Raw genomic sequence first — 144,179 nt, forward strand, 5'->3', positions numbered from 1 at the left:
TTTTAAACACAGTCATGCAAAGTTACAGCAAACACAGTATGTAAAGCAGCAATGTTGTCTCTATGCTTCTATAAATGACTTTTGAAAGTGCCTCTCATCTACTGGCAACATCTAAGGAAGGATGTGGCACTCCATTTTTATCTGCGGTAACAGTCCTTGCAGAAAGTATAAGACACAAGGTGGGGTTGACACAATAGCTTGTAATTTCCATGACAGAATTCCTTCCACCACACTTCAGTCCTCCATTGTGAGGCATGCAGCTGACAAGCAGCAGGTGTGCGGTGCCGACAGCAGTTAAGTGGAGCAGTCATACATTATTGCTGAGCTCTCAGTATCCCCTCACCTGTCAGGTTACAGGTATCTCTTCATGAAACACGAGCTTGTAAACTTCCTTTGTTCCTGGTCTTGTGTTTCTGACCTGGATAGTCTTTGTAAGCTCTCACAAAGACGGCTCTAGTTACACCATTACACATTGCTTCTTTCAATTCTGAAAATACTTTCCTCTGAATATGCTACTCAAATGCTACCTTGTCAAAAAGGTAATCCACTTACATTATTATATTCTCTAACGTGTTCACATATACTTTTATTAAGACTTCCACTATATAAAATATGCACTAAGAGATCTGAGCTTTGCTGAATTTAACCCCTTAAAGGGGTATTCCAGGCAAAAACATCTTATCCCCTATCCAAAGGATAGGGGATAAGATGTCTGATCACAGGGGGGGGGGGGGGGGAATCGCTGGGATAGGGGATAAGATGTTTTTGCCCAGAATACCACTTTAATAATGCAGCCTATTTTGGCCTTAAAGGGGTATTCCAGGATTTTTTTTATTTGACTATGCTACAGGGGCTGTAAAGTTAGTGTAGTTCATAATATAGTGTCTGTACCTGTGTGTGACGGATTTCTCACAATTCTTCTGTGATTTTCACCCCACTGTTGTCTCAGATTTTTTCCAGCTTGCAATGCGGCCGAGACCTGACTCACTAGTCAGCTGATGACAGGGAGCCTGTCTGCTTCAATGGGTGGAACAATCGCTTGGTGGGAAAGAGATCAACTGCAACTAATGCAACAGCTGTAGGCACCCTGATTGAAAACCACAGGTCTTTGGATGCAGCTCATTTATGTTTCAATGGGTGGGGTGGCTAATGTGTGGGAGAGAGGGAAATGGATTGTGGGATTTGTGGTCAAAAATCGAAAAGTCAAACAGGAAATACAAGTTCACAAAAAGCTAGCCACAGTGTTATGGTAATCCCATGACATAGCCATTTAGCCCCAAGACAAGTGCAGATCCTTCCTAAGCATGTCCATTACTACCTGCCAGGTACATACTAAAATTACCTTATGGAGGATAACCCCTTTAAGGACCAAGGCCAATTTTTCAAACTCGACCTGTCTCAGTTTAAGTGCTGATAGCTTAAGGACACTTTAACTTATCCAAGATTATTTTTTGAGACACGTTGTCCTTTATGTAAGTGGTACATTTTGGTCAATACCTTCAGCTATCATTTGTGAAAAACTCAAATTTTTTTCAAAAATGCTGAAAAATTGGGGATTTTCCTAGTCTTGATGACGGAAAATTATAGATTTTATTAAAGACAGAAGACAAGCATTATTGCATGTTCCTTCTTTAATACTTCGCATAGCAGCAAGAGTTAATGAAACAGGTGTATAGAAAAAAACTTTGAATATGCAAATTCGATACATGAACTTAACCAATCAGTTTACAACATAGGTAATAAAGGTAAAGAACAGGTGAGTAAGGTCCTCTTTCTTTGATGACGAAGCTAAGAGAATTAACTAATAAATCGTCCTACAATGGTAATATGCAGAATAATTGGATAAGTCCCTTCTTTAAGAGTTGATTATGCAGTGAAGATTAGAAAAACTTCTGGAACAGCAACGTTGAACTGTCGATGAGAGAGGATGGAATGTCAAAGACGTACTTCCTTCTTAGAAAAATCCTTAGACTATAAGAAACGAAATAGGGTGGGATAATGTTTGTCTCCTGTCTTTAATAAAATCTATATTTTCTGTCATCAAGACTAGGAAAATACCCAATTTTATTACAAGACTGGAGACTTCTCATTATTGCATGTTCAAAGCTTAATAACGTAATAATTATTTAATATATGTGAAATTCAGTCATGGAAACATGAGAATCTGGACGAAGGTAGAAGGTCTTAAAAGTTTTTAAACAACGGACTACACATAAATTCTCTTGTTGGGAAAACGCTGGATAAAAGATTTGGTAAAGACTTGTTTTGGTTCGTCTATTAATATGAAAAATTACTTCTTGAGGTGAAAATTGTCTGAGAGATATCTAGAGCTTTTACATCGGAAACTCTTTTAAACAAGATTAAGCATAGTAAAACTGTGAGTTTTAAATTATAGTAATCGTAGAGTAAGAGATTCATGATCACCCCAAGAATTAATAAGATGTAATATGATATTAACATCCCAAGTAGATTGATATTTGGGTAAAGGAGGTCTTCTGAATTTTATACCTTTCATTAGTTTGCATACTAAAGGGTATCTACCTATAGGTATATTTTGAATTGGCGCATGGTTAAAAGATTTGGCTGATCTGTAAACGTTAATATTTCCATAAACTTTCCCTGAGTCAAAAGAAGCAGAGAGAAAATTAAAAATTTGGGTTAAAGGTGCATGAATGGGATCCAAATTCCATTGATTGCACCAATTACACCAAATTTTCCAGGCTGATCCTCAAGCAGTTTTGGTGCCTGGAGCCCATGCATCTGAGAATATTTACAAACAACAACAAAAAACGTGGTCTCAAATGGCTGGAGGTGCTCAACCCCAAATGCAGTTGTGCATATATACTGGGGGAGCAGATCCTGCCCTTGTAGGCCGTTGCTAGGGGCGATCCCCAGCATAAAAATGCATACAATGGAGGATGCCTGCAGCGGACTACAAGTGCCACAATAGAATCCTACACCAGATAAATGGTGTGGATGTGTAACAATTAGAATACAATACAGAAATGTAGGTGCACTACTGTGGTAGATGTATACAATGACATTGGCTAATCCCTCAACACTGAGTGTTGAGGGATTAGCCAATGTCATTGTATACATCTACCACAGTAGTGCACCTACATTTCTGTATTGTAATCTGAGAATATTTCTCTAGTTGACTGAGAAAACTAGTGGACGAGGATTGCTTGATGGATCGCTCAATATGGATTGAGACACTGTAATTATCCGTGGAAAATACACAGACATCTCCAGAATCTGGGGAAACCATGACTGAGTTGGCCACCAGGGAGTTATTGGTATGAAGGAGAACTCTCGGGATTAGGGCAAATGGAGGCAAGGCATAAAGCATTTCTGCAGGCCAAATTTGTAATAGAGCATCTGTCCCTAATGATTCTGGGTCTGGGTGCCAGCTGAAGAATTGATGGACTTGACGATTCAAACGGGAAGCAAACCGGTCTAAATGAACTGGACCCCAAAGATTGTTTATTTGTTGGAAAACAGATGGATTTAGTCTCCAATCGCTGAAGTCTATCAGGTATCTGGAATTCCAATCCACAATGGAGTTGGAGAGGCCCGGCATATATTCTGCTTTTAGTATAATTTGTCTATCTAGACAAAAATGCCAAAAGTCCTTTGCAATATTGGCAAGAATCTTCGATTTTGTGCCTCCCAAGTGACTGACATATTGCACTGCAGAAATATTGTCCATACGTAACAGGACACAGAAGTGCAATCGGTCTTTCGCAAAGCTCTTCAGTGCAAAGGAAACCGCTAACCACTCTAGACAATTGATGTGTAGGGAAGACTCTTTTGTGGACCATTTCCTGCCTGTTGAAAGCAAACCACACCGAGCTCCCCAACCCAGGCGACTGGCATCTGACTCTGTTAGGTCTGGCATGGGATTGAATATGGCTTTCCCATTCCAATCCTGAATGTGTTTTAACCACTATATTAGTTCTTCTTTGGTTTCTGGATTAAGAGATATTTTGTCTGAATAACCCAAGCCGTTTCTCAAATGTTGTGCTTTTAATCGTTGCAGAGCCCTGTAGTGTAGAGGAGCTGGTAAAACAGCTTGGATGGAGGCTGATAACAGACCTACTATGCAAGCTATTGTACGTGGAGATTTTAGTTGTTTGTTTAGGATTGATCTGATCTCTTTCCGAATGGTTTTTAGTTTCCTTGGAGGGAGACCTAAGAGAGTTTCTTGGGTATTGATCAGAATTCTAACTTTTTGGTAGGTATTAAAACTGACTTTTCTTGGTTGATAAAAAATCCTAGATTTGATAGAAGTGTTATGGTTCATTGAAGGTGTGTATGTATTAATGTCAGTGATTGTGCCTTTATTAGGATATCGTCTAGATAGATTATTAATTGAATGCCCCAAGATCTTAAGGCAGCAACTGCCAGTTTGAGTAGTTCCGTAAAACACCATGGGGCTGACGATAGATCGAAAAGTAACCTGGTGAACTGCCATTTCTGATCCTTCTAAATAAATTGGAGGTAAGGTTGAGATTGATGATGCATAGGCACCGTGAGGTAGGAGTCTTTTAGGTCGATTTTGGCTAACCAATCGTTCTGTATCAATAAGTCTCTTAGAAGGTGAATACCCTCCATCTTGAAATGTTGATACAGAACAAGATTGTTGCGTATCTTCAGGTTGATTACAGGTCTGAATTACTGGTCTCCACAATCTTCCTCTCGTTGGGAAGAAAGGTGTTGTTGAAGGATAAGAGGTTGATGGGAAGGTGGTTGTTGGGTAAGATGGTCTAACCTCATGTCTGGGGGGAGCCCTAGGGAGATTTCCTCTATAATATTGACGGCTGGGAAAACGCCCCCTTCTTTTCCCAGCCCTGTCAAACCTTCCCTTGAAAAACCTTTTTTAAATTGGATTGCGCTTTGTCAAGGGAAGAAAATAAAGCTACATATTTATTGATTTCCTTCACAAAAGAGTCCCCGAAAAGGAGACCTCCTGTGGGGTCTTAAGTTTCAGTGTTGGATAAATGGACCAATTGAGGGTCTACTTTCATCAGCACCGATCTTTTCCTTTCCGAGCAAAGTGCAGCGTTCGCACTGCCGAAAAAGCAAATAGTTTGTTGGGCCCAACCACGTAATACTGTAATGTCAATAGGTTTTTCAGAGGCTGCTGCCTCTTCTGACAGATCCAAGATTTTTGTTAATGGGCCTAACAAATCCATGAATCTGTCCTGTATGGTCCTGAAGGACCGGTCCACACCCTTTTTAGTGTTTTTGCCTGATTTATTCATTGACTAGAATTGGGTAAAATTCTGGGGTGATAGATAATTTATGCAGAAGTGTGGGTCTAGGGCATTCTGCATTAATCTTACTTCTAGTGGCACTATCAATAGGTTCCCTTATACAGGTACCTATATATTTTGAGACGTGCGGCTGAGGCACCCATTCCCCTGACCTCGGGTGTTTTATGAGGCTGGGGTCAAAGAGGGGGGCTTCAGAGGAGTCAAAAATAACATCTTGGGATTTTTCAGATGTCACTAAATCATTATCTCCTTCTTCTTGTATATCCTCATAATCATCATCAGGGTCAGAAAAATCATTATCCAGTGAGGACTGACTAGGGGAAGAATTGAAGGAGTTAGGCTTACTCTTATTGGAGGCCTTGATTGCCTGACTTTTATTTGTCTCCTCTCAGGCTGAGGGTCCGGGATGTTGCAATGAAACATCATTAAAATCGCTTTCAGGGAAAGCATGAGTAGTATCCTGGTCCATTTTTTATTATTTTGCAGGGATGGATATAGAAGGACCAGTAGATAAACATTGCTTCTTTTGTGAGGCCTTCCCTGATTTTTTAAGGCCAGCTGCCATTTTACTAGTAGAACCTTCAGGGGACCAAAATTAGTCTGAAGGGGTATGTGGAATAGTTTGTGGTAATGTTTTAGGCACTGACTGGGCTATTGCTTGAGATACAGATTCTGTTATTATGTCCTGCATTGAAGACATAGCCGACTGTACTGCCGTTTGGACAGAATTAGAGACTGACTGGTCCACCATGGACTGAATTACATTCATATCAGTGATATCATCATAATGGGATGGGTCTGAAACATCTGGGGGAAAAGGTTTCCTAGAATCTTCATTAGTCATAATAATTAGCTATGAATAAAATGAATAGTATAATTATTTTGAATAAGGGAAAAATGTATGTATGTGGAGATAGAAGAGTTTTAAATTATATATTACCTTAAGTGGCCAATGGATATTAATTATATGTATATATAAAGAAATGTATATCTTTATTTGCACATGGGTGGAAATCACCGTCCGGCATCTGACAGGAGCTGTGTCTCTGACAGAAATGAGACACGCTCCTGAGCTGTGAGGGGGAAAGCGTGCATCACCGCTGAGAACAAACGGGCGCCGCGATCTCACGAGACTCTGCAAAACTGAGTCTCGAGGGGAATAATGTCGCCGCTGGATAAGAGGGAATACCGGCACCGACAATAGCAGACAGAGGCGGAAGGTGAGGAGATACAGAGATTAATAATAATCTAACAAGAAAATAGTGAAAGAAAAAATAAATAAAAGGGGGAAACAAGATACAGTGGGGATCAAAAGTTTGGGCACCCCAGGTAAAAAATTGTATTAATGTGCATAAAGAAGCCAAGGAAAGATGGAAAAATCTCCAAAAGGCATCAAATTACAGATTAGACATTCTTATAATATGTCAACAAAAGTTAGATTTTATTTCCATCATTTACACTTTCAAAATAACAGAAAACAAAAAAATGGCGTCTGCCAAAGTTTGGGCACCCTGCAGAGTTAATATCTTGTACTGCCCCCTTTGGCAAGTATCACAGCTTGTAAACGCTTTTTGTAGCCAGCCAAGAATCTTTCAATTCTTGTTTGAGGTATCTTTGCCCATTCTTCCTTAAAAAAGTCTTCCAGTTCTTTGAGATTTCTGGGCTGTCTGTCACGCACTGCTCTTTTAAGGTCTATCCGTAGATTTTCAATTACCGTATATAATCAAGTATAAGCCGAGTTTTCCAGCACGATTTTTTGTGCTGAAAACACCCCCCTCGGCTTATACTCAAGTGAACTCTCCGCCCTCAGTGGTCTTCAACCTGCGGACCTCCAGATGTTTCAAAACTACAACTCCCAGCAAGCCCGGGCAGCCATTGGCTGTCCGGGCTTGCTGGGAGTTGTAGTTGTGAAAAATCTGGAGGTCTGCAGGTTGAAGACCCCTGCGGCCTTCGACATCATCCAGCCCCCCCCCTCACCCCCTTTAGTTCTGTACTCTCCTCCGCTCGGCGGGACGTTAGGGTGTGCTGGTCCGGGCCATCTGTGCTGCAGGGACCGTCCGGTGGGGAGGGGTAGTTGTTCCGAACAGTCCATCTTCACCGGGGGGGGGGCCTCTTCTCCGCGCTTCGGGCCCGGTCCTGGAATAGTCACGTTGCCTTGACGACGATGCACATGGACGTTCATGAGTAACGTCCCTGTGCGTCGTCGTCAAGGCAACGTCTCTTTTCCGGGCCCGAAGCTTGGAGAAGAGGCCCCCCCGGTGAAGATGGACAGCCCGGAATGACTATCCCTCCCCACCGGACGGTCCTGCAGCACAGATGGCCCGGACCAACGCACCCTAACGTCCCGCTGAGCGGAGGTGAGTACAAAACTAAAGGGGGTGAGGGGCTGGATGATGTCGAAGGCCGCAGTGGTCTTCAACCTGCGGACCTCCAAATGTTTCAAAACTACAACTCCCAGCAAGCCCGGACATCCGATGGCTGCCCAGGCTTGCTGGGAGTTGTAGTTTTGAAACATCTGGAGGTCCGCAGGTTGAAGACCACTGTATCAGACATTGACAAGCAGTAATGATGAAGGAGTGGGGGGTGGGGCTGATGACATGTGGTGATGATGAAGGGGGGGTGTGATGATGACAAGGGGATGATGAAGGGGGGTGTGGGATAATGACAAGGGGATGATGAAGGGGGGGTGTGGGATAATGACAAGGGGATGATGAAGGGGGGGGTGTGGGATAATGACAAGGGGATGATGAAGGGGGGGTGGGATAATGACAAGGGGATGATGAAGGGGGGGAGGGATGATAAGGGGATGATGAAGGGGGTTGGGATAATGACAAGGGGATGATGAAGGGGGGGGGGTGGGATGATAAGGGGATGATGGAGGGGGGTGTGGGATGATAAGGGGATGATGAATGGGGGTGTGGGATGATAAGGGGATGATTAAGGGGGGTGTGGGATGATAAGGGGATGATGACAGGCGGTGATGATGAAGGGGGGGTGGGACGATGACAGGCAGTGATGATGAAGGGGGGGTGGGATGATGACAGGGGGGATGATAACAGGCGGTGATGATGAAGGGGGGATGATGACAGGGTAATGATGAAGGGGGGGATGATGACGGGGGTCTGGATGATGACAGGGGGGATGACGTATTTCCCACCCTAGGCTTATAGTCGAGTCAACAACTTTTCCTGGGTTTTTGGGGTGAAATTAGGGGCCTCGGCTTATATTCGGGTAGGCTTATACTCGAGTATATACGGTAAGTTGAGGTCAGGAGATTGTGAAGGCCATGGCAAAACCTTCAGTTTACGCCTCTTGATGTATTTTGAGGTGTGTTAAGGATTATTATCCATTTGTAGAAGCCATCCTCTCTTTAACTTCAGCTTTTTCACAGATGGCATCAAGTTAGCATCCAACATTTGCTGAAATTTTATTGAATCCATTTTTCCTTCTACTTTCAAGATGTTCTCTGTGCCACTGGCTGCAATACAACCCCAAAGCATGATTGATCCACCCCCATGCTTAACAGTTGGACAGAGGTTCTTTTCATTAAATTCTGTTCCCCTTCTTTTCCAAACGTAGCTTTGCTCATTCCGGACAAAAAGTTCAATTTTAACCTCATCGGTCCAGAACTTGTTTCCAAAATGCATCAGGCTTGTCTATACGTTCATTTGCAAAGTTCAAACGCTGATTTTTGTGGTGAGGACATAGAAGAGGTTTTCTTCTGATGACTCTTCCATGAAGACTATATTTGTATAAGTATCTCTTTTTATAGTGGAATAGTGTACCACAACTCCAGTGTCTGCCAGATCTTTCTGGACAGATTGTGCAGTCAAACGTGTGTTTTGAATATTTTTTCTCACAATCCTTCAAGCTGTTTTGTCTGATATTTTTCTTGGTCTTCCAGATCTTGCTTTAACTTCCACTGTTCCTGATGACTGCCATTTCTTAATTACATTCCGAACAGAGGATATTGACATCTGAAAACGTTTTGCTATCTTCTTATAGCCTTTTCCAGCTTTGTGAGCGTCAACTATTTTCAGTTTCAGATTTCTAGAAAATTGCTTAGAAGAACCCATGGTGTTGATTGTTGGGGCAAGGTCAGATGAGTCTGGGCATTTAAAACCTTTGAGATTGACATCACCTGGTCTTCCCAGATGATGGAGAACAATCCATGACACTGGCAGGTCTCAGCTTTGCAAAGGGGGCAGTGCATGCTATCGATTCTGCAGGGTGCCCAAACTTTTGCAGATGCCATTTTTTTGTTTTCTGTTATTTTGTAAATGATGGAAATAAAATCTAACTTTTGTTGACATATTATAAGAATGTCTAATCTGTAATTTGATGCCTTTTGGAGATTTTTCCATCTTTCCTTGGCATCTTTATGCACATTAATACAAATTTTTACCTGGGGTGCCCAAACTTTTGATCCCCACTGTATATATAAAGGGAATGAAAGAAAAAAGGTAAATAAGGATTATATGTATAGTTATGATGCTATAAATATAGGTTAAAATAAATTAAACCCAGGTATACAGAACATAAATTATCAATATGAAATGCACAGGTCACTTATCTTTGGCGAAGCAGCAAAGAAAGAGGACCTTATTCACCTGTTCTTTACCTTTATTACCTATTTTGTAAGCTGATTTGTTAAGTTCATGTATTGAATTTGCATATTCCAATTTTTTTTTCTATACACCTGTTTCATTAACTCTTGCTGCTATGCGAAGTAGTAAAGAAGGAAAATGAAATAATGTGAAGTCTCCAGTCTTGTAATAAAATTAGCATTTTTCACAATGTAACATTTTCCGCTTTTAAGTTATAGAGTAATTCCACATAAATTAGTCAATAATTCACATTAACAATATGTATTCTTTATGTTGGCATCATTTGGTAAATGTCTGATCACAGGGGTCCTGCTGCTGGGGATCCCTCAGATCTCCGTGCGGCACCCTAGTCATCTGTGGATGGAGCAAACTGCCTGATGACTGACTATAGCCCCCATGCCTCCTCCATTCATGTCTATGAGACATGATAGCTACAAACTAGCCCCTACTCCCATAGACATGAATGAAGGGGGCGTGACGTGATGTCACAAACATGGAAGCTCCAAGCTTTCATGTTCCGGATGCCGCCACTGCTGACCCAGAGATCGCAGGGGTCCCCAGCTGCAGGACCCCAGCGATCAGACAATCCATATCCTTTGGATCGGGGATAAGATGTTTTTCGTTGGATTACCCCTTTAATATATTGTTCATTAGGAAATTATAAGACATTTTGTTATTTACTTGTTAAAATTCTCAACCTTTATATGTTTTTAATGTGATTGAAAAAACTGCCACTAGGTGGCTCTGTTCTGTTCCCTGCCGCATGTCAAACAGTTAGTTTGGTCTCCTTTTGACCTGGCAGAAGACCAAACTCAAGAAGTATGTGTGGGGCATGACGAGACACAGCTCTCGAAGGCTTCAGAGAAGCCGTGCCTGCTGGGGAACGCTCACTTTCTCCTGCTGGGAGATCACACAATGTGAGCAAGGGGAAAGGTATTATACAAAGATTTTTAAGGGCAGGAGGGGTGTTGGGAGTAATTAGGGAATAGAATCTGAGTTAGTTTAAAAAATATGGTTTGATGACAGGTACTTTTTAATAAATTCTCATGATTAGTTTGACTTACCTCACATTGGAAATTCTTGGTTCGTTTTGTGTGTGTTGAGGGGAACATACTTATGTGCTAAATGTACCTTAAAGGGACTGAATCTGAACGTTTTATCTTTTTATTCACTTGCATATCCTGTTGTCAGCCCACAAATGGTCTCTGAGCTTCATGCTGATGCATAGAGAAGATTATTATGACTCCTGCTGCCTGTATAGGAGAATGCTTATGTGACTTTTAGACTGCTAAGCTTTGAGTGTCTCTAAGAAGTAACGCAATGTCAAGTTTGAGTCGCCCTCAGTGTGTACAGTGTTGTCTGTGCCAAGCCAGGTGCTCATTACCTGCACCAGTTTAGTCACTTTACTTTGACACAGCCCTTCATCATTGGCTGTATTATGTATGTGTGCCCAGCTTAAAACATACCTCCCACCTAGAAAGCATAGAACACGACAGCTGCAAAGAATTCTTTGATCTCATAAGCAAATTATATATTAAGGTCTACAGCAACTTATAATTTGCCTAAGGGAAAGGGCACATGCAATATTCCTATCTCTTTCTGCATATTGTTTCAATGCAGTGTCTTGTATTTGTAGTAGTTTTTTGTGTGATATTTTTAGGGTTAACTATTCTCGGTAAACACTTGTTCTTACAGGAAGTGGTGAGAATGTACTGGCCTGTGAAAACATTAAGATCTGCAGCAAGAAAAGGCTGAGCTGAGACATTTTAGCAAATAGGTGAATATAACCTGAATTCAGAACTTGTTTAATCTTAAATATCCAGAAGACCTATGTAATTCATAAAGACTTCAAACTATTTCTGGGGGCTACAATATTACATCTTGGCATCCTATTAACCCCTTAAGGACTCAGCGTTTTTCCAATTTTGCATTTTCATTTTTTCCTCATCACCTTATAAAAATCATAACGCTTTAAATTTTGCACATAAAATTCCATATGATGGCTTATTTTTTGCGCCACCAATTCTACTTTGCAGTGACATTAGTCATTATACCAAAAAATCCACGGCGAAACAGAAAAAAAAATTCATTGTGCGACAAAATTGAAGAAAAAACGCCATTTTGTAATTTTGGGGGCATCCGTTTCTATGCAGTACATTTTTCAGTAAAAATGACACTTTATCTTTATTCTAAAGGTCCATACGGTTAAAATGATAGCCTACTTATATAGGTTTGATATTGTCGTACTTCTGAAAAGAATCATAACTACATGCAGGAAAATGTATACGTTTAAAATTGTCATCTTCTGACCCCTATAACCTTTTTATTTCTCAATGTACAGGGCGATATAATTTTTTGCGCCATGTTCTGAAGTTTTTATCGGTATCGTTTTTGCATTGATCTGACTTTTTGATCGCTTTTTATAATATAAAAAGTGACCAAAAATATTGCGCGTACGCCATTGACCGTGCGGTTTAGTTAACAATATATTTTTACAGTTCTGACATTTACGCATGCGGCGATACCACATATGTTTATTTTTATTTGCACAGTTTTTTTCTTTTATGGGAAAAGGGGGTGATTCAAACTTTTAATAGCCTTTTATTAACTTTATTTTTTCACTTTTTTTTTGCATTGTTATAGCTCCCATAGCTCAGGCTTGGAGCAATCAAACACCGATCGGATGTGATGGAGACAGGTGAGGGGACCTCCGCTCACGTCCTAGGTGATGGGGACATCGCGATTTTATCGCGATAGTCCCGATCAGCCCGACTGAGCTGCCGGGAGGCTTTTACTTTCGTTTTGGACGCGGTGATCAACTTTGATCGCGACGTCAGAAGGGTTATTCAGATCGTTGAAGGGTTATACAAATCGATGTGCCGCGCGCTATTAGCCCAGGGTCCTACCCGGTGTGATGCGGGGTCACGGCGCGAACCCATTTTAAACACCGGGACCGGGCGCAGGGGGTACAGTTACGCCCTGCGTCCTTAAGAGATTATATATAAGGGATATGTAGTAGGGGGAAGCTACAGTGACATCAGGGAGGAGGAACACAACCCTTCTCCACCCTTCTCCACCAAACAACTGTCCACACAAAAGCAGTGTAAAAACAAGGAGAAATCCTCCCTAATGACGACTAGCCCTACCTAGCCATGTGCTTATTTATGCACACATTTTTCTGCTGAGGGAGGTCCACTTTAAGGTAAGAAAAAATTTAATACAATTTTTCTTATATGAATATAGCCATACATGCATGTTTATTTTATAGAGACAGTCATTACTCTAACTGGGTCATGTGATGACCAGTCTGACTAATTTTCCATTTTACCTTGAAAATGTTAAAATAATCCTGAAATCTTGCAGTTTCCATTCTGGCGCTAGGTTTAAAAAAAAGTTGAGACTTCCGTTCCTGTGCAGATCACTTCCCAGCAGTGTCCTCCTTATAAAAAAAAGGATTACAGTGAAAGGTGATACCAGTATTTAGATAACAGAGGTACATACAATAGCCTCCTCTTCTTCTAAAATGCAGTCTGCAAAGGTCACCTACACGCCCAGACATTTTTCCATTTATATAACTCGGAACCAGAAAATAAGGGGGATCGGGGTTGTCCAAGACATCCACGTTCCCCCTGAAGGGATAGAAGTGAGGTGGCAGGGGTGCCACCCCTCCTATCCCTGCTATTGGTCGTTCACAAGTGACGACCAATAGCAGATTGGGGGCGGGGGAGGGGGGTTAACCTTCTGTTTCCCCGTTCTGCTTACCCACAGTAGGCCGGGCAGAACAGGGAAACTGAGGAAGACCAGTGCCGAAGTCCACCTACCCATCGGCGGTGGCAGCGGGCGGCTATCGGCGGCTCCCTGTATCCTACAGAAGCTGGTGAGATGCCTAGTAACATCTGGAGGGCTACAGTTTGAGACCACTATACAGCTGTCTCTTAACTCTGGCCTTCAACAAAACTACAACTTTAAGCATGCCTACACAGCAGTTTTCTGTCTGGGCATGCTGGGATTTGTAGTTTTGCAACATCTGGAGGGCCACAGTTTGGAGACCACTGTGCAGTGGTCTCTAAACTGTAGCCTTCCAGATGTTGAAAAACTGCAAATCCTAGAATGAGCAAACAGCTGTCTCTGCATGCTGGGAGTTGTAGTTGCGTACCTCCAGCTGTTGCATAACTACATCTCCTAGCATGCCCTTTGGCGATCAGTACATGCTGGGAGGTGTAGTTTTGCAACAGCTGGAGGCACACTGGTTGGAAAATACTGAGTTAGGTAACAGAACCTAACTGAAGGTTTTCGACCAGTGTGCCTCCAGCTCTTACAAAGTACAACTCCCAGCATACACGGTCTGTCAGTACATGCTGGGATTGTAGTTTTGAAACAGCTGGAGGTTTGTCCCCCCATGTGAATGTAGAGGGTACATTCACACTGGCAGGTTTACATTGTGTTTCCTGCTTCAAGTTTGAGCTGCGGCAAATTTTTCGCCACAGCGCAAACTCCTAATGGGAAACTCACCGTAAACCCGCCAGTGCGAATGTACCCTAAAAACACAACACTACACTACACATAATAAAGGGTAAAACATACATATACACCCCCTTACACTGTTTCCCCCCCCCCCCCAATAAAAATGAAAAACGTATCGTACGGCAGTGTGTCCAAAACGGAGCCTCCAGCTGTTGCAAGACATCAACTCTCAGCACTTCCGGACAGCCACTGACTGTCCAAGCATGCTGGGAGTTTAGCAACAGCTGGAGGCACCCTGTTTGGGAATCACTGGCATAGAAAACCCCTATGTCCACCCCTATGCAATCCCTAATTTAGTCCTCAAATGCACATGGCACTCTCTCACTTCGGAGCCCTGTCGTATTTCAAGGAAACAGTTTAGGGCCACATATGGGGTATTTCAGTACTCGAGAGAAATTGCACTACAAATTTTGGGGGGATTTTTCTCCTTTTACCCCTTATGAAAAGGAAAAATTGAGGGCTACACCAGCCCCCAATAAAATGTAATTTTTTTTTACACTAACATGCTGTGTTGCCCCATATGTTTTATTTTCACAAGTGGTAAAAGGGAAAAAGACCCCCAAAATTTGTAACGCAATTTCTCCTGAGTACGGAAATATCCCATATGTAGGCGTAAAATGCTCTGCGGGCACACAACAAGGCTCAGGAGTGAGAGTGCACTATGTACATTTGAGGCCTAAATTGGTCATTTGAACAGGGGTGGCTGATTTTACAGCGGTTCTGACATAAACGCAAAAAATAAATACCCACATGTGACCCCATTTTGGAAACTACACCCCTCATGGAATGTAACAAGGGGTATAGTAAGCCTTGAAACCACACAAGTGTTTGACAAATTTTCATTAAAGTTGGATGGGAAAATGAGAAAAAAAGAAATTCACTAAAATACTGGTGTTACCCTACATTTTTCATTTTCACAAGGGAGAATAGGAAAAAAAAGCCCCCCAAAACTTGTAACCCCATTTCTTCTGAGTACAAACATACCCCATATGTGGATGTAAAGTGCTCTGCTGGCGCACTACAATGCTCAGAAGAGAAGGAGCGCCATTGGGCTTTTGAAGAAAAAATGTGTCTGGAATTGAAGGCCACGTGTGTTTACAAAGCCCCAATAGTGCCAACACAATGGACCCCCCCATATGTGGCCCCATTTGGGAAACTACACCCCTCATGTAATGTAATAAGGGGTACAGTGAGCATTTACACTCCATAGGTGTCTGACAGATTTTTGGAACAGCGGTCCGTGAAAATTAAAAAAGTAATTTTTCATTTGCACAGCCCACTGTTCAAAAGATCTGTCAAACGCCAGTGGAGTGTAAATGCTCACTGCACCCCTTATTAAATTCTGTGAAGGGTGTAGTTTCCAAAATGGGGTCACATGTGGGGGGGGGGTCCACTGTTCTGGCACCATGGAGGCTATGTAAACGCACATGGCCCCTGACTTCCATTCCAAACTAATTCTCTCTCCAAAAGCTCAATGGCACTCCTCCTCTTCTGAGCATTGTAGTGCGCCAGCAGAGCACTTGACGTCCACACATGGGGTATTTCCATTCTCAGAAGAAATGGGGTTACAAATTTTGGGGGGTCATTTTCTCCTATTACCTAAAATTTAAAATTTGGGGAAAAACCAGCATTTTAGTGAACAAAACACATCCAACTTTAACAAAAAGTCATCAAACACCTGTGAGGTGTTAAGGTTCACTGTACCCCTTGTTACTTTCTTTGAGGGGTGTAGTTTCCAAAATAGTATGCCATGTCTTTTTTTTTTTTTTTTTTTTGGCTTTTCTGGAGCCATAGGGGCTTCCTAAAAGTGACATGCCCCCAAAAACCATTTCAGCAAAATTTGCTTTCCAAAAGCCAAATGTGACTCCTTCTCTTCTGAGCATTGTAGTGCGCCAGAAGAGCACTTGACATCCACACATGGGGTATTTCCATACTCAGAAGGGATGGGGTTAAAAATTTTGAGGGTCAATTTCTCCTATTACCCCTTGTAAAAATAAAAATTTTGGGGAAAACTAGCATTTTAGTGGGAAAAAAATCATTTACACATCCAACTTTAACAAAAAGTCGTCAAACACCTGTGGGGTGTTAAGGCTCACTGTACCCCTTGTTACATTCCTTGAGGGGTGTAGTTTCCAAAATAGTATGCCATGTTTTTTAAATTATTTTTTTTTGCTGTTCTGGCACCATAGGCATTTCTTCAATGTGACAAAAACCATTTCAGAAAAACTCACTCTCCAAAATCCCATTGTTGCTCCTTCCCTTCTGAGCCCTCTAGTGCATCCACAGAGCACTTGACATACACATATGAGGTATTTCCTTACTCGAGAGAAATTAGGTTACAAATTTTAGGAAGATTTCTTTCCTTTTACCTCTTGTAAAAATTCAAAAACTGGGTCTACAAGAACATGCCAGTGTAAAAAATGAAGATTTTGAATTTTCTCCTTTACGTTGCTGCTATTCCTGTGAAATACCAAAAGGGTAAACAAACTTTTTGAATGTCATTTTGAATACTTTGAGGGGTGCAGTTTTTATAATGGGGGTATTTTATGGGGTATTTTTAATAAGAAGGCCCTTCAAATCCACTTCAAGACTGAACTGGTCCCTGAAAAATTTCGATTTAGAAAATTTTGTGAAAAATTGAAAAATTGCTGCTGAACTTTGAAGCCCTCTGATGTCTTCCAAAAGTAAAAACATGTCAACTTTATGATGCAAACATAAAGTAGACATATTGTATATGTGAATCAATATATAATTTATATCCATTTTCCTTATAAGCAGAGAGCTTCAAAGTAAAAAAAAAAAAGCAACATTTTTAATTTTTTCATCAAATTTTGGCATTTTTCACCAAGAAATTATGCAAGTATTGACAAAATGTTACCACTAACACAAAGTAGAATATGTCACGAAAAAACATTCTTGGAATCAGAATTAAAAGTAAAAGCATCCCAGAGTTATTAATGCTTAAAGTGACAGTGGTCAGATGTGCAAAAAATGGCCTAAAAAAAAAGAGTCTATGAGGGACATTTATCAATGTTTGCTTATGTATTCTTTTTTTTAGTAATTTTTTCCTTACTTTTTTTTTTGCTTATGTGTGACTTATTTATCAACTGGTTTAAGCCTGTTGATAATTTTCTTTCACGTAAGCAATTTTTCCTTTTTTACTTTGGTAGTAGCTTTTTCTGCTCCATGTTTGAGTAAATTTAGTCAATTTTTAACCCTGTTGCGACTTTTTTTTGCGCAGTTGCGACTGTCGCAGTTAATAAATACCTGATTACCCGTAGTCCATTTTAAAATTATTACTATGTAGTAAATTTTTGGAAAACTTGCTTTTCTCGCTTTCCAGTGAAAATGTCGCACGAAAAATCGCGTAGTCGCAGTTGCGACAATTTTGCGACAATTATAGTAAAGAAGACCTGACTAAACCCATTGATAAATGTCCATATATATGTCTTACTGTACTTAGCATGGTTGTTTACTTTATATTATTCAAAACCTTTTCAGTAAGAATTATTGAACCAGAAAAAAGAATATTGATCTATTATATGAACACCATATGGTGCTATGTAAAACTGCCATTGATTTTAGAGATGTCTTAAACACATTGTACAAGAGGTTTACACTTTGGATTCATAATCTTTTTACCTTGAGAAATCCATAACAGACTATGCACTATTAGAGTATTAAAGATGTTAACAACACAAATCCATAATATACCAATTTGCACAAGTCCCTTACAAACTAAAGTTCTGTCAAAATGCATCTGTAACTATGTCTAGACAGTTAGATTTTTTTTTTTAAAGAAAGCCGAGGTACGTGCTCTCAAATCACCCAAGTGCAAGTAAAAAGTGCAAGTGTTCACACAAAAAAACGTGCACGAGGATGCAGTCTATCGCAAGCCCTTCTCCGAAAGGAGAGAGGCCCCCCAACAAACCAAACCCTTTGCCTCCGGGCCAATAGGCACCTGCAAGGTTTCAGGTACGATGTCCCCTTTCGCCGAAGCTACTCAGGGACCGAAAGTGTTCCCGGCAAACAACTAGGCGTTAACCAGGTTGTCACCAAGGAACCAGTAAAAACGGTTTGGCATCCTGCCGAAACAGGATGCCATGGGGTATAGCAGGGAGGTGAGGAACCTAATGGCCACACACACCTCCCCTAGACCGGCAGGAGGGACACCCAGAAGGGCTACCGCACCCTACCAAATCCTAGTGAACAAACGAACACAAAAAGTGGACACAGTGACAAAAAAATTAATAAATAAATAAGTGGATGTGCGCAGTGTGTAATACTGCCCGGACATCCGACCGGATCTATAAAAATTCCCCGATCCTAGCCGGAAGGCCGGGATACTAAGGGTGAGTGCCCAGAAGGGTGAGAGTAAAAGTGCGTGCTATGTGCTTTCATTCAAGTGGGGTTGCCAATCCCAAGTGAATTCCGGCACCCTGGGGTCACCACTCCCAGGGCCCTTGTGCACCTCGGCCTTCACTCTACCCGGACCTTAAGGCCAGATCCAGCAGGGAACAGGTCTCATCGGGGATGACTGCTGTGCTATACAGCCATCCCTGGTACACCCGTCCTACTGTGTGGTTCCCCATCCTGCCTTGGTGGTCTTCCACACCGCCAACTAACAGGAAAGGTACTACACTTGATCTTAGCCAAAAGGCCGAGAAGCGACAGTTAGATTGTTAGTATAATTGTCCATATGTCCATCAAGTTCAATAGAGAAACCAGTTTAACCAGTTATAAACTGGTTACTCCCCTGCACACTTGTGTTGTCAGAAAAAACATTTGATCCAAGTAAGTTTTATTTTAATAGATTTTAAGAATTTGTGACTTTTGTGGGTTATAATATTTCACTCTGTTGAAAACCAATAATAATAGACTGATGCTTTCTGTTCTGTAGATATCACATTTTAGCAGGTATTTCATCATCGCAGATGGGATCTTAAAAAGGTGAAAGGTGGGACCAATATATGCATAGTTATAGCTCACTCCCTCCACCTCCAGTGAGTTCTTGGCAGGTCACAGAGTATGCCTAGAAAACTCAACCATAGATGTCAGTGAACATCACATGTTCTCCGGTTCCTATAGTCTATGCAACTTCTGTAAAGCATCTGAAAAACAGCTCAGGCAGGATGGCTGCTCCCATAATCATGTGTGGAATATAGAATAAAAAATCTATAATCTGAAAATGAAACAGACAACAGGATAATATGTGTAGGTATTTGGTTTAAATTATAATATATATATACATACATTTCTATTAAGAATCTTGGGTAGTCATACACATTACAATATCATAAAAACCCATTAACTTAACAGTTCTCTAAGGGTCTATTCACAAGGCAGAATTTTCGCCATAGACTTCTATGGGATTCCGCACTCCCATTCACACTTCTGAATTTCCGCTGCCGTGTAAAGAGACCATTAAGGGTATGGTCTCCTCCAAACATAATACAGGTGCATGCTCCTGCCTGACCCTGGGTCTACTGAACAGAATGGACAGCATCACAGTTAGGCCGGGCCACACTCACACACACGAAAATGGCTTTATGGTATATTGTGGAGACCTGTTGTTGTTAAAACTTCTGTGAGCTCATGTTTTTGTACACAGTAAAAGATATAAAAAGGTATAAAAGTATAGAAATACCTGTCAGACACAGGCCTAAAGAAGAAAATTGTAACATTCATCCAGTCATAACAGTCTCTCGATCCTGTATAGTGCTTGTTTTAATACCCTTCTTATAGTTTCAGATGTATTCTGACCATTGTAGGAAAAGATTGTAGGTGAGATTGATCAAAACCTGTGCAAAGGTAGAGTTGACCAGTTGCCCATAGCAACCAATTAGATCGCTTCTTTTATTTTTCAGAGGCCTTGTTAAAAAGGAAAGAAGTGATCTGATACTATGGGCAACTGGTCAGTTTTTCCTCTGCACAGGTTTTGATAAACCTCGCTCAATATGAATAGAACCTTTGGTTCATAAATAAAAATGTCTCTGTTGTATGATTCCTTCTAAAAGGCAGCAATATTTCTATTTTGTATATAAAATTGTCAGCATAAATTGTTCTGATCACTGTGATGATATGTTATATGTTTGACTAATTTTAAATAATGACGTTTTTTTCTTCTTCTTAAAGTATTGATTTTAAGGTAATCATTTTTATATCTATGGACACAATAATATCGATAGATACATAGAAATAAACACTATCTACCCTCAGCACTCTACTATATCAATAGCAGATTAATATGGGTACATTTTTACAAGTCCGATATACTGAAGAAAAGTCCTGCAAATGGTCAACATCACTGGTCAATTTGTTAGCAAAAAGAATCCACATGTAAATTTGTAAAATTTCCTCCACATGCATGGTACTATGCCTTTCCCCTTACCAAATCCACATTTCCATGTAGTGTGAATTTACCCTAAGGTGATAGGCAGAATGAGGCTTCATTGAGAAAATAACTGTTAATATTGATAATAATTTGATATTGTTAGTAAAAAATCTTTGGGGAATTCCTTAACAGGCCATCATGTGTTCTTGGCATGGAGCTTGCTGGTGGAGAATGCATTAACCCTCAAGGTAATCTGAATGTCTAAGATTTTTCTGCTTCTTTTTACTTTATGAAGAGGTTAGCAAATACAAGTCAGGAATGTCTTTATTATGCTCAGACAGCAAAGTAAGACAAGCAAGAAACAACAACACAATTTAAAGGAAACGTCATCCGTTTTATGTTGCCCAACTGGGCAGCATAAACCTGGTTTATGCAGCAGGATGCAAGAACACTATGAATTTAGTGTTATACTCTTGGGTGTTTCATGCTAAGCATAGTTTCAAAGGGCCACCACGATCTGGGTAAATAGTCATTAAACTAAAATACTCGAGCATATCAAAGTAATTCATAGTGTCTTGGCATCTTGCTGCCTGAACCCGGTTGATGCTGTCAGTGGCATGGGCAGCATAAAACCCATGACAGGTTTATTTTAAACATTTATTTCCTGTTACTTACATAGCACCAAACTTTTCTACAGCATAAATCGGAGATTATCATCACTCATATCCATCCATTTCCCTAACAGGGCTCACTGGCTAATTTCTATAACACATGGTTATCCATGCCATGGTTTACCTTTTTATAAATGATATTTAGAATGCTGTTAAAAGGGTTATCCAACATAAGGTGATTTTAGTAATTAAGTGTCATACAGTAATAGACATGCTTACCAAGGATCTGTGCTTGTGTTCATGGTAAATGGCCACAGTGTCCTGTGTCCCCCATCACGCTGCAGGCTTGTTTTGGGGAATTGGCTATTTCTGGTTTCCGTGGCCTCCCTCAGACTACAATCCCCAGCATCCTTTATTTCAAGGTGGGTGGTGACTTTTTTCCCTCCCACACATCGGTCATCCTACCCATTGCAGCACAGCCACGCTCCCTTTGAGTACATGACTTGCCAGATATCGCCTGGCACACAAGCTGTGGATCTGCATGATGATGAATTCATACACATAACCGCCAGTAATGGCATCAGGGTCCTGGCTTCACACACAACAGACAAAGCAACCAAGCCCCCTTTCAGAACCTGACTAGCCTCTGGCCACACAGCAAGCTGGGAAAGGTTTGAGACAACACTAATTTTGTAGGCTGCAAAAAAAGGAACTTTTGGCGGGGGGGGGGGGCGGGGGGGGGGGGGGGAGACAAAGAAATGTTATACCAGCTTTCAAACACAGGTATGTGTAGTATATTAGTAACTAGACTAACTTTGCTGTCCTAATTTAAAGAACCAAAAATCTTGGGAGGTCACAGTCCCCACCTTGACACAAAACAGTGGCTTCTGTGCCAGTTACTGACTGCAGCATTTTCCCACCTCAGGGGCACATTCTTTGTGTCAAAACGGAGACCAGGAAGTGCTGAACAGCAAGGCAGATTACCATTGGAATGTCAGTTTTGGGGATTTGAGGCAATTAGTACATTTATTTTTATTTTATTTTTTATTTTTTTGCCAAGGCTGTACACATTCTCAGACAACACCTTTTTTATGATGGACTTTCTACAAAACAGCATATTCAAAGTTCATCCAAATGTCAGTCTAGTCATCACATTCTTTTCCCCTTAAAGGGGTACTCCACCCCTAGACATCTTATCCCCTATCCAAGGGATAGGGGATAAGATGTCTGATCACGGGGGTCCCACCAATGGGGACCCCCACAATATAGCACGCAGCACCCACCTGATACTGCTCCGGAAGCGCTGGAGGGTCTGGCTCCCGACCATGGAGACGGAATATCGTAACGTCACGACTCCGCAGCTGTGTGACGTCACACCCCACCCCGTGTGATGTCATGCCCCGCCTCCTCAATGCACATCACGCCCCCTCCGATAGACTTGCATTGAGGGGGCGAGGCGTCTCGATCTTCCGTCCCTGTGGTCGGGACCCAGACCCTCCAGCGCTTCCGGAGCAGTAACAGGTGGGTGCTGCGTGCTATATTGCAGGGGTCCCCAGCCTTGGACCCCCGCGATCAGACATCTTATCCCCTATCCTTTGGATAGGGGATAAGATGTCTAGGGGTGGGGAGTACCCCTTTAACTAGCAAAAAGAAGACATAGTGGAACAGTTTTGTGTCAGCTGGTATCAGTCTTATCACTTGGCTATTTAAGTAATAGTTCATCACGTCTCCCCCGAGAGTAATTTATGAACCTCGACCATGATGTAGGGGTGCAGAAAAACCATACTGCTCACAAAACTACATACAAGAAAAAAAAATCCTTTAATCCAGCAAATACTCTGATAACATAATTTCCTTGTTTGCAATCCATGAAAAGTTAATAAGGTTGTGGTCACTGGAAGTCTTACAAAACCATCATACCACAATTCTCTGTCTGGCTTGAATACTGGAAAGGTGCCCAAAGTTCATCACTTTTTCATTGGCTGCTCAGGCAAAAAAGAATTGGCTAAATTATTATTATTAATTATAATAATAATACATTTAAACTGGATACATTATTATTATTATTATTAATAATAATGAATAATAATGATGCAAAAAAAAAAAAACTACCTACATAGCAAGACATATTTAACAGTACTTCACAATTTGCTAGGTAGTGAGCGCCAGGAAATAGATCAGGTAAGACCTTCTCTGCATGGCGATAACTGGTGAGTGTGAATGTGTCTTTACTGGGGGTGTATTCAGACTTAGTGCCTAGTCCAGAGAGAGCTGTAAATACAGCCTTGGCACTATGGGGGAGAGGAAAAGATGTAAAGTTGTCAAGTGATATAATAAAGGAGCAATCAGAGAGGTAGAAAGAAACCAGTAGAGAGCAGAGTCCTTAAAGTGAATATGTCACCTATATTTTTTTATTGATTCATACTGTATAGTCATATACTGAAACATGTTCTTTTTTCTAATCTGTTTCTACTTTCTGATTATAGAGATATGCTTTACAACAAGCCCCCTAGACATATGCACAATGAACATCTCCAGACCCTATTCTTTGTGTTTTTAGGCATGCTGTGAAGAGGCCATTCTACAGGGAGGGGGATGGGTCAGTTGTTATTGTCTTCTAGATCTACTGGTGTCACCTTTTACTGTAATGTTGTACAGATCACTGTGCAGAAACCTGTGGTACATGTTGGATGAACAAAATGGATGGAGTGTGTGGCAATCTAACAGGCTATACATTTCTGATTAGGTGTATCAAGTTTGTGACGCCAGAAATAGGGTTGTGTATGTAGACTGAAGTGTATAATGAGGGTTGTAGTATTACATGGCTGGCATAGTGCAACCCTTTATGACGATGTAGGATCCCACAAACCACTTGTTTCAAATAAGCTGTAATCGGTATATAAGTCCTCGGGAAATAAAACATCTAAAGCCTCAAATTTACTTTTGCTCCATTTCCAACACAAAAAGTACACCTGTAAATACTTCAGACTTGTTAATAAATCAACTCATTTGAGTTGAGTTGAGTAACATGTCACAATCCAGAAGATATGTGCAGATTTATGCTTTGGTTGTGCTAAAACTTGTACAGTAGTTCTGCTGAAATAATAATAATAATTTTCTTTACGGTATATAGCTGTAACAGATTTTGCAGCACTTTTATAATTTTGACAAATGAAGACAAGAATCTTTCCAATAAAGACAAGAATCACACATTACAATGTAAATTGGTTTCTCCCTTGCTGTATGTGTTGGACTCAAAAGCTAGGTCTACCCTGGGGGTTATCTTTTCCCTCCTAATGTAGCCTGGCTTGTTCTTCTTTACATGTGTGATATGATTTAGTTGCAGGATTTTAACTTGACTTGTGGCTGAAACACTGCACTAGCTTTTCTGTCCAAACTATTATAGGTCTTATGCATAGTTTTAGCCAACCAAAGATATGCACATTTTCTTTGAGTCATCTACCCTCTATAGAGGACCACTTTTAAATGCAATTTTGGTGGTCTGTACTAAGGAAAATTTACTGTATAAGGCTGCATTCACACCATGTTTTTGCAATACAGTTCCCATATATGTTTTCAATGAGAAAGCCATACGGAAGCGTATTGAAAACTGAATGCATTGACTCTCCATTGAAAACCGTATGCCAAAGATGCATCTGGTTGTGTCTGTTTTGCATCCTGTACCATTTTGTCAGTTTTCTCCTGTACCCAAAACCATAGCCTACCATGGTTTTTGGTCCGGGTGAAAAATCGTATTAAACCGTATGTTTTTTTTAAACATTGGAGTCAATAGGAACTATACAGAACCGTATGTGCGTACGGTTCAATCCGGTTTTCACCATACGGTTTTTGACTTTGCACAGTTTTTTTCTTGGAATTTCAATTAAACAAGTGAAAATGTATTCAAAATGGAGTGAAAAGTTAAAAACGTATATGTTTTTTTCTAAAAAAAAAAAAAAGAATGGATGCAACCGGACAGTATTTTAGTATTATTTTAGGTTAAAATTTGTACACTCATTTTGATACAGTTTAGTCCGGTTTTGAGAAATCAGTTTTTCATCAAAAACCTGATATGGGAACTGTATTGCAAAAATGGGGTATGAATGCAGCTTAACAATGGAAAACTCTGCAACTTAATGGAGAAAGTGACAACATGGTGACAGTTATGGGTGTGGTGGCTTAGATGTGAGTTGATCTGACTAAAAACTACAGAGTTGTTTTAGTGGTGTCACATGTCTCATGTCATAGTACATGATTTTACTGGACAAATCTACATATGTACATATGCTTTCATTAGCATGGATAGGAAAGGTGGTAGATTTGTAAATCGTTTATAGCACAGTATTATTTCTTGAAGGCTATAACTTTGTGCAATAAGCTGGCAATACACATTAGTTTTGCTTTGGCCGGCCATCTAATTAATGTGTATGGGGGCCTCTTGACTCTCTACCCAAGGAAAAGCACCTGATCTGAGCATAAAACTTTAGATTGAGAGAGATGACTGTCAGTCGAACACACATTTGACTGAAAACATGTGTACGGTCACATTTAGTCAGCTGACCACTCACCTTAGCACTTTACCCATTTCCAAGAGATCTAAGGCCGAGGGCATATAGTAATGTCAATTTTTATATATCCACAAAACATAGGTTTACAAATTGACAATGTTTTAACCACACAGGACCTTTTCAAGTCAAAAAACTCACTTATAAGCAATATTCAGGTTTTGGCCTCATTGATGCATTTACTTCTTATAATCCTTGGTTTCCCTAAGGCTATGTTCACTCTAGTGTTGTGTTTTCTGTTAATAACCAATGCTCTTACTCTTTGATGTTCCCAACAGACACAACTTGTGCTGGACAGATCCCTTAGACTGATAAGGTGGTTGGTAAAGTTTTGGTGTGGTTCCATAGTGTTGGCTGTATGCAGATTTATTCTTTCTATTACATCTGTGAGACTGGAGGCTCTGGACATGAATAACTGTGGAGGAGACATAGATAAAAGAATAAGTTGGCTCCAGAAACTATAACAAGGGCAGTATTACTTGGACCAATGCACTGTGTAAGCGAGCGCTGATCGTGTAGATCGGTGCTTGTTTACTGAACCTGTTATTACAAGACCAGACTATAACTCGATCTCTGGATTGTTCTTGCCGTCCTTTGCTTTATTTGTTTGTCAGGCACACGTGCCGTATAACATGGAGAGATGGGTGGCTGATAACTGACCATATTTAAGCAGGTCAGGGCATTATGCAGGATGATATAAGCTTGTTCGTCCGATAATCGTCCCATGTAATAAAGCCCTAAGAGAGAAAAATGATAATTTTCCTATCCTAAGTATGGCCAAAGCCAGATCTAGTGACAACAATGACCTCCAAATTAACATGGCAAATTACTAAATGTGCATATAAATGCCTATTTAAGGAAAAAACACAAGACAGATAACAGACAGAATAGGGGTAGAAACAGTTCATAAGGATGTGCATATTTTTCCACTAAAGAAATCTGTGACTTTTTTTTGTTGTTAAATAAATAGTTAAAGGGTACCTCTCATCAAAAAAACTTTTGATATATTATAGATTAATGTATGCAGAATAACTTTACAATTGCATGTTATTAAAAAATATGCTTCTTTCTATTTAATTTTCCACTTTGAAGAAATGACCACTAGGGGTCTCCCTACCAGTCTTGGCAGCAAGCATTTCAGACTCATGCTGGAGTCCTAAACATTACGAGCTGCCAGTCTGCTTTGTTCACAAAGGAGAACACTCAGAGCTGCCAGCCTGCTTTGTTCACAGCCTGTTTGGCTGTGAACAAAGCAGGCTGGCAGCTCTGAGTGTTTAGGACTCCAGCATGATTCAGAAATGCTTGCTGACAGGACTGATCGGGAAAAATACAATAGAAAGAAGCATATTTTTCATTAACATGCTATTGGAAAGTTATTCAACATTCATTAATCTAAAATATATCAAAAGTTTATTTGATGAGAGGTACCCTTTAAAGGGGTATTCCAGGCAAAACCTTTATATATATATATATATATATATATATATAATCAACTGGCTCTGTAAAGTTAAACACATTTGTAAATTACTTCTATTAAAAAATCTTAATCCTTCCAATAGTTATTAGCCTCTGAAGTTTTCTGTCTAACTGCTCAATGATGATGTCATGACCTGGGAGCTGTGCATGATGGGAGAATATCCCCATAGGAACTGCACAGCTCCCTGGATGTGAGTCATCAGAGAGCAGTTAGACAGAAAACAACAACTCAACTTCAGAAGCTAATAACTATTGGAAGGATTAAGATTTTTTAATAGAAGTAATTTACAAATCTGTTTAACTTTCCGGAGCCAGTTGATATATAAAAAAAAGTTTTGGCCTGGAATAACCCTTTAAGTCAAAGTACCATGCTTTTTCTCATTCAGTCTTTAAAGTGTACCTGTCGTCAACAAAAACTATATATATAATGTAGATAATACCATTATATGTATATTTGTAATATGCATTGGTAAAAAAAATGTGTAGATTTTTGGGTGAAAAAATTCTGTCTCTGCAGCTATTGCCTGTGTGTCTCTGTGAGGAGTCCAAATACAGGAAGCGAGGGCAGGACAAGCAGGGCTCTGTGCAGGCTCCTGGCTTGTCAATCATCCTCCCTCATGTGTGAGCCGGGATCCTCAGTGTATAGAGCCCTGCTTGTCTTAAGTGTACAGAGCCCTACTTGTCCTCAGTGTACAGAGCCCTGCTGGTCCTCAGTGTACAGAGCCCTGCTGGTCCTCAGTGTACAGAGCCCTGCTGGTCCTCAGTGTACAGAGCCCTGCTTGTCCTCAGTGTACAGAGCCCTGCTTGTCCTCAGTGTACAGAGCCCTGCTTGTCCTCAGTGCACAAAGCCCTGCTTGTCCTCAGTGTACATGGCCCCGCTTGTCCTCAGTGTACAGAGCCCCGCTTGTCCTCAGTGTACAGGGCCCCGCTTGTCCTCAGTGTTCAGAGCCCTGCGAGTCCTCAGTGTACAGAGCCCTGCTTGTCCTCAGTGTACAGAGCCCTGCTTGTCCTCAGTGTACAGAGCCCTGCTTGTCCTCAGTGTACAGAGCCCTGCTTGTCCTCAGTGTACAGAGCCCTGCTTGTCCTCAGTGTACAGAGCCCTGCTTGTTCTCAGTGTACATGGCCCTGCTTGTCTTCAATGTACAGAGCCCTGCTTGTCCTCACTGTACAGAACCCTGCTTGTCCTTGGTGTACATGGCCCTGCTTGTCTTCAGTGTACAGAGCCCTGCTTGTCCTCAGTGTACAGAGCCCTGCTTGTCCTCAGTGTACAGAGCCCTGCTTACTCATCCTCATTTCCTGTATTTGTAGTCCTCATAGAGACACACAGGCAATAGCTGCAGGGATAAAAATATACATATTTTTAAAGGAGTACTCTGATTTTAAAATGTTTAACCCCCAAATGTTCCCCATGGCTGTACCTCTCTGCACATGTACTTATTTCTGAAATCGGTGCTGCCATTCTCCCGGTGCGGGGCCCCGTATTTTCTACCACTTCCTGGTCATGGTGGTGTGGAGGATGACGTAAAAATCGTCATCCCCCATGCTGCATTGCTACAATTTCTGGTCCCTCCGTGCCTCCTTCCTCCTCAACCACTCCCCTCCCTCCTGCTCTCCCCTCCCTATTAATTTTAATAAAAATGCCCCTCCCCGCTGCCGCCCATGCCCCTAAACACTCCCCTATTATCTTTGTCTCCCTCCCCCTCCATTCCCCCGCACCAATGAAAGGGAGCTCCGCGGCTGCACTCGGCTCCCGCTGGAGATATAGCTATGCGGGCACACGCTGCTCTCATAGCTACATCTCCCGTGGTGCCTGAGAAGTTTTTAATGGATTTCTTTTACTGTATTCAAGTAGCGCATGCGCTCTGAATTGAGGCTACGCTACAAAAGTTACTAAGTAGTTTGTAGAATATCCCTGATAGTTAAACCAGAGTAACTATCAGGGATATCATTGGCCTACAGTAATCACATGTCCGATTCCGGGGAGATGGTATGTGCACATGCGCGGCCCGATCGCGCTGATAGGTGCAGGGTATTCTGACGCGTTTGCATAGCCCAGCCAATGACGGCTGTGCAAACAAAGACCAGATGAATATGCAAAGGATGGGAGTGACCGGATCGTGGCGAGAGGGGCTGGCTGAGAGTGGGGAGGACTATGAGAGCGGTGACGTTTCGTTACAAGATGGCTGCTGTCGGCTGAACGAAATTCATAATTCTGCCAGACAGGCTGTACTTCCGGATATCAGAAAAGTCGGGGATGCGTGCAAGTGAGACTACAGAGGTAATTGACTTTCTTATATAAATTCTTGCAAGCTGTGCAATGCCCTAAAATAACTTTGCTCCAGAGTACTCCTTTAACCAATGTATATTACAAAAATACATATAATGGTATTTTCAACAGTTTTTGTTGACAACAGGTAAACTTTAAATACCTATTGAGTAACAATCTATTATATACAGTTTATACATTGGAAGTTCTGTGGTACATTGGAACTTCTGACAAGGATTTGGATTTCACTGGAAGACTGATGATGAAATTTCTTTTAAAATTTGTCTCTGTGAATTTTGAATTTATTGTGTGAACATACCCTTACATGCAGCTAACTAAATAATTAAAGGCTTGGCTTAAAAAAATCAGTGCATAGCAAATAGTATCCAGAGACCATGAATACCAGCTCACTCCTGTATGTGCCCGGACTGGATTTGGAGTGTATGACTAAGGACCTGCGGGCCGAAACGCGTCACGCTGCATGAATCTTTGTTGTATCCTATGGCAACCATGATTTTTAGTCAATAAAGAAGTTCCTTTGTTCAAGAGTCATCGCTGGACATCTTCTCTTTTGAATTCACAGCAAATGGTATGATAGCTTAATAGAGGTCATTAAAAAACGACATAGATCACATAAATGCAAATTCAGATGTTAACACTTCACTGAGGCAAGTCTGGCCTGTCAGACCTGTACTTCTCTAATCACTGCCTCTCAGGGAAGTGCTGATACAAAAGCTGTTTTTCTCGATCTTATCTTAGGTACTTGTACAGACATCACTACAAGATTAACAATCTTATGATTTACACTTTCAGAGTCCTATGTGATCACCAGTATAAATGTTAACACATTTACTCTACAAAGGGTCATCAATTTACCAAAATTGGTTTAAAGAGATTTGGAAGTGAACTCCAGCTCTGAGTATCCCCAGGATGTTATAAAATAGAAGTCATTGTAAGTATAGCTTGGACTACATGCTACCACTGTTATAGTAACTGCAATGAATCTGACATGTCAACTATTTGTGCTGTCAAACAGCCCCTATTGTGAGTGTCACATGTCAATAGGAGTCTTTTTCACAGTAATTAATGGCCTGTCAATGTCAATTATGTGAGTAAACAATAATATGCATATAGATACAGTATAAGCCCCACAAGTTTGATCTACAAAGAAGCCAAAGCTGTTAAGTAGTATTTGGAAAAGTTACTTTGGTATTATTAAAGCCACAAATGTTTTTTTTTTTTTTTTACAAAAATACTGGCCTGGATTTATCAATACTGCCTACTACTTAGACAGCATAAACTTGAATTAGTCAGAATATAGCCGTGCCAAATATATCACAGTGGCTTTGCATCTTTAAAACTTTTTATGCCAAAAAGTAAAAAAATGGCCTTTGGGAAACTGTATAATAAGCTTGCACAATAGCAGTATGAAAAGCAAAGTGGATCAAAACTAGTTTTTAATTCTTCTTTTGTCATCTTTAGCAATTTTTGTTCAAGCACACCAATGTGTATGAGGTCTTAGTTTTCTGTTAGCTTCATGGAGCTTTTTGATTGAATGTCTTACATTTACAAAAAAAAATAAAAAATGTGTGTTGTTATACTAATTGAGTAAAGTAATTTTTTTTTTCAAAAAAAAGTAATATTTATTGGAGTAATATTTTTATTTGTGTTTTATGTAGTTTTATTTGCAGTATCATGTCCATTAGGTTTTTAACTACAACAATCATTATTGCAGATCAACATTGTAGAGCTTTACTACCAGCCTTTTGCAAGGTCTTTCAATGAGTCCCATCCATATCCTCTTCTTGACTTGTTCTTTTCACTCAAGTGTCTGTAGAACAAGAGGAGCTTTTATGTAAACAACAAGCTTTTTGTGGGCCCAGCGTAAGGATGCTTTGGAGAATAAATGACATGCTAACCATTATGTATAGGAATAAAATGATCGGTCTATGGAATGCCCAGTGACCCCAGGCTTATATTAATTGTACAATTTCTACTTCTAAGTTTTTCAGAAAGAAGAATATAAATACATAATAACATGTTAACATGGTACCTCTGTAGGTATGTAAATATATGATATAAATGTATCTTTTTAAATCTAGTGTCTTGGATTACTATGATTTTGTTGTGATAAAAAAAAATTGTGAATTTAATATATTTTACTGGTGTGTTACTAAGTAGATTGTATAGGAGAAATGAATAAATGAAAAAGGTGTTCCTCTCAATGACGGCACTGGTCCAGGGATGAATGAAATTATTTTATTATATACAGTGCAACGCGTTTCGACCCCAAACAGGGATCTTCATCAGGCAGATGAAGGTAAGGACCCATCTTTCTTTTCACCCTGTTTTATCTCCTCAAACGGTCCTCACTAGGAGCGCACCTCTTGTGTTTTTTATTCCTCTGCATTAACTAAGTATATTGTGGATATATTAACCAAGCCTCAACAGTACAATAATATTACAGTATGTAAATCTGAACCTCAACTATATAAAATTTTGCAACTTTTATTAACCCCTTAAGGACCACAGGTTTTTCAGTTTTTGCACTTTCGTTTTTTCCTCCTCACCTTTTAAAAATCATAACCCGTTAAATTTTGCACCTAAAAATCCATATGATGGCTTATTGTTTGCACCACCAATTCTACTTTGCAGTGACATCAGTCATTTTACGCAAAAATCTACGGCGAAATGGGAAAAAAAATCATTGTGCGACAAAATTGAAGAAAAAACACCATTTTGTAACTTTTGGGGGCTTCTGTTTCTACGCAGTAAATTTTTCTTTAAAAATGACACCTTATCATTATTCTGTAGGTCCATACGGTTAAAATGATACCCTACTTATATAGGTTTGATTTTGTTGTACTTCAGTAAAAAATCATAACTACATGCAGAAAAATGTATACGTTGAAAATTGTCATATTCTGACCCCTATAACTTTTAAATTTTTCCGCATATGGGGCAGTATGAGGGCTCATTTTTTGTGCCATGATCTGTAGTTTTTTTGTATTGATAGGACTTTTTGATCGCTTTTTATTCATTTTTTCATGATATAAAAACCGACCAAAAATACGTTATTTTGGACTTTGGATTTTTTTTTGCGCGTACGATATTGATCGTGCGGTTTAGTTAATTATATATTTTTATAGTTCGGACATTTACGCACACGGTGATACCACATATGTTTATATTTATTTTTATTTACATGGTGTTTTTTTTTATGGGAAAAGGGGGGTGATTTGAACTTTGCTCAAACCTGCATCTCAGGCTTGGAGCAATCAATCACCGAGGGAACACGCCGAAGGCAGGTAAGAGGACCTCCGCTCGTGTCCCAGCTGATCGGGACACCGCATTTTCACTGCGGTGGTCCCGATCAGCCCCACTGAGCAGCCGGGCAGCTTTTACTTTCGGTTTTCCCATCCAACTTGAATGAAAATTCGTCAAACACCTGTAGGGTGTTAAGGCTCACTATACCCCTTGTTACGTTCTGTGAGGGGTGTAGTTTCCAAAATGGAGTCACATGTGGGTATTTATTTTTTTGCGTTTATGTCAGAACCGCTGTAAAATCAGCCACCCCTGTGCAAATCACCAATTTAGGCCTTAAATGTACATAGTGCACTCTCACTCCTGAGCCTTGTTGTGCGCCAGCAGAGCATTTTATGCCCACATATGGGGTATTTCTGTATTCAGGAGAAATTGTGTTACAATTTTTGGGGGTCTTTTTTTGCTTTTACTGGTTGTGAAAACAAAAAGTACGGGGCAACACCAGCATGTTAGTGTAAAAAATAAAAAACATTTTACACTAACAGGCTGGTGTAGCCCCAACTTTTCCTTTTCATAAGGGGTAAAAGGAGAAAAAGCCCCCCAAAATTTGTAGTGCAATTTCTCCCAAGTACGGAAATACCCCATATGTGACCCGAAACTGTTTCCTTGAAATACGACAGGGCTCTAAAGTGCGCATTTGAGGACTACATAGGTATTGCATAGGGGTGGACATAGGGGTATTCTATGCCAGTGATTCCCAAACAGGGTGCCTCCAGCTGTTGCTAAACTCCCAGCATGCCTGGACAGTCAGTGGCTGTACGGAAATGCTGGGAGTTGTTGTTTTGCAACAGCTGGAGGCTCCGTTTTGGAAAAACTGCCATACGTGTTATGTGTTAGTGAAGTGTTGTGTTTTTAGGGTACATTCGCACTGGCGGGTTACAATGAGTTTCCCGCTAGGAGTTTGCGCTGCGGCGAAAAATTTGCGTTGTACGTTCACATGGGGGGGGGGCTGACTGTGCATGCTGGGAGTTGTAGTTTTGCAACAGCTGGAGGCACACTGGTTTGAAAGCCTTCAGTTAGGTTCTGTTACCTAACTCAGTATTTTCCAACCAGTGTGTCTCCAGCTGTTGCAAAACTACAACTCCCAGCATGTACTGATCGCTGAAGGGCATGCTTTTATGGATGTTTTTTTTCTCATTATGTCTCTCATAATTGAGGTATACCTATGATGAAAATTACAGGCCTCTCTCATGTTTTTAAGTGGGAGAACTTGCACAATTGCTAAATACTTTTTTGCCCCACTGTATGTTGTATAAAAGTAACGCTAATTATACCGGAAGGTCAATGGCGTATACATAAAAAAATAAAGTCCAACATTGTGTATTTTGATCACTTTGTATACCATAAAAAATATAGAAAATGATCAAAAAGTCCTATCATAACAAAAATGGTACTGATAAAAATCACTGCGCAAAAAGTGAGCATTCACACATCCCCCTATATGAAAACTAAAAAAGTTATAGAGGTCAGAATAGGACAATTTTAAACAATTTTAAAAACTTTTTAAAGGAGTAAAACAAAAAATAAAACCTATATATAAATAATAAATATCCTTGTAACTGACAAAATAAGGAAAATGTGTCATTATTAGCGAAAAGTGCACTGCGTAGAAACAGAAGCCCCCATAAATTACCTAATTTTACATAATTTTTTTATTTCGCCCCACAAATATTTTTTTTTCCGTTTCCCTGTAGATTTTTTGCTAAAATGAGTGATATAATTGGAAAGTAAAACTGGTGGTGCAAAAAAAAAACAAGCCCTTATATTGGTCTGTAGGTGGAAAATGGAAAGCGTCATGATTATAAGAAGGCGAGGAGGAACAAACTAAAGTGCAAAAAGGGTTAATTTTTATAACAAGGGTCAGGTCCCCATTGTTTAGTCTACAGGACCATGTAGAAGAAACATGTTAAGCATGCATGTTTACTTTACTAGCATTAAAATGGTGGTAAGCAGTTGCACAATTCTTCTATTCAGTTTAGACATAAGCTCAAACATGTAAAAATCTGACATGTTCAACCTTGTTCCTCTGAACAGCAGAGACCAGGGTACCGTGGGAGTGTCCTCATAAACATTAGGCTTTGTTGGCAGTTACATTATTATTTTAGCTTTTAAGACAATGATGAGCAAAGAAAACTATTTATAAAGATATTCTTCATTTTATGTTGCAGAAGCATGTGGAATAGTGTGTGAACCTCAAGGTCCATTATAAAGGCTGTGTCAGTTCTTCATATGGTTTATATTCTTGTAATCTCTTTTCATCAGGACTTTATTAGTATGCAGGATCCTCAGTAACATGGTCGATTCACATGGCTCTGGTTAGAAACGCACACAAGCGGGGAGGTTAGTAAACTATGACAGACATCTGGCTTTCTATGTTCTGTATTTAGGAAAAAATGGCTTACAGATGTGGATTACATGTTGTTTACATATGTACAGTTGGTTAGACTTTGCATCCCTCTTGTGGTCATCCTGCACATTACACATTAGTATTGTACAAATTGTACAATTTAAGTCAATGATTGTTTAAAACACTTTGCCCTTTGCTGTTGATTTTCATTGTGCAAGTTGCCGCCCTGATCTTCCAGTTTAGTATATTGGTGGCCAGATCCTTCATAGGAGCGATCCAGCTTACAACCGATTGGTCACATTCTAGACAATACTAATGTGCTGTGAATGCCCAGCTTAACCCTTACTGGTGTAGATTGGTTAATTACTGATATTGTGACATCTTGCTCCATGTTGTCATCAGCATAGGAAAATGGTTGTTCAGGAACCCTCTACTAAGCACACAGGTAGCTGGCTAAAAGTAAAAGTTTTGTATATTTGGTTAGCTCCTTCAAGTCCTTTCCCCCCCCCCCCCCCCCCCCCCTTTTTTTTTCTTTTCTTATTTTCCTCTCTATTACAGTTATGGACAAACAGTTTCCATCTGCCAGGTGAGGTGAGGATTATATCTGCTTTGGAGGTGTCAGAGTATTTTTTAGTCCAGTTTTAATCCTGTCGGAAATCTGACTGGCCCCGTTAAAGGGGTACTCCCGTGGAAAACTTTTTTTTTTTTTTTATCAACTGGTGCCAGAAAATTAAGCAGATTTGTAAATTACTTCTATTAAAAAATCTTAATCCTTCCATTACTTTTTAGGGGCTGTATACAGAGGAATGCTTTTCTTTTTGGATTTCTATTCTGTCACGGCAGTGGCGTTGCGACCGGGGTGCGGGGGGTGCGGCCCGCACCGGGTGACATCATCCTGATGGGGTGACACCTCGTACGCCCCCGGTCCTTAGTTGCGCTGTCTCCATACTAGCAGCATCCCCCCCCCCCCTCCTCACTTGCGCTGTCTCTGTACTAGTAGGACCATCCCCCCGTCACCTGCACAATGAACCCACGTCTTCTGCTACGCCGATCCGACTTGCCTCCGCAAGGCCGCGCAGTAGGACGTGACGTCACTCGCAGAGCGCCGGAGAGAAGGAGCGCTGCGCTGGATGGATGGGTGAGTGAGTGTGTGTCTGTCTCACTCTATCTCTGTTTGTGTGTGTGTGACTCTGTGTGTGTGACTGTGTGTTACTCTCTGTGTGTGTGTGTGTGTGTGACTCTGTGTGTGTGTGACTGTGTGTGACTCTCTCTCTCTCTGTGTGTGACTGTGTGTGACTCTCTGTGTGTGTGTGACTGTGTGTGACTCTCCCTGTGTGTGTGTGACTGTGTGTGACTCTCTGTGTGTGTGTGTGTCTGTGTGTGACTCTGTGTGTGTGACTGTGTGTGACTCTGTGTGTGTGTGACTGTGTGTGTGACTTTCTTTCTGTGTGTGTGTCTCTGTGTGTGTGTGTGTGTGTTTGTGTGTGTGTCTGTCGCTATCTCTGTCTGTGTGTGGCTCTCTGTCTGTGTGTGGCTCTGTCTGTGTGTGACTCTGTGTGTGTGTGACTCTGTGTGTGTGTCTCTCTCTGTCTGTGAGTGTGTGTCTCTCTGACTGTGTGTGTGTCTCTCTCTATCTATCTATGTGTGTGTCTCTGTGTTGTGTGTATGTGTATTTTTTTTTGTGGGGGGGGGGGGGGGGGGGGGGGGAGGGGGGGGTTTGTTTGAACCAGCAATCTAATGTGGGAGACTTTGACCTATTGTGGGGAACATGTAAGGGAACTTGCGGCCTAATGGGGGAAACTACTACCAAATGTGGGGAGTCTATGCTACCTAATGTGGGGAAACTGCTACCTAATGTGGGGAAACTGCTACCTAATGTTGGAAAACTGCTACCTAATGTGCGAAAGCTGTTACATAATGTGGGAAAACTGCTACCTAATGTGGGGAATCTGTGCTACCTAATGTGGGGAATCTGTGCTACCTAATGTGGGGAAATTACTACCTAAAGTGGGGTAACTGGTACCAAATGTGGGGAAACTATGCTACCTAATGTGGGGAAACTGCACCCTCATCATCCACCAGCAAACCCCCCCTCCCAGCAGCAGCACCTCCATCAGCAGATCCTGATGGTGGATGATGGGGGTGCTCCTGCCAGGAGGATGATCCTGCCGATGGATGATGGTGGTTATACTGCCAGGGGGGATGGCCCGTAGCACCCTCATCATCCTCCAGCAACACCCCCCAGTACTAGCACCCCCATCATCCACTAGCAACACCACCAGATTTATATTCAGAGGGTACAGTATGTGGCAGATTTATATTCAGAGGGTACAGTATGTGGCAGATTTATATTCAGAGGTTACAGTATGTGGTAGTGTTATATTCAGAGGGTACAGTGTGTGGTAGTATTATATTCAGAGGGTACAGTGTGTGGCGGTGTTATATTCAGAGGGTACAGTGTGTGGCGGTATTATATTCAGAGGGTACAGTGTTGGGCGGTATTATATTCAGAGGGTATAGTGTGTGGTGTTATTATATTCAGAGGGTACAGTATGTGGTAGTATTATATTCAGAGGGTACAGTGTGTGGTAGTATTATATTCAGAGGGTACAGTGTGTGGCGGTATTATATTCAGAGGGTACAGTGTGTGGCTGTATTATATTCAGAGGGTATAGTGTGTGGCGGTATTATATTCAGAGGGTACAGTATGTGGCGGTATTATATTCAGAGGGTACAGTGTGTGGTAGTATTATATTCAGAGGGTACAGTGTGTGACGGTATAATATTTAGAGGGTACAGTGTGTGGCGGTATTATATTCAGAGGGTATAGTGTGTGGCGGTATTATATTCAGAGGGCACAGTATGTGGTAGTATTATATTCAGAGGGTACAGTGTGCGTAGTATTATATTCAGAATGTACAGTGTGTGGTAGTATTATATTCAGAGGGTACAGTGTGTGGCGGTATTATATTCAGAGGGTACAGTATGTGGCAGATATATATTCAGAGTGTACAGTATGTGTTGGTATTATATTCAGAATGTACAGATATGTGGTAGTATTATATTCAGTGGGTACGGTGTATGGAAGGTTTATAACCAAAGAGTATAGTGTATAGTAGTATTATATTTAGAGGATACAGTGTCTGGCAGGTTTATAATAATACTTGTTTTCATATAGAGGATGAGAATGTGCTGACCTAGTGAGGAGACGTCTGGGCGTCACATTCTGCAGAGAGAAGTTTTAGCTGGACCAGGCGGTATGTACCATCTGAATTAGATAAGGAAAGACTATAGAGAAGACGTCACCTGTAGTCACTGATATCATTGTGTATTCTCCTCACTATAGAGAAGACGTCACCTGTAGTCACTGATATCATTGTGTATTCTCCTCACTATAGAGAAGACGTCACCTGTAGTCACTGATATCATTGTGTATTCTCCTCACTATAGAGAAGACGTCACCTGTAGTCCCTGATATCATTGTGTATTCTCCTCACTATAGAGAAGACGTCGCCTGTAGTCACTGATATCATTGTGTATTCTCCTCACTATAGAGAAGACGTCACCTGTAGTCACTGATATCATTGTGTATTCTCCTCACTATAGAGAAGACGTCACCTGTAGTCACTGATATCATTGTACATTCTCACTATAGATAAGACGTCACCTGTAATCACTGATATCATTGTGTATTCTCCTCACTATAGAGAAGACGTCACCTGTAGTCACTGATATCATTGTGTATTCTCCTCACTATAGAGAAGACGTCACCTGTAGTCACTGATATCATTGTACATTCTCCTCTCTATGTCCTATCAGAGCTGAAGTCACTTGTCAGTTCTACAGTTATGATGAGTGAAACTACAACTCCCAGCATAACCTTATAAAGGGGTACTCTACTGGAAAACATTTTTTTTTTATCAACTGGTGCTACAAAGTTAAACAGATTTATAAATTACTTCTACTTAAAAATCTTAATCCTTCCAGTACTTATTAGCTGCTGTATAAGTGATTCACAGGAAGTTCTTTTCTTTTTTAATTTATTTTCTGTCTGACCACAGTGCTCTGTGCTGACACCTCTGTCCATGTCAAGAACTGTCCATAGTAGGAGCAAATCCCCATTGCAAACCTATCCTGCTCTGGACAGTTCCTAACATGGACAGACTGGAAAGAACTACACAACTTCCTGTGGAGAATACAACAGCTTATAAGTACTGTAAGGATTAAGATTTTAAATAGAAGTAATTTAAAAATCTGTTTAACTTTCTGGCACCAGTTGATATAAAAGTAAATGTTTTCCAGTGGAGTACCCCTTTAAGTAATTCTGGGAGCTGTATATTTAAATGGTGAAAACTTCTTTAACACTTTCCCATTCTGTGGCAACTGGTATATCTTATTATTATACTGGAATTTCTCACAATGCGCTACAACAGTGGTGTCTGTCACAACAGGCTAAAAACTTACTGGGGGGGGGGGAAGGTATGGGGTGACACCATTTTCTACCGCACCGGGTTACACCAACCCTAGCAACGCCACTGTGTCACGACCACAGTTCTCTCTGCTGACCTCTGCTGTCCATTTTAGGAACTCTCCAGAACAGGAGAAAATCCCCATAGCAAACATATGCTGCTCTTGACAGTTCCTAAAATGGACAGCAGAGGTCAGCAGAGAGCACTGCGGTCGTGACAGAAGAAAAATCCAAAAAGAAAAGCATTTCCTCTGTAGTATACAGCCCCTAAAAAGTACTTGAAGGATTAAGATTTTTTAATAGAAGTAATTTATAAATCTGCTTAACTTTCTGGCACCAGTTGATTTAAAAAAAAAAAAAAAAAAAAAAAACTTCCACGGGAGTTCCCCTTTAAAGTCCTTTGGGCTGGCTTTGTGTTGGTGTCCATTTGGCTATGTTTTGAACACATGAATGGAATCTGTCTAACTGACAGATGTTAAAGGGGTACTCCACCCCTAGACATCTTACCCCCTGTCCAAAGGATAGGGGATAAGATGTCTGAACGCGGGGGACCCGCGCAATATACCGTATTTATCGGGGTATACCACGCACCGGCCTATAACACGCACCCTCATTTTACCAAGGATATTTGGGTAAAAAAAGTTTTTTACCCAAATATCCATGATAAAATGAGGGTGCGTGTGTGCGCGTGTATACCCCGATATACCCCCAGGAAAGGCAGGGGGAGAGAGGCCGTAGCTGCCCGCTTCTCTCCCCCTGCCTTTCCTGGGGTCTAGAGCGCTGCTGTCGGCCCTTTTCACCCCCTGGTTATCGGCTCCGCTGCCCGTTCTGTCCCCCTGACTATCGGTGCCGGCGCCGATAGCCAGGGGGAGAGAAGCGGCGCCGACAGCCAGGGGGAGAGAAGGGGCAGCGGCACCCATTGCCGGCGCCGCAGCCCCGTTGCCTCCCCCCATCCCCGGTGGCATAATTACCTGAGTCGGGTCTGCGCTGCTCCAGGCCTCCGTCGTGCGTCCCCAGCGTCGTTGCTATGCACGGCGCGGCGCTCTGACGTCATGCGCCGCGCCGTTCAGCGCATAGCAAAGACGCCGGGGACGCACGACGGGCCTGGAGCAGTGCGGACCCGACTCAGGTAATTATGCCACCGGGGATGGGGGGAAGCAACGGGGCAGCGGCGCCGGCACCGATAGTCAGGGGGACAGAACGGGCAGCGGCGCCGATAACCAGGGGGTGAGAAGGGCCGACAGCAGCGCTCTAGACCCCAGGAAAGGCAGGGGGAGAGAAGCGGGCAGCGACGGCCTCTCTCCCCCTGCCTTTCCTGGGGGTGTATCGGCGTATAACACGCACACAGACTTTAGGCTAAAAATTTTAGCCTAAAAAAGTGTGTGTTATACGCCGATAAATACGGTAGATGTCCCGCCGCTGGGGACCCCCGCAACATAGCATGCAGCACCCACCTGTATCTGCTTCTGGCAATGCTGGAGGTTCTGGCTCCCGACCACGGGAGGGGGCGTAATGGCAGATACAGGTGGGTGCTGCATGCTATATTGCGGGGGTCCCCAGCGTTGGGACCCCCACGATCAGACATCTTAACCCCTATCCTTTGGATAGGGGATATGATGTCTAGGGGTGGAGTACCCCTTTAACTTAGAAAGAAACGGTCCAGCACCGGATTACCCCTTTAACTTAGCCCAACAAAGCTCCACTATTATGAATGGCACATGGTGTGGAACCTGTTGCAGATTTTGCATTGGTGCCCGGGAACTTCAAGTTGAGCTTCAGTTGAAAGAAATGACTAAACAATAACTTATACTATGATAAATATTTTTATGTAAAAAAAAAAAAAAGACCAAAGTATTTCTAAGAGCAGTTAATAACTTAATAAACTGATTTATAAGCTTTCAGAGCATGGAGGCTTCTTTATTATTTAGGCAATTTTACAAACAGCAACAACCAAATTACGGCTATTGTTTTTTTTTTATCGCACATTGGACTCCCTGAAAAAGCGCAACGGCGTAGGGGTTGGCACTCTGTCTGGGTAGGTGTTTATAGCAACATGTCCATTGTTCATTATGCAACAGTGATTTGTGTTCCTTTTTCTTGTGGGGCGGTTTGGAGGATTGATGGCCTGGTCCCTTATGGTAGCAGCTCCAATTTTTCTCCATGTTTGTCCCCTTTCTTTATTGTCCTGTTTCACAATCAGTTACGGATAGTGTTGAGCAGCATAGGCCATATTCGAATTCGCGAATATATGGACGAATATTCGTCATATTCGCGAATATTCGCATATTCGTAATATTCACGTTTTATTTTCGTATATGCGAATATTCGCATATGCGAAAATACGCGTATGCGAAAATTAACATATGCGAAAATTAACATATACAAAATTAGCATACGCGAATTTCCGCATATGCGAATTTCTGCACGCCAATCTCACACAGTAGTATTAGAGCCTTCTTTACATCACACAAGCTGGAAGCAGAGAGGGGTGATCACTGTGATGTGTACTGTGAAAAAAAAAAAAAAAAACAACGAATATTCGTAATTACGAATATATAGCGCTATATTCGCGAAATTCGCGAATTCGCGAATATGTGATATTCGCGAATAATATTCGAATTGCGAATATTCGCGAGCAACACTAGTTACGGACAGTACTTATTTTGTTGCTATACTCCTTTGCATGCTATCATGTCACATACTCCCATTTTTTTATTTTGTTGCATGGATTTTTGCACATCCATTTAATCTCTTATGGGACTGTTGTGATACCGTATTTATCGGGGTATACCACGCACCGGCCTATAACACGCACCCTCATTTTACCAAGAATATTTGGGTAAAAAAAAGTTTTTTACCCAAATATCCATGGTAAAATGAGGGTGCGTGTGTGCGCGTGTATACCCCGATATACCCCCAGGAAAGGCAGGGTGAGAGAGGCCGTCGCTGCTCGCTTCTCTCCCCCTGCCTTTCCTGGGGTCTAGAGCGCTGCTGTCGGCCCTTCTCACCCCCTGGCTATCGGCGTCGCTGCCCGTTCTGTCCCCCTGACTATCGGTGCCGGCGCCGATAGCCAGGGGGAGAGAAGCGGCGCCAACAGCCAGGGGGAGAGAAGGGGCAGCGGCACCCATTGCCGGCGCCGCAGCCCCGTTGCCTCCCCCCATCCCCGGTGGCATAATTACCTGAGTCGGGTCCGCGCTTCTGCAGGCCTCCGGCGTGCGTCCCCTGCGTCGTTGCTATGCACGGCGTGGCGCACTGACGTCATGCGCCGCGCCGTTCAGCGCATAGCAACGACGCCGGGGACGCACGCCGGAGGCCTGCAGCAGCGCGGACCCGACTCAGGTAATTATGCCACCGGGGATGGGGGGAGGCAACGGGGCAGCTGCGCCAGCAATGGGTGCCGCTGCCCCTTCTCTCCCCCTGGCTGTCGGCGCCGCTTCTCTCCCCCTGGCTATCGGCGCCGGCACCGATAGTCAGGGGGACAGAACGGGCAGCGGCGCCGATAGCCAGGGGGTGAGAAGGGCCGACAGCAGCGCTCTAGACCCCAGGAAAGGCAGGGGGAGAGAAGCAGGCAGCGACGGCCTCTCTCCCCCTGCCTTTCCTGGGGGTGTATCGGCGTATAACACGCACACAGACTTTAGGCTAAAAATTTATCCTAAAAAGTGCGTGTTATACGCCGATAAATACGGTATTCATATTATCCATTCTCTGTGTCATTTCTTCTGTGTGCTGCTGATTCATTTTATTGTTCTGTTTTTAAATGTGTACTCAATAAAGTTTATTTAATTTTGCATTCTTTTGGTTGTTGGGTAACTATTTATAGGTATTATTCATTACTTTTGGTGTCACTCACCCTTTCTTTCAGATAGTGGTGTAATTCCCATAGGCCCTTCTATCGGTTAATACCCTAAATAAATGTATAAAAAGCGATCAAAAAGTCCCTTCAAAACAAAAATGGTACCGATAAAAACTTCAGGTGAGGGTGCAAAAAATGAGCCCTCATATAGCCCTGTATACAGAAAAAAAAAAAGTTATAGGGGTCAGAAAATGTCAATTTTACACATCCTAATTTTGGTGCATGTAGTTATAATTTTTTTAAAGTAGTAAAATAAAATAAAACCTATATAAATTTGGTATCATTGTAACCGCATGGACTTACAAAATAAGGATATGGAATCGTTTTTACAAAAAAACATACTGCATAGAGTCAGAAGCCCCCAAAAGTTACAAAATTGTGTTTTTTATTTTTTTTTATTTTGCCCCCCAAATATTTTGTGGTGAAATGATTGATGCCATTATAAAGTACAATTGATGGCACAAAAAAATAGGCCCTCGTATGAGTCTGTAGGTGCAAAATGTAAAGCGTTATGATTTTTAGAAGGGGAGGAGGAAAAAACAAAAATACAAAATGAAAAAACCCTGCATCCTTAAAGGGGTACTCCGCCCTTAGACATCTTATCCCCTATCCAAAGGATAGGGGATAAGATGTCAGATCGACATGGGGCCGCTGCTGGGGACCCCCAGGATTGCCGCTGCAGCACCCCGCTGTCATTACTGCACATAGTGAGTTCGCTCTGCACGTAATGACGGGCAGTACAGGGGCCGGAGCATCGTTATGTCACGGCTCCGCCCCTCGTGACATCACGGCCCGCCCCTTCAATACGAATTTATGGGAGGGCCGGTCGTCACGCCCCTGCCATAGACTTGTATTAAGGGGGCGGGCCATGATGTCACAAGGGGCAGAGCCATGACGTCACGCTGCTCCGTCCCCTGTATTGCCCGTCATTACACACAGAGCGAACTCGCTGCTTTTTCACTGCACCTAAAACCGTGGTTGACCATAGGTGGTTGACCAAAAGCACATACAGGGCAAAAATGAGCCAACCGGACCGAACGTTTCACTGCGGTCGGCTCATTGAAATGAATTACACACAGGAGTGCATAGAAAGGCATACGGGAGCGCAAGTTTTTAGCTCTCCCCTGCCGTATGCGCTCCCGTATGGGGGAAAACGTAATGGGAACCCAGCCTTAAACAGATTTTTTAATTATTTCTATAAAAAAATCTTAATTCTTCCAATACTTATTAGGTGCTTATTAGAGGAAGGCTCACATGTGTGTTAAAGGCGCCTGCAGGCACCTTATTGAAACCTGAAAGACTCAATTGTAAGTCAATGGTGTCCATCACGTGCTGCTGGTGATTGAAATAGACAAACAGAGCCTGCCAGTTCCCAGAACCATAACTCCCCAATTGGCCTCTACAAAATATTGTGATCAGCTGTATGTTCATCCCAGAAAAAAAAGGGACGTACTCAACAGTTGGTGGAAAAAAGTTTAAATACAAGCTTTGTAAAGTCTACGTTAAAGTTTTCTTTAAGTAGTTTGTAAGCAGTTGCACTGAGTTATACCTTTTAGGGATGAGCGAATCGAATCTGATGAATCCCAATTCGTTATGAATTTTAGAAACAAATTCGATTTGCAATAAATGCGAATATTGCCGCGATTAGATCACGCGAATCGCTTCATTAACCCCTTAAAGGGGTAGTCCAGTGGTGAAAAACTTATCCCCTATCCTAAGGATAGGGGATAAGTTTGAGATCGCGGGGGGTCCGACCGCTGGGGCCCCCTGCGATCTCTCTGTAGGGGGCCCCGGCTCTCCGCCGAGATAGCGGGTGTCGACCCCCGCACGAGGCGGCGGCCGACACGCCCCCTCAATACATCTCTATGGCAGAGCCGGAGATTGCCGAAGGCAGCACTTCGGGTCTGCCATAGAGTTGTATTGAGGGGGCGTGTCGGCCGCCGCCTCGTGCGGAGGTCGACACGCCCCCTTCCCGCGGGCTGTCGGGGCTCCGTACAGGAGATCGCAGGGGGCCCCAGCGGTCGGACCCCCCGCGATCTGCAACTTATCCCCTATCCTTAGGATAGATGATAAGTTGCTCACCACTGAATCACCACTGGACTACTCCTTTAAGGATGCCGGGTTTTTTCATTTTTGCATTTTCATTTTTTCCTCATCACCTTCTAAAAATCATAACGCTTTCAATTTTGCACATAAAATTCCATTTGATGGCTTATTTTTTTTGCAGTGACATTAGTCATTTTACCAAAATATCCACGGCGAAGTGGAAAAAAAATTCATTGTGCAACACAATTGAAGAAAAAATGTCATGTTGTAACTTTTGGGGGCTTCCGTTTCTATGCAGTACATTTTTTGGTAAAAATGACACCTTCTCTTTATTCTGTAGGTCCATACAGTTAAAATCATACCCTACTTATATAGGTTGGATATTGTCGTACTTCGGAAAAAAATCATAACTACATGCAGGAAATTTTATACGTTAAAAATTCTCATCTTCTAACCCCTATAACTTTTTTATTTTTCCGCGTACGGGCCAGTATGAGGACTAATTTTTTGCGCCGTGTTCTGAAGTTTTTATTGGTACCATTTTTGTATTGACCTGTAGCTCAGGCTTGGAGCATTCAAAAGCTGATCGGACGCGACAGAGCAAGGTATGGGGGTCTCCGCTCGCGTCCTAGCTGATCGGGACATCGCGACTGAGCTGCCGGGAAGTGTTTACTTTCATTTTTAGACGCGGTGATCAACTTTAATCGCCATGTCTAAAGGGCTAATAGCACGTGGCACAACGATCGGTGCGGCACGCTATTAGCCCAAGGTCCCCGCTATCGTCAGCAGCCGGGAACGACCCAGTGTGATACGGGGTCATGGTGTGACCCCGTTTTTAACACCGGGACCAGGCGAGGGGTGTACAGGTACGCCCTCCGTCCTGAAGGAGTTAAAGACGTGCTGTAAATTTACGGCGCTGCATAGCACCTCTTAGCGCACAGTGCCGTACATTTACGGCGTGGCTGTGATACGAGCTCAGGAGCTGCGTCCGCTTCATTCCCGGCGGATCCCGGCGATCACGCTGATGTCTGCCATTAACCCCTCAGGTGCTGTGATTAATACAGATCACAGTATCTGCGGCAGTGCAGCACTTATAATGGCTGATCTGATCGGGGATCAGATCAGCCAAGATGGCGGACGGAGGTCCCCTCACCTGCCTCCGTCCATCTCCTGGGGTCTTCTGCACTGATCTGCCTTCCAGCAGACCCGAGCAGAAGATCACCGATAATACTGATCAGTGCTATGCATAGCACTAAACAGTTTTAGTAATCTAATGATTGCTATAAATAGTCCCCTATGGGGACTAAAAAAGTGTAAAAAAATGTGAAAAATCCCCTCCTCCAATAAAGTTTTAAATCACCCTTTTTACCCATATTAATACATAAAAGTGTAAAAAAGCGATAAATAATAAACATATTTGGTAGCGTTGCGTGCATAAATGTCTGTACTATAAAAATATAATGTTAATGATCCCCTGCGGAGACTGACATAAACGTAAAAAATCATGGCGCAAAAAATTAGCCCTCACACATCCCTGAATACGAAACCTCCCAAATTTGCTAAATTATGATTTTCGTTTAAAATTCCTTACACAAAAACATTTTTTGGGGGGTTACTATACATTTTAGGGTAAAATGAGTGATGTAATTACAAAGTACAGCTGGTCACGCAAAAAACAAGCCCTCACATGGGTCTGGTAATGGAAATATAAAAGACTTGAATGAATTTTAGAAGGCGAAGAGGAAAAAACAAAAATGCAAAAATAAAATTGACTGCGTCCTTAAAGGGGTACTCTGGTGGTCAACGTGTTTTTCGGTTTTTAATTTACCCTATTTGTTTTGTTTCATTTCTATTCTTGTTGTTTAGCCTACTCTATTTCCATTCTTTGTTGTCTTTTTATCTCCCACTTTGTTTTCCTATCTTTGCTTCTATTTCCTGTTTCTTGCTGTGCTGAAACTACAAATCCCAGCATGCCACATGCCTTGATGGTTTGGGGCGGCTCCTTTTTTTTGTTTGTTTGTTTGTTCTGCCCTTTACCCACCCTACTATTTTCCCGGGTCGGCCCCCTTATACACAGCACCAGGGCCGGACTGGGTGTGAAAACCAGCCCTGGAAAAAATTACATACCAGCCCCCATAGTGTTGCTTCATTATACCATCACGTCGTCATTCTCTTGTTCATAAAAAGTAAAATTATGCATTTTAAAGCATATTAGTTTCCCCCACATTAGGTGCAGTATAGTTCCCCCACATTAGGTGCAGTATAGTTCCCCCACATTAGGTACAGTATAGTTCACCCCACATTAGGTGCAGTATAGGTCCCCCACATTAGGTGCAGTATAGTTCCCCACATTAGGTGCAGTATAGTTCCCCCACATTAGGTGCAGTATAGTTCCCCCACATTAGGTGCAGTATAGTTCCCCCACATTAGGTACAGTATAGTTCACCCCACATTAGGTGCAGTATAGGTCCCCCACATTAGGTGCAGTATAGTTCCCCCACATTAGGTGCAGTATAGTTCCCCCACATTAAGTGCAGTATAGTTCCCCCACATTAGGTGCAGTATAGCTCCCCACATTAGGTGCAGTATAGTTCCCCCACATTAGGTGCAGTACAGTTCCCCCCACATTAGGTGCAGTACAGTTCCCCCCACATTAGGTGCAGTACAGTTCCCCACATTAGGTTCAGTACAGTCCCCATATTAGGTGCAGTATAGTTCCCCACATTAGGTGCAGTCACTGAGGACAAGCAGTGCTCTGTACACTGAGGACAAGCAGTGCTCTGTACACTGAGGACAAGCAGTGCTCTGTACACTGAGGACAAGCGGGCTTTGTACACTGAGGACAAGTGGGGTTCTGTACACTGAGGACAAGCGGGGCTCTGTACACTGAGGACAAGCGGGGCTCTGTACACTGAGGACAAGCGGGGCTCTGTACACTGAGGACAAGCGGGGCTCTGTACACTGAGGACAAGCAGGGCCCTGTACACTGAGGACAAGCAGGGCTCTGTACACTGAGGACAGCCCCCCCCCAATCCTCAAGTAGAAATGGGGGGGGGGGCTGAATGCTGGGATCTACACCAATCACCTCGCTTCAAGTTGCTCTCCAGCTTTTGCAAAGCTACAACTCCCATCATGTCTGGAGCCTCAGGCATTATGGTATGCAGTTTTGTAACAGCTGAAGGCCACAGATTGGAGTACAGTGTCCCCATCATCACTGCAGAACTTACATATTACAGCAGTGATGGGACAGTCAGGAGAATACACAATGATATCACTGACCTGAGTGATGTCTTCTCTGTTGCCGTTCCTTTTCCTCTGGTCCAGACGCCAGGTCTTCTTCCAGCTCCATCTTCTCTGCAGAGTCGGAGGTCCAAACTTCATTGTCTCCTCACTATGTCAGCAGATTCTGATCCTCTGTATGACGACAATAATCATTATAATACTGCCAGATACTGTGCCCTAAATAAAATACTGCCACACACTGCACCCACTGAATGTAATACTGCCACACACTGTACCCACTGAATATAATACAGCCATACACTGAGCCCTGAATATAATACTGCTATACCCTGAGCCCTGAATATAATACTGCCATACACTGAGCCCTGAATATAATACTGCCATACACTGAGCCCCAAATATAATACTGCCACACACTTTACCCTGAATATAATACTGCCATACACTGAGCCCTGAATATAATACTGCCATACACTGCGCCCTGAATATAATACTGCCATACACTACGCCCTGAATATAATACTGTCATACACTGCACCCTGAATATAATACTGCCATACATTGCGCCCAGAATAAAATACTGCCATGCACTGTGCCCTGAATATAATAATTCCATGCACTGTGCCCTGAATATAATACTGCCATACACTGCGCCCTGAATTACGTATTTTCTGATCAGCGGCGTCCTCTTTCCTTTTCTTCTCCGTCCGGATAAGACCACCATGTGGATCTCTTAACATCTGCAGGAAAAGCATGTCAGACTCTGCATATTTTAAGTGCCCTCCCCTCCTCTACACAATCTTTCCATCTATAGGCAGAACAGCGCTGGCGGGTCACATGATTTTGGGGGCAGGGGGGGGAATACCGTTATATACCGTGGAACCGCTGTAAGTTAAAAAAATACCGTAATACACATATTTGGTCATACCGCCCAGCCCTAGGTATATGCAGAGCACCCCCCCTCTCCCCCCTTCCCTATAGGTATATGCAGAGCACCCCCCCTCTCCCCCTTTCCTATAGGTATATGCAGAGCACCCCCCCCCTCTCCCCCCTTCCCTATAGGTATATGCAGAGCACCCCCCTCTCCCCCCTTCCCTATAGGTATATGCAGAGCACCCCTTCCCTATAGGTATATGCAGAGCATCTACCCCCCTTCCCTATAGGTAAATGCAGAGCACCCCCCCTCTCCCCCCTTCCCTATAGGTATATGCAGAGCACCCCCCCTCTCCCCCCCTTCCCTATAGGTAAATGCAGAGCACCCCCCCTTCCCTATAGGTATATGCAGAGCACCCCCCTCTCCCCTATAAGTATATGCCTAGCACCCCCCCCCCTTCCCCTTCCCTATAGGTACACAGGGACAAGGCAAGAGCAAGGTCGGACATAGCAGAAGGTCAGGGCAGGCAGCAAGAGTCGTAGTCAGGGGCAACAGCAGAAGGTCTGGGTACACAGGCTTTGGAACACACTAAAACGCTTTCTCAGGGCACTAAGGCAACAAGATCCGGCAGGGACAGGAAGGGGAAGTGGGTTTTTATAACAATGGAAGTGATTGACACTGATTGGGCCAGGCACCAATTAGTGGTGCACTGGCCCTTTAAATCTCAGAGAGCAGGCCCTAGAAAGCGGGGCCGCGCGCGCCGGGACGTGACAGCCGGGGAACGGGACAGGTGAGTGGATTGGGATGCGACCCGCGGGCGGGCGCGTCCTGCTACGCAGATCGCATCCCCGCCGGCAGAGACAGTGCAGCGCTCCCGGTCAGCGGGTCTGACCAGGGCGCTGCAGAGAGGAGAGCGCGTAACACACCCCTTTCTGCCTTTATTGATTGATGTACAGGGCTCGTCTTCCAGCACTGAACTGTGCACATCATTCAGTAAAGGCAGGGAGGGGTGGGGGAGGGAGCGGGTGTGCAACCAGCAGCTCACACAGATACTTTGAATACTGCTGTAGAGTGGGTAACAGGTTAAACAGTGGATGTGGCTTCACTAAATATCACACTGAGCTAAATAACCAAAGCACATATATTTCCAAAATAGTTTAATTAAATCTTTTAATTAAAATTGTCATCTACACAGTTGGAATTTTACAAGATTTTTTTTTTTTTTGTAAGGATCAGCTTTGTTTTAAATTTATGTCATTTATATTTCCAGACGCTGATTCTAAGTGCCTTAGAGTCATAACCACTCACTGTTTTTACACAGAGTATGACCATTAAACCTGTTAAAATACTCTCAAACCCACAAATATAAAATGCTAAGAACGAAAGACAAAACAGAGAATGCTAAGTGGTTATTATATTGTGATTCCCCAGTACAGGACATGGTCCTGCACTGCAGTTAGGCCCTGCCAGGTTGAGTCCCTCAGTGACCTGGGGGCTCCCCTGCAGGGTCTATAATGTTATTTATCCTACCTTATATGTAATCAGTGTCCTAGTATAGCTAATCTAAAGGACCTGTGAGTTGTCTAAAGGAAATGTCACATGTTATGTTGTCACATGATGTTACCCAGAGAGCACCAGCTTAACCTATGACAAGCAGCTTGACCAATGGGCCTTAGTCCAGCCCTCCACTATCAAAAGGGGCTGCCATTACAATTCTTTTTCTCTTGTACCATCACTTTACTGAGACCGGCAAACACCAGAGATCTCCGTGCTAGTGACCAACATCTGGAAGGCCGCAAAGCTACAGTCATTCCAGTAAGTAAAAAGTCTATGTCTGCTGTCACTACAAATAGTCAAGTCCTGCATATTGTCAAGCTTCAAGATAATTGTCTCAAGTCTATTACAAGTATATTTGGTCCCAGCAAGCTGCGAGGTCTTCTGGGTTCCTGGCCACTTCTCTGGGAATCTGGCCTAGCTGTGAAGATAATTCAATCTGTCTTAACTCAGTAAAGCCTCCGTTAAACCATAACTGGTTGTGGACTCTCCTTTCCTTAAAGGGGAACTCCACTCCTAGACATCTTATCCCCTATCCAAAGGATAGGGGATAAGAAGTCTGATCGCAGGGGTCCCGCCATTGGGGACCACCGCAATATAGCATGTGGCACCCACCTGTTTCTGCTCCGGAAGCGCTGGAAGGTCTGGGTCCCGACCACGGAAACGGAAGTTCATGACGTCACGACTCCGCCTTGTGTGACGTCACGCCCCACCCCCTCAATGCAAGTCTATGGGAGGGGGTGTAGACTTGCATTGAGGGGGCAGGGCGTGACATCACGAACTTCCATTGCCATGGTTGGGACCCAGACCCTCGCGCGCTTCCGGAGCAGAAACAGGTGGGTGCCGCATGCTATGTTGCGGGGGTCCCCAGCGGCGGGACCCCCGCGATCAGACATCTTATCCCCTAAGATATGATGTCAAGGGGTGGAGTACCCCTTTAATAGCCATTGGAATAGCGGAGATACCGTTCGTGTGGTTCCGGTACCAAAAATCACTCTGGCATCACGAACACTAGGGGTTAATAACATCTTGCCCCAGGGGTTAATACCATTGAATGTGATACAATGATGTAGATAGGGGATTGGAACAAGGTTCAGTTCAGTTGGCATTAAACAACGCAGTGTCTGTATGACTATAGTTTATTATACTTTCCTTCAATTTGCTAGAAGTCTTTTCTATACATAAACAGCAAGGGGAGAGATAAGATAAATCTTAATTTTTTCATTACAACTACAAAATTCTGCTCCAGCTTCAGAGCACCACTACAGGTCATGAATTAATAACAGTAAGGCTACATTCACACTACACTTTTGGGATCCAGCTGGGAAATTTAAAAACCGGAGCTCCCGTATCTCTGCTGAACCTGCGCCCTATCTCATTCATTTAAATGAGCCATCCACAGTCACATAGTGTTTTTTGGGGGACTGAAAAACATGGTCTGTCCAGCAATAAAACTGATACGGTGCAAAAATTAACCAACCAGAGTAACTATCTGAGTGCAGCTGGCTCATTTACATATGAGCCAATGGTATGCGGTGCGGGTCCAGCAGGGATACGGTAGCAGACAATTTTTAAATCCATGATACAGGTAATAAGCACAATGGTAGCTGAACAGAGGGTATTGGTCTGTGCCAGCAATTACAGATTCCATTACAGATAGTACATCAAAGGAATGAACCATGACACTCACCCAATAAATCCAATGGCTTCTTTATTAAAGGGTACCTCTCATCAAATAAACTTTTGATATATTTTAGATTAATGAATGTTGAATATCTTTCCAATAGCATGTTAATGAAAAATATGCTTCTTTCTATTGTATTTTTCCCGATCAGTCCTGTCAGCAAGCATTTCTGACTCTGAGCATGCTGGAGTCCTAAACACTCAGAGCTGCCAGCCTGCTTTGTTCACAGTCAAACAGGCTGTGAACAAAGCAGGCTGGCAGCTCTGAGTGTTCTCCTTTGTGAACAAAGCAGACTGGCAACTCGTAGTGTTTAGGACTCCAGCATGAGTCTGAAATGCTTGCTGCCAGGACTGGTAGGGAGACCCCTAGTGGTCATTTCTTCAAAGTGGAAAATTAAATAGAAAGAAGCATATTTTTTAATAACATACAATTGTAAAGTTATTCTGCATACATTAATCTATAATATATCAAAAGTTTTTTTGATGAGAGGTACCCTTTAAGGCTTGATCTCCCATTATGCAAGAAGTTGCCCACAACTGTTTTAAGTCCTTGACAAAATGTCAGTGACGTGTGAGATGGCTGTAGGCACGAGATAAAGTCTCAGTAATGGAACCATGCTATACATTATTCCTTTGATGGACTATCAGCCTGAATTTTATCAAGTTTATGCCAAGGGGATTAAACATTCTAGAAAAAAATGGAGCTTAGACTTCTATAAAATATAATAGAAAATTAATCAGCTCAGAGGGCGAGATTTATCAAAACCTGTCCAGAAAAAAAGTTGCTGAGTTGCCCATTGCAACCAATCAGATCGCTTCTTTCATTTTTCAGGGGCCTTTTTAAAAATGAAAAAAGCAATCTGATTGGTTGCTATGGGCAACTCAGCCACTTTTCCTTTGGTTTTCAGGTTTTGATAAATCTCCCCGAATTTGTGGCGCAATGCGCCAAATTCTGGTGCCCGACCCAACAAAACAGGTTGGGTTTACAATAGTAAATCAAGGCCAGAATGTTGGAACTGAAAGCGACATGGTGTTAAAAGGTGGAGATTCACTATAACTATGGCAAACTTGTGACACTAGTTATTTTTTATTACTGAAATTTACTATAAATTTTTAGATAGCCCCTCTTAATTTTTCTTGACTTGAGTCCAATTTGTTTATCTTATATTTTTATTTGGGCTATATGATTTCAATATATTTTTTTTTAATTAATATTTTGTTTGCTTTGGTATTATTCCATCCAATCAACTCAGCGTCTAGTTTTGTCATGTGATCTCCTCTTGATGCACAATATTGGAACACTTTCAGTTGTCTTGATTTTTGATCTTCCTTACCTTTCACATGGGGCGATTGTCAGTCAAACAGGCCGATCATTGCCTTATGTAAAAGATCCAACTTTTGTTGGCTGAGATCAAGTAGCTCTAAATATCATTGTTGGTCAGCCACATATTTACCTGTGTAAATGGGATGTGCACGTGATAATGATGTAAATGAAGGACTGCACAAACAAACCAACGTTCTGCTAGATCAGCAATCATATTGGGCATGGGTCTGTCTGTCAAATAGGACACTGAATAGGGTTCTGCTAACTGAATGAAATAACATTTTAACACTCACTCTTAATAAAGCTGGAATTTTTATTCTAAGGCTAGGTTCAGACTACGGAATTTCCGACAGAAATTCAGACGTAAAATTTCCGTCAGAAATTCTGCTTGCTAAAATGTCTAGTGTAGTGAATGGTTTTCCGTTCACAAATTCACACTTCGGAATTTGTGAAGCGGAAAATCCGCTTTGAAAATCCGCTTGGAAATTTCCGCCTGAAGAAAGGCGGTGCTCTTTCTTCAGGCGGAAATCCGCGTGGAACACATTGCAGTCTATGGGAGACTGCAGTGTCCGCGCGATCCTAGCGCCGACTAATTCAGTCGGTGCAGGCGGAACTCGGAATCTCCGGGCAGAAATTTTCTGCCCGGAGATTCCGTAGTCTCAACCTAGCCTTAGTGCTTGACAAAGTCCTTCTCTTCACACTATAGGAGCTCCTTATTATGACTGAATTGAATGTGTCCTACCTCTGAAGAGGTAAATCTTTTCAATCATTTTAAGAGTCAGAACAAAAAATATAATTGTGATTTGCTCCTTCATGGTCAACTCCAACATTTTTATTCCTCTCTCTCTCTCTCTCTCTCTCTCTCTCTCTCTCTCCTGAAGAACCCTTACAGAGGTATTTCACCCTTTTTGAATCGCTATGTACCAGTAGATCATCACCCACATGTTCCTTGGTCTCTGCTTTACTAAAGGATGGGGACCCTCCAGACTTTAAACCAGACAATGCCACAAAGTGGGAAAGGGATCTAAAAACAACCTTATTTCCAGATAAATTGCTAAATTAATGTAATTTCACACTAAAACCCTCCATCTTTAGCAGGGCGAATGTGCAGGATATTTAATGATGTGGATGCGCTGATGGCTGTCACAGAGGGACTGCAGAGCAAGTTCCCAGCTTCGGCCAGGTAGCTCTGTTTGTCCACTCATAATGATGGTTTTCTACAGCAGGAAATCTGCCACAAGGAGCGGATATGCAGAGCTACCTGGCTGTGGCCAGGAACTCGCTCTGCAGTCCCACTGTGACTGCCGTTGGCGCATCCACAGTGTGAAATATGCTGCAGATGGTCCCTGTGTGATCTTGCCCTTGAGGGTCCTATCCAGTTTGTACAGGTGTCCAGCTAAACTTCAGAAAATGTTCCCTTCAACCTCAAATCTTTTTTTTGGTAATGTGGAAATGTACAGACCTTTTTTTTCAAATTTGGTGGGATTGTCCCTGCATTCAACCTTATTGATCCTTAGTATTTTGCCTTTACAATCTCGTTTGACCTGGAAATCTTACTTTGACTCTCCAAATCGCTTTGCTGTCTCTTATCACAGGTTCATTTTCACATGCTAAGAAGGGGCTATTACTAGTCATGTGCACAAAGGAGAAGATTGGTTCTGTTTGATTGTTCTGTCCCTTACATTTTTTTAACCTCATTTGTTAATCTAAACTATTTGTTATTCAGCCGTGAAATTATCATATCAGTTTGATATGGTATTCGCAACTGCACTCTTTCTCTAAAGTTACAATGGGGGGGGGGGGGGGGATTTAGTAAAACCTGTGCAGAGGAAAAGTTTATCATGTGCCCTTAGCAACCAATCAGACTGCTTATTTAATTGTTAAAAAAAAAAAGCCTCAATAAAATAAAAGTTGCTATGGGCAACTGCTCCACTCTTCCTCTGCATAGGTTTTGATAAATCTCCCCCAACTTCTCTGCTCTACCTCATATTAAAACATAAACACCCTCCCTGTCTGCAGTCTGACTCGACAGAAACACAAAAGGGGTAAGGGATTGGCCGAAGAAGAAACACATGACAAGAAGGCTGCCCATCCAGAAAGGTAATGGATTAAATGCATTCTCAGTATGCTCAGCAGAAATGTAATGAAAATATTCTAATTTATTAGTTATTAGACAGGTTTCGTAGTATTAGTGTTTTGCATCATTCAGATTTAAAGAGGTTATCCACCAAAAGGTGACTTTAGGACTTACCTGCCAGACAGTAATGGACATGCTTAGGAAGGATCTGTGCATGCTTGGGGCTAAATCTATGTTATGAGTCCATGATAACGCTGCCCCTTTCTTTTTGTGAAATGGCTATTTCCTGTTGGTGTTCCCCCCTCCTAATACAAGTCCCAGGATCCCTTGTTTGTAAGTGTGAGGTTAATTTTCTCCCTCCCATACATCAGCCACCCCACACAATGAAGCACACCTGAGCTCCCTTCCATGTTGTGCTGTGGGTGAGACTACAATTTCCTGCAGCCTTTGGGAGACTGATCCCCCTCCCACCCAGTGGTTGCTTCACCCATTGAAGCAAGGACAGGGTCACTTTCAACACCTGACTAGTGATGTATGTCTCGGGCCACACTGTAATCTGAAGACAACAGTCACTTTGTATGCTGCTAAAAAGGAACATAGGGGCAAAGATCACATACTAGATGCAAGATCATCCATCAAACACAGGTACAGACACTATATTATGAACTAAACTAACTTTACAGCCCCTTTAGCACAGTCAAATAAAATCCTGGAAAACCCTTTTAAGTAATTTTGTTCTTCTTATTCATATTGTCTATACAAATTGTCTATTCAAATTATCTATTTTGTCCAAATATATGATTTAGTTTTTTTTCGTACTTTCAAACGAATGCAAATGTGCGAGAATTCAGTTTGTTACACATTGTATATGCCTAGCTATTTTGTCATTTCCTAGGGGCTGTTACATTTGTCTTCCTGAGGTACTGGAAATCCACTTGCATGCTGTCTGCAGAAGACTTTGTTAATACTATGAATCATATTTGCTTGATGGTGGGACTTATGATCCTTGTTTATGACCACTTTGATTCAGTCTGTTTGCATAGCCTGAAAAGTCCAAAAAAGGGATATCAATCATGGCTTTTTGATTTCCCAACATAGAAAAAGATTGGAGGTGTTCCTCACCCCAATTCCCCCCATTTCCTCCTCCCTCTTTATTCTTCTATCTTGATCTTTCTCCTCTAGTTTTCTTTCTTATCTTCTTTTTTTCACTCTCTTTCTTTATCAAGCAGCATATTAAAATTCCCTTTATGCCAACTGGTTAGCTCTTCCTTTTAAGGGTGCGTTCCCACAGGGCGTATACGCAGCGTATTTGACGCTGCGCAAAATGTATGGCAGCAGCGGGAAATACGCTGCGTATCCCTTGCTCACTATACACACAGGGCTTTCTGGCAGCAGCCCTATGTGTGTAGTGAGTTTTGGAGGCGGGGCCGTGTGCCGGCGTATCTGTGACGCGCGGCTCCGCCTCCAAAACTCACTACACACATAGGGCTGCCGCCGGAAAGCCCTGTGTGTATAGTGAGCAAGGAATACGCAGCGTATTTCCCGCTGCTGCCATACATTTTGCGCAGCGTCAAATACGCTGCGTATACGCCCTGTGGGAACGCACCCTAAGTCTTCTTTACTACCATGTAGTCTCCTTTTAGTGGCTGCAACCAATCTGATGCCTTAATTTTGTTCATGCTCTTTTGCAATATGTAATTTGCAGGACTTTTATTTATGATGTTTATTTTCTTGTATTACCTTTGCAATAAACTTGAATTTACCAATAAAATAGCATATATTCTTCCAAACAGAATCAGTTGTTAATCAGTTTAATTATGTCACCATAAATTATCATTCTTCATAAAAAAAAATATCAAAAATCAAAAGTCCTTTTTTTTTTGTTATTTACATTTCTAGATGTGTTTCTTATATTTCATTTTGAGAGCAAATTCTTCTACCATGCTTAAAATAATAATGTACCGTAAGCAAATGTTCTATGAAAGGCTCTGTATGAGGCAGAGCCATATGGTTACTGGAACATGTACAGAAAAACTGTCCTTAAAACATATTAATTTCTTCTTTATTTGTTTTAACTTTGTACTGAAAAAAAATCAGGAATTTGATTATTTACAATAGGCAACACTGGTGCTTTTTTTTTAAAGGAGCTTTTATGTATGAGAGTCGTTACTCTTATAACTAGTTATGCATTTGTGAAGATGTTCTTAGTGTCACAGAGATGCAGATGTGTACTATATTCAGTAGCAGATAAGTAAGGAATCAGGGCTTACCAAATAAGTAGGCCATTGATATAAATGGGCATATTACACCAGCATATCATTACAAGGTTCTAATTTGAGGAAATAAACTATTTAAATACTTGAGTATGACCTTCTTTGGGAGACGTTTTTAGTGCACTTATTATAGGAGTGGATCCTGAATTAGAAAAGGCCTTACACACAAAGCAAGGTTTTGTGCACAGAGCCTGTACAGCAGCACTGAAAGCCGCTGTAATTCTGTGTCGCAGATCTATGGCCATTCTGTGTGAATTTACATGGGATTTCCATATATATTCTCTATATACTATATTTTCCCCTAGTAACAGTGATTTTGTAATAAGACATCAAATAGAGCTCTCACATGTTCAAACCCTCTGTGGGTATCTGTATGAAATAGTAGTCAAACAAATATAAGGCATATGCTGATAGATTTCCATACAATGCAGCCCCATAATTTGGCCATGTGCATGAGGTTTAAAGAGGTAATCTGGTGGAAAACACATTTTTTCTCTAATCAACTGGTGCCAGAAAGTTACACAGATTTGTAAATTTCTTCTATTTAAAAATCCTAATCCTTTCAGAACTTATCAGCTGTTGTATGCTCCAGAGGAAGTTGCGTAGTTATTTTCTGTCTGACCACAGTGCTCTCTCCTGCCATCTCTGTCAGGAACTGTCCAGAGCAGGAGAGGTTTGCTATGGGGATTTGCTCCTACTCTAGACAGTTCCTGACATGGGCAGAGGTGTCAGCAGAGAGCACTGTGGTCAGACTGAAAATAACTAAACAACTTCCTCTGCTGATAAGTACTGGAAGGATTCAGATTTTTAAATTTACAAATCTGTTTAACCTGTTTAACTGAGTACCCCTTTAAAGGGAATCCCCTAGAATTTTTTCGCATTAATGGGAAAGGTGTCTTGTCGTATTTGCTGGACATTTTTGAGGTCTTAATACAGGTAGAGGGAGGCTGACCTGTAAGCAACAGCTATTGTGTGTACCTCTGTAATCTATATACTGGTGTCACCTTTCACTATACTCCTGTTTGTGGTTATAAGAATTGCACAGCTGGGAAGTGATTTGTACAGAACAGGAGGTATCAACTTAGTTTTAGGCCTAGTAGCCAGAATAAAAAAAAAAAAAAAGCAAGATTTCAGGATTATTTAAAAATATAGACCGTAAAATGGAAAAATAGATTTAAAAAAATCACCACTTGAAAATTATGGTTAAGATAAAACTTGATTTAAACAATAGGTAATTTTCTGATGACACATTCCCTTTAAGGCCATGTTCACACATATTAGGTTTTAGTTGCAGCCCAAACCTGAATATAGTTAACAGCTTTACCAACTCAAATCACTAAGAATAACAAATGCAAAAAATAAAAACAAAATCAAAATCACCACACCCACAGAAGAAAAGCTGTGAGCTAAAGTAGCTTAATAAAGAAGTACTCTGGCGAAAATTAACTTCTCTCCTATCCACAGTATAGAGGTTAAGTAGCTGATTGTCGGGGGGGGGGGGGTGTCCGACCACAGGGACCCCACGCGATCTCCAGGACAGGACGCCGATGCTCTCAATGAGGAGTGTCCTCTAACGGTAGATGGCATGTGCTCCATTCATTTCTAAGGAAGCAGTGATGATGCCCAAGAGCTGTACTCGAGTCTTTTCTGCCGGCTGTAGCACATGCTCCTCACTGAGCGCCAAGTCCCACCCCGGTGATCGCGGGGAGCCCCAGTGGTCAGATCCCCTACGATCAGCTACTTATGCTCTATTCTGTGGATGGGGGATAAGTTAATTTTCAACAGAGATCTCCTTTAAACATGCTCTATAGAATTACCTATATGCATATTAAAAAATATGTGTCAATGGAAAACATTCTTTCAATTTTCAAGGAATTGCAGCCTATTAGATTCCACCTCACAATTTTCAGACTTCTCCAACCTGACTGGATTTTCCCCACTTCTACTTTTGCGCTAGTTTTGGTAAATCTTACACAACCCTTTTTTACATCTTCCCTTTTCCAAGCACATTTATTACCTTCTCAGAGAAATGATACGATCGACAGAGATGCAAATGTTAAGAGTAATGCAAATGAATGGCCCTAAAGTATAAGCAGATTGGAATGCTTTACACACTGTCATCTACAATTTCATAAATCTGATTACATTATATAATATTATCTGGGTATTATAAATGCTATTTAAACTGTACATTATTAACATATTGGCCCAGATTTATCATTGTGTCTGAGATCTTACCAGAGCAGTTATAGAATGGTTATGAGCAAATCCAGACATTTTTTTCCAGTCAGAATGATAAATCTGGGCTGTTATCTCTCTTAGGCTTCGTTCACACTCTAAAATTTTGTAACATTTATTTATTTTAAAAAATTGCTACAAAAAAACGACCTTTTTTTTTTGCCAATAACAGATGAAGAATGTGCACGTAAAATAAAATGTCACAACATTTTAAGGTGTGAGAATTTACCCTTAGAGTGGATTGCTCTGTATAGTTTGTTAGTTCATATGTACACATAGGGTATAATTATTTTACATGACCATATAAACAGGCTCCCAATGATCCCCCTTAATGTCGTTCTAAAATCAGTTTCTACTCTAGTATTTCACTGTGATTCACAAATGCTTCTCTTACTGTTGTTGCAGATACTGGACTGAGGAAGGGTTAACTTCTGTTGACATCTGCATTGGAGGATCATCAATCCCTTTTGATGGGAAGAATAGCACAGCATGCAGCGTAGTTCTTCCCATTGAAATGATGGACACCACGAAAGAAGACTGAGCCTACTCTAAGTCAATGGAGAAAGAACAGAAAAATGGAAGAGACAATGCAGATGTGAACAGTGCCATACTGATTCAGAAATTGCTTTGGGACACTGCCATATTTCCATTAATGTTGACTTCACATGCCAAGCCACTATCTTATACTACTGCCTCAACTAACTTGCTACAAGCAGCACACGCTATGTAATTATCTTTTTTAGTCCTTAAAGGGAACTTGTCAGCATTTTTTTTACTTCCTGTAACCACTGGCAACCTGTTTTACAGACTAAAATTAGTTTCTCAAACACATCTTCATGTGCTGGCCAAATGCTGGCAAAGTTAAGAAAACACATTTTATCACACATTAAGTCTCCCGCGCTTTGTGGAAGTTACAAGCAAGTAGTCCCAGGAGCGGTGATGGATTCAGAACTAGTCGCCATGCCCCAGGCTGTACTCGCGCCTCTTCGGCCCCAAGTCATGCCTACTGAGGACTGAATGCCAGCCCAAGCACAGGTGCACAGTGTCCCTCAGCGATCTGTACATTGACATCACTGACGAGACTTGAAGAGGAGATGACACGTTGCCCGTCCCCAGGATGTCACTCACGATTCAGTATGCAGGATTAGGTGCTAAAGGGGCATGAGTACAGCCAGGGGTGCTGGGACTATTTCTCTGGGACTACTTTCTTGGGGTTTTCATACAACGTAGAAAAATTTATAAAGTGTATTATCTTAACTTTGCCAGCATCGACCCCCCGGCACGTGAAGATATAGGAAAAGATATAGAGAATCTTATCTTGGGTTGTTAAACAGGTCGCCAGTGGTTACAGGGGGTAACAAATGCTGATAGGTTTCCTTTAACTTGTTTATTATCACATTTAACATAGAAAACCAGATCCACCTATGACTTTTACTAAAGCACTTTCTTTGCTTTCAACACATTATATATATGACAGAAAGTACTGCCTTCTTTACAACAGATTATGGCAGTCCCAGCTAAGCAAAAACTGAAACTTGTAGAGTTTAAAACTGTAGTTTGTTCATGTAATATGAACAAATATATGAGTCTTTTAGTCTACTTTTATTTAAGATGAAGTTAAAACTAGTTTATAGAAGAGCCATGCCAGTTCCAGGTGAATCCTGGTGGTACCCATTGACTTATAGTAAGGTCCTGGAAGGTTTCTGTCTGGGTTCCAGTAGTTTTATCAGCAAGACACAGACTGCATTATTCTTCCTGTTTGATTACCGTAACGCTTTAAAGGAGATCTTCAACAAAAACTAACATCCCCTATCCACAGGATATTTGATAACTAGCTGATTGCGGGGGTCCAACCGCTGAGGGTCCCCCATGATCACCGGGACAGGATCAGGTGCTTAGTAAGGAGCATGTGCTGCGCCCAAAAAGACCCGAGTACAGCTCTCGGGCTCTCGGGCATCATCAGCGCTCCCATAGAAATTAATGCATCGCGTGCCATCTATCGGTAGACAACATGCGCTCGTCAGTGAGGGTGTCGGGGTCCTGTCCTAGAGATTGCGCGGGGGCCCCAGAAGTCGGTCCCCCTGCGATCAGCTACTTATTCCCTATCCTGTGTATAGGGGATAAGTTCGTTTTCGTTGGAATACCTCTGAATGCCTCATTTACACAAACACATTCATGTTTGCTTCCAGTACGGACCTAATACTCAGATTTTTATCCTTATTAATATCCATAGAAGGTCCTTAATGTTCTGAATCCTAACTTTCTCTGGCAGATATTCCTTCTGACCCTCTATCAATGAATCCTTTCCTTGGCTAAGCATAAATGTATTCTCATTGGGAAGAGAAGAATGAGCTTCTGTCACACACCTCTGCAGGCGGGTCATCACCTGTGGGAACTCTATACTACCTGCTCCTTTTTTCCCTGGTATCTGCTGTTGGGGGAGAACTGGCCTACCCTATATACATAAGATAAGTAAACAGTACTGCTAAAATCACTGGGTTCAGTCAACTTTGCTCTTACATATATGGGTACCTTATAGTGGTTGTCCAGCAAAAAAAATTCTCATCCTCTATCCAAAGGATAAGGGATAGGTATTTGATTGCGACGGGACCCCCAGCGATCTTTAGAACAGGGCTTCATTTGTATGGGAGTGCCGAAGATGCCCGAGTACAGTACAGTACTCTGGTATTTCCATTGCTCTCATTAAAATGAATCAAGCGCATGCTGCAGACGACTATCTGAAAGCCAGGGCCCTGTTCTGGAGATCACATGGGGTCCCAGTGATCAAACAGTTATCCCCTATTTTGTGGATAAGGGATAAGTTATTTTTCATTGGACAACCCCTTTAGCTCCATATTCTGGCCCCTCATGTAGCATTACAAAAAAAAAAGAAACAATGAATTCTATCACATAATAACAAAAAATAAAATGCTTCCGGGGCCCCTTTCCAAATGGTACCTCTAGTCCTGTATACACTTTCTGCACACAACTTGTTTGGCAATTGAATGTACTTGTTATTCTTTTTCTGTTGCTCATTTAAATTCTAGTAAAATGAACTGAACAGTAAAAGCTTCCAGGGGTTCTCTTCACTGGACCACAATTTAGCAATACATCAGCCTGCTGGTCAGTAGATTGTTAAAATAGTCAACTCCCATGAAATCATAGACATTCGCTGAACAGGAAACAGAAGACGACATAGATCTAATCGCTTTGTTCATTGGCATATAGACCAGCTTCCCAGCGTAGCGCCATGGTATTTTTGTGTCGATTTACACGGGTAGATTCCACAATCTGAAAGAAGCAAAAAGATAGTGACAAAGAGAACTGAAATTTTATGTAACTAAAAATATAGAAAAAATGTGTTTTAATAGAAATAAAATCCTTGTACTACATGCCAGCACATACTGCTACTAAAAACACTTCCACCTACTAAGAAGGTAGATAGAATAGTAAAATCTAGGTGGACATAGCTGTGATTTTTAGGTCAAAAGAATATGTAGGCTGTATTAGACTGGCAGTATTAGACACCATATGACAATGTACAAGTCAGTCTGCTCTCCCCCTGGTAATTGATGGTGAAGAGCCACCCGAATGATAACTGGATTGTTTGGGTGGCCATTCACTTTCATCATTGTTGACAGCAGATCAACCATTTACACAGGGAGATGTGCTGCCGATTAGGGATGAGCGAATCGAATCTGACGAATCCGAATTCGTTACGAATTTCAGGAAAAATTTGATTCGCAACCAATGCGAATATCTCCGTGATTCGATCGCGCGAATCGCTTCATTAAACTCCATTTAGTGAGGTCCAGGCTCCAGGGCATCTAAAATGGCAGATCCACATGTGAGAACATGGGGCAAGGTATCCTGAGAATGCGGGAACAAGGCTAGGCGGGATGACTCTGAATCACATGCAGGATGCAGCCTATCAGCAGCCAGCCACCCCTGTGATGTCACAGCCCTATGTAATGGGCAGCCATCTTGCGGCCAGTCACTTCGGCCTTTTATTGCAGAGAGATAGAGAGGGACAGACAGCGCTGTGTGTTGCACAGAAAAGCATTTTTCCAGCAGTGATTCCCCTTCCAGTCACATCAGCATTTTGTTGGACAGAGAGCAGTGTGTCTTGCGCAGAAAAGCATTTTTAAAGCAGTGATTCACCTCGCAGTCACTACAGCGTTCTATTACAGAAAGGGACAGAGAGCAGTGTGTTGCACAGAACAATAGCGATTCACCTCAAGCCCAAATCCTGCCCAGAAGCCCTGATAGTGAAGGGAGTGAGATTAAGCGAGAGTGAAATTGTGCAATTTTGGGTGTAGTACACAGCAACTGTGTGCTGCAGCACTGGTGTGCACTGCTGGTACACAAATACTTTTTTAAGTGTACTGGAGCTCATTGTCTTTCCCTCATAAGTGCATATCACATACGCACATCTAAGTGGTGTACTATTTTGTTCCTGTTAAAGTCTTAAGGGCCTTGCTACTGTGAAAGGCCAGCCAAAAGTACACACCGGCTGGTGTTGTACACAAATACTGTTTTAACCTCTTAAGGATGCAGGGCGTACCTGTACACCCTGAGTCCGCTCCCTTCTATAACGCATGGCCATGCCGTGGCCCTGCGTTATAGAAAGGGAGCGGACTCGGCGTACAGGTACGCCCTGCATCCTTAAGAGGTTAAAACAGTATTTGTGTACAACACCAGCCGTTGTGTACTTTTGGCTGGCCTTTCACAGTATCTAGGCCCTTAAGACTTTAACAGGAACAAAATAGTACACCATTTAGATGTATATAGCGGGTCAGGCCCGTCCTCTAATAATGGCCTAGACCCATGGCTAATAGCGTGCAGCAATGATTGCGGTGCCAAGTGCTCTTAACCCTTCAGACACGGCGTTCAAAGTTGATCGCCGCACCTAAAGTGAAAGTAAACTCTTCCCGGCTAGCTCAGTGCTCTGTTCGGGACCGCCATGGCGAAATCACGGTGTCCCGAACAGCTGGAGGATACAAGGAGGGTCCCTACCTTCCTCCTGCATGTCCGATCGCCAAATGCATGCTCCATGCCTGAGATCCCCTATGGGGGCTATAACATTTCACAAAAAAAGTGAAAAAAAAGTTAATAAAGATCATTTAACTCCTTCCCTAATAAAAGTTTGAATCCCTGTGTAAATAAAAATAAACATATGTGGTATCGCCGAGTGCAGAAATGTCCGAATTATAAAAATATGTAGTTAATTAAACCGCACGGTCAATGGCGTACGCGCAGAAAAATTCCAAAGTCCAAAATAGTGTATTTTTGGTTACTTTTTATATCATGAAAAAATATATAAAAAGTGACCAAAAATTCAGATCAATACAAAAATGGTACCACTAAAAACTTCAGATCACGGTGCAAAAAATTAGCTCTCATAACACCCCCTACACTGAAAAATAAAAAAGTTAAAAGGGCGGGAAGATGACAATTTTAAACATATACATTTTCCTGCATGTAGTTATGCTTTTTTCTAGAAGTACAACAAAATCAAACCTATATAAGTAGGATATCATTTTAATCATATAGACCTATAGAATAAAGAAAAATGTACTGCGTAGAAACGGAAGCCCCCAAAAGTTACAAAATTGAGTTTTTTCTTAAATTTTGAGCTCCCGGTATTAGCTAGCGGTCATGTCTTGACAAGCAACCCATCTGCCATCATCGATTGGTTAACACAGTCATCCACTCCATCACAAGTGACATCTGACAAAGTTGGTGGGTTCCTCAGACACAACCCTCAGTTGGCATAGCCTGGGAGCAGTCCCTGTCCTCCCATTGCCTTTGTCCTATGGTGTTCCCTCCCACACAGAAGTATCTTATGCTGTGAGTTCAGCTATTTAACCCCTTAAGGACCAAGGGCGTACAGGTACGCCTTTGCTCCCTGGTACTTAAGGACCAAGGGCGTACCTGTACGCCCGTGGGAATTTCGGTCCCCGCCGCGCGCCGGGCGGGGATCGCGCCGGGGTGACTGCTGATATCTATCAGCAGGCACCCCGCGCAAATGCCCAGGGCGGTCATTAGACCTCCCCATGTCGGCGATCGGCGCAAATCGCAAGTGAATTCACACTTGCGATTTGCGCCGATTACGGGTCTATGGTGACCCGGTGACCCGGAATAGAAGGGGGATCGCGGGTGTCCTAGACACCCACGATCCCCCTGTAGCGATAGAAGTGAGGTGGCAGGGTTGCCACCCCTCCTATCTCTGCTATTGGTGGTCTAGACGCGACCACCAATAGCAGATCGGGGGCGGAGGGGTTTACTTTCGGTTTCCCCGTCCTGCCCTCCCACAATAGGCGGGGCAGGACGGGGAAACCGACAGGGACCAGCGCCGAAGATCCACTTACCCATCGGCGACGGCAGCGGCGACGATCAGCGGCGGCAGCGGGCGACGATCGGCGGAAGAAGAGGACCGCGACGCAGCTCCCTGGATCCAACGGAAGCCAGTGAGTTACTTAGCAACATCTGGAGGGCTACAGTCTGAGACCACTATAGTGGTCTCTAAACTGTAACCCTCCAGATGTTGCAAAACTACAACTCCCAGCATGCCCAGAGAGCTGTTTAGGCTTGCTGGGAGTTGCAGTTTTGCAACAGCTGGAGGTCTACAGTTTGAGACCACTGCAAAGTGATCTCTATACTGTGCACCTCCAGATCTTGCAAAACTACAACTCCCAGCATGCCCAGACAGCAGTTTGCTGTCTGGGCATGCTGGGAGTTGTAGTTTTGCAACATCTGGAGGTCCACAGTTTGGAGACCACTATGCAGTGGTCTCTAAACTATAGCTCTACAGATGTTGCAAAACTGCAACTCCCAGCAAGCCTAAACAGCAAACAGCTGTCTCTGCATGCTGGGAGTTGTAGTTGCGATCCCTCCAGCTGTTGCATAACTACATCTCCCAGCATGCCTTTCGGCGATCAGTACATGCTGGGAGTTGAAGTTTTGCAACAGCTGGAGGCACACTGGTTGGAAAATACTGAGTTAGGTAACAGAACCTAACTGAAGGTTTTCCAACCAGTGTACCTCCAGCTGTTGCAAAAGTACAACTCCCAGCATGCACGGTCTGTCAGTACATGCTGGGAGTTGTAGTTTTGAAACAGCTGGAGGTTTGCCCCCCCCCCCCCCCCCATGTGAACGTACAGGGTACATTCACACTGGCGGGTTTACAGTAAGTTTTCTGCTTCAAGTTTGGGCTGTGGCAAATTTTTCACCGCAGCGCAAACTCCTAGCCGTAAATTCACTGTAAACGCCCGCCAGTGTGAATGTACCCTAAAAACACTACACTACACATAATAAAGAGTAAAACACAACATATACACCCCCTTACACTGTCCCCCTAATAAAAAAAAAAAAACGTATTGTACGGCAGTGTTTCCAAAACAGAGCCTCCAGCTGTTGCAAAACAACAACTCCCAGCATTTCCGGACAGCCACTGACTGTCCAGGCATGCTGGGAGTTTAGCAACAGCTGGAGGCACCCTGTTTGGGAATCACTGGCGTAGAATACCCCTATGTCCACCCCTGTGCAATCCCTAATTTAGTCCTCAAATGCGCATGGCGCTCTCTCACTTCGGAGCCCTGTCGTATTTCAAGGAAACAGTTTAGTGCCACATATGGGGTATCTCCGTACTCGGGAGGAATTGCGTTACTAATTTTGGGGGCTTTTTTTCCTTTTACCCCTTATGAAAAAGAAAAGTTGGGGTCTACACCAGCCTGTTAGTGTAAAAAAAAATTTTTTTTTACACTAACATGCTGGTGTTGTCCTTTACTTTTTATTTTCACGGGAGGTAAAAGGAAAAAAAGACCACCAAAATTTGTAACGCAATTTCTCCTGAGTACGGAGATTCCCCTTATGTGGGCGTAAAATGCTCTGCGGACGCACAACAAGGCTCAGGAGTGAGAGCGCACCATGTACATTTGAGGCCTAAATTGGTGATTTGCACAGGGGTGGCTGATTTTACAGCGGTTCTGACATAAACACAAAACAATAAATACAGACATGTGACCCCATTTTGGAAACGACACCCCTCACGGAACGTAACAAGGGGTATAGTGAGCCTGAACACCCCACAAATTTTCATTAAAGTGTGATGGGAAAGTGAAAAAAAAATTTTTTTTTTCACTAAAATGCTGGTGTCACCCTAAATTTTTCATTTTCACAAGGGAAAATAAAAAAAAGCCCCCCAAAATTTGTAACCCAATTTCTTCTGAGTAAGAGCATACCCCATATGTGGATGTAAAGTGCTGTATGGGTGCACTACAATGCTCAGAAGAGAAGGAGCGCCATTGGGATTTTGAAGAGAAAATTTGTCCGAAATTGAAGGCCACTTGTGTTTACAAAGCCCCCATGGTACCAGAACAATGGACCCCCCCATATGTGACCCCATTTTGGAAACTACACCCCTCATGTAATGTAATAAGGGGTGCAGTGAGCATTTACGCCCCACAGGTGTCTGACAGATTTTTGGAACAGTGATCCGTGAAAATGAAAAATGTAATTTTCCATTTGCACAGCCCACTGTCCCAAAGATCTGTCAAACGCCAGTGGGGTGTAAATGCTCACTGCACCAATTATTAAATTCTGTGAGGGGTGTAGTTTCCAAAATGGGGTCACATGTGGGGGGGGTCCACTGTTCTGGCACCATGGGGGGCTTTGTAAATGCACATGGCCCCTGACTACCATTCCAAACGAATTCTCTTTCCAAAAGCTCAATGGTGCTCCTCCTCTTCTGAGCATTGTAGTTCGCACGTAGTGCACTTCAGGTCCACTTATGGGGTACCTCCATACTCAGAAGAGATGGGGTTACAAATTTTGGGGGGTATTTTCTGCTATTAACCCTTGCAAAAATTTGAAATTTGGGGGGAAACGCATATTTTAGTGAAAAAAATATATATATTTTTTTACATATGCAAAAGTCGTGAAACCCGTGTGGGGTATTAAGGCTCACTTTATTCCTTGTTACGTTCCTCAAGGGGTCTAGTTTCCAAAATGGTATGCCATGTGTTTTTTTTTGCTGTTCTGGCACCATAGGGGCTTCCTAAATGCGACATGCCCCCTGAGCAAAATTTGCTCTCAAAAAGTCAAATATCACTCCTTCTCTTCGGAGCATTGTAGTTCGCCCGTAATGCACTTCATGCCAACTTATGGGGTACCTCCATACTCAGAAGAGATGGGGTTACAAATTTTGGGGGGTATTTTCTGCTATTAACCCTTGCAAAAATGTGAAATTTGGGGGGAAACACACATTTTAGTGGAAAAAAAAAATTTTTTTTTTACATATGCAAAAGTCGTGAAACACCTGTGGGGTATTAAGGCTCACTTTATTCCTTGTTACGTTCCCCAAGGGGTCTAGTTTCCAAAATGGTATGCCATGTGGGTTATTTTTGCTGTTCTGGCACCATAGGGGCTTCCTAAATGCAACATGCCCCCCAAAAACCATTTCTGAAAAACGTACTCTCCAAAATCCCCTTGTCGCTCCTTCGCTTCTGAGCCCTCTACTGCGCCCGCCGAACAATTTACATAGACATATGAGGTATGTGCTTACTCGAGAGAAATTGGGCTACAAATATAAGTATACATTTTCTCCTTTTACCCCTTGTAAAAATTCAAAAATTGGGTTTACAAGAACATGTGAGTGTAAAAAATAAAGATTGTGAATTTTCTTCTTCACTTTGCTGCTATTCCTGTGAAACACCTAAAGGGTTAAAACACTTACTGATTGTCATTTTGAATACTTTGGGGGGTGTAGTTTTTATAATGGGGTCATTTGTGGGGTATTTCTTATGGGAAGACCCTTCAAATCCACTTCAAACCTGAACTGGTCTCTGAAAAAAAGCGAGGTTCAAAATTTTGTGAAAAATTGGAAAATTGCTGCTGAACTTTGAAGCCCTCTGGTGTCTTCCAAAAGTAAAAACACGTCAATTTTATGATGCAAACATAAAGTAGACATATTGGAAATGTAAATAAAATAAAAAAATATTTTGAATATCCATTTTCCTTACAAGCAGAGAGCTTCAAAGTTAGAAAAATGCTAAATTTTCAAATTTTTCATCAAATTTTGGGATTTTTCACCAAGAAAGGATGCAAGTTACCACAAAATTTTACCACTATGTTAAAGTAGAATATGTCACGAAAAAACAATCTCGGAATCAGATTGATAACTAAAAGCATTCCAGAGTTATTAATGTTTAAAGTGACAGTGGTCAGATGTGCAAAAAACGCTCTGGTCCTAAGGTGTAAAATGGCCTGGTCCTTAAGGGGTTAATGAGGACAATCAAGAGGAAAGTCAGCAGCTTCTGCCCAGCCAAGAAGTGGAGGAGACATGCGCCGCTTCCTCCGCTAGGTGGGCAAGTAGTGATGAGGAGAGTGGCGTGGGAGGCTCCTGAAACATACACTGTTGAGGAACCTGAGGAGGACATCAGTGATGTGCAGACACAACTTGATGATGATGAAGCCGATCGCACTTGGGAGCAGGGTGCAGAATGGTCTTCATCATCATCAGGAGAAGAGGGTTGCAGGTTACCCGTGAGGCAGCAGCTGAGCCAGCAAGGTGGTAGCATAGTTGGCAGTCAGCATAGTGGCAGAAGTGAAAAGTCTGGAGCCAAACGTGCCCGGGGTAGACCACTTGCTTCACGGCAGCCTACCTTCCCAGGAGGTAGTGAAACAGGGGTTTCTGGAGTCGCCGGCAGTAGCGGTCAATCAATGCAGACTGTTGGTGGGAAAATCAGCTACTCAGCGGTCTGGCAGTTTTTCATTAAGCATCCGGAGGAGGTTAACATGGCAACATGCAAGAAGTGTCAGCAGAAGGTGGAGCGTGGCCAGGGTCCCAATGTTGGCACCACGGCCCTGCGTTAACATATGTAGCGTCACCATAAAGCGGCTTTGGAGAACCGTCGCTCCGACATGGTGGTCCAGCCTGCTGCATCACCCAGTGCCATGTCACTCCCTGTTTCAGCCAGCCAAGGCTCCACCACCTCAGCAGAAGGGAGCTGTCTGTCATACCCTCCTTCTGTCGCTCCAGATGCTCCTGCTCCTCCTACTTCGAGTCAGTCATTCCGCCAGCAATCCATCGGCGAAGCCATTTCCAAGAGACAACAGTATCCGCCCACTCATCCAACAGCACCGAAGCTGAATGTGCTACTGTCCAAGTTGCTGTTACTGCAGTCCCTCCCTTTTCAAGTGGTTTACTCTGCACCTTTCAGAGAATTGATGGCTTGTGTCAAGCCAAGGTGGAGAGTCCCAAGCCATAATTTCTTTGCGAAGAAGGCAGTACCAGCCCTGCAAAATTTTGTGAAACAGAAGGTGGGCCAGTCCTTGAGCCTGTTGGTGTGTACCAAAGTGCACGGCAGCACCGACGTGTGGAGCTGTAACTACGGTCAGGGACAATACATGTCCTTTATGGCCCACTGGGTGAATGTGGTTCCTGCACAGCCACAACAGCAACTTGGACAGATCACGCTGCTTCTGCCTCCACGCTCTCAGGCCGTTGGTCCTGTGAAAGTGTGCGACTCCGCCTCCTCATCCTCCACAATGTCCTCAGCCTCCACTGCATGCACAAGTCTCAGTGGCCCTCCAGCATACTATGTGTGCAGGGCACAGCAGTGTCACGCTGTTCTTCACATGGTTTGCCTTGGCAAACAGAGTCACACAGGGGAGGAACTGCTAAGAGTCATTCATGAAAAAATTGAATCATGGCTTACTCCACGAAAACTTGTAACCATAGTGACCGACAACGGGAAGAACATCTTGTCTGCGCTGCGACAAGGAAGCCTGAGACATGCGCACTGCATGGCACACCTGTTCAATCTGGTTGTCAAGATGTTCCTGAAGTGTTCCTCCCATCTGCAAGACATCCTAACAATAGGAAGGAAATTTTGCATGCACTTTAGCCACTTGTACACCGCAGAGCACACCCTCATTGAGCTTCAGCGTCAGAATGGCATCCCCCAACATAGTCTGATTTACGACATTTCCACACGTTGGAATTCCACCCTCGATATGTTGGACCGACTATACGAACAGAAAAAAGCCATCACTGATTTCTTGATGATCCAAGCGAATAGGGGGGACTCCCCTGTGTAACTTCAATGTCAACCAGTGGCAGCTCATATGTGACACCTGCTGTTTGCTCAGGCCCTTTGAGGAAGCCACATTATTAGTCAGTCGCCAGGATTACGGGATGAACAACGTCATTCCACTGCTTCATCTACTACGACACGTGTTGGAAACGATGGCTGGTCAGGGCACTGGAGACATGGCGCCTACATCTCACGGCCACATGAGCCCTGTGGGGGCTGAACTGGAGGAGGAGGCGGAGGGGCACAGTGGAGCACAGTTTAGGTTTCGCGAGATTTTATAGTCATCAGAGAGGGAGGAGCAGGAGCAGCTAGAGGAGCTAGAGGGTTTTGAGGAAGGTGAGACAGAGGACCCAGACACACCGTGGCAGTATGCAGAGGAGATGGAGGCAGGGAGTCCTTCCGAGTCACTTGCACAAATGGCACGATGCATGCTCATTTGTATGTGTAGTGACCCCTGAATTGTCACCATTCGGCAGCGGGATGACTTCTGGCTCTCTACCTTATTGGACCCTTGCTACCGGCACAAAATGGGGGCCTTTTTTTACACCCACTGAGAGGGAGACAAACTGACCTACTACAGAGACATCCTACGTAGTCAGTTGGCCAATGCCTATCTGCGCCACCGTCCATCCTCTAGCAGGTCTGACTCGGGGGGCCCTCTGCACTCACCTTCCACTGCCATGGCTGCTGGGGAGGGGTGGGGTGGCAGGAGCAGTACCAGCTACATCAGCAGCAACCTGAGTCTACATTCGCTGATGAGTAACTTTCTTCACCTGCATAGTGAAGTAACAGTCAACAGCAGGTAGACCTGGAGAAGGACCTGAACCAGCAGGTGGTGGCATACCTTGACATGACCATGCCACCCACCTTGAAGATCCGCTGGACTTCTGGGCATCCAAACTTGATTTGTGGCCAGCTAGCACCAACACCAACACTTCACAAATATGGATAGTGCTAAACATATTTAAAACTGCTTCCCAGTTACAGACATTCCTCCACATCAGACCACAAATAAGTATTGAGGATATGCATTACGTAAATCTTAACTTTTAATAATATGCTTAGGATAAAATATATCGACCCCAAATTTTTTTTTTATCAAACTAAAGGAAAGGTGAGCAAAAAACACCATGTGCCACCTACACCACCAAGTATTGATGTGATGCAAAGTCCTCTAAAAAGTGGAAGGGAACAACCTATGGTCCATTGTAACCAGTGGAGGTAAAAACTTCCCCTGTAAGGCCTTACTCTCGCATTATTAATTCCCTTCTTGGCAAGTGTTACTTGCCCTAAAAAGGATAGCCCCACACAGGAACCTATCCCTATTTCCCCCTACAAACACTGCCATTTCCCAGGCTTTTTAGGTGGAAATAGAGAGTTTCCCTGCCAAGCAGGGAATTAATAGGGCGAGAGTAGGGCCTTACAGGGGAAGTTTTTACCCCCACCTGCTACAATGGACAATCTGTTGTTCCCTTCCACCTTTTTAAGGAAAGTGTTACTCGTCTTAAAAAGAGCGGCCCCACACAGGAACCAATCCCTATTTCCACCTACAAACCCTGGGAAATGGCAGTGTTTGTAGGTGGAAATAGGGAGAGGTTCCTGTGTCGTAGAAGAAAGCATCCAGCACCGGGAAAGCAGGTAAAATCCGTAGCTTTATTTAGGCATCTGTAAAAAATAAGTACACAGGAGCGTAGCAGCCTATGCGTTTCGGGCTGTGGCGCCCTTAGTCATGGCATAAAACTCAGTAACACCATTGCACTTACAGTCATGGCCATACATGTTGGCACCCCTGAAATTTTTCTAAAAAATTAAGTATTTCTCACAGAAAAGGATTGCAGTAACACATGTTTTGCTATACACATGTATATTCCCTTTGTATTGGAACTAAACCAAAAAAAGTGGGGAAAAAAGGAAATTGGACACAATGTCACACCAAACTCCAAAAATGGGCTGGACATGGGCTGGAAAAAAGTATTGGCACGCTTAACTTAATATTTAGTTGCACACTCTTTGGAAAAAAAAGTGAAGTCAGTGGCTTCCTATAACCATCAATAAGCTTCTTACACCTCTCAGCTGGAATGTTGGACCACTCTTCCTTTGCAAACTGCTCCAGGTCTCTCTTATTGCAAGGGCGCCTTTTCCCAACAGCAATTTTAAGATCTTTCCACAGGTGTTCAATGGGATGTAGATATGAACTCATTGCTGGCCACTTCAGAACTCTCCAGCGCTTTGTTGCCATTGATTTCTGTGTGCTTTGTGATGTATGTTTTTGGTCATTGTCCTGCTGGAAGACCCAAGATCTTGGACGAAAACCCAGCTTTCTGACACTGGGCTGTACAGTGCAACCCAAAATCCATTGGTAATCCTCAAATTTCATTATGCCTTGCACACATTTAAGGCATCCAGTGCCAGAGGCTGCAAAACAACCACAAAACATCATTGAACCTCGCCCTTATTTCACTGTAGGTACTGTTTTCTTTTCTTTGCAGGCCTCATTCCATTTTCGGTAAACAGTAGTGCTTTACCAAAAAGCTCTTTCTTCGTCTCATCTGTCCACAAGACGTTTTCCCATAAGGATTTTGGCTTACTCAAGTTCATTGTGGCAAAATGTAGTCTTGCTTTTTTATGTCTCTGTGTCAGCAGTGGGGTCCACCTGGGTCTCCTGTCATAGAGTCTCATTTCATTTAAATGTCGACGGATAGTTTGCGCTGACACTGATGCTCCCTGAGCCTGCAGGACAGCTTGAATATCTTTGGAACTTGTTTGGGGATGTTCTCCCCATGCTTCCACCACCTTCAGGCTGTGTCATTCGGCCACTATATGTTCCCCTTGTGCTGCCGCCAACTCCAGGCTGTGTCATTAAGCCACTATATGGTCTCCTCATGCTGCTGCCAACTCCAGTCTGTGTCATTCAGCCACTATATGTTCTCCTCATGTTGCCGCCACCTCCACGCTGTGTCATTCATCCACTATATGGTCTCCTCATGCTTCCGCCACCTCCAGGCTGTGTCATTCAGCAACTATATGCTCTACTAATGCTGCTGCAAACTCCAGGCTGTGTCATTCAGCCACTATATGCTGCCACCAACTCCAGGCTGTGTCATTCAGCCACTATGTGGTCTCCTTATGCTGCCGCCAACTCCAGGCTGTGTCATTCAGCCACTATATGTTCTCCTCATGCTGCTGCCACCTCCATGCTGTGTCATTCAGCCACTATATGGTCTCTTTATGCTGCCACCACCTCCAGGCTGTGTCATTCAGCCACTGTATGGTCTCCTCATGCTGCTGCCACCTCCACGCTGTGTCATTCAGCCACTATATGGTCTCCTCATGCTGCCGCCACCTCCAGGCTGTTTCATTCTGCCGCCATTTGGTCTCCACTGGCTCATGTCAGTTTTTTATAGCTTTTCTAAAGCCGGGGAGGCTATGCTACTGAGTTTTAGTCAGTAATACAGCCACTAGATAGCCCCTGTAGTTCCGCAGGCACAGGGTATCCACATGCACTCTGGTGACAGCATATATACATGTATTAGTGTGGCGATATTTTGCTAGTAATTTTACTATGAGGTTTTCATAAGTCTTATTTAAAGGTAAGTTAAGTTTTAAAGGGAGTGTGTTTCATATGGGGTTTTGCACCCCCACCTGGAGACACTCCTAGGTGTGAGGTTTGGTTATATGAAATGTAAAAAAAAAGGCACACACATCTTAATACATTTGGTGCATATTTGGCTGCCCATGCACCATTGCATTAGATTATAGCCTTCTTATATAAAATATATGGTGGGAAACTTATAAAATCCTGTGAAGGGAAAGAGTGACACAGTTGCCCAGTTAGATTGCTTCTTTCATTTTTAAAAAGGCCTCTGAAAAATGCAATCTGATTGGTTGCTATGGGCCACTGCACCACTCTTCCCCTACACAGGTTTTGATAAATCTCTGCCATAGTCTCAGGCATAAATTATAGTAAATCTGCCAGTCACTAAGCTCCACCCACTGTTTACAAAAATAGGTAAACACAGCACAAAATGTTACAAACTTATGCGCAAATCAAGGCATGCACAAAAATTTGTAACTTTTGTATGCTAGAAAACTGCACACATCCTTCATAAATGTTCCCCTAGGTCTTTCCTGCAGGTAATAATAACTATTTACACATTTGTATATTTAGACTGCAAGGGCATCACTATAGCTATAGCAGATATAGCAGACCCTTGGGTTGAGGAGCCCATTCAGGTACAAGAATGTTTTACCTTTTTGTGAGGAATAACATATTGGTATGGGTTGGTCTACTAAATTGGTGCTCTGATATATGGTGCTTGTTACGCCGAGCGCTCCGGGTCCCCGCTCCTCCCCGGAGCGCTCGCTTCACTCTCCCCGCGGCAGCGCTCCGGTCACGTCCTCTGACCCGGGGCGCTGCGATTCCGCTGCCAGCCGGGATGCGATTCGCGATGCGGGTAGCGCCCGCTCGCGATGCGCACCCCGGCTCCCCTACCTGACTCGCTCTCCGTCTGTTCTGTCCCGGCGCGCGCGGCCCCGCTCCCTAGGGCGCGCGCGCGCCGGGTCTCTGCGATTTAAAGGGCCACTGCGCCGCTGATTGGCGCAGTGGTTCCAATTAGTGTGTTCACCTGTGCACTTCCCTATATCACCTCACTTCCCCTGCACTCCCTTGCCGGATCTTGTTGCCTTAGTGCCAGTGAAAGCGTTCCTTGTGTGTTCCTTGCCTGTGTTTCCAGACCTTCTGCCGTTGCCCCTGACTACGATCCTTGCTGCCTGCCCCGACCTTCTGCTACGTCCGACCTTGCTTTTGCCTACCCCCTTGTACCGCGCCTATCTTCAGCAGCCAGAGAGGTGAGCCGTTGCTAGTGGATACGACCTGGTCACTACCGCCGCAGCAAGACCATCCCGCTTTGCGGCGGGCTCTGGTGAAAACCAGTAGTGGCTTAGAACCGGTCCACTAGCACGGTCCACACCAATCCCTCTCTGGCACAGAGGATCCACTACCTGCCAGCCGGCATCGTGACAGTAGATCCGGCCATGGATCCCGCTGAAGTTCCTCTGCCAGTTGTCGCTGACCTCACCACGGTGGTCGCCCAGCAGTCACAACAGATAGCGCAACAAGGCCAACAGCTGTCTCAACTGACCGTTTTGCTACAACAGTTACTACCACAGCTTCAGCAGTCATCTCCTCCGCCAGCTCCTGCACCTCCTCCGCAGCGAGTGGCCGCTCCTGGGATACGCTTATCCTTGCCGGATAAATTTGATGGGGACTCTAAGTTTTGCCGTGGCTTTCTTTCCCAATGTTCCCTGCATCTGGAGATGATGTCGGACCTGTTTCCCACTGAAAGGTCTAAGGTGGCTTTCGTAGTCAGCCTTCTGTCCGGAAAAGCCCTGTCATGGGCCACACCGCTCTGGGACCGCAATGACCCCGTCACTGCCTCTGTACACTCCTTCTTCTCGGAAATCCGAAGTGTCTTTGAGGAACCTGCCCGAGCCTCTTCTGCTGAGACTGCCCTGTTGAACCTGGTCCAGGGTAATTCTTCCGTTGGCGAGTATGCCGTACAATTCCGTACTCTTGCTTCAGAATTGTCCTGGAATAATGAGGCCCTCTGCGCGACCTTCAAAAAAGGCCTATCCAGCAACATTAAAGATGTTCTGGCCGCACGAGAAATTCCTGCCAATCTACATGAACTTATTCACCTAGCCACTCGCATTGACATGCGTTTTTCCGAAAGGCGTCAGGAACTCCGCCAAGATATGGACTCTGTTCGCACGAGGCGTTTCTTCTCCTCGGCTCCTCTCTCCTCTGGTCCCCTGCAATCTGTTCCTGTGCCTCCCGCCGTGGAGGCTATGCAGGTCGACCGGTCTCGCCTGACACCTCAAGAGAGGACACGACGCCGTATGGAGAACCTCTGCCTGTACTGTGCTAGTACCGAACACTTCCTGAGAGATTGTCCTATCCGTCCTCCCCGCCTGGAAAGACGTACGCTGACTCCGCACAAAGGTGAGACAGTCCTTGATGTCTACTCTGCTTCTCCACGTCTTACTGTGCCTGTGCGGATGTCTGCCTCTGCCTTCTCCTTCTCTACAGTGGCCTTCTTGGACTCTGGATCTGCAGGAAATTTTATTTTGGCCTCTCTCGTCAACAGGTTCAACATCCCGGTGACCAGTCTCGCCAGACCCCTCTACATCAATTGTGTAAATAATGAAAGATTGGACTGTTCCATACGTTTCCGCACGGAGCCCCTTCTTATGAGCATCGGATCTCATCATGAGAGGATTGAACTTTTGGTCCTCCCCAATTGCACCTCGGAAATTCTCCTTGGACTTCCCTGGCTTCAACTTCATTCCCCTACCCTGGATTGGTCCACTGGGGAGATCAAGAGTTGGGGGTCCTCTTGTTCCAAGAACTGTCTAAAACCGGTTCCCAGTAACCCTTGCCGTAACTCTGTGGTTCCTCCAGTAACCGGTCTCCCTAAGGCCTATATGGACTTCGCGGATGTTTTCTGCAAAAAACAAGCTGAGACTCTACCTCCTCACAGGCCTTATGATTGCCCTATCGACCTCCTCCCGGGCACTACTCCACCCCGGGGCAGAATTTATTCTCTCTCTGCCCCAGAGACTCTTGCCATGTCCGAATACGTCCAGGAGAATCTAAAAAAGGGCTTTATCCGTAAATCCTCCTCTCCTGCCGGAGCCGGATTTTTCTTTGTGTCCAAAAAAGATGGCTCCCTACGTCCTTGCATTGACTACCGCGGTCTTAATAAAATCACGGTTAAGAACCGCTACCCCTTACCCCTCATCTCTGAACTCTTTGATCGCCTCCAAGGTGCCCACATCTTCACTAAATTGGACTTAAGAGGCGCCTATAACCTCATCCGCATCAGAGAGGGGGACGAGTGGAAAACGGCATTTAACACCAGAGATGGACACTTTGAGTATCTGGTCATGCCCTTTGGACTGTGCAACGCCCCTGCCGTCTTCCAAGACTTTGTCAATGAAATTTTTCGTGATCTGTTATACTCCTGTGTTGTTGTATATCTGGACGATATCCTAATTTTTTCTGCCAATCTAGAAGAACACCGCCAGCATGTCCGTATGGTTCTTCAGAGACTTCGTGACAACCAACTCTATGCCAAAATTGAGAAATGTCTGTTTGAATGCCAATCTCTTCCTTTTCTAGGATATTTGGTCTCTGGCCAGGGACTACAGATGGATCCAGACAAACTCTCTGCCGTCTTAGATTGGCCACGCCCCTCCGGACTCCGTGCTATCCAACGCTTTTTGGGGTTCGCCAATTATTACAGGCAATTTATTCCACATTTTTCTACCATTGTGGCTCCTATCGTGGCTTTAACCAAAAAAAATGCTGATCCCAAGTCCTGGCCTCCTCAAGCAGAAGACGCCTTTAAACGACTCAAGTCTGCCTTTTCTTCGGCTCCCGTCCTCTCCAGACCTGACCCTTCCAAACCCTTCCTATTGGAGGTTGATGCCTCCTCAGTGGGAGCTGGAGCTGTTCTTCTACAAAAAAATTCTTCCGGGCATGCTGTCACTTGTGGTTTTTTCTCTAGGACCTTCTCTCCAGCGGAGAGGAACTACTCCATCGGGGATCGAGAGCTTCTAGCCATTAAATTAGCACTTGAGGAATGGAGGCATCTGCTGGAGGGATCAAGTTCTCCTGTTATTATCTACACCGACCACAAGAACCTCTCCTACCTCCAGTCTGCCCAACGGCTGAATCCTCGCCAGGCCCGGTGGTCTCTGTTCTTTGCCCGATTTAATTTTGAGATTCACTTTCGTCCTGCCGATAAGAACATTAGGGCCGATGCTCTCTCTCATTCCTCGGATGCCTCAGAAGTTGAACTCTCTCCGCAACACATCATTCCACCTGACTGCCTGATCTCCACTTCTCCTGCCTCCATCAGGCAGACTCCTCCAGGAAAGACCTTTGTTTCTCCTCGCCAACGTCTCGGAATCCTCAAATGGGGTCACTCCTCCCATCTCGCAGGTCATGCGGGTATCAAGAAATCTGTGCAACTCATCTCCCGCTTCTATTGGTGGCCGACTCTGGAGACGGATGTTGTGGACTTTGTGCGAGCCTGCACTATCTGTGCCCGGGATAAGACTCCTCGCCAGAAGCCCGCTGGTTTTCTTCATCCTCTGCCTGTCCCCGAACAGCCTTGGTCGCTGATTGGTATGGATTTTATTACTGATTTACCCCCTTCCCGTGGCAACACTGTTATTTGGGTGGTCGTTGATCGATTCTCCAAAATGGCACATTTCATCCCTCTTCCTGGTCTTCCTTCTGCGCCTCAGTTGGCTAAACAATTTTTTGTACACATTTTTCGTCTTCACGGGTTGCCTACGCAGATTGTCTCGGATAGAGGCGTCCAATTCGTGTCTAAATTCTGGAGGGCTCTCTGTAAACAACTCAAGATTAAATTAAATTTTTCTTCTGCATATCATCCCCAGTCCAATGGACAAGTAGAAAGGATTAACCAGATCTTGGGTGATTATTTGCGACATTTTGTTTCCTCCCGCCAGGATGACTGGGCAGATCTCCTCCCATGGGCCGAATTCTCGTATAACTTCAGGGTCTCTGAGTCTTCCTCCAAATCCCCATTTTTCGTGGTGTACGGCCGTCACCCTCTTCCCCCCCTCCCTACTCCCTTGCCCTCTGGTCTGCCCGCTGTGGATGAAATTTCTCGTGACCTTTCCATCATATGGAGAGAGACCCAAAATTCTCTCTTACAGGCTTCATCACGCATGAAGAAGTTCGCGGATAAGAAAAGAAGAGCTCCCCCCGTTTTTTCCCCTGGAGACAAGGTATGGCTCTCCGCTAAATATGTCCGCTTCCGTGTCCCTAGCTACAAGTTGGGACCACGCTATCTTGGTCCTTTCAAAATTTTGTGTCAAATTAATCCTGTCTCTTATAAACTTCTTCTTCCTCCCTCTCTTCGTATCCCTAATGCCTTTCACGTCTCTCTTCTCAAACCACTCATCCTCAACCGTTTTTCTCCCAAATCTGTTCCTCCCACTCCTGTTTCCGGCTCCTCGGACATCTTCTCGGTCAAAGAAATTTTAGCTGCCAAAAAGGTCAGAGGGAAAAAAATTTTTTTTTAGTGGACTGGGAGGGTTGTGGTCCTGAAGAGAGATCCTGGGAACCTGAGGACAACATCCTAGACAAAAGTCTGCTCCTCAGGTTCTCAGGCTCTAAGAAGAGGGGGAGACCCAAGGGGGGGGGTACTGTTACGCCGAGCGCTCCGGGTCCCCGCTCCTCCCCGGAGCGCTCGCTTCACTCTCCCCGCGGCAGCGCTCCGGTCACGTCCTCTGACCCGGGGCGCTGCGATTCCGCTGCCAGCCGGGATGCGATTCGCGATGCGGGTAGCGCCCGCTCGCGATGCGCACCCCGGCTCCCCTACCTGACTCGCTCTCCGTCTGTTCTGTCCCGGCGCGCGCGGCCCCGCTCCCTAGGGCGCGCGCGCGGCGGGTCTCTGCGATTTAAAGGGCCACTGCGCCGCTGATTGGCGCAGTGGTTCCAATTAGTGTGTTCACCTGTGCACTTCCCTATATCACCTCACTTCCCCTGCACTCCCTTGCCGGATCTTGTTGCCTTAGTGCCAGTGAAAGCGTTCCTTGTGTGTTCCTTGCCTGTGTTTCCAGACCTTCTGCCGTTGCCCCTGACTACGATCCTTGCTGCCTGCCCCGACCTTCTGCTACGTCCGACCTTGCTTTTGCCTACCCCCTTGTACCGCGCCTATCTTCAGCAGCCAGAGAGGTGAGCCGTTGCTAGTGGATACGACCTGGTCACTACCGCCGCAGCAAGACCATCCCGCTTTGCGGCGGGCTCTGGTGAAAACCAGTAGTGGCTTAGAACCGGTCCACTAGCACGGTCCACACCAATCCCTCTCTGGCACAGAGGATCCACTACCTGCCAGCCGGCATCGTGACAGTGCTATTTGTGAGAAAAAAGAAGTACATCATATTTAAATTCTGTGGTTTTACTTATAGGAAAAAAAATCTGGCCCTTAGAAGGTCATTTTGTTTGTGGGCATTCATTTATGTACAGCTCTTTTAAAAGAGGTTTCCCATTAAGATAAATAGGTCTATAATGCATTATACATTAAACATAATTCAAATGTACAAGCATTTCTGACAATGTTTTGTTTTTGAGAGATATATAATAATCCCTCGTGCCTTAGCCATATTGCCCTTGGTTATAGCAATCTTCATGGTCGCTGGTCACGTACGCACTCAGTAGGCACAATCGCTCACGTGACCAGCGACCATGAATATTCAAATCCAGCCGGCGGGCCTACCTCCAGCACGCCATTCAGGCCAGAAAGAAGCAGACTGCAGGTATGTATATTAGAGAGCCCGCATCGGTCTCCTGTTCACTCGCACTATAACCCGATGTATTTTGTTTAGAGTGGGTGAATGGGCGACTGTTTTCCTTTAAAGGGGTTAGCCAAGATTAGCAAAACAGAGCTGATTTCTTCCACAAACAGCACCACCCTTGTTCTCAAGTTGGGTGTGGTACTGCAGCTCAGTTCCATTGAAGTGAATGGAGTGAAGTTGTAACACCACAAACAGCCTGAGTACTGGTGTGGTGCTGTTTTTAGAAGAAATTTTTTAAGTTTGGATATCTGTTTTAAGGCATCCATTGAGGCGACGCGCATGATCAGTTCAACTACATATTGCTTGTTAGACTCTACTGTGTATGTAAGCAACAGGGGTAGTGGGGAAGTGTGTGCTCTGTTGCTTGGCAACAGTGGGGTCACCGTTTAGAGAGGAAACCAGGAAGTGATTAGATCCATGGAGGAAGGTCATATTTTCTACAATACAGAACATATGTCCTCCTTTACATATATGTACAGTAAAGGAAGAAAGTATTTGATCAATTTGATTTAGTCAATTTGCCCAATGACAAAGAAATGATCAGTCTACAATTTTAATGGTCAGTTTATTTAAACAATGAGAGACAGACTAACAACAAAACAAAATCCAGAAAAAATGCATTTCAAATAAGTTATGAATTGATTTGCATTTAACTCAGTGAAATAAGTATTTGATACGCTGTCCACAGATGCAAATCAGATTACATATTCTCCACATGGCCAAGACTAAAGAGCTGGCCAAGGATGTTAGGGACAAGATTGTAGACATACACAAGGATGGAATGGGACTACAAGACCATCGATAAGCAGCTTGGTGAAAAATCTACAATAGTTAGTGCAATTATTTGCAAATAAAATAAAGACAAAATAACAGTCACTGTCCCTCAGTCAAGATCTCTTCTCGTGGAGATTCAATGATCATTAGAACACTGAGGAATCTGTTTAGAACAAGTAAGCACATGTACAGGCCTGTCTGAAGTTTGCTAATGAACATATGAATGATTCAGAGGTTCAATGGAGAACTTTAGAAGGGCCTGTACATGTGCTTTCTTGAACAGGGGTACCTTGCGGGTGTAATGACCGTTTTTGTGTTTGTATGTCCTGGGGTCTGTTCCAACATTGGTTTTTTATGTCTGAGCAGTTCTTGTTCTAATTCTTGCTAACCTTGGAAGAGTTAAGGTTCTCATCCCATTGCAGCTCGGGTGTGGCTTTAAAACCCTAGCTCTACTGCACTCTGGTTGCTGGTGATTTGTGTAATTCTGACCATGTCTGCTTAATCATGCACCTTGTATTTATATTGTGATATTTCTGAGTTTTTAACCATGGTTAATAGTTTTGTTTGTTGTAAATTTTAGTCTGTAGTGCATTTGTCGGTTTTTAGGATTATTGTATGTCCATTCTGCTTTAGCCTTGTTTCTTAGTCCGTGTTCACACTGTGAGAATCCGGCTGTCAGGAGGGGTGGAGCGTGATGTCACGAGGGAGCATGGCGACCCCCAAAGCCCGCACCAGTGTCCGGAACTAAATTTTACGAATGCTGGGGAGTGGAGTAACCCTTTTTCCCCTTCTAAGAAACTGATTTTTTTTTTAATTATTTCCTGATACATAAAACCATGAAATTTAAAAAGTGTGTACTTTCTGCTGCTACCAATACTGCAGTTTCAGTTTTTTTGATATTAGGTGGTAGAGCCCACCTAATTTTCCTATTAAGCCCCATAAATTCTAGATACACTACTGCTGCTGGACTGCTTTGTTAATACTGTATATAGCCATTTGTAAGAAAATATAGTGTCATAGTATAGTATTGTAGCACTGGGGGACACTGCATTGTTAGGAGGACTGCTAGTTAAGACGATGAACACACTAACACCACTGTACTATGTATGGCTATGTATTTTGCAGATCAGTGCTTATGGAGTGTATTACGACTTCTTACTCTGCATATAAATATGATCTGTTCCACTTTAGAAATGCATTTCTTTATACTTAAAGCGGTACTCAGCCCCTAGACATCTTATCCCCTATCCAAAGGATAGGGGATAAGATGTCAGATCGCCATGGTCCCGTTGCTGTGGAGCCCCAGGATCCCCGCTGTGGCACCCTGCTATCATTACTGATCGCTCTGTGCGTAATGACGGGCCATACAGGGGCGGAGCAGCGTGATGTCATGGCTCCGCCCCTCGTGACATCACGGCCCGTCCCCTTAAGGCAAGTCTATGGCAGGGGGCGTGACGACCGCCACGCCCCCTCCCATAGACTTGTATTGACGGGGGCGGGCCGTGACGTCACGAGGGGCGGAGCCGTGACGTAATGATGCTCCGGCCCCTGTATTGCCCGTCATTACGCACAGACCGAACTCGCTCTGCGCAGTAATTATAGCGGGGTGCCGCAGCTGCGATCCCTGGGGTCCCCAGCAGCGGGACCCCGGCGATCTGACATCTAATCCCCTATCCTTTGGATAGGGGATAAGATGTCTAGGGGCGGAGTACCCCTTTAAGCCATGACACATGGAAATGAGCTAAATAGAATTTTTCCTTCAAGTGTTGTGTACACAAATAAATGTTTGTACATGATATAACAGTGCACATGTTTACCTCTGTGTTGACAGCATCACTTTGATCAATGCCAGCATACTAAAAAAAGACAAGATAGAAAGAATGTGTTGGTTTCCAGCTAATAGAAATGTCAATTTAAAAAGCACTGGCAAGTATTTTGACCATATCATCATTTTAATGCATATTGAACAAGACACATAAGTTTAAATAATTTGAAGTCAAGATCAGGCAAATAAATATCTAAAGACAGATTTTTCAAAGGATTTTTGAACTGATGAAATAAGAGAGATTCTTGAAGGTCCAGATGGAAGGGCACATGGCTGGATCAGTAATAGGCACAGGCCTCCACTTAGACTTGTACGCCAGCAAAGTGGAGGTGGGGTACTGTTATGGGCTAGTATTATCAAAGTTGGACCTTTTCAGGTGGAAGATGTACTCAAAATCAACTCCCAAACCTACTGCCAGTTTTTAGAAGACAATTTCTTCAAACAGTGTCACAGGAAAAGATCTACATCTACATAAAGTGCATTGAAGTACTCCATTTTATAGCTAGCCAGTAATGGCCTTAAAGGGTAGCTCCCACCATCCTATTTTTTATTTTTTTTTGCTAGCCCGTTACCCCCCCCCCCCCCCACTACGGCACTAGCCCGTTCCCTCCTCCCCCCCCCGCCCCGCATACCCCGTTCCCTCATTACACTTGCAGTTACTGCAGAGTCCGGCAGTGGGTGTGCAGGGACAGTGGCGGCAACGAGGCGGCGGTGATGTGTGGGAGGAGCCTGTCTGAGCCTGCAGGGAGCGAGTGCAGCCTAACTGAAAGAGGACTGATTGCCACTCCAAAATCAGTCCTTTTTCAGTGGCCTTTTTTTAAATTAAACCTTTTTAATGAAAAAAAATAAATAAAAGTATATTAGAGATATGTTGTAGTACATAAGTACTACAACATATCAAAAAATAAAGTTGGTGACAGTGCCCATTTAAAGATGAAGATATAATGACATAAACTCTTCCTTATCTGACCTAAACCCTCTTAAGAACATGTGGGCCCTTCTTAAACTGGAGTACACCAATCTGAACTGTGTCTGCGAGGCTGTGGTTGCTGCTGCCAAAAAATTTACAAACTCCATGAATGGAAGGCTTATGACTGGGTGACTATATTGGCCCCAAATGTTGTTTTGTTTTGTATTTAAATGTCTGAAATGTTAATTTGTACATTTGGAGTTGTTTATTATTCTCACTTCAACTGATGAAAATAATTGAGATGGGAAAATTTTAGTTTTTCCGTTTGCATAATAATTCTGCACACTTAGGGGGAGATTTATCACAAGCTGTGTAGAGGAAGAGTGGTGCAGTTTCCCATAGCAACCAATCAGATCGCTTCTTTTATTTTTGAAAAGGCCTCTGAAAAATGAAAGAAGCAATCTGATTGGTTGCTATGGGCAACTGCACCACTCTTCCTCCGCAGCTTTTGATAAATCTCCCTCTTAGACTAGGTTTCCACACAGGTTTTTTTCTGGCGGTTTTTGGAAAGCTGCCACTGCAGTTTCCGAGACAAAGCCAGAAGTGGATCCAGTAAGAAGTAGAAGTCATTCCTTTATATTTCCCATTTCTTTTTAAGGGTCTATTCACACTTACAGGATTTTGCGCAGATGTGATACACAGGATTTCAAGCTGTGTTCAGTCATTCAGTTTACATTGAAATCTGCAGGAGAGAATAGAATAGCTGTGGTTTAGAAACTGCAGTGGCAGTTTTCCAAAAAACGCCAGAAAAAAATCCTGTGTGGAAACCTAGCCCAATAGTCCAATAATTGTGCACACATGCATATTCTTTACTTTTACTTTCTTAAATATTCAAATATAAGGTTTAAGCACCGTAGTTGCTCAATAATAAAATCAATCCTTAAGAATACATCCTAATGTGCTCACATTGTATTAGACTTATCATTTACTGTTCAGGGTGCTGAACATTGCGGTTAGATACATAACATATGTATAAAAATAACAAGTACAATAAATGTGACTTTATTAAGTGACAGGATGGTACAAAAGGAGAGGGGCCCTGCCCGCAATCGCTTGCAATCTACTAGGGTAAGGACCCTTTAAGACGACGCTTGTTTACTGGGCCTTTACACAGCAAGATTAATTGTGATCAGCGATCACTGGATTGTTCATGTGGCACATTAAATTCATCATTGTTGGTCGCACATCCGCTGTTTACACGTAAAAATGTGCAATAACAAGCACTTTCTTGCTCGTCAGCTGATTGCTGGCTCTTCTTCACAAGCCAATTTTTTAGCTTCTACAAATGCTTATGTGGTCACCCGGTACAGGAGTTGTACCCCTGCACCCTAGCTGCCCTATAAGGCAGCCTCCCTGCAGTGTCCCCTGGGCCCCTGGCACCTGTTCCCCTTGTATAGTTATCTTTATGCTGTGTATTGTATATAAAAGTGTTATGTCTTTAACCCCTTGGGGACAGATAGTTTTCCCGTTTTTGCACTTTCATTTTTTCCTCCTTACCTTTTAAAAATCATAACTCTTTCAATGTTGCACCTAAAAATCCATATGATGGCTTATGTTTTTGCGCCACCAATTCTACTTTGCAATGACATCAGTCATTTTACCCAAAAATCTACGGCGAAATGGGAAAAAAATCATTGTGCGACAAAAATGCCATTTTGTAAATTTGGGGGCTTCCGTTTCTACGCAGAAATTTTTTTGGGTAAAAATGACATCTTATCTATATTCTGTAGGTCCATATGATTAAAATAATACCATACTTATATATATATATATATATATGATTTGTACTTCTGGAAAGAATCATAACTACATGCAGGAAAATGTATACGTTTAAAATTTTCATCTTCTCTTTTAACTTTTTTATTTTTATGCGTACGGGGTGGTATGAGTGCTCATTTTTTGCGCCGTGTTCTGAACTTTCATTTTTTATTTTTGCAGTGTTGTAGCTCCCATAGGGGGCTATAAAGCTGCACACACTGATCTTTTACATTGATCAATGGTTTCTCTTAGGAAATGATCTCAGGCACTGAGCAGTCATTTGGCGATCGGACAGCGAGGAAGAAGGTAGGGGCCCTCCTGCTGTCCTGTTAGCTGTTCTGGATGCTGCAATTTCCCCGCGGCGATTCCGAACAGTTCTTACTTTCCCTTTAGACACGGCGTTCAACTTTGAACGCCGCGTCTAAAGGGTTAAATAGCACTGGCACCGCGATCAGTGCCGCGTGCTATTACCCACGGGTCCCGGCCGCTGTTAGAGGCCGGACTCGACTCACTATGATTCGCTATAGAAAGGGAGTGGGCGGAGGGCGTATAGGTATGCCCTCTGTCCCCAACAGGTTAAGAACCGTTGACATGTGATTAACCAGCATCATGTGAGTGTAACCCAATGAGGTATCAGTGACCATGTGACCTTAGGGGGACCTATGGACCCCTCCTAGTCTCTTCATATAATCCCTGGGAGGAGCTAGCTCGCTCTCTTGATTTCCAGTTAAGTCTTTGCTGAGGTCCAGTGTAGTCAAGTCCTAAGAGTGTTTCTGGAGTCCAGAGGAGGCCTCAAGTCAAACACGCAGCCACAAGTCTACAAGTCCACAACCCCCAGATCCCAGTCAGAGCCTGGTAAACAACTAACAGGGTATAGTCAGTCTCAGTCAAGTCAGTCAAAGTCCAGAGTATAGGCAGGTCGGCAATGTGAAGGTCGGTGACAAGGGATCAAATAAAGTCCAATGGAGGTAAAGAAATCCCATCACTCAATGGATGCTGAAGAAATTTTTGCTGTTTATTTAAAGCATAAATTGCATAAACATATATAACGCAGCATGCGTTCTGGCTATACAGAAGCCTTTTTTAACTGCATAACCTTACAACGGGAAAAGGACACTATTTATATGCGCCCGACCGTCACAATCAGCGTCATCACTGAACCTCCCATAAGTGAGTATCATAACACATCAATAACACACGTGACATTTTTGTGAATGGAGTTCAAACCACAATAGTAGTGTATGGAGACGGTATTCTCTAAGTCGGCCGTTGCAGCTGGGGAAAAAAATATAGGAGAAAAACTATGGGTGAGTAGTGACTCCAACAGACTGTTATATTAGTATAGCAGTTTCGACAACTCATAATCGCGGTTGAGACCCCGGGGTTCTAAAGTGTCTAGCTTGTGGATCCAAAAAGCCTATTTTCTTGCAAGAAGCCTTTTGATCTCACCGCTCCGTCTAGGAAGAATAACTTCATCGATCACCTGAAATTTCAACTGAGCAATCATGTGGCCTTTTTCCTTAAAATGATGGGGAATGGGAAAAAGTAGGTTATTGCAACGAATGCTAGATTTGTGTCTATTAATGCGGTCCCCTACATGCTGGGTTGTTTCCCCAACATACAGGAGACCGCATGGGCACTTTATTACATAGATAACATTTTTGGAATGGCATGTAAAAAACTTCTTGATGGAGAATATATTTCCTGAATGGGGATGTGTAATAGAATTGCCTTTCATTACGTTGCTACATTGAGCACATGTTAAGCAAGGGTAGGTGCCTGTTTTTTGTGTACTTAAAAAAGTCTGACGGCTTTTCTTTTTGCTGCCCACATCAGGCCTGATCAATTTATCTTTTATATACGGTGCCCTTTTATTGCAAATCAGGGGTGTCCTACAAAATTCCTCAATACCCGGGTAAGATTTTTCTAAAACTTGCCAGTGGTCCTTGACAATTATGTCCACCTTATATGCTAAGGGATGGAAATTCCTCACAAAAGGGATCGCTTTTTCTTTGGGTCTAGGTGGTCTCTTCATATCCATTCTGGGTACTAGTACCCTTTCTGGATATCCCCGTTCTTAAAATTTCTCATCCAGTTACTTTAGCCTCTGTTATTTTAGTACAGGATCTTTCACAATTCTTGATATTCGTTGTCTTTGTCACATCGAGATTGCTCATTTCCCCTCTGGAGGATGGGCACTAGAAAAAAAGGAGCAAACAGTTTTTGTCCCTCAGTTTTCTGTACAAATCTGTACACAAACCCCCTTTCCCATCTTTCTGGATCAACGTATCCAGGAAATTAACACTGGTTTAGTCACGTTAGGGTAAATTTAAGTTAAACTCTTATGCCATTCAAATACTCAAAGAATTCTGTCAGGATCCGACGTGGCTCCTCCCATATGCATACAATATCGTCTATATACCTCTTCCACTTAGTTGCCTCAATGGCATAAGAGTTGAACTTAAATTTACCCTAACATGTGAAAAAAACAGTGTTGGTTTCCTGGATACGTTGATCCAGAAAGATGGGAAAGGGGGTTTGTGTACAGATTTGTACAGAAAACCAACGGACAAAAACAGTTTGCTCCTTTTTTCTAGTGCCCATCCTCCAGCGGTGAAACAAGCAATCCCGTTGTCACAAAGACAACGAATATCAAGAATTGTGAAAGATCCTGTACTAAAACAACAGAGGCTAAAGGAACTAGATGAGAAATTTAAAGAACATGGATATCCAGAAAGGGTACTAGTACCCAGAACGGATATGAAGAGACCACCTAGACCCAACCCAAAGAAAAAGCGATCCCTTTTGTCAGGAATTTCCATCCCTTAGCATATAAGGTGGACAAAATTGTCAAGGACCACTGGCAAATTTTAGAAAAATCTTACCCGGGTATTGAGGAATTTTGTAGGACACCCCTGATTTGCAATAAAAGGGCACTGAATCTAAAAGATAAATTGATCAGGGCTGATGTGGGCAGCAAAAAGAAAAGCCGTCAGACTTTTTTAAGTACACAAAAAACAGGCACCTACCCTTGCTTAACATGTGCTCAATGTAGCAACGTAATGAAAGGCAATTCTATTACACATCCCTATTCAGGAAATATATTTTCCATCGATAAGTTTTTTACATGCCATTCCAAAAATGTTATCTATGTAATAAAGTGCCCATGCGGTCTCCTATACGTTGGGGAAACAACCCAGCATGTAGGGGACCGCATTAATAGACACAAATCTAGCATTCGTTGCAATAACCTACTTTTTCCCATTCCCCATCATTTTAAGGAAAAAGGCCACATGATTGCTCAGTTGAAATTTCAGGTGATCGATGAAGTTATTCTTCCTAGACGGAGCGGTGAGATCAAAAGGCTTCTTGCAAGAAAATAGGCTTTTTGGATCCACAAGCTAGACACGTTAGAACCCCGGGGTCTCAACCGCGATTATGAGTTGTCGAAACTGCTATACTTATATTACAGTCTTTTGGAGTCACTACTCACCCATAGTTTTTCTCCTCTGTTTTTTTCCCAGCTGCAACGGCTGACTTGGAGAATACCGTCTCCATACACTACTGTTGTGGTTTGAACTCCATTCACAAAAATGTCACGTGTGTTATTGATGTGTTATGATACTCACTTATGGGAGGTTCGGTGATGACGCTGATTGTGCCGGTCGGGCGCATGTAAATAGTGTCCTTTTCCCATTGTAAGGTTATGCAGTTGAAAAAGGCTTCTTTATAGCCGGAACGCATGCTGCGTTATATATGTTTATGCAATTTATGCTTTAAATAAACAGCAAAAATGTCTTCAGCATCCATTGAGTGTCAGGATTTCTTTACCTCCAAGTCAGTAAAAGTCAACCTGTCTTCAGTCAGTGTGGCCTGCATCAAAATTGTCCCAGTCCACTGCAAGTCCCAGCAAGCCCTAAGGTCTATGAAGTCACTGGTCACCACCGTGGGCCTGGCTAAGCTGTATAGACTATTCCACCTGTCTAACTCAGTAAAGCTACCATTGTTCTGTAACTTGGCATCGGATTCATTATTGCTCACATGGCTAGCCCAGGATCCAGCAGTATACCTTCGGGTGGTATTGAGGATAAGCCATGCCCTGGCATCACAAACACAAGGGGTTAATGCCATCTGCCCCTAGGGCAATTCCATCTGCCCTCTCACACCCTCTACCACACTTATTTTCCTGATTATAAATGATATCCCATATAAATAGGCATTAACCCCTTGCCACAAAATGCCGGGTTTATACGGCGCTGTGACACGGGAGGGTTATGAAGCGAGCTCAGGAGCTGAGCTCACATCATACCCGCATGGTCCTGGCTGCTATCAGCAGCCAGGACCCGTGGCGAATGGTGGACATCGCCGTTCCGGCAGATGTCCGGCATTAACTCTTTAGATGCGGCGATCAAAGTTGATCGCCAAGTCTAAAGTGAAAGCTTCCCTCAGTTGGGCTGATTGGGACCATCGCGGTAAAATCGCGATGTCCCAATCAGCTAGGATGCAGCAACAGGGTGCCTTACCTTCCTCCTGTGCATCCCATCGGTGATTGATTGCTCCAAGCCTGAAATCCAGGCTTGAGCAATCAACCGCCGATAACACTGATCAATGCATTGCAATGCAAAGGCATTGTTCAGTGTATTGAATCAATGTACTGCATGTTATAGTCCCCTATGGGAGCTATTACATTGCAAAAAAAAAGTGAAAAAAAAAGTTAAGAAAGTTGATTTAACCCCTTCCCTAATAAAAGTTTGAATCACCCCCCTTTTCCCATAAAAAAAACAACTGTGTAAATAAAAATAAACATATGTGGTATCGCTGCGTGCGTAAATGTCCGAACTATAAAAATACATTGTTAATTAAACCGTACGGTCAATGGCGTACACGCAGAAAGATTCCCAAATAGTGTCTTTTTGGTCACTTTTTATACCATAGAAAAATGAATAAAAAGCGATCAAAAAGTCTGATAAAAAAAAATGATACCAATAAAAACTTCAGATCACGGCACAAAAAATTAGCCCTCATACTACCCCGTACGTGGAAAAATAAAAAAGTTTTATAGGGGTCAGAAGAGGACAATTTGAAACATAAATTTTCCTGCATGTAGTTATGATTTTTTTCAGAAGTAATACAAAATCAAACCTATATAAGTAAGGTATCATTTTAACCGTATGGACCTACAGAATAATGATAAGGTGTAATATTTACCGAGAAATGTACTGCGTAGAAACGGATGCCCCCAAAAGTTTTTCTTCTATTTTGTCGCACAATGATTTTTTTTTCCGTTTCACCATAGATTTTTGGGTAAAATGACTGATGTCATTACAAAGTAGAATTGGTGTCGCAAAACATAAGCCATCATGTGGATTTTTATGTGCAAAATTGAAAGGGTTATGATTTTTAAAATGTAAGGAGGAAAAAACGAAAGTGCAAAAACAGAAAAATGCTATGTCCTTAAAGGGGTACTCCTCCCCTAGACATCTTATCCCCTATCCAAAGGATAGGGTATAAGATGTCAGATCGCCACGGTCCCGCTGCTGGGGAGCCTCTGTGCAGTAATGATCGCAGCAGCGATCCCGGGGCTCCCCAGCAGAGGGACCAAGGCGATCTGACATCTTATCCCCTATCCTTTGGATTAGTCCTTGTCCTCCCCTGCCTTCTCTATCTTTATACTGCTACTAAGATGTCATTATTAGTGGAACTTCCTATAAATATTATGAATATCAAACTGGAGTTATATTTTCAATCTTCAATAGGAATGACACAGGGAGAAAGCAATTTTTTACGGACACCCTATGGACAATTTTGGGATCATCTCCTGACATAATCTCTAAGGGTATGTTCACATATTGGAATTTCCGCAATTATGCAGAAATTCAGTTCAGCAAAAGTTGCTGAACGGAATTGCAGAATTCTCGGCTGAGCAACAGCAACGTTCTTATCTCACAAGCTGCTGTGCTACAGGTCCAGGTGGTGGGGGGCATTACAGGAGAGATTTAAGGCTGGGGACAAGACCTGAGCAGGGGAGATGTGCATGTAGCAAACATAAACCACACCAACAGCCAGATACAATCAAAATTTGTCTTGAAACCATTTCTCCAGCACAAAAGCTAAACCTGCTGCCAGCAACTACTAAAATGAAAAAAACTGAAGATATTAAAGGGGCACGCCGGTGGAAAAAATTTTTTTGCAAATCAACTGGTGTCAAAAAGTTAAACAGATTTGTAAATTACTTCTGTTTAAAAATCTTAAAGGGGTACTCTGCCCCTAGACATGTCTGATCTTGGGGGTCCAGCCACCAAGACCCCCTACGATCTCCTGGCCAGTGCTGCGCCGTTCATGAACACAGAAGCCAGTGGCTTCTGTGTTCGTGACATCATGCCACACCCCCTCCATTCATGTCTATGGTAGGTGGCGTGAAGGCTGTGTACAACCTGTCACGCCCCCTCTCACAGACATGAATGGAGGGGGCATGGCGGCAGTGGTCACCCGTCATCCGGCACGGAGCGGAGTTGGCTCCATGTATTGGATTGCGGGGTACCCACCAGAGATCTCGGTGGGCCCCAGCAGCCAGACCCCCCGCAATCAGGCATGTTATCCCCTATCCTTTCGATAGGGGATAACGTGTCTATAGGGGAATTACCCCTTTAAGCCTACAAGTACTTATCTGCTACAGAATGCACTAAAGGAAGTTGTGTAGTTCTTTCCAGTCTGACCACAGTGCTCTCTGCTGACACCTCTGTCTGTGTCAGGAACTGTCCAGAGCAAAAGACATTTGCTATGGGGATTTTCTTCTACTCTAGACAGTTCCTGACACAGACAGAGGTGGCAGCAGAGAGCACTGTGGTCAGACTGGAAAGTACTACACAACATTCTTTGTAGAATACAGCAGCTTATAAGTCCTGGAAGGCCAAGCATTTTAAATAGCAATTTACAGCTGATTTGAAAACATTTATTTTCACCAGAGTAACCTTTAAAGGAGTACTGTGGTGCAGGAACACTTATCCCCTATCCAAAGGATCGATCTGATCATGGTGGGTCCAAGAGCTACGACCCCCCCAGGAAAAGAGTGTGGCGACCCCAGCATGTTAGCAGCTGATTCATGCGGGGGTCGACACGCTCCTTTCCTGGGGAGAGTTGAGATGCTGTGCAGGAGATCATGGGGGGTCCCATCGGTCTGATCCCCTCCGATCAGATTACTTATCCCCTATTCTTTGCATAACACCTACCCGATTTTCATGTCTCTTAAGCCTGTCTCCATCTGAGTCAGAAACTTCAAACTTGGAGTATTCATGGGGTTTAAATATCTGCACAGTGGTGCTATCATTAGATGAAAATTTATTTCCCAGAGTACCTTGCCAGGGTGCGGAAGATAAAGTGTTTGACGCATCTGAAAAAAGACACATACATTTTAAGACAAAAGTAATATGAAAATAAAAATCATACATTGAAAAGTGAAAATGCAGTGTTTACAATACATGTCCTTATTTAAAAAAAAAAAAAACTTTTGACATGTCCTAGGGAACTTTTTTATTGGTCAGGGTGAGTATTCAGACCCCAACCAACCACTAGCACGCGCTGTGACTGTCTCAGACACAAAGCCAGAAGAGAATGTGTGCACTTCTCCCGGGATCTAATGATTGGTCAGAACATTTATATGTCTCTCTTACATATCAAAAGTTTTTTATATAAGGACAGTGCCCACTTAAATATGCTTACTTGAGGTTAATGATGAAGTTCCTTGTATGTCGCATCCATTGTGTGGGGTAAGTTCACTATCTTCCTGTAGGGATAATGGAGGAAGTCCAACTTTCCTTCTCTCTTCTTGAAGCTCTCGATCTCTTTCTAATGTTTGCTGAATTTCTTGCTCAATGATGTTGGAAAGTGAAGGCCTTAGCCTAGTGTACTTCTCCCTAAGGCCTATCTTACTGTCTGTTTCAACTTTTCCTTCACTTTCTTGAACATTTAGGCCAAATTTTAAAGGCTGAATATGGAAATTCTCTTTGCGCAATACAAAGGTTTCCTCTGAAGATTTATTTTCTGAAGATTTTTCTAGAGGTGTCTTTATATCTAAAATATTATCTGAACTGAGCCTTCTGTTTCTGTAGGCAGTAAACGGTGTTGGCTTCCACTTCATCCTTACACTGTAGGGTTGAGAAGAATCTAAATATGTCCAGTTCTTTGTGCCATTATCAGTAACCAAATCTGCTTGTGATATATCCGCTTCTATGTTGCCATCTGTTTTTGTTACCGTTCTAGAGCTACTCCCTTGCAGCGGCAGAACAGGTACTTCATCTGGCTGCTCAAAAAACTTTCTGCGCTCATCTAGTTCCTGGGAATCACCTTTATCATATAGTCCTGCCACTCGGCCTTCACTCTTTAGATCAGCCTCTCTCTGCACCTCTTTTTCAATCTCTCTTTGCATGAATAAAGAAGTGCGAGGCCTGTTTTTCATGTTTTTAGAATGTGGAATATCCGGCGAGTTAGCAAGCACTGGATTTTTGGAAAATTCTATAATCTCCTTAGTTTCCCCTACACTTTGGATTCCTCTCTCTTTCCTTAAACTTTCCTCTCTTTGTAATGCTAGACGAATTTCTTTTTCTATAGGTGTTTCATCGCCAGGGTTGGGAATGCTTTCCCTTTGTTCTTCAATCTCCTCTGCTGACTTTTCTTGTTCTCCATTATCCACTATATCCAAAGAGAAAGATTTGAAGAACTGTTTACGAAGAAGGTTTGAGTTCATATCTTTTCCAGGAGTTTCTTGGGTTACGGTACATTCATCTTTAAGTGGTTTGCCTTCCCAATCTTCGTACTCCTTTATCTGATAACTTTCACTTAGAGAGCGTGTATTTACCTTGGATTTACCAGATCGCCTTGGTTGAGGGCGAGGCATTATTGGAAGACTATTCCTCTCCTTCTCCAACTTTATAAATTGCTGTCTTGCAGATTCAAAATGTATCTGATCTGTGTTTATATTAAGTTTGTTCTGCCCATCTTCTCCTCCAGGGAGTTCCCAGTTTGAGACATTTTGGCCACTTATACTGATCGCATCTTCGGTGTCTAAACTTTTTCGTTGACCTTGTTTTTTAATAATGTCTTTGCGCTTTTTCTCAAGTTCCAGAACCTTTTCTGGGGTAAGCTCACGGGATTGGGGTCTGACGTTATAATCATTACCATCATCACTATCATTGTCTACAAATAACTTTGTGGGACTCATTTCAGGAAGATGCGACCGTATTTCGAAACGTTCCTCCTCCCTTAAAACTTTCAGACGACGATCAGGTGGAGAAACCCACACATCCTTCTTTTTGTCAACATTCTCTGTTGCTTGGGTTTCCTCAGAAAGATTAGCCAGATCTTGCTGAGAACCATTGATACTCTGAGAAGATGAAAAGGTAGAGTATAGTCTTCTAGTCACTCTATCCATGGTTGATTCAGTAATGGTGGACTGTGAGTCAGTTAAGTTTGCTTCTTGTTCTTTAGGAACATATGCTTCATCACTCTGTGCATTTATATTTGTTTCTTGCAGTGCAGGAATGCTTTTTGCTGTTGCCTCCAATTCACCATGTGGGATAGTGCTTAAACCTTCTATATGAAATGCTGTGACATACTCCTCAACTGTGTTCTCTGCGTTCTCTAAATTGGAAAAAGTAGGACTTCCATCTTCTCCATTCTCTGGCACCTGTAAAAATACATTATTACAGTCTTGATCTATTTGCATTATCTAGCATTTGAGAGAAATTTGCAGATTCTTTTCATGCAGTCAAGAAGTGGTTCAGTTACAAAGTATTATGAAGCTCCTGTCATAAATTCCTTACAACTGATCAATGTATATGTAGCACTGAATGGCACGGACTCCTCTGAAATCTGTAATTATTATATTACATGTTAAAGGGGTACTCCGGTGAAAACCTTTTTTCTTTTTCAACTGGTGGCAGAAAGTTAAACATATTTGTGAATTACTTCTATTAAAAAATCTTAATCCTTCCAGTACTTATTAGCTGCTGAATGCTACAGAGGAAATTCATTCCTTTTTGGAACACTGATGACATCACGAGCACAGTGCTCTCTGCTGACATCTCTGTCCATTTTAGCAACCATGCATTGCAGATATATGATAAGGGCAGCATGGTGGCTCACTGGTTACCACTGCTGCCTTGCAATCCTGGGGACTTGGGTTCAAATCCCACTAAGGACAACAATAAATAAAGCATTATTATTATTATAATAACATCAGCAGAGAGAACTGTGCTCGTGATGTCATCAGAGAGCATTTAAAAAAAAAAGAATTTCCTCTGTAGTATTCAGCAGCTAATAAGTACAGGAAGGATTAAGATTTTTTAATAGAAGTAATTTACAAATATAATGTGCAAGGAGAATGTGAAAAAAGTCGGCAGACTCACCAAGGCTTCTTTTTTCAGGGTTGCTTCTTTATTAAATACTCACATATAAAACTTCGTGCCATAAGGGGAGAGAGGATCACATAGAGGGGGGTATTCACTGTCAGGCGACAGAATCTGTTTCACTCGGTAATCGAGCTTCTTCTGGCCATGATTGTTAGGAACACTATGCTGCTTCTTATACAGGTGGGTATTCAGGTCCAATCACTTAGAACCTCCCATCTGTCTTGACGTAAGACTTCAAGGCGTTGGCTTTGAATCCAGCCCTATAACGCCTTTACTATGTCTAAGTCATAAGAATCCAGCGTATAATAATATCAATGAAAGGGATGAGGGAAAAAGTGCATTAAAAACAAAGTACATTAAAAACAAGGTGCATAATCTATCTTATCGTTCAGGCCTATAGGGCCTGTCGCTGCTGTACGAATTATCCAGTGAGTTTCTCGCTGCAACAGTAAGCGATCTGTATCTATCCCAGGTCTGGGTTTAACCCTCTCCACGCCGGACAAAGTTAATACATCAGACTTCCCTCCGTAAACTTCCACCATATGGGATATAAAACGAGGAGCTCCTTTGAGTGTGCGAAGCGAGTACATATGTTCCCTTATTCTAGCACAGAGCTGGCGAACCGTTTTCCCTATATAGTGGTAGCCACAGGGGCAAAACATGACATAGACTACATATTTTGTTCGGCAGGTTATTAAATCAGTAACAGTATGTGTTATGGGTCCCATGCGCATTGTTTTCATCTCAGCATTATATTTACAAAAATTGCATGTTCTACAAGCGTAGTTCCCCTTTGGTGTCAATTGTTCTAGCCACTGCGTCTCTTTCTTAGACCATTTTAGAAAGTCTTTCATAGCTCCTATACGCGGGTATAGGAGCTATGAAAGACTTTCTAAAATGGTCGAATAAATCTAACGAATTTATTCTGTTCATAGAGGAAGCCCTTTCCTTCCTTCTATCGAATAGCACATTCAAGTTTGCTGATCAGTGGTACAAGCAGGACACCGGGACCCCGATGGGCACCCCGGTGTCCTGCACGTATGCAAACATATTTCTGGCCGTCTTGGAAAGCCACATCGTCTATTCATCCAAAAACCCATATATCGCATGTATCAACTTATACATGCAATATGTGGACGATATTCTTATAGCATGGTCAGGTTCAGAGGTACAATTTCATGACTTTGTCACATATCTAAATACAACTAATTCTGTGAATATGTCCTTCACCTCGCAATATGGAGGAACATCATTGGAGTTCCTAGACCTAAAACTAAGGGTTGCGGGAGAGAGGCTCCCCAGCGAAGGCTATAGAAAACCTATTTCAAGGAACACCCTTCTCCACTATGGTAGTTCTCACCCAGACTCAGTGAAGAGGGGTGTCCCTTACAGACAATTTGTGAGATTACGGAGGAACAATGAGTCGGATGAGATATATGGGGAACAGGAAGATGACCTAGAAAAGCGCTTGTTGGAGCGGTCCTATCCAAGGACTTTAATAAAAGAAGGACGCCAACGAGCAGATAAGTGTCACAGAAAAACCCTTTTGAAAAATAAAAAAGAGATAGAATCAGTACCCATTAAAAAACGCTTTGCATTTACCTTTCAAAATTCACCACTCAATCAAGTCATAGAACAAGCAGTCAGACGTAATTGGCATATTATAGAGGGAGATCCAGATCTGAAAGAAGTAGCTAGTCGTAGACCGCTGATTTCATATAGAAAGAATAAATCGCTAGGAGATATACTACGAAAAAGTAGAACGACACCTCCTAAGAAAGAGATACAGTGGCTAGAACAATTGACACCAAAGGGGAACTACGCTTGTAGAACATGCAATTTTTGTAAATATAATGCTGAGTTGAAAACAATGCGCATGGGACCCATAACACATACTGTTACTGACTTAATAACCTGCCGAACAAAATATGTAGTCTATGTCATGTTTTGCCCCTGTGGCTACCACTATATAGGGAAAACGATTCGCCAGCTCTGTGCTAGAATAAGAGAACATATGTACTCGCTTCGCACACTCAAAGGAGCTCCTCGTTTTATATCCCATATGGTGGAAGTTCACGGAGGGAAGTCTGATGTATTAACTTTCTCCGGCGTGGAGAGGGTTAAACCCAGACCTGGGATAGATACAGATCGCTTACTGTTGCAGCGAGAAACTCACTGGATAATTCGTACAGCAGCGACAGGCCCTATAGGCCTGAACGATAAGATAGATTATGCACCTTGTTTTTAATGTACTTTGTTTTTAATGCACTTTTTCCCTCATCCCTTTCATTGATATTATTATACGCTGGATTCTTATGACTTCGACATAGTAAAGGCGTTATAGGGCTGGATTCAAAGCCAACGCCTTGAAGTCTTACGTCAAGACAGATGGGAGGTTCTAAGTGATTGAACCTGAGTACCCACCTGTATAAGAAGCAGCATAGTGTTCCTAACAATCATGGCCAGAAGAAGCTCGATTACCGAGTGAAACAGATTCTGTCGCCTGACAGTGAATACCCCCCTCTATGTGATCCTCTCTCCCCTTATGGCACGAAGTTTTATATGTGAGTATTTAATAAAGAAGCAACCCTGAAAAAAGAAGCCTTGGTGAGTCTGCCGACTTTTTTCACCTTCTCCTTGCACATTGTATTTGACTCGTCTTACAAGTCAGAGCACTACCTTAGCTTCGGGGACTACTCCTATTCATCCTAGATCCAGGTCCTATCGGTGGTCAGCAGCTGTGCCGGACATTGATATCTCTGTTTTTTGCCTAATTTACAAATATGTTTAACTTTCTGACACCAGTTGATTTAAAAGAAAACATTTTTCACCGGAGTACCCCTTTAAGGATGAGAATATGCAATATTTTCTATGACCATTTTTTGTTAAAATAAGGTATCTCAGCTTAATGTCATGGGATCATTAGTTGTCAAGATTTTAGCATCTAATAACTCATAAACAAAGTTTACATAGCTTTAGAACATTCCATAAACATGGAGTGGTAGGAAACTTCTACCTACTCTACATATTTTAAGAAACATTTATACTAGGTAATCTAACAATGAGTTCCTCAATAGTGTTGCTCGCGAATATTCACAATGCGAATTTTATTAGCGAATATTGCATGTTTGTGAATTTACGAATATTCGCAAATATAGCACTATATATTCGCAATGACGAATATTCGTTTTTTTTTCACAATACACATCACAGAGATCACCCCTCTCTGCTTCCAGCTTGTGTGGTGTAAAGAAGGCTCTAATACTACTGTGTGAGACTGGCGTGCGAAATTTCGCATATGCGAAAATAAAACACGAATATGCGAATTTTGTGAATATATCACAAATATTCATCCATATATTCGCTAAATATCGCGAATTCGAATATGGCCTATGCCGCTCAACACTATTCCTCAAATGTAAACACTACTTTAAAGGGGTACTCTGTTGCTAGACATCTTATCCCCTATCCTATGGATAGGGGATAAGATGTCTAGCAAAGGAGTACCCCTTAAACTGTTTGAAAAAATTTTACTACTTTGCAAAAACATAGGGTTTTGAGGGATATGGGCAGTCGGAATGGCATAGCATGAGAATTTACCTTTATTAGAAGAAATGTAAGTAGTGCAGGAAGAAAGCCTCGCCATTTTCACTTGGTAAAATTTTGAATATGTTTTTAAATCTAAATTTCTAGATCTAAACCTCAGTGGCCTAAACTCATGGGGGGAGATTTATCAAAACCTGTTGTATCACTCACGTTTCAGAAGACAGGAACTCTGGTGGATGTGGATCCGCTGGCCCTTTGTGGCAGATGGCTCGGACCGTACCAGGGAACGGAGTCAAAGGTGCCACTGGTTTTCACCAGAGCCCGCCGCAAAGCGGGATGGACTTGCTGCGGCAGGCGGCACCCAGGTCGCTAGCCCTGGCACGGCTCGACCACACAGGCGGCTGAGGAGATGCGAGGGACAGGAGGGATAAGGCAGCTCGTAGTCAGGATAGCAGAAGGTCAAGGCAGGTGGCAGTAGCATAGTCAGGACATAGCAGGAGGTCAGTAGGCAGGCGGAAGAGGAGCAAGGTCAGGTCACAGAGCAAAGGAACCGATACACGGCAAGACAATACTCAGCAATGATTTCTCTCAGGCACAAGGCGACAAAGATCCGGCAGGGAAAAGCGGAGAGTGGAGGAATTTATCAAGGAGCCACAGGTGAATTACACTAATGAGGGCACTGGCCCTTTAAATCTTAAAGCTCCAGCACGCGCGCGCCCTAGGGGACAAGGACACGCGCGCCGGAGCAGAGAGGCAGAGGCGGGGGCAGGAGAAGCACCAGGTGAATGATGGACTGGAGCTCGTATGCGGGCGCGAACCTCGATGCGAGTCCCAGCCCCGCTGGCAGCAGCAGGTAACGGTACCATGCGCTCACAGCCAGCGTATGCGGCCGGAGCACACAATGTAACAGTACCCCTCCCCCTTTGGTCTCCCCCTCCTTTTATGAGTCAGAAAACTCCTGAGAAGGTCAAGGTCCAGGATATTCTCCTCAGGCTCCCAAGATCTCTCCTCAGGACCGTAACATAGAAACATAGAATGTGTCGGCAGATAAGAACCATTTGGCCCATCTAGTCTGCCCGAAATTTTTCATTCATACGTGAGGAGGCCTGGGATAAAGACTGTCGGGTCTGTTGCCAGATGGTGGAGAAGTCACGGACCAGCTCATCAACAGCAGGCCCACTGGAGGAAACTGGGAGAGGAAGAGGAGGATGGAGATGGAGTCCGTAGACAACAAAAAAGGGAGACGACCTTGTGGACTCGGAATCCTTATGATTATAAGAGAATTCAGCCCAGGGGAGAAGGTCGACCCCATCTTCTTGGCGAGCTGAAGCAAAATACCGAAGATAAGTCTCAAGGATTTGATTAACCCTCTCCACCTGACCCTTGGACTGAGGGTGGTAGGCCGAGTAGAAGTCCAGATTGATGTCCAGACGGTTACAAGTGGCTCGCCAGAACCTAGAGACAAACTGCACACCACGATCCGGAATGATATGCTGAGGAAGACCATGTAAATGAAGGACATGCAGCAAGATGTACTCCGCCAGCTGTAGAGCAGAAGGAAGACCTGGGAGAGGAAATGAAATGAGCCATCTTGGAAAACCGATCTACAACGACCCAAATGATAGTGTTATTATGAGATGGTGGCAAATCGGTGATGAAATCCAGGGCAATATAGGGCCAGGGAGTCTCCGGAATGGGTAAAGGCTGTAAGAGTCCTGCAGGTCTCTGTCGAGGGGTTTTGTCACGTGCACAACTTTCATAGGAACGAACAAAATCAGAAACATCACTTTCAAGATGGGGCCACCAGTAATGCTGGGAGATTAGAAGTAGAGTCTTGCGTATTCCAGGATGTCCTGCTGTGAAGGAAGAATGATCCCATTTCAGTAAATTGTGTCTCAATCTGGCAGGCAAAAAGGATTTTCCTGGAGGAACTTGCTGAATTTCAGCAGGAATTAAACGGTCATGAGGAATAATATGCCTAGGCGTGGAGTCCAAACCAATGACGTCAGAGGACCTGGAGAGAGCATCTGCTCTGATGTTCTTGTCTGTTGGACGGAAGTGGATGAAGAAGTTGAACCTAGAAAAGAACAGTGACCACCTTGCCTGGCGGGGGTTCAAATGCTGAGCAGACTGAAGGTATAGAAGATTCTTATGGTCGGAGTAGATGCTAACCGGATGAGAAGAACCTTCCAATAAATGTCGCCATTCCTCCAAAGCTAGCTTGATAGCGAGGAGTTCACGATCTCCAATGGAGTAATTCCTTTCAGCAGGAGAGAATGTCTTGGAGAAGAACCCACAAGTTACAGTCTTGCCCTTGGCCTTGTCTTGTAAGCACAGGAGCTGAGGCAAACGCAGACTTTAAACAGGAGAAGGCCTCTTCAGCCACTTGAGGCCAAGACTTAGAATTAGAAGCCTTCTTAGTGAGAGCCACAATTGGAGCAACCAAGGACGAAAAATGTGGTATAAATTGACGATAATAGTTAGTGAATCCCAGAAAGCGTTGAATAGCACGTAGGCCCAAAAAACTAGGCCAATCCAACACTGCAGACAATTTATCTGGATCCATCTGCAGGCCTTGATGAGACATAATGTAGCCAAGAAATGGAAGACTAGAATTCTCGGACAGACATTTCTCCATTTTGGCATAGAGATGATTCTTCCTTAGTCGCTGAAGAACCAGACGAACATGAGTACGATGCTCCTCTAAGTTGGGAGAGAAGATCAGGATGTCATCTAGGTAAACAACAACACAGGTGTAGGGAAGATCACGGAAGATATCATTGACAAACTCTTGAAAAACGGCTGGAGCATTGCAGAGACCAAAAGGCATTATGAGATACTCAAAATGTCTGTCACGAATATTGAAGGCCGTTTTCCATTCATCTCCCTTGCGGATACGAATGAGGTTATACGCTCCACTTAAGTCCAACTATGAGAAGACCTTGGCACCACATAGACAATCAAAAAGTTCTGAGATAAGAGGTAGTGCGTAACGGTTCTTGACTGTGATTTTGTTAAGTCCCCTGCAGTCAATGCATGGACGGAGTGAGCCATCCTTCTTCCCTACAAAGAAGAAACCAGCTCCAGCAGGAGAAGAGGACTTATGGATAAATCCCTTTAGGAGATTTTCCTGGATATACTCAGCCATGGCTTTGGTCTCAGGAACCGATAGAGGGTATATCCTTCCACGAGGAGGAGTGGTACCAGGCAGAAGATCTATAGGGCAGTCGTAAGGACGATGTGGAGGCCGAGACTCAGCCTGTTTCTTTCAGAATATGTCAGAGAAATCTTGATAAGGTGGGGGCAGACCAGGCAAAGGAGGAGGACAAGAAACAATTTTAGGCTTACTGTAACACTCACGTTTTAGAAGATAGGAACTCCGGTGGATGTGGATCCGCTCGACCTGTGTGGCAGATGGCTCAGACCGTACCAGGGAGTGGAGTCTAAGGTGCCACTGGTTTTCACCAGAGCCCGCCGCAAAGCGGGATGGACTTGCTGCGGCAGGCGGCACCCAGGTAGCTACCCCTGGCAGGGCTCGACCACACAGGCGGCTGAGGAGATGCGAGGCACAGGAGGGATAAGGCAGCTCGTAGTCAGGATAGCAGAAGGTCAAGGCAGGCGGCACAGTAGCATAGTCAGGACATAGCAGGAGGTCAGTAGCCAGGCGGCAGAGGAGCAAAGTCAGATACATGGCAAGACAATACTCAGCAATGATTTCTCTCAGGCACAAGGCAACAAAGATCCGGCAGGGAAGTGAGAAGGGTGGAGGAATTTATTAATGAGCCACAGGTGAATTACACTAATGAGCGCACTGGCCCATTAAATCTTAAAGCTCCGCTCCCTAGGGGACGGGGACACGCACACCGGTGCAGAGAGGCAGAGGCGGAATCGGAGAAGCATCAGGTGAGTGATGGACTGGAGCTCGCATGTGTGCGCATTCCGCGATGCGAGTCCCAGTCCCGCCGGCAGCAGCAGGTAACGGGACCATGCGCTCACAGCCAGCATGTGCGACCGGAGCGCATAACGTAACACCTGTACAGAGGAAAAGTTGTTCAGTTGCCCATAGCAAGCAATCGCATCGCTTCTTTCATTTTGCAGAGGCCTTGTTAAAAATAAAAGAAGTGATCTGTATGGTTGTTATGGGCAACTCAGCAACTTTTCCTCTGGTTTTGATAAATCTTCCGCACTTGGTTTAAAGTGTACCTGTCATCAACAAAAACTTTTTATATAATGTAGATAATAAAATTATGTGTATATTTGTAATATACATTGGTTAAAAAAAATTGTATATTTATGGGTGAAAAAGTTCTGTCTCTTCAGCTACTGCCTGTGAGGAGTCCAAATACAGAAAGTGAGGACAGGACAAGCAGGGCTCTGTGCAGGTTCCTGGCTTATCAATCCTCCTCATGTGTGAGCCTGTAGCATGTCACAGAGCCTCACAGCACAGAGTCCTGCTTGTCCTCACTGCACAGGGCCCTTCTTGTCCTCAGTGTACAGAGCCCTGCTTGTCCTCAGTGCACAGAGTCCTGCTTGTCCTCAGTGTACAGAGCCCTGCTTGTCCTCAGTGCACAGAGTCCTGCTTGTCCTCAGTGTACAGAGCCCTGCTTGTCCTCACAGCACAGAGCCCTGCTTGTCCACCCTCATTTCCTGTATTCGGACTCCTCATAGAGACACACATGCAATAGCTGGAAGGACAAAAATATACATATATGTATATTACAAATATACATTCAATGGTATTATCTATCTAATATAAAAAGTTTTTGTTGATGAAAGGTACACTTTAAGATGTAGGCCTCATGAGTTGACTTTTTACCATCTCAGTTACTGTTTGGACGCTTGTTCACGTCCTAGCTATAAAAACAGAGATTTGTCCTTTTGAACGTCAAGGTTGAAAAGAAGGAAATATAAAAGCACTTTACAGACCACAAGGGCCCTTACATTTTGCTATGTTTAGTAGGTGTACATAAGAAGGAAGAATAAGGTGCTGCATGTGGAGCAGGAAGGAGAACACAAATTGATGGCAGAATTGTTCCTCTGCTGTATGTTTGATAGATATAGCGTGGAAGTTACCCATGATCCAATTCTGCACAACACACAGGATAACTTTGCGTACATTCATGTAACCACATTTCTTCACTTGTTAAGGAATTAAAAAGCTTATTTTAGATTTTTCCTATTTCAGAAATTATGTATGATTTTGAGGGATTATTTCAGAATTAAAGAGGTTCTCCAGTGGAAAACTATTTTTTAATCAACTGGTGCCAGAAAGTTAAAAAGATTTGTAAATTACTTCTATTTAAAAATCTTAACCTTCCCAGTATTTATCAGCTGCTGTATACTACAGAGGAAATATTTTCTTTTTCAATTTCTTTCCTGTCTGACCACAGTGCTCTCTGCTGACACCTCTGTCCATGTCATGAACGGTCCAGATCAGGAGAAAATCCTCTCCTGCTCTGGACAATTCCTGTCTTGAACAGAGGTGTCAACATAGAGCACTTTGGTCAGACAGAAAAAAATTCAAAATGAAAAGAACTTCCTCTGTAGTATACAGCAGCTGGAAGGATTTAGATAGATATTTTTTAATAGAAGTAACTTACAAATCTTTTTAACTTTCTGGCACTAGTTGATTTAAAAAAAATGTTTTCCAATGGAGTACCCCTTTAAGAATTATTTCAGAGGGATTAGCCTAACCAACATGTGGGTCATTCTATATGTCCAATATAAATAGTATGTTGTTTATGGTATTTAAGACTCTTTGCTATTGTAAAGGGCACCAAGACATCTATGTGGGCGCTGGGGTCTTAGGTTCAAATCCCACCAAGGATAACATCTGTTCTCCCCGTGTTTGCGTGGATTTTCTCTGGGTACTCCCATTCCCTCCTACACTCCAAAACATACCAATGGTTAATTTTGATTGTGAGCCCCAATGGGAACAGGGCCAATATAAGTGTACAGCATTGCAGATCCTGTGGATCAAGAAATCATTTTTCCTGCCCTTGACTTCTTACAGCAGCTATCCAAAAGTGGATTGGGATTTCCATTTAAATAGAGATTGTAAACAAATGTAGGTCTAATGCCAGATGAAAATAAAGGTGGGCAAGGGACAGCCCCATCATAAGTTTTGACTAAAGCCGCCTTCCCCTAGTCACCCTCCAGAACACTGAGGTGCAGCCTGCTGTATACATTTACAGACTGGAAAGCTTTTGAGCTCTCGTTATCAGTAGAGCAGTCTTATGACACTCCAAAGTTCTTCAGTGCAAGGACCCCTAATAAACCAGTCCACATGTCTCTTTCCCGAGTGCTCTCTTATTGTTTTGTTTCCCATTGTCTGACTGCTGGGACCTCCACCAATTCCAAGAATAGAGAACATTTGGCCTCTGTTCTCAGTATCTGTGGGGGTCCCAGCAGTCAGATCCCCACCAATCCACTAGTTATTCCATATCCTATAAGTTTTGATTTTGAGAACACCTATTAAGCAAACATTGTTTCATATCTGTGATTTGTGTATTTGCTATAAAATAACAGGCTGGATAACCATCCTCTAAAGAAGCAGTACTCAACCAGCGGACTGCAATCCAGATCCGGATCATGACCACCAGTCATCTGGAGCACAAGCTGGTTCCCAGAGTGGGCAGCCGCCTCTCCCAGCATTCCTTTGTATCAGTGTCGTTAAGACACCAATGCAAATGAATAGCCAAGTGCAGCCTGGAGGAATGGGAGTTATAATTTGCTGAAGATGTGTCACAGGAAATTAAGTGCACGGTACATGGGGGCATAGTGGCACAGTGTATGTGGGGGCATACTGGCACAGTTCATGGGGGCATAGTGGCACAGTTCATGGACAATATAGTGGCAAAGTTCATTAGGTGGCACAGTGGCATCATTCATTGAGGGGACACAGACACCTCATTCATTGTTTTAAGGGATAAAGAGGTGGAATTATTCAGATAACAGTGACTGTGTGGCAGTATTCAGGTCATACAGGGAACAGGACATTTATATCCTCCACACTTTAGTTGCTTGTTTTACCCTCTTTTACCCTTGCTTATAAGGTATGTTCACATATAAAAAAAAAGAAAAAAAAAAAAAAAAGCTTTTTAAAATCCGCCTGCAAAAACTGCTTCTGCTTCAGCACTTCTTTTGATGTAGTTTGTGACCTTCAGCATGACCTTGTCATTGATGCTGGAAACTGCACCTTTTAGGGTAGGGTCACATGTAGCATATGCACTGCATATTCTCCTATGAGCAGACACACAGGGCTACCTGTTGGGTACCAAAAAAAAAAGGATGCAGTAGTGATGGAAAAAATGTATTTAACGAAATCTAAATTTTTTATAACAAAATTTTAACTAATGTTTAATAAAGTGTGTGTTTCACTTTTTTTCAATGTTTTCCCTTTTTTTGGTAGTACTACTACTCCCAGCATGGAACAGACTGTTCCATAATGGGAGTGGTAATTCCTGTACTAATAGACATATCGCCTTGGGTCTCAGTCGTGACACCCGATGCAATCGTCCATTATATAACAGAGATGCGGCTCTATACAGCGCTCACATCTCTGCTCTGTACTCCGGCCAGTGATGTGAATAGAACATCACTCATTCATATTTCCCACCCAGAGCTGTGATTGGCCAGATGGTTGCAACCAATCACAGCTCTGGAAAATATGAATGAGTGAGTGGCCAGAGTACAGAGCAGAGATGCTAGCGATGTACACAGTCGCTCCATCTCTGCTATAGACAGGACGATCACAGCGGATGTCACTACTGACACCCGCTGTGATCCTCCTGTATAATGTATAGATGCAGCGGCCGCTCTTCTATGGTCCCCTGCACGCCGTATATATACACATTTTCATATATCCCACAGAGAGCTGTGATTGGCTGGAACCATCTGGCCAATCACAACTCTGTGGGAAATATGAATATGTGTATATATACGTCATTGCAGGGGACCATAGAAGAGCGGCCACATCTATACATTATACAGGAGGATCGCAACGGTGATCTGTCAATTAGTACAGGTACTACTACTCCCATCATGGAACAGTGTGTTCCATGCTGGGAGTAGTAATACTACCTAAAAAATGTAAAAAAAAGAAAGAAAAGAAAGTGAAAAACACACACACACTACATTTTTATTATTGTCGGCTACATTTTTAGGTCCCCGGCCGCCCACATAAATTGATCCCTGTTTAAAAATTAATACAAATTTTGTAATAAAAAACATACATTTCGTTAGATACATTTTTCCATCACTACTGTATGTTTTTTTATAAATTTTTTTAATGGTAACCTACGAAAGTTTAATTAAAAAAGGGATCTCCATCACTTTTTTGGATCGTTAACCCCTTAAGGACCGGAGGTTTTTCCGTTTTTGCATTTTCGTTTTTTGCTCCTTGCCTTTAAAAAATCATAACTCTTTCAAATTTACACCTAAAAATCCATATGATGGCTTATTTTTTGCGCCACCAATTCTACTTTGTAATGACGTCAGTCATTTTGCCCAAAAATCTATGGTGAAGCGGGAAAAAAAATCATTGTGCGACAAAATTGAAAAAAAAACGCTGTTTTGTAACTTTTGGGGGCTTCCGTTTCTACGTAGTACATTTTTCGGTAAAAATGACACCTGATATGTATTCTGTAGGTCCATACGATTAAAATGATACCCTACTTATATAGGTTTGATTTTGTCGGACTTCTGGAAAAAATCATAACTACATGCAGGAAAATTAATACGTTTAAAATTGTCATCTTCTGACCCCTATAACTTTTTTATTTTTCCGTGTATGGGGCGGTATGAGGGCTCATTTTTTGCGCCGTGATCTGAAGTTTTTAACGGTACCATTTTTGCATTGATAGGACTTATTGATCGCTTTTTATTCATTTTTTCATGATATAAAAAGTGACCAAAAATGCACTATTTTGGACTTTGGAATTTTTTTGCGCGCACGCCATTGACCGTGCGGTTTAATTAACGATATATTTTTATAATTCGGACATTTCCGCATGCGGCGATACCATTTATGTTTATTTTTATTTTTATTTACACTGTGTTTTTTCTTTTATGGGAAAAGGGGGGTGATTCAAACTTTTAATAGGGAAGGGGTTAAATGATGTTTATTCACTTTTTTTTTGCACTTTTTTTTTGCAGTGTTATAGGTCCCATAGGGACCTATAACACTGCACACACTGATCTTTTACATTGATCACTGGTTTCTCATAAGAAACCAGTGATCAATGATTCTGCCGCATGACTGCTCATGCCTGGATCTCAGGCACTGAGCAGTCATTCGGCGATCGGACAGCGAGGAGGCAGGTAGGGGCCCTCCCGCTGTCCTGTCAGCTGTTCGGGATGCCGCGATTTCACCGCGGCTATCCCGAACAGCCGACTGAGCTAGCCGGCATGCTTTCGGTTTCACTTTAGACGCGGCGTTCAACTTTGAACGCCGCGTCTAAAGGGTTAATAGCGCGCGGCACAGCGATCAATGCCGCGCGCTATTAGCCACGGGTCCCGGCCGTTGTTAGAGGCCGGGCCCGACCCGCTATGACGCGGGGCCACGCCGTGGCCCCGCGTTATAGATCGGGAGTGGACACATGACGTTCCAGTACGTCATGTGTCCTTAAGGGGTTAAAGTCCAAAAAAGAATAAAAACTGCCTGCAAAAACACCAAAGTTAAAACCCACATATCATTTTTCTTGGCGTTTTTTTTACTCCCATAGACTTTAATGGGAGAAAAACGCCATGATTTTCACTAAAAAACCACCAGTGGCTAAACATGCTGCAATTACCAACGATTTCAAAAACGCAAAAAAAGAGTGAAAAAACGCCAAAAGGATAAAAAAAAATGCCAAAGGGAAAAACGCCAAGTGGAATAAGAATTTTGCGATTTCTCATTGATTTACAGCTAACATCTGGCTAACATCTGGCCGAAAAAAAAGCCATGCGGCAGAATTTTTTTGGGGCGTTTTTCCACAAAAAAAAAACAAGTAGAATTCCAGCCTGTGTGGTGGTACAACATTTTAATCTATGTACACTCATACTCCATGTTTGAATTGTAAATGTTGAAATTTTTTTTTAATTTCCTGTCTGCAGTAGGACATGCTGGTCATCCATTAAACCAGTTTTAAGTTTTTTAAGGGTTTAATGAGGGGAAAGTGTCAGAATCAGTCAAAGTTAATATACAGTACATTGTATTAAAAAAAAAACTCCTTTTTTTAACTCAGTTTCAGAATTTTTTTAAATTCTAGACACCCAAAGAAGTAAATTGGTGCTCTCGCTATGTTAATAAATAATAATAGCTGTATTATATTAGCATCCCATATTCATATAAGTAAGTAAAGTTGGCGTTTTGAGTGATAATATGCTATCTAAGCGCTGCGGAATCTGTAGGCGCTATATAAATAAAATTATTATTGATATTATTATTACTATATATCTGATGGTAGTTTTATGCTTGCACTGATGTCCAAGGGAAAAGCATTAATGTTACTTCTGTTATGACAATTGATAACCATTAGTTTACTGGAATGGAGAAGTAGACAGTATACATAGATGTTTAATCTATATGACTATCCAAGCTGGGCTCACGTGTTCACATATGAAGGAAGAGGGAGTACAAAGCGGATTTTGCGCACTGCTCAGTGGTGTCATTGGTTTACGTAGGAAGGTGGGGGTGAGATGAGGAATAGTCCAGTAGTGCTGCATGCTGCTGATAACACACTTTACTGATAATTCCAGGAATGTCTAAACTCTACACAAACATGCTGACTATAGCTCTGAAAACAGGCGAACTCCGAGCAGACAAATGCAATAAAGTGTGGGGATACAGAGGATATGTATGTACAACAGTAGACACATTAAATACCTCAAAGTAATAGGACACAAATATGGCTATTTTTAAATGAACATAAAAATGAACATCATAACAATATAAAATAGTACCCATATATTTCTACGTGCTCTCCAGACATGGTTTACCAGCTAATATAACCTTTCCATTGCATGTGGAACTAGAAGAAAGCCATACATGAAGCACATTCCTAAAATCCTTCTCAGATGGTTATTTCTGACCCTGATAAACTGCTACAGTGTAAACAGTCCTCTCTTTTGCTTGGTTCAATGACCTTTTTGAAGTTCACCAACTCCCACTCCCTCTCTCTTGATTTTTTATCCTGTATACCATTGCATGTACAACAGTATATAGTATACGCACTACCCTCTGACACTGTATTTCTTCTCTGCCCCTTGCATGGTGTCTCCTCATAACTGATGCTCCCACTTCCTAGCATTACATTTCTACTCTGTGCCCCCACCTGCTCATACTGTGCCTCCATTTTACTGTCTCTCACCTTCTAGTCCTGCGATACTTCTTTTTCTTTCCAGTGCCCACGCATTCTATTCTGAACTTGAAAAATGTGCCTGTTTAGGGACTGTTAGGCAAAGTCCAGGGATCATAATGGTAGTGACACACCCAGGACAGAGGAGGGAACTACAGACAAGGGTGAATAAGGTGCAATCTGTGAAATTTGTATCTGTAAAGCAACCCAGAGAGGCTTCTTGGATAAACGCATATGCATGTGGGTGTGCCAATATAGGGCATGGCTGAGGAGGTTTTTTTTTAATTTGTACGACATGTAGGTGTCTATTGATATGTCATTGAAAGCTGGCATTTCCAATAGCTTTTAGTGTATAGTGAAACGTGTTGACTGTTTTTAGATTTAGAAGAGTGACAAGTACCTGTTACTACACTAGTTACCAAGCACAGTAGTCATAGCCCAGAATGGTTACATCAACACCAGTGGTCTAAAACTGCAGCCTTCCAGATATTGCAAAACTTCAACTCCCAGCATGCCCGGACAGCCGTTGGCTGTCCGGGCATGCTGGGAGTTGAAGTTTTGCAGCATCACAGTTTAAGACCACTGATCTACAGTACATGCAAGCCAAAACACTCACCTGATCTCGTCTCTCTAAACTGCTGCATAGCACCTGCCATGGTGAAGGGTATTTAAACATCCTGTTGGCTGTCGGGGGTATCTGCAGAATCAGCACTGTTCAGAATATGTCAGGATCAGTAAGAAGGTGTCTTTCAATCCTGTAGAAGAGATCTCAGAATGAAACCAAAAGGTGGACACAGAGCAATGAACTTGTGTACACTACTGACGATACATTCCGCGCAAGTGCCCTTGTAATAGTAAAAAATCAACTCATTCGCATACCAACCAACAATAAAACAATTTAGCCACTATCTCGAATGCCTTTTTAGGAAAGCAGCCTGGGTTACAAAAATAACTTATGATCACATGATACATTTCTGCCATTAAAACAATAAAAACAGACTTATAGAAGGGTTTTTTACACAGGTTTTCTTTCTGGCGTTTTTTGGAAAAATGTCACTGCAGTTTTTGAGTCAAAGTTCGAAGTGGATCCAGTAGGAAGGAGAAGTATTAGTCCTTCCTTTATATTTCCCATTCCTTTTGAATACACTTCTTGCTTTGGGTCAAAAACTGCGGTGGCAGTTTTTTAAAAAAAAATAAAAAAATGCCAGAAAAAAAATAGTGGAAACCTAGCCCTTAAATAATCCAAAAGGGTTAAAGGGGTACTCCGGTGAAAAACTTTTTTTTTATTTAAATCAACTGGTGCAGAAAGTTAAACAAATTTGTAAATGACTTCTATTAAAAAAAAATCTTAAACCTTCCAGCACTTATTAGCTGCTGAATACCACAGAGGAAATTCTTTTCTTTTTGGAACACAGAGCTCTCTGTTGAATCAAGAGCACAGTGCTCTCTGCTGACACCTCTGTCCATTTTAAGAACCGCCGGTAATGGTACAGATCACGGCATCTGCAGCATCGCGGTCACTAAAATGGATGATTGGATAGCCCGCAGCGCTCCCTTGCAATCCGATCATCCAGAACGGCAGACGGAGGTCCCCCGACCTGCCTCCGCTGCCTTCCATGGGTCTTCTGCTCTGGTCTGCGATCGAGCAGACCAGATCAGAAGATGACCGATAATACTGATCAGTGCTATGTCCTATGAATAGCACTGAACAGTATTAGCAATCAAATGATTGCTATAAATAGCCCCCTATGGGGACTATTAAAGTGTAAAGATAAAAGTTAAAAAAGTAAAAAAAAAAATAATGTGAAGCACCCCCTCCCCCAATAAAAACGTAAGTTAAAAAAAGTCGAAAATAGCTGCTTTTTTATAATATTTTATTCCCCAAAAAATTAATTAGAAATGTATAAAAAGTTTTATATCAATAAAAAGTACCATATATACTCGAGTATAAGCCGACCCGAATATAAGCCGAGGCCCCTAATTTCACCCCAAAATCCCAGGAAAAGTTATTGACTCGAGTATAAGCCTAGGGTGGGAAATACATCATCCCCCCTGTCATCATCCAGACCCCCGTCATTAACACCCTCATCATCATCACCCTGTCATCATCCCCCCTTCATCATCACCGCCTGTCATCATCCCCCCTTCATCATCACCGCCTGTCATCATCCCCCCCTTCATCATCACCGGTGCAATAGAGGGCTCAGAAAGGAAGGAGCAACAATGGGATTTTGGAGAGTGAGTTTTTCTGAAATGATTTTTGGGGGGCATGTCACATTTAGGAAGCCCCTATGGTGCCAGGACAGCAAAAACCTCCCCACATGGCATACTATTTTGGAAACTACACCCCTTAAGTAACGTAACAAGGGGTACAGTGAGCTTTAACGCCCCACAGGTGTTTGACAACTTTTCGTTAAAGTTGGATGTGTAAATACATTTTTTTTTCTCACTAAAATGCTGGTTTTCCCCCAAATTTTACTTTTTTACAAGGGGTAATAGGAGAAAATGCCACCCAAAATTTGTAACCACATCTCTTCTGAGTATGGAAATACCCCATGTGTGGACATCAAGTGCACTGCGGGCGCACCACAATGCTCAGAAGAGAAGGAGTCACATTTGGATTTTGGAAAGCAAATTTTGCTGAAATGTTTTTTGGGGGGCATGTCACATTTAGGAAGCCCCTATGATGCCAGGACAGCAAAAAAAAAAAAAAAACACATGGCATACTATTTTGGAAACTACACCCCTTAAGGAACGTAACAAGGGGTACAGTGAGCTTTAACGCCCCACAGGTGTTTGACGACTTTTCGTTAAAGTTGGATGTGTAAATTAAAAAAAATTTCCTCACTAAAATGCTGGTTTTCCCCAAAATTTTTATTTTTCCAAGGGGTAATGGGAGAAAATGCCACCCAAAATTTGTAACCCCATCTCTTCTGAGTATGGAAATACCCCATATGTGGATGTCAAGTGCACTGTGGGCGCACTACAATGCTCAGAAGAGAAGGAGTCACATTTGCAAATTTTGCTGAAATGGGGGGCATGTCGCATTTAGGAAGCCCCTATAGTACCAGAACAGCAAAAAAAAAAATAAAAACACATGGCATACTATTTTGGAAACTAAACCCCTCAAGGAACATAACAAGGGATACTGTGAGTCTTAACACGCACGTAACAGGTGTTTGATAAATGTTCATTAAGTGGGATGCTGGGGTTACCCCAAATTTTTCATTTTCACAAGTGGTAAAAGGAGAAAATGTCATCGTAAATTTGTAGATACATTTATTTGAAGTAAGGACATACCTCATATCTTGATGTAAGCAGCTCTGAGGGTGCACACCAGGTTTTGGAGGAGCAGGAGGGCAGTCAGGGTCCTTGAACATTTGTATTGCTGCCTATGGAGCCACAACAGCGGGACCCCCCCTCAAGGGGCATTACATGGGGTAAATAACTGGGGTAGACTAAATAACTAAAATGGGGTAAAGTGGGACATAAAATTATAAAACAGATTATGTTCCCAGAATGATGACCCAGAGCATAGCCAAAACTAAAAAATATGCCCACCCCAAACCCTATGCTCTGAATCATCATTCTGGGAATGGGATGTGTGTGGCCGTCCCTAACCTGTTGCCTCAAATGCGCAGCCCGCTCAGGTGGAGAGAAGATGCTGCGCATTTGAGGCAACATAAAAAAGTCCCCGATAATAGTAACTCAGTGACCCATGACCCATTTTTGGAAAAAAAATACCCCCAGAGGTCTTATCAGGTTTTTTTTTTTTTATAAAAGAGTATTTTGGACAATTTAGTGGTTTTATGGGGTTGATATTTGCAATGTATTCTGGACTTGGTACATTGGGGTCAATTATGGAAAATTAAAATGAAAAGGTAAAATGTAGTACTCCATGGAAGTGTGATACTCCCTGAAGCAGTTTTTAATGCAGAGGCCCGGATGATCGGGCCAAGTGTCACATTGAGTGGTGGTATCCTTCCGAATCCCCCTCCTGTAACACACTCTGCATCTTTTCTGGGTCCGTCCCTTCTTTCCAGTGTGGGGGACTTCACCTGGAAAGTGTTGGCCTGGGACGATCCTGGCACCTCTTACTTCAGTTCCTTGGGAAGTCCGGCCTGCTCTTTCCCGGTCGCCAAAGATCAGGACCTTTAGGACTTCTTCTTGGAACTGAAGGTATGTCCCTGTGTTGCCAGCGTTCTGGTACAGTACAAAAGAGTTGTACACGGCAACCTGTACCAAGTAGACCGCAACTTTTTTGTACCATACATAAGTTTTCCGCATGGCCATGTATGGCTTGAGGACTTGATCAGGAAGATCAACTCCCCCCCATACGATTGTAGTCCAGAATACAATCAGGCTTGAGGACCGTTGTTGTGGTACCTCGCACAGGGACACGTGAGCTGCCGTTACCATGTATAGTGGTCAGCATAAGGACATCCCTCTTATCCTTATTCTTGACCAGCAACAGGTTTTCATTGGTAAGGGCACGGGACTCACCCTTGGGCATAGGTGTCTGAACAAAATTTAGAGGGAGGCCTCTCTGGTTTTTCTGCATGGTCCCACAAGCGGATGTGGATCTGGCAGCAAGGGATGTGAACAGAGGGATGCTGGTATAAAAGTTGTCCACGTACACGTGGTAACCCTTATCCAGCAATGGGTGCACAAGCTCCCAAACGATTTTCCGGCTAACACCCAGAGTGGGGGAACAATCTGGGGGTTCAATACGGGAATCTCGTTCCTCATACACTCTAAACTTGTAAGTGTACCCGGAGGTACTCTCACAAAGTTTATAGAGCTTTACGCCATACCGCATCCACTTCAAGGGAATATACTGGCGGAAGATGAGCCTCCCCTTAAAACTGATAAGAGACTCATCGACCGAGAGCTCCCTGAGGGGTACGTAGGCCTCCAAAAATGTGGCCCCAAAGTGATCGATGACTGGCCTCACTTTGTAAAGCTGGTCATAGGTGGGATCACTTCGGGGTGGACATGCCTCATTATCTGCATAATGGAGGCATTTCTGAATGTCCTCGAACCGCCTCCGTGCCATGACCATACTGTAAAGCGGGGTCTGATATAGGATGTCCCCGCTCCAGTACTGCCTGACACTTGGTTTTTTGACCAGGCCCATATGCAGCAAGAGGCCCCAAAATGTCCTCATCTCTGCTGCATCAATGGCATACCATTCACTGGGCCTGGTCAAAACAGAATCAGGGTGGTGGGCGATGAACTGCCTGGCGTACAGATTCGTCTGCTCCACCGTCAGATTGACAAAACTGTCACTGAAAAAATAACTGAAATAGTCAATTTCAGTGAATCCAGAATTGTCAATCCGGATTCCGGAGTCGCCAACAAACTCCGGAATCCGTGGCTGATAACCCTCTGGGGGGTCTACAGACAGGTTCACTGGAAGAGGGCTCCGGTAAACTTGTCTGGGGGGTCGGACTGCTAGTACGAGCGGCATCACCACTCGCACTAGTGCTGACCACTGGGCCACTATCATGGGGGGTGCATGGCCTCGCCTGGCGGCGTCTCCGCCGCCATACAGGTGACTCATTATCAGTACTAGATGATGAGGAGGACCATGAAGAACACAGGAATGTAGGATTTTCATCGTCCTCACTAGCAGATTCAGAGTCGGAGGCAAGAAAAGCGTATGCCTCCGTTGCCGAAAATGCCTGGCGAGCCATCGCCTTTTTTCTACGGTGGTGGTGGTGGTGGTGGGGGGGGGTTAGGGGGTGTGGGGGGGGGCAGGGGAGTATGTAGTGTGTGTTTGGTGTGACTGTATTATAAATCGGTGTGTGATTAAAAATCACACACCTTTATATGGGGTAAAAAAAAAAAACAGCTGCGGCCCAAAAAAAAAGGGGGGGCCGGGTCACACTGAAAAAATTGCAGAGGACCCTTGGGGACCTATTAGGGGGTCAGGGGGGAGGAATTTTTTTTTTACTTTCACTTTATTTACCCTACCTTTCCTTGGGCTGGATTCTTTCTTTGTTCTATGGGGGCTTCTTATCTCCTAAGGGGGCTCCGATCTCGGCAGAGGGGGGGTCCCTTGCTTCCTCCGGCAACTCTGACCGCTCACTGAACCCAGCCAGCTGCGGGAGCTGCAGGAGGATGCTGTTAACCCCTCCCCTGCCTGCTGCTATTGGTCCAATAGCAGTTGCCACCTCCCCATAGATACAGGAGGTGATCGGGGGCGTATCCTACACCCCCAATTACCTTGTATCTCCGGGTCAGCGGGTCACCCATGATCCGCATCACCCGAATCGCAGTAAATCGCAAGTGTGAATTCACTTGCGATTTTCTGCGATCGCCGACATGGGGGGGTCTGATGACCCCCCTGGGCATTTGCGCGGGGTGACTGCTTATCGATATCAGCAGTCACCCCCGTTCAGTCCCCGCCCGGCGCCCGTCAGGAACCAAAATTCCCACGGACGTACGCGTATGTCCTTAACTACCAGGATGATTAGACGTACGCGTACGTCCATGGTCCTTAAGGGGTTAAATCTAAATTTAAACTGATGCAACATTATAAATGTTGCAGCCATTATCCAATGCAGCATAAAAGCAAACATGAGCAGATTGATATATAGTTTTGTGGCAAAGGATTAAGTATAACTTGTAATTTTTTTCATGTAAATCCTTGTTCTTTCCAGGCGAAGTAGTCCAATGGTTCTACTCCGTGACTGACAACCTTTCCCTATGACTTTCTATTCAGAGACAGATTTCAATACCCACTAAGATTGCCCACTGGACTCCTATGCAAATGAGCCTAGAGGGCAGTCTGATCAGTGATTGACGGCTATGTATTTATTCAGGGTCCACAGGACTCCTAAGCATAAAATGAGCATATATGTAAATTAATAAAATACAAGCTATACTGAATCTTTTCCCACAAAACTATATATCAATCTGCTCAGCTCCTCCTGCCCTAGACAAGGAACAAGATATTGGCCAATCAAAATGATTGTACAATGTGACAGATTCCCTTTAAGCCGATAAAGATATCTCTACCACTTGGTTAACCAACATAGCATTACCAACATAGCTTGGTAGCATAGTAACCAGGGTGCAAAGCTATGATCATCACCATTACATATATATATATATATATATATATATATATATATATATATATATATATATGGGATTTAATAAGATTACGTCTACTTTTAAGAAGAATGCTTTATACATAGAGATACATATTAACGTTATGGAATTTTTTTATTTGTTGTGCTAACACTCTATTTTTATCACAAGCGCTGACGTGTTTTTTTATGACTATAAGAGCTCTTCCTTGCATTTCTCAAGGTGCAGGTCAAGAACAGCAATATTTGTCTTGCCACTCAACAGAACTCTACTGAATTCCATCAGGAGGTTATAACAATTTTGGCATATGCACACTGCGTGTCCCCGATACCATGTCCGATACCTGCTGCCGCTCTGCTGCCCCGTTCTCCGGTCCTCCCGTCCACATCATAGTGTTCCATGGAGGAGCATGTGACACACCTCCTCCCCTGCGCCCAGCATAACGCTACGGAGGAAGCGGAGTGACGTATATTTCACATGCTCCTCCATAGGATGCCATGATGCGGACCGGGAGGACGGAAGAACAGGGCAGTGAAGCGGTAGCACCCGACGGAGGACAGCCGCAGGTGAGCGGTGTGCTGCTACTAATGTCTACAGGAGGGCTTGCTGTCTAAAGGGGGGCCCTGCTGCTGTCTAAAGGGGGCCCTGCTGCTCCTGTATAAAGGGGGGCCCTGCATCTGCTGCCTAAAGGGGGGCCCTGCTGCTGTCTAAAGGGGGGCCCTGCTGCTGCTGTCTAAAGGGGGGCCCTGCTGCTGCTATCTAAAGGGGGGCCCTGCTGCTGTCTAAAGGGGGGCCCTGCTGCTGTCTAAACGGGGGGGCCCTGCTGCTGTCTAAACAGGGGGCCCTGCTGCTGTCTAAACGGGGGGCCCTGCTGCTGTCTAAATGGGGCGGCCCTGCTGCTGTCTAAATGGGGGGGGGGTCCTGCTGCTGTCTAAACTGGGGGCCCTGCTGCTGTCTAAACTGGGGGCCCTGCTGCTGTCTAAAGGGGGGCCCACTGTCTAAGGGGGGGGGGGCTGCAGTCTACAGGGTGGGCTGCTGTCTACAAGGGGGGCTGTCTAAACTGGGGGCCCTGCTGCTTTCTAAACTGGGTGCCCTGCTGCTGTCTAAACTGGGGGCCCTCCTGCTGTCTAAACTGGGGTCCCTGCTGCTGTCTAAACGGGGGGGCCCTGCTGCTGTCTAAAGGGGGGCCCACCGTCTAAGGGGGGGGCTGCAGTCTACAGGGGGGACTGCTGTCTAGATGGGGGGGGCTGCTGTCTACAAGGGGGGCTGTCTAAACTGGGGACCTTGCTGCTGTCTAAACTGGGGACCCTGCTGCTGTCTAAACTGGGGGCCCTGCTGCTGTCTAAAGGGGGGCCCACTGTCTAAGGGGGGGGCTACAGTCTACAGGGGGGGCTGCTGTCTACAAGGGGGGCTGTCTAAACTGGGGACCCTGCTGCTGTCTAAACTGGGGGCCCTGCTGCTGTCTAAACTGGGGGCCCTGCTGCTGTCTAAACGGGGGGGGGGGCTGCTGCTGTCTAAAGGGGGGCCCTGCATCTGCTGTCTAAAGGGGGGAGCCTGCTGCTGCTGTCTAAAGGGGGGCCCTGCTGCTGTCTAAACTGGGGGCCCTGCTGCTGTCTAAATGGGGGGGGGGCCCTGCTGCTGTCTAAAGGGGGGCCCACTGTCTAAGGGGGGGCTGCAGTCTACAGGGGGGCTGCTGTCTACATGGGGGGCTGCTGTCTACAAGGGGGGCTGTCTAAACTGGGGGCCCTGCTGCTGTCTAAACTGGGGGCCCTGCTGCTGTCTAAACTGGGGGCCCTGCTGCTGTCTAAAGGGGGCCCACTGTCTAAGGGGGGGGGGCTACAGTCTACAGGGGGGGCTGCTGTCTACAAGGGGGGCTGTCTAAACTGGGGACCCTGCTGCTGTCTAAACTGGGGGCCCTGCTGCTGTCTAAACTGCGGGCCCTGCTGCTGCATAACGGGGGGGGGCCCTGCTGCTGTATAAAGGGGGGCCCGGCATCTGCTGTCTAAAGGGGGGGGGCCTGCTGCTGCTGTCTAAAGGGGGGCCCTGCTGCTGTCTAAATGGGGGGCCCTGCTGCTGTCTAAACGGGGGCCCTGCTGCTGTCTAAATGGGGGGGGGGCCTGCTGCTGTCTAAACTGGGGGCCCTGCTGCTGTCTAAACTGGGGGCCCTGCTGCTGTCTAAACTGGGGGCCCTGCTGCTGTCTAAATGGGGGGGGTGCCCTGCTGCTGTCTAAAGGGGGACCCACTGTCTAAGGGGGGGCTGCAGTCTGCGGGGGGCTGCTGTCTACATGGGGGGCTGCTGTCTACAAGGGGGGCTGTCTAAACTGGGGGCCCTGCTGCTGTCTAAACTGGGGGCCCTGCTGCTGTCTAAAGGGGGCCCACTGTCTAAGGGGGGGCTACAGTCTACAGGGGGGCTGCTGTCTACAAGGGGGGCTGTCTAAACTGGGGACCCTGCTGCTGTCTAAACTGGGGGCCCTGCTGCTGTCTAAACGGGGGGGGGCCCTGCTGCTGTCTAAAGGGGGGCCCTGCTGCTGTATAAAGGGGGGCCCTGCATCTGCTGTCTAAAGGGGGGCCCTGCTGCTGCTGTCTAAAGGGGGGCCCTGCTGCTGTCTAAAGGGGAGCCCTGCTGCTGCTGTCTAAAGGGGGGCCCTGCTGCTGCTGTCTAAACAGGGGGGCCCTGCTGCTGTCTAAACTGGGGGCCCTGCTGCTGTCTAAACTGGGGGCCCTGCTGCTGTCTAAATGGGGGGGCCCTGCTGCTGTCTAAACTGGGGGCCCTGCTGCTGTCTAAACAGGGGTGGGCCCTGCTGCTGTCTAAAGGGGGGCCCACCGTCTAAGGGGGGGACTGCTGTCTAGATGAGGGGCTGCTGTCTACAAGGGGGGCTGTCTAAACTGGGGACCCTGCTGCTGTCTAAACTGGGGGCCCTGCTGCTGTCTAAACTGGGGGCCCTGCTGCTGTCTAAACAGGGGGGGGGGGCCTGCTTCTGTCTAAAGGGGGGCCCACTGTCTAAGGGGGGGGGCTACAGTCTACAGGGGGGGCTGCTGTCTACAAGGGGGGCTCTCTAAACTGGGGAACCTGTTGCTGTCTAAACCGGGGACCCTGCTGCTGTCTAAACTGGGAGCCCTGCTGCTGTCTAAACTGGGGGCCCTGCTACTGTCTAAACGGGGGGCCCTGCTGCTGTCTAAAGGGGGGCCCACTGTCTAAGGGGGGGGCTGCAGTCTACAGGGGGGGCTGCTATCTACATGGGGGGCTGCTGTCTACAAGGGGGGCCTGCAGTCTATAGGGGGGGGCTGCTGTCTACAAGGGGGGGCCTGCAGTCTATAGGGGGGGGCTGCTGTCTACAAGGGGGCTGCTGTAAGATTGCCTTTAATAGTAGTAATAGTCTGTAAGGGAATACTACCTACTATTAAAGGCAATCTTACAGCAGAGTCACCTGCACTAACTTGGATTTATAGGTAGATAGTGCAGGTGACCCGGTTTCTACCGCTGCTCACCATGTGGTCATCGGTCTCGCCCATAATGCAAATTCCCTGTTCTGTCCAATGGAGAAGAGAGAAATCTTGGCTCATACTACAGCAGCCGCCTCCATTGTACACAACAAGGACCCACATATCAGCACTGTAAGCAGCGCCAGAGACCGCGTCACCCTGCTGTCAGATTCCCTTTAAAATAAAAGTACTCGTACTTGGTATCGGCGAGTACTAGAATTAAAGTATCGGTACTCGGTCTTAAAAAAATGGTATTGGTACATCCCTAATAAATAGGGTGAAGTCTGAAACAACATTTCCCACTAGAAAAAAAAACGACACTCTTAGTAAATGAGGCCCAATGTGTTATCTTTGGCTGCCCTTCTTACACTAAATTTCCCCTTTTATATTGTAAGAAGTGATTGACTAATGTATGGTGACTAATCATAAATGACTGGTGCATCTGCTTCATGACTCATTGAATGTAATGTGCTAGGTGCTTTAAGCTGCATTCACATAGGGCAGTATTTTTTTTTTTTTTGGGAGATTAAAAACATGACGCATAATGGCCAATAACCATAGAAACATAGAAACATAGAATGTGTCGGCAGATAAGAACCATTTGGCCTATCTAGTCTGCCCAATAATCTGAGTCCTATCAATAGTCCCTGGCCCTATCTTATATGAAGGATAGCCTTATGCTTATCCCTATCTTATATGGAGGATAGCCTTATGCCTATCTCTATCTTATATGAAGGATAGCCTTATGCCCATCTCTATCTTATATGAAGGATAGCCTTATGCCCATCTCTATCTTATATGAAGGATAGCCTTATGCCTATCCCTATCTTATATGAAGGATAGCCTTATGCCTATCTCTATCTTATATGAAGGATAGCCTTATGCCTATCCCTATCTTATATGAAGGATAGCCTTATGCCTATCTCTATCTTATATGAAGGATAGCCTTATGCCTATCCCTATCTTATATGAAGATCTCTATCTTATATGAAGGATAGCCTTATGCCTATCTCTATCTTATATGAAGGATAGCCTTATACCTATCCCTATCTTATATGAAGAATAGCCTTATACTTATCCCTATCTTATATGAAGGATAGCCCTATCTTACATGAAGGATAGCCTTATGCCTATCCCTATCTTATATGAAGGGTAGCCTTATGCCCATCTCTATCTTATATGAAGGATAGCCTTATGCCTATCTCTATCTTATATGAAGGATAGCCTTATGCCTATCTCTATCTTATATGAAGGATAACCTTATACTTATCTCTATCTTATATGAAGGATAGCCTTATGCCCATCTCTATCTTATATGAAGGATAGCCTTATGCCTATCTCTATCTTATATGAAGGATAGCCTTATGCCTATCTCTATCTTATATGAAGGATAGCCTTATGCTTATCCCTATCTTATATGATGGATAGCCTTATGCCTTTCCCTATCTTATATGAAGGATAGCCTTATGCCTATCCCTATCTTATATGAAGGATAGCCTTATGCTGATCCCTATCTTATATGATGGATAGCCTTATGCTTATCCCATGCATGTTTAAACTCCTTCACTGTATTTGCAGAGACCACTTCTGCAGGAAGGCTATTCCATGCATCCACTACTCTCTCAGTAAAGTAATACTTCCTGATATTACTGCAGAAACCTTTGCCCCTCTAATTTATAACTATGTCCTTTTGTAGTAGTTTTTCTTCTTTTAATTATGCTCTCCTCCTTTACCATGTTGATTCCCTTTATGTATTTAAAAGTTTCTGTCATATCCCCTCTGTCTCTTCTTTCTTCCAAGCTATACATGTTAAGGTCCTTTCCTGGTAAGGCTGGGTTCACACCACGTTTTTCAAATACGGTAACCGTATACAGTTTTCCGCAAAAAAACGTATACGACCGTATCCGAAACCATATGCATAGAGAATGCATTGTAAACCGTATTCCAAATGTTGTGTACGGTTGCATCCATTTTGCCTCGGATACGGTTTTGCCGATTTTTCAACCGTAGGCAAAAACGCTGTCGACCACGTTTTTGCCTCCGGTTGGAAAACCGTATGCGAACCGTATGCGGTTGTTTTAACAGTGTTGTCTATGAGAATGGTACACAGAATTTCAGAATATGGTTGCACACGGTTTTTCTAATCCGTTTTTGGAGTTCACACATGCGCAGATCTTTCTAGAATTCATCCCAGACATCCCACTCCCACATCCTTTGGAATTTCAATAGAACAATAGTAACTTTATTAAATTGCTGGAAAACTAATTCCAACAAAATAGCAAAACCGTTGGCAAAAACAAATGCAAACGGATAGAACCGTACATACATTTTGGAACCGTATACGGGGAAAAACCGTATACGTTTTAATTTGGAGTCATACGGTTGTATACGGTTGCATACGGTTTTTGCCATACGTTTTTTAGCGGAAAACCGTATACTGTAACCGTATTTGAAAAACGTGGTGTGAACCCAGCCTAAGTTTTATCCTGCAATCCATGTACTAGTTTAGTATCTTTCTCTGAACTCTCTCTAGAGTATCTATATCCTTTTGGAGATATGGCCTCCAGTAATAGAAACAATACAAAACCACTGAAATGCACAGTAAAACACATGCTATGCAAATTACTGCAGCATGTGAATACAACCTTTGGAACTCAATGAAAAAGAAATCCAATGCACAGTGTAGTGATATACCAATTCAAGTATTTCTGTTTTCTGACAATAGCAGCAAAGGGAAACAGATTTTTAAACTCTCAACCATACTCGGCATAAAACACCCAAAATCTATGCGGAAATTGACCAGCACAGCAGATTTTAAATGGAAACTCCAGCTCTCCCATAAAGATGCATTGGGGGGGGGGGCATGTCAACCACCACTTTATGTACCGGACAGGAGATTGCGACGATCAGACACTTATCCCTTATGCACAGGATGAGTTGGTTAGTACTGGAGTTCCCTTTAAATCCATAGCTTGCCAATTATTGTGCTGGATGTGCTGTGGATTTATTGTGGATTCTTCCCATTACCTCTATGAGGAAGTCAAAATCTGCAATTAACTGCAATGGTGGATGTATAAGAGCTGTACTATAGATCTATACAGCACATGTCCATATTGCAGCTTTTTGCTTTGCCTAAATTCATATAAACTGCTCAAAAAAAATAAAGGGAACACTAAGAAAACACATCCTAGATCTGAATGAATGAACTAACCGTATGAAATACTTTCGTCTTTACATAGTTGAATGTGCTGACAACAAAATCACACAAAAATCATCAATGGAAATCAAATTTATCCACCCATGGAGGTCTGGATATGGAATCACACTCAAAATCAAAGTGGAAAACCACACTACAGGCTGATCCAACTTTGATGTAATATCCTTAAAACAAGTCAAAATGAGGCTCAGTAGTGTGTCTGGCCTCCACGTGCCCGTATGACCTCCCTACAATGCCTGGACATGCTCCTGATGAGGTGGCGGATGGTCTCCTGAGGGATGTCCTCCCAGACCTGGACTAAAGCATCCACCAACTCCTGGACAGTCTATGGTGCAACGTGGTGTTGGTGGATGGAGCGAGACATGATGTCTCAGATGTGCTCATTCAGATTAAGGTCTGGGTAACAGGCGAGCCAGTCCACAGCATCAATGCCTTCCTCTTGCAGGAACTGCTGACACATTCCAGCCACATGAGGTCTAGCATTGTCTTGCATTAGGAGGAACCCAGGGCCAACCACACTAGAATATGGTCTCCCAAGGGGTCTGAGGATCTCATCTCAGTACCTAATGGCAGTCAGGCTACCTCTGGCAAGCACATGGAGGGCTGTACGGCCCCCCAAGGAAATGCCACCCCACACCATTACTGACTCACTGCCAAACCGGTCATGCTGGAGAATGTTGCAGGCAGCAGAACGTTCTCCACGTCTGTCACATGTTCTCAGTGTTAACCTGCTTTCAACTGTGAAGAGCACAATCTTGGTATTCTCTGGCAAATGCCAAACATCCTGCACAGTGTTGAGCTGTAAGCACAACTCACACTTGTGAACATCGGGCCCTAATACCACCCTCATGGAGTCTGTTTCTGACCGTTTGAGTTGACACATGCACATTTGTGGCCTGCTGGAGGTCACAGCTCGCATTGATGTGCCCTCCTGGATGAGCTGCACTACCTGTGTGGGTTGTAGACTCTGTCTCATGCTATCACTAGAGAGAAAACACAGCCAGCATTCAAAAGTGACCAAAATATCAGCCAGGAAGTATAGGAACTGAGAATTGGTCGGTGGTCACCACCTGCAGAACCACTCCTTTATTGGGGGTGTCTTGTTAATTGCCTATAATTTCCACCTGTTGTCTGTTCCATTTGCACAACAACAGTGTGATTGTGATTGACTTGGAGTTACATTGTGTTGTTTAAGTGTTCCCTTTATTTTTTTGAGCAGTGTACAATGAATGGTCACTTTTTTAGAAACACCTACTCTTTCACTATTGGAGCTTCCCTGTTTGAATTTAGACATGTGATCCTGGATTGCATAATAAGATCAAGTGACCAAGTTTTGACTAAGAAACAAAAAAATCAAGAGATCTGAGCAACATTGAAAGAGGTATGGGTCTAAGGGAAACAGAATAGCAAGACCCAGATTATGGATCCTTAAACAGTGGAAAAACATTTCAGTTGAGGCTGGTGAGGGATGTATTATGTGTGGGGAATTTGTTCTTGACTCCTCCTAAGTTCTCCAAAACCTGTGGAACTATTTTTGGACAGTAGCATTGTAGTCGACCATGTTCATTCCTCCAAGGCATCTGTTTACCCTATGGCAGCAGGACAATGCACCATGCTACAAGAGTCGTGTAGTCATGGACTGGTTCTAAGAACATGACAGAGTGCTCCTTGCCTTACTGCCTGCTACGGTGAGCCCTCTGGTCATGCGCTCCGACCGTGAGCGCTCACTTCCCCGCTTCTCGCCTGCCTCTGCTATGGCCCCGTCTCCTGCTGCAGATGGCGGGCTGGGATTCGCATCGCAGAACGCACCCGCATGCGAATCCCAGCCCGTCACTCACCATATGCTCCTTCTGCCTCCTGCTCTGTTTCTCTGCTCTGGCCAGTACGTCCAATAATTAAGCAATCACCTGTGCCTCAGTTATAAGTTCCTTCACCTCCCACACTTCCCTACCGGATCTTCAGTGCCCCTAGCCTTAGATTAAGTGTTCCTATTGTCTGTTTGCCTTCGCCGTGTATTTTGACCCTTCAGCTACGTTATTTGACTACGCAGCTTTGCCGCCTGCCCTGACCTTCTGCTAAGTCTTACTACGCCTGTGCCTCATCTAGAGATGAGCGAACTTACAGTAAATTCGATTCGTCACGAACTTCTCGGCAGTTGATGACTTTTTCTGCGTAAATTAGTTCAGCCTTCAGGTGCTCCGGTGGGCTGGAAAAGGTGGATACATTCCTAGGAAAGAGTCTCCTAGGATTGTATCCACCTTTTCCAGCCCACCGGAGCACCGGAAAGCTGATCTAATTTATGCAGGAAAAGTCATCAACTGCCGAGCCGAGAAGTTCGTGACGAATCGAATTTACTGTAAGTTCGCTCATCTCTAGCCTCATCCTTCAGTACCTCATCTTGCCTAGTTACCTGTGTGGTCGAGTAGTATCGGAGGTAGCGACCTGGGTGTTGCCTGCCGCAGCAAGCCCATCCTACCTTGCAGCGGGCTCTGGTGAAGACCAGCAGCACCTTAGACTCCAATCCCCGATACGGCGCGTGTCGTCTGCCACACAGGTTGGAGGATCCACATCCAGCAGCGCTACTACTACGACTACTACCGTGAGCGTTACACTGCCCTTCACAGTTCCCAGATCTTACTCCTATAAAGCAGAACTGGGTGTTTGGGGCAAGTCAGTACCTCCAGCATTTACCTCAGGCTATCCTGTCCTATCTCTTATGTGAGATATGATATATGTTTAAACTTTGTTGTATAAAAAGATAGAATCTCGGCTCCTTTTATACAATGTTTGTTGTTGCCCCTACTATATTTTATGTCCAAAAATGGCGTCCAGGGACTAGCCAATGCCCAAACTTTCTGAAAAGTGGGCTTGTCCTACATGTAGCTGTAATATGATTATTGTGTTGTCCTTCACAAACCTTGCCAAAAAAAAATGGAGGGGCTTGTGTGTTACCTAGACTAAAGAACTGTGTAATTAACATTTGTGAATAGTTTAGTAAATTATGTGCAACGGTACCCCAATAATAATGACACAAAGATATGTAACAGGGTTGATGTTCCTGGAGGGATAAGCCAAATGGAAAAGGATTTAGGAAAACTAGAAGAATGGTCAGAACTCTGGCAACTGAAACTTAATGTGGATAAGTGCAAGATAATGCACCTGGGGCGTAAAAACCCTCAGGCAGAATATAGATTATTTGACACAGTCCTGACCTCAGTATCTGAGGAGAGGGATTTAGAAGTAATTATTTCAGAAGACTTAAAGGTAGGAAGCCAATTTAACAGAGCAGCAGGAAACGCTAGCAGAATGCTTGGATGTATAGGGAGAGGTATAAGCAGTAGAAAGAGAGAAGTGCTCATGCCGCTGTACAGAACCCTGGTGAGACCTCATTTGGAGTATTGTGCGCAGTACTGGAGGCCGTATCTCCAGAAGGATATATATACTCTAGAGAGAGTTCAGAGAAGAGCTACAAAACTAGTACATGGATTGCAGGATAAAACTTACCAGGAAAGGTTAAAGGACCTTAACATGTATAGCTTGGAAGAAAGAAGAGACAGAGGGGATATGATAGAGAATTTTAAATACATAAAGGGAATCAACACGGAAAAGGAGGAGAGCATATTTAACCCCTTAAGGACCAAGGACGTACCGGTACGTCCTTGGTCCTGCTCTCCCGATATAACGCGGGGTTACACAGTAACCCCGCGTCATATCACGGCGGGCCTGGCGTCATAGTGAAGCCGGGACCCGCCTCTAATAGCGCGCAGCGCCGATCGCGGCGCCGCGCGCTATTAACCCTTTAGCCGCGCGCTCAGAGCTGAGCCGCGCGGCTAAAAGTGAAAGTGGCCGGCTAGCTCAGTCGGGCTGTTCGGGATAGCCGCAGCTAATTGCGGCATCCCGAACAGCTGTCAGGACAGCGGGAGGGCCCCTACCTGCCTCCTCGCTGTCCGATCGCCGAATGACTGCTCAGTGCCTGAGATCCAGGCCTGAGCAGTCATGCGGCAGAATCTTTGATCACTGGTTTCTTATGAGAAACCAGTGATCAGCATAGGAGATCAGTGTGTGCAGTGTTATAGGTCCCTATGGGAGCAAAAAAATTCCAAAGTCCAAAATTGTGCATTTTTGGTAACTTTTTATATCAATAAGTCCTATCAATGCAAAAATGGTACCGTTAAAAACTTCAGATCACGGCGCAAAAAATGAGCCCTCATACTGCCCCATACACATAAAAATAAAAAAGTTATATGGGTCAGAAGATGACAATTTTAAACGTATTAATTTTCCTGCATGTAGTTATGATTTTTTCCAGAAGTCCAACAAAATCAAATCTATATAAGTAGGGTATCATTTTAACCATATGGACCTACAGAATAAAGATAAGGTGTCATTTTTACCGAAAAATGTACTACATAGAAACGGAAGCCCCCAAAAGTTACAAAACTGCGTTTTTTTTTTCAATTTTGTCGCACAATGATTTTTTTTTCCGTTTCACCGTAGATTTTTGGGCAAAATGACTGATGTCATTACAAAGTAGAATTGGTGGCGCAAAAAATAAGCCATCATATGGATTTTTAGGTGCAAAATTGAAAGAGTTATGATTTTTTAAAGGCAAGGACCAAAAAACGAAAATGCAAAAACGGAAAAAACCCCGGTCCTTAAGGGGTTAAAAGAAGAAAAACTACCACAAGAGGACATAGTTTTAAATTAGAGGGGCAAAGGTTTCTGCAGTAATATCAGGAAGTATTACTTTACTGAGAGAGTAGTGGATGCATGGAATAACCTTCCTGCAGAAGTGGTCTCTGCAAATACAGTGAAGGAGTTTAAACATGAATGGGATAAGCATAGGGCTATCCTTTATATAAGATAGGGCCAGGGACTATTGATAGGATAGGATATTGGGCAGACTAGATGGGCCAAATGGTTCTTATCTGCCGACACATTCTATGTTTCTATGTTTCTATAATAGTGGTTTAATAAGTGATAAAAGAGGTATTCAATATTTGCAGAATAGAAATAAAAATAAAAAAAATTTCAAAGTTGCCGGATTAGTGGAAATTCTGGAGAATGCAAACAAAGAGAACATAGTGCATTCCTTAAGCTGTTTATTAAGAATTTTGGGACATGGGGACAGCTGTAGCACTGAACTACTGTTTGTACGAGAACAAAGATACACATAAACCAAGAACAAATGATGTAAGATAATTGATAAAAACCTGTAAGTCACCTGACAACAAACCAGTCTTTCCCAAGTCCCTGTTCAATTATGCAGTAGTATTTGTTTGTTGTTTTGTAGTGTTCCTTCTCTGTATTTGGTCATTAACCCCTTAACGACGCAGGACGTAAATGTACGTCTTGGTGAGGTGGTACTTAACGCACCAGGATGTACATTTACGTCTTAAGCATAACCGCGAGCATCGGAGCGATGCCCGGATCATGCGCGGCAGGTCCCGGCTGCTGATCGCAGCCAGGGACCCACCCGTAATGGCGGACATCTGCGATCTCAGATCACAGAATCTGCAGCATCGTGGTCATTAAAATGGATGATTGGATCGCCCGCAGCACTGCCGCGGCGATCCGATCATCCAGCACGGCAGACGGAGGTCCCCTCACCTGGCTCCGCTGCCTTCCGGGAGTTTTCTGCTCAGATCTGCCTTCCCGCAGACAAGAGCAGAAGATCACCGATAACATTGATCAGTGCTGTTTCCTATACATAGTACTGAACAGTATTACAATCAAATGATTGCTATAAATAGTCCCCTATGGGGACTATTAAAGTGTAAAAATAAAAGTAAAAATATAAAGTAAAAAAATGTGAAAAACCCCTCCCCGAATAAAAATGTAAATTGTCCCATTTTCCCTATTTCACCCCCAAAAAGTATTAAAAAAAATATTTTATATACATATTTGGTATCGCTGCATGCTTCAATATATGAACTATTAAAATAAAATGTTAATGATACCGTACGGTGAACAGCGTGAACGTTAAAAAAAAAAGTCCAAAATAGCTGCTTTTTTTATAACATTTTATTCCCAAAAAAATGTATAAAAAATTGATTAAAAGTTTTATATAAGCAAATATGGTATCAATAAAAAGTACAGATCACGGCGCAAAAAATGAGCCCTCATACCGCCGCTTATACGGAAAAATTAAAAAGTTATAGGTCTTCAAAATAGGGGGATTTTAAACGTACTAATTTGGTTAAAAAGTTTTGCGATTTTTTTTAAGCGCAACAGTAATAGAAAAGTATGTTATCATGGGTATCATTTTAATCATATTGACCCAAAGAATAAAGCACACATGTCATTTTTACCGTATATTGTACAGCGTGAAAACGAAACCTTCCAAAATTTGCAAAATTGCGGTTTTCTTTTTAATTTCACCACACAAATAGTAGTTTTCGGTTGCGCCATACATTTTATGGTAAAGTGAGTGATGGCATTACAACGGACAACTGGTCGTGCAAAAAACAAGCCCTCATACTAGTCTATGGATGAAAATATAAAAGAGCTATGTCTTTTTGAAGGCAAGGAGGAAAAAACGAAAACGTAAAAATAAAATTGTCAGCGTCCTTAAGGGGTTAAAGGGGTTATCCAGGAATCAAAACTTTTTTTTATATATCAACTGGCTCCAGAAAGTTAAACAGATTTGTAAATTACTTCTATTAAAAAATCTTCATCCTTTCAGTACTTATGAGCTTCTGAAGTTGAGTTTTTCTTTTCTGTTTAAGTGCTCTCTGATGACACGTGTCTCGGGAACTGCCCAGTTTAGAAGCAAATCCCCATAGCAAACCTATTCTACTCTGTGCAGTTCCCGAGACAAGCAGAGAGCACTGTTGCCAGACAGAAAACAACAACTCAAATTCAGCAGCTGATAATTATTGAAAGGATTAAGATTTTTTTAATAGAAGTAATTTACAAATCTGTTTAACTTTCTGGAGCCAGTTGATATTAAAAAAAAAAAGTTTTTTCATAGAATACCCCTTTAACCCCTTAACGACGAAGGACGTATATTTACGTCCTGCGCCGACTCCCGCGGTATGAAGCGGGATCGCGCCGCGATTCCGCATCATATCACGTCGGTCCCGGCGCTCATTAACGGCCGGGACCCGCGGCTAATACCACACATCGCCGATCGCGGCGATGTGCGGTATTAACCCTTTAGAAGCTTTGACCGCCGCTTCTAAAGTGAAAGTGACCCGGCTGCTCAGTTGGGCTGTTCGGGACCGCCGCGGTGAAATAGCGGCGTCCCGAACAGCTGACAGAACACTGGGAGGGCCCTTACCTGCCTCCTCGGTGTCCGATCGGCGAATGACTGCTCCGTGCCTGAGATCCAGGCAGGAGCAGTCAAGCACCGATAACACTGATCACAGGCGTGTTAATACACGCCAGTGCTCTGTGTAAGAGATCAGTGTGTGCAGTGTTATAGGTCCCTATGGGACCTATAACACTGCAAAAAAAATGTAAAAAAAAAGTGTTAATAAAGGTCATTTAACCCCTTCCCTAATAAAAGTTTGAATCACCCCCCTTTTCCCATAAAAAAAATAAAAGTGTAAAAAAAAAACTTTTTATACCATTAAAAAATGAATAAAAAGTGATCAAAAAGTCCAATCAAAACAAAAATCATACTGATAAAAGCTTCAGATCACGGCGCAAAAAATGAGTCCTCATACCGCCCTGTACGTGGAAAAATAAAAAAGTTATAGGGGTCAGAAAATGACATTTTTAAACGTATAAATTTTCCTGCATGTAGTTATGATTTTTTCCAGAAGTGCGACAAAATCAAACCTATATAAGTAGGGTATCATTTTAACCGTATGGACCTACAGAATAATGATAAGGTGTAAGTTTTATCAAAATATGCACTGCGTAGATGCGGAAGCCCCCAAAAATTACAAAATGGCATTTTTTCTTCGATTTTGTCGCACAATTATTTTTTTTCCGTTTCGCCATGCATTTTTGGGTAAAATGACTAATGTCACTGCAAAGTAGAATTGGCGATGCAAAAAATAAGCCATAATATGGATTTTTAGGTGGAAAATTGAAAGGGTTATGATTTTTAAAAGGTAAGGAGGAAAAAACGAAAGTGCAAAAACGGAAAAACCCTGAGTCCTTAAGGGGTTAATTCTGTTTGGTTGTTTTTATTTTCTGCTTTGTTCCTAACATGTATTGTTCAGTTTGTTTTGTTTAGTTTGATGCCTCTGCACTGTAGTTTAGCAATGGACTGGTGCCCAGTTGTCATTCACTGTGACAAAACGCTTTCTTCTTTGTGCCACGCCCAACATACTGTATTGAGACACAGGGACACTGTACTGGTCTAGTTACACAACAACATGGATAGAGACTAGTCGTCCATTGCGCTTGTAAACTGGACCCTGTGACTATGGGCCCCCGTCATATGTAAGAGCAATGGAGGCTGTTACAGCTTTACTGGACAAAGCCACAGAAATTGTCCTGACGTACACAATCACCATCCATACGCCTCAGGACATCAACAGTATATTATCTCAATTATAATTTAAATTCATACTGACAGACACCTTAGGATGCAATGTGCCCTCCTTCTGCCTAAAAAAAAAACTATGTGAATACAGCTACATTATTTCCTCTGGATTTAAAGGAGGGAGGGGAGGGTGATGATTTTGACAATCTCTTTTTGAAAAATACACGACTAACAATGAACTGGTTGACGCTCATCATCAACATGACTGTCTAGAACTAATGTCACAAGAGACAGCAGGGTTCTCACATGTAAGAGACTCCATTACAAAATCCACATTTCAAGTTCTTTGTAGATGGAAACAGATGTCTGGAGGATGGCAGATTCTTCACGGGGTATGCAGTAACCACATTACACCAAGTAGTCAAAGCTGAACCGCTCCTACCTTGGCTGCACTAACAGAGGCCTGCAGACTGGCTGGGGATAAAACCACTAACATTTATACAGACATATCTTGAAGGCTTTTCTCACCTCTTCAGGTGAACCAATCAAAGATGCAGAGAGGTGGAGCACTCATGGAGGTGCTGCTACTGCCAGAGGAGGTGGGAATTCAGAAGAAGAAAGAGGCAATAACATGGCTGACAAGGCCTCAAAAGCTACAGTAAAGTTGCCTAGGGTACAGAGGCAGGTTTGTCTCTTGTCTTTACAGGAAGCTAAGGCTGTGGATCCCACAGTACTGCGGAAGCTGAAGGAGCAAGCAGATCCAGCAAAGAGAAGGAACTGTAATCAAAAATGGGTTCTGTCCCAGATGATACAGGCCTCTACCGGAGCAACAAGGTTTGCTTACCTAAAGCTTGGTACCCAAAGTTGGCTCAGATAACATATGGTGTCACACACAATGCAAAAATGGCACTAACAGACCGACACTGGATAGCTCCCAGATTTTCTACTGTAGCTACTAAGTTCACACAGGCTTGTATGACCTGTGCTGTGCACAATCCAGGGAGGACTATACCAGCCCCCTGAAAACATACCCAAAGCCACTCTGCCTGTTTCAGAGAGTCCAGGTAGATTACATAAGCTTGACCCCTTGTTCGAGCTATATGTATGTCTTGGTGTGTGTTGATCTCTTTTCAGGTTGACCTGAGGACTACTACGTGAGGAGGATGTACTACAGCAGAAAACTGCTCTAGGAACTGGTCTGTAGATATGGAGTTCCAGAGGCAATTGAGAGTGATAGAGGAACCCATTTTACAGGTGAGATCATGACACATATTTTGGGGGCTTTAGGGATACAGCAGGCTTTCCACACTCCTTACCACCCACAAGCGAGTGGGAAGGTGGAAACAGTACCCTTTTAAAATAAATAGATAAGATCCAAAAGGCAATGGCAGAAACTGGGAAATCATGGGTAGAGTGCCGAACCCCTCCTAGGGGGCCCATTGGGTTGTCATCTTATGGAATACTTTTTGGGATTCCTCCCAATACTGGATTATTCTTTCCTCAGCAATTGGTAATGCAGCATTCTAAATTGACTGATTATGTGGAAGCCTTGCATACCAGGTTGAAACAAGTGCATAAACAAATGTTTGATTCAATTCCAGAGTCTAATGCTGGTGGTAGGACACATAATCAAGACCCAGGAGATTGGGTGGGGATAAAGAGACACGTGAGATTCTGGAGCCACGATTTGATGGTCCTTTTCAAGTCCTCCTCACGTGATGTTATGAGGGAGCGGTGCTATGACTTAACGAGCTCTCAGCACTGGCTCCAGCCTTCTGAACAGTTTGTTCCAAATGCTGAGCAGCGGAGTACCCCTTCAACTAAACAATTCAACCAATGATAGTGTTTTTTAAATTGTTTATACTCTTGGCTATATCCAATTGCTATGTATTCTGCAAAATCAAGAATTCAAGCGTTATACCTCTGTCTCAGATGGAATTGATGAGAAAATGATGAACTATATGTGTGAGCTCTATCTTCTTCCTAGTGATGAACAGTGTGGTTCCTGCCAATAGCATTTAATCTGCTGATGGAATACATTCATTGGGATATTGTGAAGATGTGGCAAACAATATAATCAAAGGAGGGGTTAATGTTATGGAAACTAAACAGTTAATATCCTTAAAGTACAGAATTTGTTAGAAAAAAAGCTGAATTGGAGTAAGGCTAAGAAGTTGGTTCTACTTTGTATCAGTGTATGAGTACTCAGGAAGGAATGACCAAGCTGATAACAGTAGCTGAGGAGTTTCTGGGAGATTGGCCAAGAGCTAAGATGCAGGTGTCCTCTGGTTTATTGCTATGTATAATTGTATAACCTGTGACGTACACTTAGTATATATCCAGTGTAAAAGAAGTGGGTAACTGCCTAATAAACAGATCAGAACATTATTGTCTTCATAGAAGTTTGCCTTTGTATTCATTAATGTAGCTTTTGTCATTTGGCCAAATTATACCTCTCATCCTAATTTGGACCCACACAGGTGACCTGTAAGTGGATGTTTATCCAGATCAACAGCAAACTACATAATGGGTGCCTCTAGAGAAGTGGCCACTCAGGCTTTTTTGCCAAAACCAGGAAAGCCCTTTGAAGCATCATGCACATGGCATATGATAGACACACAGTTGTACGCCACTTTAACCCCTTAAGGACTCAGCCCATTTAATTTTTACGTTTTCATTTTTTCCTCCTCGCCTTCTAAAAATCATAACTCTTTTATATTTTCATCCACAGACTAGTATGAGGGCTTGTTTTTTGCGCGACCAGTTTTCCTTTGTAATGACATCACTCATTATATCATGAAATGTATGGCGCAACCAAAAAACACTATTTTTGTGGGGAAATTAAAACGAAAAACGCAATTTTGCTAATTTTGGAAGGTTTTGTTTTCACGCCGTACAATTTATGGTAAAAATGATGTGTGTTCTTTATTCTGAGGGTCAATACGATTAAAATGATACCCATTATTATATACTTTTATATTATTGTTGCGCTTAAAAAAAATTGCAAACTTTTTAACCAAATTAGTACGTTTATAATCCCTTTATTTTGATGACCTCTAACTTTTTTATTTTTCCGTATAAGTGGCGGTATGGGGGCTCATTTTTTGCGCCATGATCTGTACTTTTTTTTGATACCACATTTGCATATAAAAAACTTTTAATACATTTTTTATAATTTTTTTTAATAAAATGTATAAAAAAAGTAGGAATTTTGGACTTTTTTTATTTTTTTTCGTTCACGCCGTTCACCGTAAGGGATCATTAACATTTTATTTTAATAGTTCGGACATTTACGCACGCGGCGATACCAAATATGTCTATAAAAAAAGTTTTTTACGCTTTTTGGGGGTAAAATAGGAAAAAACGGACGTTTTACTTTTTATTGGGGGAGGGGATTTTTCACTTTTTTTTACTTTTACTTTTACATTTTTTTTACACTTGAATAGTCCCCATAGGGGACTATTCATAGCAATACCATGATTGCTAATACTGATCTGTTCTATGTATAGGACATAGAACAGATCAGTATTATCGGTCATCTCCTGCTCTGGTCTGCTCGATCACAGACCAGAGCAGGAGACGCCGGGAGCCGCACGGAGGAAGCAGAGGGGACCTCCGTGCGGCGTTATGAATGATCGGATCCCCGCAGCAGCGCTGCGGGCGATCCGATCGTTCATTTAAATGGCGAACTGCCGCAGATGCCGGGATCTGTATTGATCCCGGCACCTGAGGGGTTAATGGCGGACGCCCGCGAGATCGCGGGCGTCGGCCATTGCTGGCGGGTCCCTGGCTGCGATCAGCAGCCGGGATCAGCCGCGCATGACACGGGCATCGCTCCGATGCCCGCGGTTATGCTTAGGACGTAAATGTACGTCCTGGTGCGTTAAGTACCACCTCACCAGGACGTACATTTACGTCCTGCGTCCTTAAGGGGTTAAGTCCTGCACATGTATTCTTTACTTGACCAGATATTAATCCATAGTACTTAAAATATTGTACGTAAATATTACTTTTGCCCAATTTTTCATAAATGGTCCAATGTCTATAGTCAAAAATTAGCAAGAAGTGTCCAACATCTACATCTACATTGAACTAACAACCATATTTGGCTACAAAACATTTCCCATATTTGCAGAATAGCATTGTTTCATATATGTTATAAATTCAGTCTTGATATACAATGTGGACTGGGACCAGATCACATTTTCTTCACAGTAATAAAATAGGTATTACAGGGTAAACACACAGATGCTATTGTATTACAGAGACTTCCAAAATGTTCCAGCATACTTTCAGTTATAATCCCTGGCTATTTGTAAAACCTCTGCTTGCTGGGGAGAAGGTATAAGCATCTGTCTAGGTCTTGAAGGGGTACTCTGGTGGAAAACATTTTTTAATCAACTGGTGCCAGAAGGTTAAACAGATTTGTAAATGACTTGTATTAAAAAATTGCTATGAACATTTGCTCCTGCTCTCAGCAGTTCCTGATGCGGACAGAGGTGTCAGCAGAGAGCACTGTGGACAGAAAAAAAAGAAGTACAAAAAGAAAGGAACTTTCTCTGTAATATACAGGCGCTAATAAGTACTGGAAGGATAAAGATTTTTTTAATAGAAGTAATTTACAAATCTGTTTAACTTTCTGGTCTCAGTTGATTAAAAAAAAAATGTTTTCCACTGGAGTACCCCTTTAAGGCCCATTACAGGGAAGACTGGTGATTCACATACTGTAACTGCAGCTGGGCATCCATTACATTATCAGGACACATTTGTAAACAATGAAGGTTACTACTGACAAGGAGAGTTCTTGAAAAGCCTCCAGAATTGTAACAGAACATATATTGGAATATATATCTCTTTGCTATAAGGAATAATATTTATTTAAACTACAATACTCCTTTAAATAATTGGCCGTTCCTACAGCTCCAGTATATCATTCATATAGTAAATAGTTCTTTAAGCACCAATCACAGTCAACCATTACTGCAGAATAAGTTATTTCTTGCATTACTAGTTAATTAGTTACATTATAATATTCATAAAATAATAAAACAAATGTCAATTACACTGTCGAATTGCAAAACAATAATGGAGATAGCCATTCCAGCTTACTTACAACATTCCAGTACATGCCAGATAGCAATTGCACAGCTTTTACATAATGTACAATATATTATTGCAATCTTTTTACTGGCCCCTCCCGCAGTGGGATGACTTCTAAAGGCGTTTATAACATTTGACCTTGGATTTCTCTCAGTATCGATAGCTTGAAGATTTGCAGAGCAGCCAATGAGAAATATTACTAACACTTCCTCAATCACCTATGTCCTCTCCCTTCCCTAACCCATATCTCACATCACTGCCTGTTTGCACGGCCAAGCCCTTAGATCTATCTGTCTCTTCACTAGATCTTCAAAGATAGAAATATTCCGATCTGAGGCCTCACTATGAAATATTGGGATTATTTTCCTATTATTACACAGCAAGGATTACTAATCTGATGGGGACCTACTGGAAAACACATATTCTAATGTGGAGGTCCACCAACTGTATTTACTGTATGTCATATAGTCCTATAAGCCTACAAAATAGGATAAATTCTACAATCAAGATGATATAAAGTGCTCTTCTTTTGCTCCAAATTATTAAAAAACACAATGCAATAGTAAATGACCCTAAAGGCAACAATATTTGTCAGCTTTTAGGGTCTTAGATTAGGTCAAACCAAAATATAAGGAGCCCAGTGCTATAGTTTATTGGCCACAAAACATAGAAATAACCAATGTCTGTACCGAGATAATGACAAGTTACCCCCTCAAAAACACACTTGAAAGTAGCACATATTGGCCCTCATTTACTATTGTAAACCCGACCTCTTTTGTTGGGTTTTTTTGGCGCATCTTTGTCTGCGCCATGTTGCAGACATCGTGCGCCAGTCTGCGACACGATGCAACATTTTTTCCCGACGGACCCGATGTGGATTCTCCCAAACCCGAAAAAGGGGCGTAACCCGACATTTCTGAGCTTTCCCACGAATTTATAAAGGTCTCCAACCCGAATTTGTTGAATTGTTGTGGATTTTTTCCCGACAGCTCAGAGGAGTTGGAAACCAAAACCAACAAAACCCACGTGCGACAAACAGGATGCGACATAATAATAAATACCAGGGGAAAAAAGCAGTCGGGTAAGATGGCAAGATAGACTTACAACCCGATTTTCTAAGTAAATGAGGGCCACTGTCTCTACTCATACCGGTCTCCATTTTCTTACCTGCACACATCCATCCTAAATGTCATGAATCATCTTTTGCCTTCTGCCCATTTCCAATGGATAGATCAGGACACGTCGATAGTATGCTGGAAGTTGGCACACACTGACCAGGAGTGATACAGGACAATAGTCAGGGGATGCTGACAGAGGGAATGCACACCCAGGAATGTTGCTGATCACAGAGCAGCTTTTATTAGATAGAAACCAAACATAAGCTTCAGGAGACCAGCAGGGGATGTTGGACTTTCATACAGTGCTCAATTACATAGGCCAAAAAGCAATATAAGAACATGGAGGGGCAGTGTATGCCTAGTATGATGAACTTATCACACACCAATTTATGTGGATGTAACTGCGGTTGCCCAGTAGGTTTCAGTAGCTTGTTCATAAACAGGAAGAATCCAGACTAGTTCCTCTATGGATACCTACTGCTGAATTACTTTCCCTTATATGTAGTGTATACTATGTAATATATGGTCAACACATCCCTCCTCCATGCATCTCAATGGGAGAGTCGGGGCATCGGGCAGGAGATCGCGGCGGGAGGGGTCCCAGTGGTCAGACCCACCGTGATCAGACACTTATCCCTATTTCCGGTGAATAAGAACTTCAGTACTGGAGTACTCCTTTAAGACCATCTTCAAATCCTCCTTCCCATAGTCACCTTCCATAAAATGGGCAAATAACCTTGCCAATTTTGCTTGTTTTTCACCCATAGCGCTCTACTTCAAACATGTAGGCCAGGTGCACAGTTTTGTATGTTCACACTTTACAATTATCTGGATTTCATTAAAAGACCTAACCCTCTTACTGAAAATTGCATAATATAATTGCACAATGTCGCACCAAAATACCACAGATAAATTTCCCCCAATATGTCCAGTGCCAGTGGTCCCACATGCTCAGTAGCTTTAAGGGGTACTCTGGTGCTTAGATATCTTATCCCCTATCCAAAGGATAGGGGATAAGATGCCTGATCGCGGGAGTCCCGCTGCTGGGGACCCCCGGGATCTTGCACGCGGCACCCCATTTGTAATCAGTCCCTGGAGCGTGTTGCTCCGGGTCTGATTACCGGCGACTACAGGGTCGGCGGCGTGTGACGTCACTCCTCCGCCCCCGTGTGACGTCACGCTCTGCCCCTCAATGCAAGCCTACGGGAGGGGGCATGATAGCTGACTGACTTGCATTTCTATGAGTTATGCTTGTTTAGCCATATTGTGAAGTAAACCAAACAGGCTCACCATACCTTATTAGTGCTGATGATCCGCCCAGTAGCCAGTTCACTTATTCCATAGAAATAATAGTTCTCGGATACAAACACTGAGCAGCGTAAGATGTAGAACGCACTAATGGGTATAAAATACTTCCTTAGTTGTCATCTAATTAAACAGATATGAACACTTCAAAAAGCCACACAGTAACATACACATGAGAAGAGGAAAAACCTGCACGTCAGTTGATACTTTTCATAAACTACACTTCTTTAGTCACAGTCTGACAGACCTTTAGGGTCTGAAATGAGTCAGTTGACTTGCTACTTTCCATCCTTCACTTTAATGGATGAAAAATAAAGAATGTTATATTCATCAATGAATAC

At 43.3% G+C, this 144,179-nt stretch overlaps 1 protein-coding gene across 3 annotated transcripts; it reads right to left on the minus strand.

Annotated features, from left to right (window-relative positions):
• Positions 1-58,074: 58,074 nt before the first annotated feature.
• On the minus strand, positions 58,075-114,931 carry MISP (mitotic spindle positioning). Of its 3 annotated transcripts, none has more exons than XM_056518002.1 (5): positions 114,694-114,930; positions 96,503-98,465; positions 96,013-96,173; positions 86,048-86,086; positions 58,075-64,254 (listed from the first exon to the last, which is right to left on the minus strand). In XM_056518002.1, exons 1-5 carry the CDS (start codon positions 114,751-114,753, stop codon positions 64,165-64,167), a joined length of 2,313 nt encoding a protein of 770 aa, XP_056373977.1. In that variant the 5' UTR covers positions 114,754-114,930; the 3' UTR covers positions 58,075-64,164. The 3 variants fall into 3 exon arrangements, with proteins under 3 accessions (XP_056373977.1, XP_056373979.1, XP_056373978.1); XM_056518004.1 differs by lacking the exon at positions 114,694-114,930 and adding an exon at positions 114,090-114,236; XM_056518003.1 differs by lacking the exon at positions 58,075-64,254 and adding an exon at positions 83,726-84,393 and having other exon boundaries at positions 114,694-114,931.
• Between the last annotated feature and the right edge of the window lie 29,248 nt (positions 114,932-144,179).

Source organism: Hyla sarda, chromosome 1 (genome assembly GCF_029499605.1).
Source record: "Hyla sarda isolate aHylSar1 chromosome 1, aHylSar1.hap1, whole genome shotgun sequence".
Lineage (NCBI taxonomy): Eukaryota > Metazoa > Chordata > Amphibia > Anura > Hylidae > Hyla > Hyla sarda.

Coding starts and splice junctions, on each gene's coding strand:
- MISP (XM_056518002.1), bottom strand. CDS start 114,753: ATGTTTAAATACCCTTCACCATGGCAGGTGCTATGCAGCAGTTTAGAG. Junction 98,466..114,693: donor GTTTAGAGAGACGAGATCAG/GTGAGTGTTTTG, acceptor GTATTTTTACAG/GTGCCAGAGAATGGAGAAGA. Junction 96,174..96,502: donor AACTTCATCATTAACCTCAA/GTAAGCATATTT, acceptor GTCTTTTTTCAG/ATGCGTCAAACACTTTATCT.